Below are 130,308 nucleotides of genomic sequence, written 5' to 3' on the forward strand. Positions count from 1 at the left end.
ATCTTTCATATCAGCAAACTTCAAATCAAGTCTGAAACCTAGAATGGAAATTCTCCAGGCAGCAGTTCACATGCGTCCAAGTGGAGAGGGATTTATCATAATTTGATTAATGATTTTTTTTCAGATGTTATCTCAGTCACTTAGACCTTATTTCTATTCCTTAGGACAGGGAAAAACTTAGAGACCAGATCACTTTCTTGTTGACATATAGTCAGAAGAACAGCCTTCCTAGACTTGAGATTCAGGTTTACTCTCAGGCACTTTATCTCACCCAATAAGCACAGCCACTCTTAGTGGGAGAGGCTAAAAGAGGCCCCTAAGGTAGTCCTTATGGACTGCAGGTGAAATTTTAAAATTTTCTGTTGACTCCAAAGCTATGTAAAGGGGCAGAAGATTTAAATGAGATATGAGCCAAATAAATAAACATGAAGAATTGGGAATTCCCTGGCAGTCCAGTGGTTAGGACTCTGTGCTTTCACTGCCGGGGAACTAAGATCTCGCAAGCCGCATGATGCAGCAAAAAACGAACAAACAAAAATGAAAATAAAAAACATGAAGGAGAAAATCAGGAGACTTCCCTGGTGGCACAGTGGTTAAGAATGCACCTGCCAATGCAGGGGACACAGGTTGAAGCCCAGGTCCGGGAAGATCCCACATGCTGTGGAGCAACTAATCCTGTGTGCCACAACTACTGAGCCTGTACTCTAGAGCCTGCGAGCCACAACTACTGAGGCCATGTGCCACAACTACTGAAGCCCGTGCGCCTAGAGCCCGTGCTCTGCAGCAAGAGAACCACTGCAATAAGAAGCCTGTGCACTGCAATGAAGAGTAGCCCATGCTTGCCCTAACTAGAGAAAGTTGGCACGCAGCAACAAAGACCCAACGCAGCCAAAAGTAAAAATTAATTAATTAATTAATTTTAAAAAGAAGAAAATCAGAGTGAAAAATGACAGTTTAGACCAAAAAAAAAAGTTTTGCAACTAAAAATATACAGATCTTGTTATGTATATAACACATGAACTTTGAAAACTATTTTTTAAAAAAAAGAAGTCTACAAAAAAGTGTGCTGGCAAAATTGGACTTAGCACAAAATCTATGAAAGAAGAGATTATTAAATTACGACACTCATTTAGACACTTAAGTTTTGGTAAATGGATTTCATAAAAATCAGCACCTGCTATTTACAATTATAAGTCACTGTCAGTCTTCAGAAATAGCTAATAAAAGTAAAATTCACATTACTCATGCTTGTACTTCATAAATTTAGTTTGAGAAAGATTTAGTTTTGTGAAATCAGCTTTAAGATAAATGTGGCTGACATTCAAACATTCAAAGCTAAAGATTCCTTTTGAACGACATCGCCAATCCTAATCATGTTTTTAAAAAGGCACTAATGGTTTTCTGCATTGTCAAGTAATATTGTAGAGGTGGTATAATTAAAAAAAAAAAATTACCTGAAGGGGTGATTCATGTATTGTTACAGAGAATGAGATCCTTTGAGCGAAACTCTTATTACTGCTCAGGGTCTTAGACCACCACTGCTTCCAACCAAAACTAGATAGGTACATAAAACAAGGGTTGTAGAAGAGTGAAGCAATTTTACATAATTGCTTATGGCCACCTCAAGAAAATAAAAGTCTTTCTTGGGACTGGTGGTCCAGTGGTTAAGAATCTGCCTTCCAATGCAGGGGACGTGGGTTCGGTTCAATCCCTGGTCGGGGAACTAAGATCCCACAAGGCGCGCACTGCAACTACTAAGCATGCACTCTAGAGCCTGTGTGCCACAACTAGAGACCCCACGTGCCACAACTAGAGAGCCCATGTGCTCTGGAGCCTGCTCACTGCAACAAAAGATCCCACATGCCTCAATGAAGATCCTGTGTGTTGCAACTAAGACCCGATGCAGCCAAGTAAATAAATAAATAAATATTTAAAAATGGCCTATAAAAGGCTTTCTTGTTTCAAAATATTGTAATAATTAACAATGATATTAATGCCTATGCTGGTTGTATGGAAACTTACAGTGCAAGACTAATATTGTAGAGTTAATTTCTCAGGAAAATCTTTTTTTCTCCACAATAACTCTAAGCATATTACTAACTTATTAGCTATGAATCCAACAAGTCAGTTGCCAAATAATGCAAGACACATTGAGAGAGTAGGGATCATTAGACCTTGATGATGCCCTAAAATAGTAAAGAACCACATCTTGCACACCTAGAACAAACAAAACATTGTAATCAGATTTGGCTGTGATAAAAAATTAAATTAAAAAACGAACAAGAAGTAATGAGACATAATCTTAAGGGGCTTTTCCTGGCACTTTCCATCCTAATTTACAACTTACAGCACAACTTCCATTATGGCTCTGTTGCCCTAGTAACCAGATTTGGTAAGGAGAAATGCTGCCGCCTTCTGGCCGTTTCACACAACAGCAGCTTTAAACCCAGCGCTAATGGTCACTTAATATTCAAAATAATTGCAGGCCTGTAAATGACACCTGCCATCAAAAAAAATCCTGGGGTCGTAAATCGACCAGAAAATTCAAAAGACGTCAGCAAGACACATTAAGAGAGTAGGTATCATTAGACCTTGATGATGCCCTAAAATAGTAAATAAAATCACATTTGATTTGTCACACTGCTCTCTGATTTTCAAATTTTTAATAAATAATTATATACTTCCTTGAATCTAAGATATACTTGGTTGAAAACTGAGTTCTAAATTCAGAGTGTGAAAATGTGGGGGAAAAAAGCGTCATGGGATTGATAAAACATGTTAACTTCATTTTATATAGTAAACAGAACTATCACTTTTAATTACTACTTTTCTGGAAATAGTTTTCAAAAAATAGTTCAGCACCTGACAGGGCATATGAATCCATTGTAACATTTTATTCTCTGGGTATAGGCTTCCCCTAGAATAGGCTTCCCCATAAATCCTGAGAAATAAGTACAAAAACACTATTAAGATAAGACATCCATATCACCATTGTGTATCATTAACTTTTAAGATTTATTTTATATGCTACTCATCTTTTTTTAAGGCATAAAAATTACAAGTAAAGCTAAAAGCCCCCTTTGACCAACACCCTCAATCCTAATCTCCTGCCAGAGACAACACTATCAATAATTTGGTATGTGTCCTTTTTAATCCATTTAAAATAGTTTTACATACATATTTCAATAATAAAAACAATTCTATTCTTTGTGAATGATTTCACTCCAATTTACATGAATGTTATTATATGGTATGTTTCATCTGGATCTTGATTTTTTTTTTTCACTCAACATTATTTTAGATAACAACCATGTTACACAATACAGACCAAGCTCATTTCTTTTAACTGCTGTATACCATTCCATTATTTGAATATGTCACATTTTATTAATCCATTATCCCTTCAATATATATGTTGTTTTCAATTCAGATATATATATATATATTTTATTCATATTTATGAATTTCTTTAGGATGGATATCCAGAAGTGGAATGGCAGGGTCCTTTTAAAAAATATTTCCCTGCTTCAAAGTCATAGACAATATCCTGTTATTTCCTTTCAAGAAGTTCAGAGTTTGGCTTTTCACATTTCAGTGTTCAAATCCTTTGGAATTCTTTTTCTTTATATGTTGTAAGGTTGTATGTAATTTTATTTTCCCCAATATGGAGATTCAAATACTCCCAACTGTATTTATTGACTAGGCCGTCATTCTTCTACTGATTCACGATGTCATGTCTAATATATATATATATAAGTTTGCATATATTCATTCATTTACTTCTAGGCATTCTATTCTGTAAATCCTTTTTACTTATCCATTAATGTTCTAATACCACACACTATTATATGACCATAACTTCATAATACGTGTAGTATATGGTAGAAGGTGTGTCCTCTCTGTTCTTATTCAATATTGTCTCAGCAATCCATAGACTTTTATTTCATATGGATTTTAGAATCATTTGGTAAAGACCCTAGAAAATTCTTGTTAGATGTTTGGAACTATGTTAGGTCCATAGATTAATTTGGGGAGAAAAGACATTTTATGATATTGGGTTTTTCCATCTACATCCATCGTATTTCTCTCCATTTACTCAAGTCTTTTGCCCTTCAACAAAGCTTTACAATTTTTTCATAAAGACCTTTTTCATTTTTTGAGACTATGCCAAGATATTTTAAAGTTAAGTAAAGCATGGATTGAATTTAAGAGAAGGCCTTTATTCATTTAGTACACTCGGCGTTTCTCACCTGTATGACCTCTCTTATGTATAGAAAGGGATGCTCTTTGAGAGAATGCTTTCCCGCATTCATTACATTCAAAAGGTTTCTCACCGGTGTGAATTCTCATATGTATTATAAGTAATGAGCATTGAGAGAAGGCTTTTCCACATTTATTACATTCATACGGTTTCTCCCCTGTATGACTTCTAACGTGAAGAGTAAGGGATGAGATTCGAGAGAAGGCTTTGCCGCATTCATTACATTTAAATGGTTTCTCTCCAGTATGAATTTTTTCATGTTCAAGGAGATTTTGTCTCTGACTGAAAGCTTTTCCACATTGATTACAATGATAGGGTTTCTCTCCAGTATGAATTTTCTCATGTTCAGTGAGATTTGATTTCTGACTAAAGGCTTTCCCACATACTGTACATGCATAGGGTTTTTCACCAGTATGAATTCTCTGGTGTCGGATGAGGTTTGACATCTGAATAAAAGCTTTCCCACATTCATTACATTCATAAGGTTTCTCTCCAGTATGAATTTTTTGATGTGTAATGAGATTTTCTTTCCGGCTGAAGGCTTTTCCACATTCATTACATTCATAGGGTTTCTCAGCTGTATGATTTCTCATATGTACAGTAAGGGATGAGCTTTGAGAGAAGGCTTTCCCACATTCACTGCATACATAGGGTTTCTCCCCTGTATGACTTCTCATATGTATAATAAATACTGAGCATTGAGAGAAGGCTTTGCCACATTTATTACATTTATAGGGTTTCTCCCCTGTGTGACTTCTCATATGCAGATTAACAGATGACATTCGAGAAAAAGCTCTACCACATTCATTACATGCATAAGGTTTCTCGCCAGTATGAATTTTCTCATGCTCAATAAGATTTTGCTTCTGGCTAAAGGCTTTTCCACATTCCTTACATTCATAGGGTTTTTCTCCAGTATGAATTCTCTCATGTTCAATGAGATTTGATTTCTGACTGAAGGCCTTCCAACAATCCTTACATGCATAAGGTTTTTCTCCGGTATGAATTCTCTGGTGTCTAATAAGGTTTGACATTTGAATGAAAGCTTTTCCACATTCATTACACTTATATGGTTTTTCCCCAGTATGAATTTTTTGATGTGTAATAAGATTTTCCTTCCTACTGAAAGCTTTTCCACATTCCTTACATTCATACAGTTTCTCTCCAGCATGAATTCTCTCATGTCTGATGAGGTCAAATTTATGATTAAAGTCTTGTCCACACTGATTACACTTAAAGGGGGATACAACATGTGATGAGCAATGGTAAAATGGTTTCCCATACTTATTACACTCATAATTTTTCTCTCTTATACAGCCTTTCTCATAACTAAGTAAGTCTAAATTATGTTTAAAACCCTTATCAAATGAGTCATATTCATAGAAGTTTTGTCTTGAAGTAACAATGTCTGAGCCCAGAGGAAATACTTTTGCAACTTTTTTACATTCAATGACATTTTCCTTAATTAGAGTTTTCTTGGAGATGGATGTGACTTTCCTCACAAGTGTTTCCTGCTGCTCCTTGATCTGTTCATCATCTTCCCAAACTTCTAAAATGGAGGACCAAAAATTATAACTTTTGAATTTTTCTCCTACTGCATTATTGATAACATTTCAGAAATTTGTCAAAGTGGGGTTGATCTTTGATATTGGCTCTAGTCTCCCAATATGAAAGAAATCCAAAGTGCAAATGTCCCTAGTTTCTAAGATTTGAGAAGTTAACTCCTATAGATAATATTATGGAGAGAAAACTGCCATTAATAGGCCCAAGCTGCTCTGATTGATTTAAAAAACATACAATGCAGATACCAGTAAAATGAATAGAATAATTAAGATGAAAGGGCAAACACATAAATGACTGGATAGCAAGTCAAATGACTAGAGGATAAAATTAACACTTGTGGTTAAACAAAACAGATCGAATGTATATGTTTATTTCTCCGACTTCTTAAAATTCCATTGAAATGACAGTAAAAAATAAAGATTTAAACCCATAAGAACAAAGGAAATAGGAGTAAAAATAAGGGTAAACGAGGCATTTCAACAAAATACTGGAAGGCAAAAGGGTAAGAAAACTGTCAACTGATAGCTTAGCTAAGAAATTCAAGTTTTGAGCTATGAAGATGCAAACGTCCAACAACAAAGTGATTTGACAACAAAACACTAGAAAAGCTCAAAAATTGGAGGATTTAGATACTTAAAAGGCAGGGATAAGAGTGGGGCTTTAAAAACAGAGGATTAATTTAAAGCCTGGAGTTATATACTGATTTGAAGGCATGAATACATCTATATCATGAAGGTACATAAAGGAAAAAGGAGTCTATATGTAATTTAGAACTATTTTGGATAATGCTCAGTAAGGGCTGGAGAAAAGGAGTCATGTAAAACACAGTTCATAAAGGAATAAGAAAAAATAAACAGGAACTGAGGAGAAATCAGAATCCTTTAGAGAAAAGAAGACATTTCCAGGAAGGGTGATCCACAGGATCAAATATAGAAGAGGAATTCCTGTTTCAATATGGTGGAATTAAACACCTCTGTGTCCTCTCCTCTCTGCAAACATGAAGAAGAAACAAAAAAGAAAATATATCCTCAATAAAACTAAAAGACAGCTAAACTCCAATTCCAGAGTATAAGGAAAGACCAGAGGGTACACTGAACCAGGTAGGGAAGAAACCCAGACACTGGCTGTTCTTTCTTATCTTAGGCAGAAAGCATGGTGAACAGAGTTCTCCAAAACAGATGGAACACCCTGTGGACAGAATGAATGAGTCATTTTTTACAACAGTGGAATCCAGATGTGTTAAGACTGCATGGTGGCAGGAACATAATGGTCTTCTTCTGGCCCTGCCAAATGGTAGGGAAGGCAGAGCTATACAAGGAGATGCAAATAGCCATTATTCTTGTATAAGCAGGATGCTGGCATAGGAGGGTAGAAGAGATACTGAGTGCTAGAGGAAGCATGCAATTAATAATCTCTGATTCAGAAGAAGTAAAGGGCAAACCAACTCTTAACACCAAAACTTGTATGACAGAGGAAGTCAACAGAGCAACAGAGGCTTCCTACTAGCTCAAGAGTATTTTTCTAGACAATCTCCAGCACTCTCCTTCTGTAAATAGTGGGTCCAGCAGGAAATAACCTTATTCAAAGATGAGGAATGGGGCTTCCCTGGTGGCGCAGTGGTTGAGAGTCTGCCTGCCGATGCAGGGTACATGGGTTCGTGCCCCAGTCTGGGAAGATCCCACATGCCGCGGAGCGGCTGGGCCCATGAGCCATGGCCGCTGAGCCTGCGCATCTGGAGCCTGTGCTCCGCAATGGGAGAGGCCACAACAGCGAGAGGACCGCGTACCACAAAAAAAAAAAAAAAAAAAAAAAAAGATGAGGAATGTAGTTATAAAAGGAACCAGTATTTAGATCTATACCACACTACAAGAATCAAAAAACATGAATATACAAGCTTACAGGAAAAACTGATACTGACTGATCAATAAGCCTCATAAAGTTCTAAAGCTTTCAAGAAAAACAAACCTATGGGCATCTAGGCAAATAAATCAAGTCACCTATGAGGGAAAACAATCAGGCTTCAGATTTCTCTAAGCAACAATTCAAAGCCAAGAGGCAGCAGAGGACTATCTAAAGTCTTCAGGGAACTGTCTACAAAACCTCTAGGAAAGACAGTATGGCTCAAGAATTGTATACACAGCCAACTATCAACTAAATATAAAGGTTTTTAAAAAAAGATATTTGCTTGTTTGCAAAACCTCAGGGACTCCAGTTCCCACTAAATTATAAGCTCCATGAGCCCATGCCCAGAATAGTATTTTATCTATATTGTTATGACTATAAATGTGGTTTCCTTTTCCTTATATCTTCTACTCGGTTGTTGAAGTATACATGAAAACTACTGATTTTTATTTGTTAATTTGATACCCTACCATATCACTGGATTCTCTTACTATTTGTTGCAGTTGATTCTCTTGTGTTTTAAGGGATATAATCTTATCATCTATAAATAAAGATAGTTTTACAGGGCCCTTTCCAATTCTTCTAGTACTGATTTTTTTCTCTTGTCTGTTACTTAGGTATAAACTTAGTAAGAAATTTACAAAAGGTATAAAGGAAACCTTGGAAAGCATTTCTGAAGGACATAAAAATAGATCTGAACAAAGACAGAGAACACGTTCTTGGATAGAAAACCTCGACGTTATAAAGATGTCAGCACTCCGAAAGTTAATTTATGCTTCTAACACATTCCCACCAAAAAATCCAACACGTTTTTCTCTGGAAAGAGTAGTTGAATGTAAAATTCTTATGGTGAAATAAACAATCAAGAATAGACAGCACAGGGCCTCTGTGGTGGCACAGTGGTTAAGAATCCGCCTGCCGATGCAGGGGACACTGGTTCGAGTCCTGGTCTGGGAAAATCCCACATGCTGCAGAGCAACTAAGCCCATGCGCCACAACTACTGAGCCTGTGCTCTAGAGCCCACGAGCCACAACTACTGAGACTGTGTGCCACGACCACTGAAGCCCATGCACCTAGAGCCCGTGCTCTGCAACAAGAAGCAACCGCAATGAGAAGCCCGTGCACCATAATGAAGAGTAGCCCCTGCTCGCTGCAACTAGAGAAAGCCCACGTGCAGCAACAAAGACCCAATGCAGACACAAATAAGTAAATAAAATTAACAAAACAAAAAAAAGAATAGCCAGCACAACTCTAAAAAAAAAGTGTACTCAACTGGGAAAAGAAAGGGACTGAGTGTCAAGGGTAAGAGACACTCACTTTTCAATGTTATCTTTTGGACTGTTTATATTTTTTAACTAAGTGTGCATACATTATATTTCAAAAAAATTAAAGGAATGAAAGTGTAAATAAGCAGGAAGGAGGTAACAGTTTGTAAGCCAGAAACTTTTAAACCTATGCGGGATTGTGAGAGTTGTGAAGTACAATGGAAAGTGTGAGTATTGTTACAAAACAAATCTGAGGCTTTTCAAAATAGAAAGAAAAGGAATCTAACTCTGAAACAAATGTGTTTTTAAAATACTATACATCCACCAAATACTGAATGCATAAGAAAAAACCCTATGAACACAAAGCAAAGAGAGAGCTTAAGGATCATAGAGAGGGACACTAATCCTGAAAGTAATGCTGTAAATGAACTAGGGAAGTTTTGGTATCTAAAATTTGAAAAAAGGAAGATAGCTCCAATACAGTATTTGGAAGTGTCACCATAATCCAAGGCATTCATACCTTTTGTCACTGTAGAAGACTTAAGCAAATCTTGGAAAATGTGAAATGGTATCAACCCCCTGAACAACTGTCATGTGTCTTTCTCATTCAGACCTGCATTTTCACTTATTCACCTGGACAGGGCCTCCCAAGCATTTCTTCTTCTATCACCCATGGCTCCTCTTCCTGCTCCAACTTGAAGATCACATCTGGTTTGGTGACTTGGCAGCCTATTATGAAAGACAACAAAGGACTTGGATATTAATGCTGGAGACAACCATCCAGACCTTGGGTTGAGTCCTGGGGACTTGAGGGGCTATGAAAGATGAGGATGGAGGAACTTCCACAGTGAGACAAAGTAATTAGCCTTTACCCTAAAGACAAGCACATACAATGAAATGAAGAAAGGGAAGGCTAGTTAAAGACATCTGGCAAGTTGAAGTCGTCACAGATTTCAAAGATAGAAAAGAATTCTGTGTAAAATTGCAAAGTTACCCTTACCCACTGTGACTAGGTTGCTATAGTTCTCCAGCATCACATCACGGTACAAGTCCCTCTGAGCAGGTTTCATTTGCTGCCATTCCTCCTGGGTGAGGTCCACAGCCACATCCTTAAATGTTACTGTTCCCTGTAAAAAGACAATTTGAAGTCATCAAAACTAAACACTGTGGTCAAAACATCTAAGAACCCATTTAGCTGATCAGATACCATATATCAGGCTTGCATATTTACGTAATTTTGTATTTATACTATACGGAAAAAATATACCGTAATAGAAATATCCTGTAGAAGTATGTTAATTACTGAATCAGCAAACTGATGAATTCATTATCTATTATTCAGGAAGCTGGAAATAGTGGTCATTGATTTATACTAGGCTGTGACAGAGATGACATAGACATGATTCATAGGTAACTGGCTCAGAACTGTCCAAGCAATTATGTAATCTAGTAAGAAAGAGGACTTGGAAATAGTGGGGAAGGAGGAGAAATAAAGCTGGAGGAAGGAGGAGAGGTATGAAAATTTGAACATGCAAAATTTGATATTTCTAGGACTTCCAGATGGAAATGTCCACTATGCAGCTGGAGGTATGAAGAAAGGAGATGAGAATTTGTTAGCCATCAACTGAAAATTGGGAGCTGAATCCATGGCAGAAGGATATGAGTGGTTGTAAAGAACATATATGGTAGATTGGTTCAAGATGGTGGAGTAGAAGGATGTGTGCTCACTCCCTCTTGCAAGAGCACCGGAATCACAACTAACTGCTGAAAATCATTGACAGGAAGACACTGGAACTCACCAAAAAAGATGCCCCACATCTAAAGACAAAGGAGAAGCTGCAATGAAATGGTAGGAGGGGTGCAATCACAATAAAATCAAATCCTATAACCACTGGGTGGGTGACTCACAATTACACCACCCACTGGAGTGAGGGTTCTGAGCCCCATGTCATGATTGCCAACCTGGGGGTCTGGCAACAGGAGGGGGAATTCCCAGAGAGGCAGACTTTGAAGGCTGGCAGGATTTGATTGCAGGAAATAGACAGGACTGGGGGAAACAGAGACTCCACTCCTGGAGAGCACACACAAACCAGTGTGCACATCAGGACGCAGGGGGAAGGATCAGTGACCCCATAGGAGAACCAGACCTACCTGCTAGTGTTGGAGGGTCTCCTGCAGAGGCAGGGGGTGGCTGTGGCTCACCACGGGGACAAGGACACTGGCAGCAGAAGTTCTGGGAAGTACTCCTTGGCAGGAGCCCTCCCGGAGTCCACCATTAGCCCCACCAAAGAACATGTAGCCTCCAGTGCTGGGTCACCTCAGGCCAAACAACCAACAGGGAGGGAACTCAGCCCTACCTATCAGCAGACAAGTGGATTAAAGTTTTACTGAGCTCTGCCCACCAGAGCAACACCATCTCTACCTACTACCAGTCTCTCCCATCAGGAAGCTTACACAAGCCTCTTATATAGACTCATCCACCAGAGGGCAGACAGCAGAAGCAAAAAGAACTACAATCCTGCAGCCTGTGGAACAAAAACCACATTCATGGAAAGATAGACAAAATGAAAAGGTAGAGGACTATGTACCAGATGAAGGAACAAGATAAAACACCAGAAAAACAACTAAATGAAGTGGAGATAGGCAATCTTCCATTAAAAAGAATTCAGAATAATGATAATGAAGATCATCCAAAACCTCAGAAAAGGAATGGAGGCAAAAATGGAGAAGATGCAAGAAATGTTTAACAAAGACCTAGAAGAATTAAAGAACCAAAAAACAGAGATGAACAATACAATAACTGAAAAGAAAAATACACTAGAAGAAATGAATAGCAGAATAACAGAGGCAGAAGAATGGATAAGTGAACTGGAAGAGAGAATGGTGGAATTCAGTGCCACAAAACAGAATAAAGAAAAAAGAATGAAATAGATTATTACTCAGCCATATAAAGGAACAAAATTGAGTTATCTGTAGTGAGGTGGATGGATCTAGAATCTGTCATACAGAGTGAAGTAAGTCAGAAAGAGAAAAACAAATACTGTATGCTAATGCATATATACGGAATTTTAAAGAGCAGTACTGATGAACCTAGTGGCAGGTCAGGAATAAAGATGCACACGTAGAGAATGGACTTGAGGGCATGGCAGAGAGGGAAAGCTGGGATGAAGTGTGAGAGTAGCATTGACATATATACACTACCAAATGTAAAACGGATGGCTAGAGGGAAGCAGCTGCATAGCACAAGGAGATCAGCTCAGTGCTTTGTGACGACCCAGAGGGATGGGATAGGGAGGGTGGAAGGGAGGCTTAAGAAGGTGGGGATATGGGGATATATGTATACATATAGCTGATTCACCTTGTTATACAGCAGAAACTAACACAACATTGTAAAGCATTTATACTCCAATGAAGATGTGAAGAAAAAAGAAAAAAATAATGAAAAGAAATGAAGACAGCCTAAGAGACCTCTGGGACAACATTAAATGCAAAAACATTCACATTAGAGGGGTCCCAGAAGGAAAAAAAAGAGAGAAAGGACCCAAGAATATATTTGAAGAGATTATAGACGAAAACATCCCTAACATGGGAAAGGAAATAGCCACCCAAGTCCAGGAAGTGCAGAGTCCCAGGCAGGATAAATGCAAGGAGAAACACACCAAGACACATAGTAATTAAGTTGACAAAAATTAAAGACAAAGAAAAATTATTAAAAGCAACAAGGGAAAAATGACAAATAACATACAAGGGAACTACCGTAAGGTTAACAGCTGATTTTTCAGCAGAAACTCTGCAAGCCAGAAGGCAGTGACATGATATATTAAAGGAGATAAAAGGGAAGAATCTATAACCAAGATTACTCTATCCAGCAAGGATCTCATTCAGATTCAATGGAGAAATCAAAAGCTTTACAGACAAGCAAAAGATAAGAGAATTCAGCACCACCAAACCAGCTCTACAACAAATGCTAAAGGAACTTCTCTAAGTGGAAATCACAAGAGAAGAAAAGGACATACAGGGCTTCCCTGGTGGCGCAGTGGTTGAGAGTCCGCCTGCCTATGCAGGGGACACAGGTTTGTGCCCCAGTCCGGGAAGATCCCACATGCTGTGGAGTGGCTAGGCCCGTGAGCCATGGCCACTGAGCCTGCATGTCCGGAACGTGTACTCCTCAATGGGAGAGGCCACAACAATGAGAGGCCCGCGTACGGCAAAAAAAAAAAAAAAAAAAAAAAAAAACCTACAAAAACAAACGCATAACAATTAAGGAAATGGTAATAGGAACAAAGATATCAATAATTACACTAAACGTAAATGAATTAAATGCTCCAACCAAAAGACATGGGCTTGCTGAATGGACACAAAAACAAGACCCATATATATGCTGTCTACAAGAGACCCACTTCAGACCTAGGGACACATAGAGACTGAAAGTGAGGGGATGGAAAAAGATATTCCATGCAAATGGAAACCAAAAGAAAGCTGGAGTAGCAATATTCATATCAGATACATAGACTTTAAAATAAAGGATGTTACAAGAGACAAGGAAGGACATTACATAATGATCAAGGGAGCAATCCAAGAAGAAGACATAACAATTATAAATATATATGCACCCAACATAGGAGCACCTAAATACATAAGGCAAATGCTAACAGCCATAAAAGAGGAAATCAACAGTGACACAATAATAGTGGGGGACTTTAACTCTCACTTACACCAATGGACAGACCATCCAGACAGAAAATTCATAAGGAAACAGAAGCTTTAAGTGACATAATAGACCAGATAGATTTAATTCATATTTATAGGACATTCCATTCAAAAGCTGCAGATTACACTTTCTTCTCAAGTGCACACGGAACATTCTACAGGATAGATCACATCTTAGGTCACAAATCAAGCCTCGGTATATTTAAGAAAATTGATATCACATCAAGCATCTTTTCTGACCACAACGCTATGAAATTAGAAATAAATTACAAGGAAAAAAGGAAAAAACACAAACACATGAAAGGTAAACAATACATTACTAAGTAACCAAGAGATCACTGAAGAAATCAAAGACGAAAACAACAAATACCTAGAGACAAAAGGACAACGCATACACGATGATCCAAAACTGATGGAATGCAGCAAAAGTAGTTCTAAGAGGGAAGTTTATAGCAATAGAATCCTACCTCAAGAAACAAAAAAAAATCTCAAATAAACAATCTAACTTTACACCTAAAAGAACTAGAGAAGAAGAACAAACAAAACCCAAACTTAGACGAAGGAAAGAAATCATAAAGATCAGAGCAGAAATAAATGAAATAGAAACAAAACAATAGCAAAGCTCAATAAAACGAAAAGCTGGTTCATTGAGAAGATAAACAAAATTGATAAACCTTTAGCCAAACTCATCAAGAAAAAGAAAGAGCAGACTCAAATCAATAGAGTTAGAAATGAAAAAGGAGAAGTTACAATGGACACCACAGAAATACAAAGCATCATAAGAGACTACGACAAGCAACTCTGTGCCAATAAAATGGACAACATGAGCAATGGACAAATTCTTAGAAAGGTGTTACCTTCAAAGACTGAACCAGGAAGAAATAGAAAATATGAACAGACCAATCACAAGTAATGGAATTGAAACTGTGATTAAAAATCTCCCAACAAACAAAAGTGCAGGATCAGATGGCTTCACAGGTGAATTCTATCAAACATTCAGAGAAGAGCTAACACCCATCCTTCTCAAACTCTTCCAAAAAATTGCAGAGGAACACTCCCAAACTCATTCTATGAGGCCACCATCACCCAGATACCAAAACTAGACAAAGATACTCCAAAAATGAAAATTAACAGACCAATATAACAGATGAAAATAGATGCAAAAATCCTCAACAAAATGATAGCAAACAGAATCCAACAGCACATTAAAAGGAAAATACACCATGATCAAGTGGGCTTTATCCCAGGGATGCAAGGATTCTTCAATATACACAAATCAATCAATGTGATACACCATATTAACAAACTGAAGAATAAAAACCATATGATCATTTCAACAGATGCAGAAAAAGTTTTTGACAAAATTCAACACCAATTTATGATAAAAACTGTCCAGAAAGTGGGCATAGAGGGAACCTATCTCAACATAATAAAGGCCATATATGACAAACCCACAGCAAACATCATTCTCAATGGTGAAAAACTGAAAGTATGTCCTCTAAGATCAGGAACAAGACAAGGATGTCCACTCTTGCCACTATTATTCAATATAGTTTTGGATGTCTTAGCCATGGCAATCAGAGAAGAAAAAGAAATAAAAGGAATACAAATTGGAAAAGAAATAAAACTGTCACTATTTGCAGATGACATGATACTATGCATAGATAATCCTAAAGATGCCACCAGAACACTACTAGAGCTAATCAATGAATCTGGTAAAGTTGCTGCATACAAAATGAATGCACAGAAATGTCTTTCATTCATATATACTAACAACAAATGATCAGAAAGAGAAATTAAGGAAACAATCCCATTCACCATTGCTACAAAAAGAATAAAATACCTGGAATAAACCTACTTAAGGAGGTAAAAGACCTGTACTCAGAAAACCATAAGACACTGATGAAAGAAATCAAAGATGACACAGATGGAGAAATATACCATGTTCTTGGATTGGAGGAATCAACATTGTGAAAATGACTATACTATCCAAAGCAATCTACAGATTCAATGCAATCCCTATCAAACTACCAATGGCATTTTTTACAAAACTAGAACAAAAAATCTTAAAATTTGTACGGAGACACAAAAGACCCAGAATAGCCAAAGCAATCTAGAGGGAAAAAAACAGAGCTGGAGGAATCAGACTCCCTGACTGCAGACTATACTACAAAGCTACAGTGATCAAGACAATATGGTACTGGCACAAAAACAGAAATATAGACCAATGGAACAGGATAGAAAGCCCAGAGATAAACCGATGCACCTATGGTCAACTAATCTATGACATAGGAGGCAAAGATATACAATGGAGAAAAGACAGCCTTTCAATAAGTGGTGCTGGGAAAACTGGACAGCTACATGTAAAAGAATGAAATTTGAACACTCCCTAAAACCATACACAAAAATAAAGTCAAAATGGATTAAAGACCTAAATGTAAACCGGACACTGTAAAACTCTCAGAGGAAAACATAGGAAGAACACGCTTTGGCATAAATCACAGCAAGATCTTTTTTGACCCACCTCCTAGAGTAATGGAAATGAAAACAAAAATAAACAAATGGGGCCTAATGAAACTTAAAAGCTTTTGCACAGCAAAGGAAACTGTAAACAAGACGAAAAGACAACCTCAGAATGGGAGAAAATATTTGCAAATGAATCAATGGACACAGGACTAATCTCCAAAATATATAAACAGCTCATGCAGCTCAATATTAAAAAAACAAACAACCCAATCCAAAAATGGGCAGAAGACCTAAATAGACATTTCTCCAAAGAAGACACACAGATGGCCAAGAAACACATGAAAAGCTGCCAACATCACTAATTAAAGAAATGCAAATCAAAACTACAATGAGGTATCACCTCACACCAGTTAGAATGGGCATCATCAGAAAATCTACAAACAACAAATGCTGGAGAGGGTGTGGAGAAAAGGGAACCCTCTTGCACTGTTGGTGGGAATGTAAATTGATACAGCCACTATGGAGAACAGTATGGAGCTTCCTTAAAAAACTAAAAATAGAATTACCATACGATCCAGCAATCCCACTACTGAGCATATACCCAGAGAAAACCATAATTCAAAAAGACACATGCACCCCAATGTTCACTGCAGCACTATTTACAATAGCCAGGTCATGGAAGCAACCTAAAAGCCCATCGACAGATGAATGGATAAAGAAAATGTGGTACATATATACCATGGAATATTACTCAGCCGTAAAAAGGAAGGAAACTGGGTCATTTGTTGAGACGTGGATGGATCTAGAGACTGTCATACAGAGTGAAGTAAGAAAGAGAAAAACAAATATCATATATTAATGCATATATGTGGAACCTAGAAAAATGGTACAGATGAACCTGTGTGCAAGGCTGGAATAGAGACACAGATGTAGAGAACAAACGTATGGACACCAAGGGGGGAAATTGGGGGCGGAGTTGTGTTGTTGTTGTTGGTGGGATTAATTGGGAGATTGGGATTGACATATATACATTAATATGCATAAAAGCGATAACTAATAAGAATCTGCTGTATTAAAAATAAAATAAAATAAAATTCAAAAAAAAAAAAGAACATACATGGTAGGTAAAGGGCCAAGGTCAGAATCAACCATTAAGCATCAAAGAAAGGGTCTTAGGTTTTTGTTTCTTGCTTATATTTACAGTCGTGGGATGAGAATAAAACCATGAGAGTGGTGTGACAGAAACTAAAAAACAAATGATAAATTTTTAGAAAAGAATGTTACTTGATCACGAAAACCAACTCTTCCTCTCCATTTAAAAACTTCAGTATCCAAATAAGGAAAAATCTTTACCTGCAAAGGCTCTAAGAAAGAAATATATATCCCATATTTGGGAGAATATTCAAGAAACAGTATAAATAAGATAGAAAAATGGGAAATACAAATGGAAATTACTCAAAGCTGAATCACAATTAATGTTTCTCAGAAACTATCTCTATGATCATTACTACCATCAATATCATCATCACTGTCATCTATTGAGTACTTATATGCCAAGCATTGTTAGAATTTCTTTAGATATATTAACTTCCAAAATTCCCCTAATAAGGTTATGAAGTAGCTACTGTTATTATCCATTTGAAAGGTAAGGAAACCAGCACTAAGAGTTAACTTTCCTAGGGTCATAAAACTACTATGTGGTAGAGCTGAGATTCCAGCCCAAGCAGTGTAGCTGCAGAGCCCATGTTTTTATCCATCATATTATACTTCTCCAAGTCAGCAGGAAGTCTCAGAATCCCAAAAATATTCCCCAATTCAAGATAGACAATTGGAAACACAAGAGAGTCTGCTGCCCTCTGAGACCAGGGGTGGGGGGCACACCTGGGCCTCTTCTGTTCCTTGAGCCTAAGCCTCACCCCCCACAGCCCCCAGGGCCTTTTCCAGCCCTGTGGGTCCTGAGCATTTGCCGCACCAACCACCCAAACCTCACCCTTGCTTAGGCCCTGCCCTCCACAGCCAAGGCCTTTCCCCCCCTCCTTTTTTATCTATTTCTTTTCCCTCCTCTTTTTTATTATTGTGGTACAGATGTACCTTCCGGTTGTTTATACATCTATATTTAAAATTTTATATTCTTCCTAACATATCTGTTAGTTTCCTAGTCTAATTTTATTTTTTACTTTGCTATTGTTCTTTTTATTTTTTTGCTGCCCCAGGTGGCTTGCAGGATATTGGTTCATGAGCATGGGGTCAGGCTGTAGCTCCTGCAGTGGGAGCTCTGGGTCTGAACCACTGGAATAACAGAGAACCTCAGACCCCAGGGAATATTCAACACAGTGAGGTCTCACAGAGTTCCTCATCTCAGCACCAAGACCCAGCTCTACCCAATAACCTACAAACTCCAGTGTTGGAAGCCTCAGGCCAAACAACCAGTAACACAGGAATAATATCCCACTCATAAAAAAGAAAAAAAGAAGAGACAGCAAAAAAATATGTCACAGATGAAGGAGCAAGCTATAAGACCAAATAAATGAAGAGGAAATAGGCCATCTACCTGAAAAAGAATTCAGAGTAATGAGAGTAAAGATGATCCAGAATCTCGGAAATGGAATGGAGGCATGGATTGAGAAAATACAAGAAATGTTTAACAAAGATCTAGAACTAAAGAACAAACAGAGATGAACAACACAATAACTGAAGTGAAAAATACACTAGAAGGAATCAATAATAGAATAACTAAGGCAGAAGAACAAATAAGTGAGCTGGAAGACAAAATGGTGGAAATAACTGCCGAGGAGCAGAATAAAGAAAAAAGAATGAAAAGAATTGAAGACAATCTCAGAGACCTCTGGGACAACAATAAACACACCAGCATTCGAATTATAGGGGTCCCAGAAGAAGAAGAGAAAAAGAAAGGGTCTGAGAAAATATTTGAAGAGATTATAGTTGAAAACTTCCCTCACATGGGAAAAGAAATAGTCACCCAAGTATAGGAAGCACAGAGAGTCCCATACGGGATAAACCCTAGGAAAAACACACCAAGACACATCTTAATCAAACTAACAAAAATGAAATTCAAAGAAAAAATATTAAAAGCAGCAAGGGAAAAACAAAAAATAACATACAAAGGAATCCCCATAAGGTTATCAGCTGATTTTTCAGCAGAAACTCTGCAGGCCAGAAGGGAATGACAGGATATACTTAACGTGATGAAAGAGAAAAACCTACAACCAAGATTACTCTACCCAGCAAGGATCTCATTCAGATTCGAGGGAGAAGTCAAAAGCTTTTCAGACAAGCAAAAGCTAAGAGAATTCAGCACCAACAAACCAGGTTTACAACAAATGCTAAAGGAACTTCTCTAAGTGGGAAACACAAGAGAAGAAACAGACTGACAAAAACAAACCCAAAACAATTAAGAAAACAGTAATAGGAACATACATATCGATAATAACCTTGAATGTAAATGGACTACATGACCTAACCAAAAGACACAGACTGGCTGAATGGATACAAAAACAAGACCCATACATATGCTGTCTACAAGAGACCCACTTCAGACCTAGGGATACATATAGACTGCATGTGAAGGGATGGAAAAAGATACTCCATGCAAATGCACATCAAAAGAAAGCTGGAGTAGCAATACTCGTATCAGATAAAATAGACTTTAAAATAAAGACTGTTACAAGAGATAAGGAGGGACACTACATAATGATCAAAGGATCAATCCAAGAGGAAGATACAACAATTATAAATGTTTATGCACAACACAGGAGCACCTCAATACATAAGGCAAATGCTAACAACTACGAAAGGTGAAGTTGACAGTAACACAATAATAATAGGGGACTTTAATACCCCACTTACACCAATGGACAGATCATCCAAACACAAAATAAGTAAGGAAACACAAGCTTTAAATGACACAACAGACCAGATAGATCTAACTGATATTTATAGGACATTCCACCCAAAAGTAGCAGAATACACTTTCTTCTCAAGTGCACATGGAACATTCTCCAGGATAGATCACATCTTGGGTCACAAATCAAGCCTCAGAAAATTTAAGAAAATTGAAATCATACCAAGCATCTTTTCTGACCACAACGCTATGAGATTGGAAATCAATTACAGAAAAAAAAAACTGTAAAAAACACAAATACATGGAGGCTAAACAGTGCACTACTAGATAACCAAGAGATCACTGAAGAAATCAAAGAAAAAATTTAAAAAATACATAGAAATAAATGACAATGAAAACACAGCAACCCAACACCTATGGGACGCAAAAGCAGTTCTAAGAGGGAAGTTTATAGCAATACAATCTCGCCTCAAGAAACAAGAAAAATCTCAAATAAACAATCTAACCCTACACTTAAAATAACTAGAGAAAGAAGAACAAACAAAACCCAAAGTCAGTAGAAGGAAAGAAATCATAAAGATCAGAGCAGAAATAAATGAAATAGAAATGAAGAAAATAGCAAAGATCAATAAAACTAAAAGCTGGTTCTTTGAGAAGATAAACAAAATTGATAAACCCTTAGCCAGACTCATCAAGAAAAAAAGGGAGAGGACGCAAATCAATAAAATTGGAAATAAAAAGGAGAAATCACAATTGAAACTGCAGAATACAAACGATTATAAGAGACGACTACAAACAACCATATGCCAAAGAAATGGACAAATTCTTGGAAAGGTACAATTTTCCAAGACTGAGCCAGGAAGAATTAGAAAACATAAACAGACCTATCACAAGTAATGAAATTGAAATCGTAATTAAAAATCTTCCAACAAACAGAAGTCCAGGACCAGATGGCTTCACAGGTGAATTCTATCAAACATTTAGAGAAGAGCTAACACCAATCCTTCTCAAACTCTTCCAAAAATTGCAGAGGGAGGAACAATTCCAAATTCATTCTACAAAGCCACCATCACCCTGATACCAAAACCAGAAAAAGATATCACAAAAAAAGAAAATTATAGACCAATATCACTGATGAACATAGATGCAAAAATCCTCAACAAAATACTAGCAAACAGAATCCAACAGCACATTAAAAGGACCATATACCATGATCAAGTGGGATTTATCCCAGGGATGCAAGGATTCTTCAATATGCGTAAATCAATCAATATGATATACCACATTAACAAATTAAGGAATAAAAACCATATGATCATCTCAATAGATGCAGAAAAAGCTTTTGACAAAATTCAACATCCATTTATGATAAAAACTCTCCAGAGAGTGGGCATAGAGGGAACCTACCCATATATGACAAACCCACAGCAAGCATCATACCCAATGGTGAAAAACTGAAAGCATTTCCACTAAGATCAGGAAGAAGACAAGGATGTCCATTCTCGCCACTCTTATTCAACATAGTTTTGGAAGTCCTATCCACAGCAATCAGAGAAGAAAAAGAAATGAAAGAAATACAAATTGGAAAAGAAGAAGTAAGACTGTCACTGTTTGCCAATGACATGATACTATACATAGAAAATCCTAAAGATGCCACCAGAAAACTACTAGAACTAATCAATGAATTTGGTAAGGATGAAGGATGCAAAATTAAGGCATAGAAATCGCTGGCATTTCTATACACCAACAATGAAAAGTCAGAAAGAGAAATTAAGGAAACAATTCCATTCACGATTGCAACAAAAGAATAAAACCTAGGAATAAACCTGCCTAAGGAGGTGAAAGATTTGTATTCAGAAAACTATAAGACACTGATGGAAGAAATCAAAGATGACATAAACAGATGGAGAAATATACCATGTTCTTGGATCGGAAGAATCAATATTGTGAAAAGACTATACTACCCAAAACAATCTACAGATTCAATACAAGCCCTATCAAAATACCAATGGCATTCTTCAAAGAATTAGAACAAAAAATTTTACTATTTACAATAGCCAGGACATGGAAGCAACCTAAATGTCCATCAAGAGATGAACGGATAAAGAAGATGTGGCATATATATACAATGGAATATTACTCAGCCATAAAAAGAAATGAAACCGAGTTATTTGTAGTGAGGTGGATGGACCTAGAGTCTGTCATACAGAGTGAAGTAAGTCAGAAAGAGAAAAACAAATGCTGTATGCTAACACATATATGGAATCTAAAAAAAAAAAAAAAAAGGTTCTGATGAACCTAGGGGCAGGACAGGAATAAAGATTCAGACGTAGAGAATGGACTTGAGGACACAGGGAGGGGGAAGGGTAAGCTGGGATGAAGTGAGAGAGTAGTATGGGCATATATACACTACCAAATGTAAAACAGACAGCTAGTGGGAAGCAGCTGCATAGCACAGGGAGATCAGCTCAGTGCTTTGTGACTACCTAGAGGGGTGGGATAGGGAGGGTGGGAGGGAGGGAGGTGCAAGAGGGAGGGGATATGGGGATATATGTATACATATAGCTGATTCACTTTGTTATACAGCAGAAACTAACACAACATTGTAAAGCAATTATACTCCAATAAAGATGTTAACAAATAAATTAAATTAAATTAAATACATGAGGAGTGCCTTTTTTAATGTAAAAAAAAGACATGAGACATGGAGAAGAGAAAGGAAAATGGCAGACATAATTTAGTGTCAACATTAGTGGTAAATGGATTGAACAATCAAAAAGGCAGAGACTGTCAGACTGGATAGAAAAACAAGATCAAACTATATGCCGTCTATAGGAGACATACTTTAGGTTCAAACATAAAAGTCAACTAAAATAAATTGACGGGAAAAAATATATCATGCAAAAAATAACCATAAAAAACTGGAGTGAATATACTAATATTAGACAAAATAGACTTTAATACAAAAACTGGGGACTTCCCTGGTAGTCCAGTGGTTAAGAATCCACCTTCCAATGCAGGGGACATGGGTTTGATCCCTGGTCAGGGAGCTAAGATCTCACATGCTGCAGGGCAAATGAGCCTGCGCGTCACAACTACTGAGCCCGCACACCACAACTAGTGAGCCCGCATGCTGCAACTACAGCCCTTGTGCCACAACAACAGGGTCCACGTGCTCTGGAGCCTGTGTGCCACAACAAAGAGCCCATGTGCCGCAACCAAGAACTGACACAGCCAAATAAATAAATGAATATTTAAAAAAGGAAATCAATCAAATAGAGAACAGAAAAATGATAGAAAGAATCGATAAGGCCAAAAATTGGTTCCCTGAAAAGATCAACAAAATTGACTAACCTTTAAGTTGACCAAGAAAAAGAGAGAATGCTCAAAACATTAAACTCAGAAATGAAAGAGGAGACATTACTACTAACCTTACAGGATTAAAAAGGATTATAGTGAAATACTATGAAGAACAGTATGGTAACAAATTAGATGATTTACATGAAATGGACAAATTCCTAGAAAGACACAAAGTAATGAACCTGCTCAAGGACAGAAAAAAAGAAAATCTGAATAAACCTGTATCAAGTAAAGAGATTCAATTAGTAATCAAAAAACTACCCACAAAAAAAAGCTCAGGGCTAGATGGCTTCACTGGTAAATTCTACCAAACACCAAAGAACAGTTAATACCAATACTTCACAAAATCTCCCAAAATAGAAGAGGAGTGAATGCTCCTTCTATGAGGCCAGTATTACCCTGATATACCAAAGACAAAAAAAAAAAGAAAAAAAGAAAAAGAAAACTACCGACCACTATCTCTTATTAATACAGAGGTAAAAATCCTCAACAAAATACTAACAAATTTAATCTAACAATATATAAAAAGGGAACACAGATGTTTATAACAGCTTTAATTCATAATTGCCAACACCTGGAAGCAATCAAGATGTCCCTTAGTAGGTGAATGGATAAATAAATTGTGGTACATCCAGATAAAGGAATATTACTCAATGCTAAAAAGGAATGTGCTATCAAGCCAGGAAAACACATGGAGGAACCTTAAATGCATATAATTAAGTGAAAGAAGCTGACTTGAAAAAAAAAAAGAAGCTGACTTGAAAAGCCTATATACAGTATGATTCCACTATATGACATTCTGGAAAAGGCAAAACTATAGAGACAGTAAAAAGATTAGTGGATACCAGGGGCTGGAGGAGAGGAGAGCAATGACTAGACAGAGCAGAGAGGATTTTTAGGTCAGTGAAAACACTCTGTATGATACTATAATGACAGACACATGTATATACATTTGTCCAAATCCATAGATTATACAATACCAAGAGTGAGCCTCAACGTAAACTATTAGACTTTGGGTGATTATGATGTGTCAGTATAGGTCCATCAATTATAACAATGTACCACCCTGATGGGGGATGCTGATAATGGGGGAGGCTATGCATGTGTGGGGGCAAAGGGTATATGGGGAATCCCTGTACCTTCCTCTCAACTTTGCCATGAACCTGAAATTGCTCTTTAAAAACAAACAGGGCTTCCCTGGTAGCGCAGTGGTTGAGAGTCTGCCTGCCAATGCAGGGGACACGGGTTCGTGCCCTGGTCCAGGAAGATCCCACATGCCGTGGAGCGGCTGGGCCCGTGAGCCATGGCCACTGAACCTGTGCGTCCGGAGCCTGTGCTCCGCAACGGGAGAGGCCACAACGGTGAGAGGCCCGTGTACCGCAAAAAAAAAAACAAAAAACAAATAACAAACAAACAAATATATAAAGGATTATGTGCCATCACCAAGTGGGATTTATACCAGGAATGCAATACTGATTTAACATCTGAAAATAAACTAATGTAATACTCGATGCCGACAGAATAAAGAACAAATCCATATGATCATCTCAACAGATGCAGAAAAAGCACTTGACAAAACTCAATACCTTTTCATGGGAAAAACACTCAACATACTAGCAAAAAAGAGGAACTTCCTCAACGTGTCATAAGACATCTACAAACACCCCACAGCTAACATCATACTAAAAGTGAAAGACTAGATGCTTTCCCCTTAATGGTCAGGAACAAGACAAGGATGTATATTCTTACCATTTCTATTAACATTGCAGTGAAGGTTCTAAACAGAGCAATTAGGCAAGAAAATAAAAGGTATCCAGATTGGGAAGGAGAAAATACAACTATCTCTATTTTCAGATGACATGATTTTCAGAAAACATAAGAAATCCACTAAAATTTTATTAGAACTAATAAACAACTTCAGCAAGGTTGCAGAATATAAGATCAATAGTAAAAAACCAATTGTATAACTAGACATTTGCAGTGAACATCCAAAAATGAAATCAAGGAAAACAATCCCATTTACAATAGCATCAGAAAAAATAAAATACTGCTCAAGACAATGGAGTAGAAAGACCCTGAGCTCACATCCTCTCATGGGCACACCAAAATTACAACTATTTATGGAGCAACTGTTGATGAGAAAGACTGGAACCTATAAAGAGAACGAACCACAACAAGATGGGTAGGAGTGGTAGAGTCAACGTATAGTCAAGACCCATACTCCTGGATGGGAAACACACAAATGGGAGAATAATTACAATTGCAGAGGTTTTCCACAGGGAGCGAGGGGTCTGAGCCCCACATCGGGCTCTAGAGCCTGAGGATCCTGCACAGGGGAAGACAAGCCCCCAGAGCATTTGGCTTTGAAGGCCAGTGGGGCTTAGTTTCAGGAGACCCAGAGGATTGTAGGAAATAGAGACTCCACTCTTAGAGGGCGTACACAAAATCTCACATGCTCTGGGACTCAGGAGAGCAGCAGGAATTTGAAAGGAGCCTGGTTCAGACCCCGCTGCTGACCTTGGAGAGTCTTCTGGAGAGGCAGGAGGCAACTTGAGCTCACCCTGGGGACACAGAAACTGGCAGCAGCCACTTTGGAGAGTTCGTTCAACCACATGGACGCTGGTGCTGGCAAGTGCCATTTTGGAATCTTCTCTCTAGCTTATTAGCCTTGGGACTCAGCTCCACCCCGCCCACCAGTTTGTAGGCAAAAGTACTCTGACTCCTCAGGCCCACCAATTAGCCAGGCAGGGACACAGACCCATCCATCAGCAAGAGGCTGCCTTAAGATTCTCTGAGCCTACAGCCACCCCTGACATGACCCTGTCCACCGGGGGGCCCAGGACCCAGCCCCACACACCAGAGATGAAAATGTTGAGAGATGATACAAGCATGAGGGATGGAAATGAAGATCTAATCTAAAAGCTATATATATTGCCAAGGAACCAGAATAAAAGAAAACCTAATAACACAAATGGAAAAAAAACAACTTGGAGTTGAAATAAAATTGAGATATTATGACTATGTGAAAAGGAAAAAAAATGAAAAAAAAGGGTAAATTGTAACTGTGGATAGGCAATGGTTTTTTTATATATGACACCAAAAGCACAAGCAAAAAAAGAAAATTAAATAAAAATGGACATCAGAAAAATGTAAAAATCTTGTGCTTTCAAGGACATCATCAAGAAAGTGAAAAGACAACCCATAGGCTGGGAGAAAATATTTACAGATCATATACCAGATAAGAAACATATCTAGAATATATATGAAGATCTCTTACAATTCAATAATAAAAAGACAAACCAATTAAAAAATGGGCAGGGCTTCCCTGGTGGCGCAGTGGTTGGGAGTCCGCCTGCCGATGCAGGGGACACGGGTTTGTGCCCTGGTCCGGGAAGATCCCACATGCCGTGGAGTGGCTGAGGTCCGTGAGCCATGGCCGCTGAGCCTGCGCGTCCGGAGCCTGTGCTCCGCAATGGGAGAGGCCACAACAGTGAGAGGCCCGCGTACCGCGGAAAAAAAAAAAAAAAAGGGCAAAGGATCTAAATAAACATTTCTTCAAAGAAGATATACAAATGGCCAATAAGCACATGAAAAGATGCTCAACATCACTAATTACCAGGTACACGTAAATTAAAGTCACAATGAAATATCACTTCACAACCACTAGATGGCTATAATCAAAAGGACATAATAATAAGTGTGATGAGGATGTGGAGAGACTAGAATTCTCATCCACTGCTGGTGGAAACGTAAGATTGTACAACTGTTGTGTAAAACAGTGGGGCAGTTCCTTAAAAGGTTAAATGTACAGTTACCGTATAAGCTAGCAATTCCACTACATATAATGAGAACTAAAAATATATGTCCACATAAAAACTTGTACACAAATGTTCTTAGCTACGTTATTCATAATAGCCAAAAAGTGGAAATAATTCAAATGTCCATTAACTGATAAAAAGATAAATAAAATGTCATATTCAGGACTTTCCTAGTGGTGCAGTGGTTAAGAATCTGCCTGCCAATGCAGGGGACATGGGTTTGAGCCCTGGTCCAGGAAGATCCCACATGCTGTGGAGCAACTAAGCCATGTGCCGCAACTACTGAGCCTGAGCTCTAGAGCCCATGAGCGACAACTACTGAGCCCCTGCACCACAGTTACGGAAGCCCACGTACCTAGAGCCCATGCTCCGCAACAACAGAAACCACTGCAATGGGAAGCCCACACACCACAATGAAGAGTAGCCCCCACTTGCCACAACGAAGACCCAACACAGCCAAAAAAATAAAATAGAAATAAATAAATACATTTATTAAAAAATATGTCACACTCATACAAGAGAATACTGTTTGGAAATAAAAAGAAACAAAGTACTGATACAAGCTAGAAAATGGATGAGCCTTGAAAACATTATGCTGAGTGAAAGAAGACAGTCACAAAGGACCATATATTATATGATTCCATTTATATGAATGTCCAGAATAGGCAAATCCATAGAAACAGAAAGTACAAAGGAGACTTGGGGGGAAATGGGAAGTGATAGCTCATGGGTACAGAGTTCCTTTTTAGGGTGATGAAATGTTCTAACATTGATTGTGGTAATGGCAACTCATAAATATACTAAAAACCATTGCATTATATACTTTAAATGTGTCAATTTTATGGTATGTGACTTATATGTCAACAAAGTTTTCTTAGGTTGTGAGACTGTTCCAATGTATTTCAAGTTTTAAAAAAAATTCCAATAAAAATAGTTCCATCAGAAAATATTACTGATTAACTTGATTATTATTCCACAAATATTCATTTGTGTCTCTAGCTAATGTCCCATCCCCCAGTGTGGGCCTTGAGTGAGCCATTTGTTAGAGCTAAAGGAATGTCAGTGAACATGATGTGAGTAGAGGCCTGAAATGCACTTACACCTGTTAAAAACAAGACAACAGGCCCAAAATGGAGCCACTTATGCTAAGCCTCATGTCACCAAACTGAGACTTACCTACAGTTTCAGCCTCTTCTAGAAATAAAATCTTAAACTAGTCAAGCAGGAATCACCTGATCAGCATTAGTGAGGTAATCTGCCTGATAGACCCTATCAACCCCTAAAGGAAAGTAACCTGGCCAGAACCAATCCACTTTTTGCTACTGTAACTTCCTTATTCCCACTCCCTTCTGCCTATAAAAATCTTTGACTTGGTACAGCTCCTCAGAGTTCCTATGTATCTGCTAGATTGGATGTTCCCTGACTCATGAATCATTGAATAAAGCCAATAAGATCTTCAAAATGTAATCAGTTGAATTTTGTTTTTAAACACACCCTTGACTTGGTTCACGTACTCCAGTGATCTGGCAAGTGAAGAGCCTGCCCCAGAAAGCTGCTGCTCTTTCACCTGAATGAACACACGTGGAGGAGATGTGAGCCCATGTCACAGCCTGAGTCAGGGCCAGGTGATCTGCAGCCCAAAGCAGAGCCCAAAGCCCACACAGTCAACCTGCATGAGAATAAAGTCTCATAAAAGAAGCAGAAAAGCTGAAGAGACACCTGATTGAAAATTTTTCAAAGAATTAGGCTCAAAAAAAAAAAAAAAAAAAAAAAAAAGAATTAGGCTCTCAAAATGGAGGTGGATTTAGATATTTTTACTGGTTAACAGGCTGTAGAGTCTGACATCATGAGTTCAAATCCTGGCTTCAAAATTTAATCGTGTGGGAATTCCCTGCCAGTCCAGTGGTTAGGACTCGGCACTTTCACTGCCATGGCTTTCAATCCCTGGTTGGGAACTAAGATCCCATAAGCCTCGTGGCGCAGCCAAAAACAAAAAAGTTTTCTTTTAAACTAAACTCGACAAATAGCCAAATTTGAGCCTCATCTGTAAAGTGGCATTTTCCTCCAAAGGCTGTTATGAGGACTAAATGAGGCCAAAAACTGTGAGGCACTCAGAACTGAGGTTGGCACTCAATAATCATTCAATAAATGTTTCAGGAATAGATAACCCCTATGGAATATGAACCACTAAAAAAAATAGGGAAGAACAACAAAGAAAATATATTTTCTACTAGTGCTAGTAAATTAGCATTAAAATATCTTTCCCACTAACTAGTAAATTAGCATAAATTTCATACCAAAAAAAAAAACTGTACTCCTGACAAAAATTATAAAACAAGTAACAAAAGTAAATATGGGTTAATTTCTAACTATATAAAATGATGAATCAGTGCTTTAGAACAAATAGTGTATTTTCCTAAGATGTTGACTCTCTTTACATACATATGTCAAGAATTCCATATTAGGAGCAAGGAACAAAGAGGATTGTTAAAAAACACAAATTCACATTTCTTGTCATTAAATTTTATTCCTCCTCCTGTCAGACAGAACCAAAAAAAAGATGAGTATCTCCTGGGCCCTGGAAGGAAGCCTTAACATTTCCAGAGGTCCTGCTGGTATCACAGCAGTTTCCTCTCCTTTATTTTTAAGATACTTAATATGATAAGTCTTTTTTTAAAAAATAACAAAGTTTACAGTGAAGGCATAAAGATAATTACACGTCAGTTCTATGGTATATATGCTGACTGGCAACTTTTTTCTTTCTGACTGGCAACTTTTTGTAAAAGTTTTTTTTTCCTTAAAGTTACACAAACATTAAATGAATACTCTTTTTAAAACTTAGAGCATAACACACATTTTTCATATTTTTTCTTGGATATTTTACACACTTATTTTTCAAATGTCTTCTACAGTCAGCTTGAATAGACTTGCCTTAAAAATAATATTTAGAATATGTGAGATTCCAATAAATCTCAAGATTAAAAAGAATTTATATTGATTTAATAATGATGATCTTTTCCAAAAAAAGTATGTATTAAAAATTTATTCAAATCCTCTTTTAGGTCTCAGTAATGCTTTAAAGGTTTCTTTCTCCCATATACATCAGATACAATTTTTTTTTCCTTTAGGATTTTGTTTCTACTCTTAACATTTTTCTTCCATTTTATTTATTTTTTAATTTTAATTTTTTTTGGCTGCATCGTGAGGTTTGCAGTATCTTAGTTCCCCGACCAGGGATTGAACCTGGGCCATGGCAGTGAAAGCACCGAGTCCTAACCACTGGACCACCAGGGATTCCCACCTTCCATTTTACTTTTGAACTGGTTGGTGGTTTGTATATAGAAATGTTGTTGATTTCTGTATATTAATTTTGTGTCCATACTGTATTGAATTCTCTTGTTTCCTCTTCAACTGCCCACATACATAATTGTATCACCTAGATACAATTTTGTATGCACCTTCCCAATGTTTATCTTTTTTTTCTTTTCTATATGCATATAGAATTATAGTAAATAAATGTGGTACATGAGTAATCTGGTCATGTTCCTGACTTTAGTAGGAATATGTATCATTTCCTGAAGGAAACATGGTTCTGGCCTTTAGCTTAGTATGTGTGTAGAATAATTTTTTTTTTTTTGTAGAATAATTTTTTAAATATCATGTTAAGGAAGTGTCCATTTACTTCTATTTTATAAATAGATCCTCTTTAAAAATTCTCAAATTCTGATTTTAAAAAAATTAGTAGCTTTGTGGAGCTGATTTTATATATATATATATGTATATATATATATATATACATATATATATATATATATATATATTTTTTTTTTTTTTGTGGTATGCAGGCCTCTCACTGTTGTGGCCTCTCCCGTCGTGGAGCACAGGCTCTGGACGCACAGGCTCAGCGGCCATGGCTCACGGGCCCAGCTGCTCCGCGACATGTGGGATCTTCCCGGACCGGGGCACGAACCCGTGTCCCCTGCATCGGCAGGCGGACTCTCAACCACTGTGCCACCAGGGAAGCCCTGATTATATATTTTTTTGAATATGATAAATTATATTAATGGATTTCCTTAAATTGAAACATCTTTCTGATAGACAGAAAAAAATGTTTCACTCAATTCTTCTCCAATTACAGACAGTCCCCAACCTAAGGCAGTTTGACTTAGGAATTTTCGACTTTACAATGGTGCAAAAGTGATACACACAGAAAACATAGATACCTTGAATTTTAAATTTTGATCTTTTCTCAGGCTAGCTTTATGTGGTATGATACTCTCTGGTGATGCCAGGCAGTGGCAGCAAGCCATAGCTCCCAGTCAGCCATGTGATGTCATGGGTAAACAACCAATACACCCTTACAACCATTCTATATTCATTCAACTGTTCTGTTTTTCACTTTCAGTACAGTAGTCAATAAATCACATGAGATATTCAACACTTTATTATCAAATAGGCTTTGTGCTAGATGACTGAAGGCTAATGTAAGTGTTCTGAGCATATTTAAGGTAGGCTAAACTAAGCTATGATGTTTGGTAGGTTAGGTGTATTAAATGTATTTTCAATTTATGATATTTTCAAATTATGATGGTTTTATCAGGATGTAAGTCAGGAAGTCTGTAGTCTACAATTCTTTGCAATTCCAATTAAAATCCCAACAGCGTTTTTTCCTTAGAGCTAGATAAACTGATTCTAAAATTCAAATGAAAGCATAGAGGTCCCAAAGTAGCTGAGGAAATTTTTTAAAACTAGAACATTTGTGTAGTGGGAAGTGGGGAAATGCCTGCCAAGCAAACAGGGTTATTATAAAGTTAAAGTAGTTAAGACAATGTAAACACATACACACACACATGCACACACACACACAGAGCATAGTACTGGTATAGATGTAGACAAACAGATTAAAGAAACAAAACAAAGAGCCTAGAAACAATTAAGCATGTATATTATAAAGGTGGCATCACAAAGTAAAGATCTATTTAACAAATGGTATTGGAACACTGGTCGCCTACATGCAAAAATAATTTTACTGATATAATTATCAGCAAATTCCTACCTTGGACCAATTACAAAATTGAATTCCAGTTGGATCAAAAACTAAATATGAAAAGCAAATCTTTGAAAAGAAACTATAACATAATAATTGGAAAGATATCTTATAAAATACCAACATTAGAAACTCATGAAAGAAGACTATTAAACATTAATGTTGCATACGTCATTTCAAAGAGGGCTTATGGAACCAAAACCAGGAGCTCTTAATGCTGTGACCAAAGACTGAAGTTCTCCACGGGATGTAATAGTCACTCAACAGTGCTATGTCTTCCTGAGGAGATACAAGATTTAACCACTTATATCCATGATTGCTGATATGGGAAAGTAAAAATAAATGTTTCCCAAGTTTAACAACAACAATAAAAATTAATGTTGCATATTAATTTTGACTGAATTATTACTGTATGCACAAACTTATCATATGCTAGATGAAACTACCCAAATTTAAAGTTTATATACAACAAAAGATACACGATAACATATAAGTGACAAATTAGAAGAAGATATCTGCATAAATCCTAATGCTGAAGCAGGCATTCTTAAAATCCCTTAATTTCAAGTAGAAAAAGGACTAACGGCATAAAATGGACAAATAATATGAACAGTCAATTGGCAAAATTTGCATTTCTTCACTCATGAGTGGATTTCCATTTGTACAGTATCATAAGACTGTGGTCCTAGAGTCAGGTTGTATGGGTTTGAATCCTGGCTTTACTGCACACTTGATGCATGAATTTATGTAAGTTTCTTAATCTCTGTGCTTCACTTCCTTTCTCTATAAAAATGAAAATAATATCTACTTTACAAACTTCTGATAACGATTACATGAAATAAGCTACGTTAAGCTTATAGCACAATATACCTGGCACATAATAGGTACTCAATAAAGCTATTATACTTATTGCTGTAGAAGATTTTTCTAGCTGCTGTGTAGTCTATTCAAATATAAATAAAAGCTGCCATGTAATATATTTACATCCATATTCTAGAATGAATGCCCAGAAACATAGGCAGTCCATTTCTGTTTGATAGTCCAGACCAAGATGTCTGGCTCTGGTGTCTGAAAGGAACTGAATGAAGTTTTTGAAAGCTAACAGAGTGTCCTATTTGTAGATCACAACTCCTTATCTCTAGCTTTTTACTTTATAAGGAAAATTCACATGTGAACTAATTATTTGGAATCCTCTCATGAAAGATGGTCATTACCCACTAATTCAAAATACACCTAAAAATGTATCTACAAATCTGAATAGTCTGTTTCTTTGTGACATTTTTATTTTAAAATATTTATTGCCACTTCCATTTTTTCCAACTGCTTGCTCATGTTCTCCACCCAATTTTCTATTTTCTTAATTGTTGGTTTTTAAGAATTGTTAGTATATTTCTGCATATGTATTACAAAAACTGTTCCCAGTTTTGCCTTATTACAGTGTTTATGGTAGTTTCATTGAAGAGAAGGATTAATTTTGTGAACACAAATGAGGCATCTACTCTTTTATCTTATCAGTTTCATATGTTAAACTAAAAAAGTAGGTCAATGAATACAGCAAACACATTCAAAGACCTTTTCAGGTAGAAAGATTTATATAGCTAATAATTATTAACAATATTTAGCATTTATGGAGCACTTACTATGTGCATTTAACCCTCCCAATATTCCTATGGGGTAAGTATTATTATTATCCCCATTTACAGATGATGTAACTAAGGACAAAGAGATTAAGAAACTTGCCCATAATCATGCACTTACTCTCACTGAGCCAAGATTTGAACCCAAGTCTGTCTAGGCCCAGAAAACCACTCTGCCAAAAGGAGAAATAACTGGATAAGCCGCACAATCATGTGGTCAATAGAAATGTGTGTGTGTTTCAGGATGGAAAAGATATGAGCTGAGGAAAAAGAGGTAGTGGAAAATATTTAAAATACAGGAGTGTGAGGAATTCCAGTGCTGGAAATGAAAAGAATCAACAGCAGAGGAAAATGAGTCATTTTGTAAGAAGATGAAGAATACTGTATATTTTGAGACCATAAAAAAAGATGTGGAGAGTTATAGATACCAGAACTATAAAAAATTCTGCCACAGAATTTTAGTATATATTTTAGCTCAACTTAAAAAGTCTCAACTGAAAGAAATATATATGGAGGATCGTTTGAAAGAAGTACTCGATTTACTCTTCCCAATAATTCTAGTTTTTAATCTATGGCCAAGAAGGACTTTTAATAAACTGAGCTTAAAATCATAAGAATTATGGAATTATTTTGGATTTCTTTTTGACCTAAGTGCCAATGAAAAGCTTTTTTCTGTCCTGAATTATAAGCTTTTTCCTCATAAGTAGTGCAAGTTATGGGATGAACTTTATGTCTCAGTTTGCTTTTGTTTCTCCAGATCGTATTCAAAAAAATTTTTTTTAAAGATTTTTTTTTTATGTGGACCATTTTTAAAGTCTTTAGTAAATTTGTTACAATATTACTTCTGTTTTATGTTTTGGTATTTTGGCCATGAGAAATGTGGGATCTCAGCTCCCTGACCAGGGATTGAACCCTCACCCCCTGCATTGGTAGGCAAAGTCTTAACCACTGGACTGCCACGGAAGTCCCTCAAATTTGAACTCAAGTTTTATAATCCTGTATGGACCTGTTTCTGCATAGCCACATGTCAAATTTCCCCAGGTTCTGACCTTCTAGCTGTATTTTTCCTCACCTTGATTTTTGATTTAGTTTTTTCCAACTTACTGGTAGGTTAAGGTAACCCACTGCAACTGCATTGTAAAATAACGCAGGAAACAAATAAATGCTTAAAACATACAGAAGGGACTTCCATGGTGGCACAGTGGTTAAGAATCTGCCTGCCAATGCAGGGGAGACGGGTTGGAGCCCTGGTCTGGGAGGATCCCACATGCCGTGGAGCAACTAAGCCCGTGCACCACAACTACTGAGCCTGTGTGCTGCAACTACTGAAGCCTGCATGCCTAGAGGTTGTGCTACGCAAGAGAAGCCACTGCAATGAGAAGCCCGTGCACCACAACGAAGAGTAGCCCCTGCTCGCTGCAACTAGAAAAAGCCTGCACACAGCAACGAAGATCCAACGCAGCCAAAAATAAATAAATTAAAAAAAACCCATAACGTACAAGAGAACTGGTCATATCCTCTTCTTCCTTGAAAAGGGCAGAATCTGGAGAACACCAAGCTGAGGAAAGAGAAATAAAAATCTGTTTACTTCAGAGCCCCAGATAAAGGACTAGAGAAATCTTCAGCATCAGCTGTAAGATCACCTATAATGATCCTCAGAGCTTTGAGAAATATTAACCACCACCAGGCTACAGAGACACTGAAATGTACATAGATGGCTTGTAATTTAATCATATAGAGTTCTATGGGAATTTCTGGAGGGCTAAGTCTAGGGTGCCCAATGAATCTATTTCCCTAGTTTCCTGCTATTTTATTCCTAATAGGAGATTTTTTAAGTACATAATAATAAATACCACAAAGATTTAAGGATTAAATTATTTATGAAGCACTGTAAAGAATTTGGAAAAAACTTTAATCAGAGACAGGTTACAGGCATTGTGGAACATTCGTATGATGGAATGAAATGCAGTTATAATTCTAAAGACATTTTAAAATAACTTAATTGACTTATTTTTTACCCTAAAAAATTCAGGTTAAAAATGGAAGACTGAATACTTGCATTTATTTCTGCTCTCTCTGAAACACAACCAAAACGAAAGAAACAATCTCACAAGGACAAAGAATACAGAAGATTTTAGCGGAAAAGAGATATCAACAAAATTCTGAAAGATAGAGAGCAAATGACTGGTTTCTAACTTAGAGAAAGATGAAGCTTAAGCGAGGGTGGGGAAACCATGGCAGAACACTTGAAAGGCTCAGGAATGGAGGTATTAGGTACTTTTACAGGCAGGAGTTTGGGGTGGGGCTGAAAAACAGGGAAGTACATACAAGGTGGGGTTGAAGCAATGTAGAGAAAATAAGGGAATTAAGTAAAAGCTGTCAGATTGAAAGATGAAGTGTTCCCCTCAACTTTTTTCCTTTCTTTGCCTCCCAAAAGCAGGAATCCTGGCTTATACTCCTCAAACAATCTAGGACTTCTTGCTGGGAAAACTGACTAGCTCAAAAGAAAATGCATACAGATCCTGACATTTGGTCAACCTTCAACCTCGAACAAAACACCATATTAGAAACAAGGGCAAGGAGAAGAGTGGGTGGGAGTCGGGGTGGGGTGAGGGTGATGAGGAAGGGGTTAGATAGAAAAGAGAGATAAATCTTTATTTCTACTGTCAAAAGTCAATAGGAAATATCTAAAACTGAAATCAAACATTAGCAGTATGAGGATGTTATTCAGGAAAGCAGAGCTGAATACCAGAATATCCAGAAAAAAATGTTCCAAGTAATTGCCTATGGGTAGTGGGAACAGGGTATGGGAAGGAATGGAACAGGAAACTTTTGTTTACAATTATATATTTAACAGCACTTTAAAAAAAATCTAAATGTATATAAGAAAAATACGAATTATATTAAAAATTTATTTTAAAAAACAGTTGTCAAGTGAATAAAATAAAAAACAAAGGTCAACACAGTCAATAACTTGTGAACTTTCTTGGTAGGAGTACTGAACTTCCTAACTCTTTTTACAGACTCTCTCCTAAACTCTGCCCATCTCTGAGCCACCTCACCTGTCCCTTCCATCATCTGGGTCAAATGCTCCATTGTCACACAGCTACTGCTGATCTCTGAAGGTTGAGATGTCATTCAGGCCTTTCCCACTCTAAACAGAGGGGTTAAGATAGGGTGCACATCTAGCAATTCCAGGGTCCACTCTATCTCAGGACTCCCCAGCTTCCAGGGAGGGTCTCAGATCAGGAGGTCTCCTTCCATGATAGATACCTGCTCTTCACTGTTCTTTATCCTCACATCACAGATCTGTCTTATCTTTGTGGAGCCAGGACCTGTGGGCTTATGATATAAATCCAATTTACCTGATGTCTTCTCACTGGATCCTATGGGAACCAGCCTCCAAGGTGGCCCCCAATGATCGTTGTCTTCTGGTATTCATGTCTTTCATACACCCCTCCCACACTGAATAGAGTTGACCTGCATAACCAATAGGATCTTGCAGAAATGACAGTGTGTGACTTCCAAGGTTAGATCATAAAAGATATGGTTTCTGTCTTGCACATTTTTGAATCACGCACTTTGAAGGAAGCCAGCCACCATGCCACGAAGACACTCAACAAGCCTTAGGAGAGGCTTGTGCCAGCAGCCAACACCAATTTGCCAGCCATTTTGGAAGCAAATCCTCCAGTCCCCATTAGCCTTCTGATGACTGCCAGCAATTGACTGAAACTTCATGAAATATCTGAGCCAGAATACCCAGCTAAGTCACTCTCCACTCCCCCAAAACTGAGATAATAAATGTTTATTGTTGTTTAATATATGTTTATTTTTGTTTAAGCCACTAAATTTTGAGGTACCTTATTACACAGTAATAGATAATTAATACAGTCCCAAACAATTAGCTTCCTTGCTTGTAATTCACAGTCCCTGGAGTCACTGACCAGAGATGCTGAGACAGCAGGAGTCTGGAAGAAAACTCAAAGACTCAGCAACTCAGGTTGAACCAATAGAAACACCAAGATTTTAGAAACAAAGTGAATACAATAGTGATGTTCACATAATATCTGCTCCTCAAATATCTTTTGTGAGCATAAAGATGTAGGCCTGATGCAGTGACAGATATAAAGCTGAGTCAAAAAACATTCAGATTTTCATCAACCCCAGATCTAGTGTGAAAGAGAGGTGCATTAAAAGTCCAGCTATTCTATTTCCTATCTATCTTGACAACTGAGATAAACGAGAGTTGTAACACAGAACTCCCATACTCATCATTTGAAATGAGAATTATACTCATGTCACAGTGACATTGTCACATGACATTAATTTATCATCTATGGTGAAAAAAATGATACACAAGAGAGTAGACTAATCCTTACTCTGAATGACAGAAAAGAAATAATAAAACAGAAAACATTCAATTATAATAAATTTTGAGAAGTGTTATGCTTGGGATATACTCCTACTGTCCCTCACACAGTTTCTATTTTTTTTTGAATGGCAATTATCACTAACAAATTATATAATTTATCATGCATATTGTCTTTCCACCCCCTCATATAAAATACATGAAAACAGGGATTTATTTTTGTCTTTTTGCCACTGATAGTAGGTGCCCAAAAAATGTTGATAAACTGGTATACCCACTAGGGAAAACAGTATGGCAGTCAAAAAATTAAGAATAGAATTACTATATGATCCATAAATTCCACTTGTGGATATATACCTAGAAGAACTGAAAGCAAGGACTCAAACAGGTATTTGTACACACGTTTGTAGCAGCATTATTTGCAATAGTCAAAAGAAACAAACAATCCAATTGTCCATTGACAGATAAATGGATAAACAAAATGTGGTATATACAATCAATGAAATATTATTCAGCCTTAACAAGGAAGAAAATTCTGACACATGCTTTAACATGGATGAACCTTGAGGACATTATGCTACGTTAAATAAACCAGTCACAAAAGGACAAATGCTGTAAGATCTGGTACACGGAGTACATAATGAGGTAAAGTCAAATTCATAGGGACAGAAAGTAGAATGGTGGTTGTCTGGAGCTGGGAGACTGAAGGAATGGGGAGTTATTGTTTAATGGGTACAGTTTCTGTTTTGCAAGATAAAAAGAGTTCTATGGATAAACAGATGGTGATGGTGGCACAGCCATGATGGATGTAATGCCACTGAACTGAACACTTAAAAATCGTTGGTAAGATGGTAAAATTTTTGTGTATTTTTTTTGCCTTTATTGAGGTATATCTGATACACAAAAAACTGCACAAATCTAATGTATATATCCTGATCAGTTTGGACATATGCATACATCTGTTAATACCAGTACCATAACCAAGGTACTAAACATATCCATCACCTCCAAAAACTTCCTTGTGTTTTGTGGTTTTTTTACAGTAAGAACAGCTAACACGAGATCTACTCTCAACGTATTTTAAAGTGCATAATACCACTTTGTTAATATAGGTACTATGTTGTACAGGGCTCTAGAACTTATTCATCTTACATAACAGAAACTTTGTACCCATTGGAAAACAATTCCCCATTTCCCTCTCTCCCAGCCCCTGGCAACCACCATTCTACTCTCTGCTTCTTTGAGTCTGATTATTTTCAATACCTCATGTAAAAGAATCATGTAGTATTTGTCCTGTAACTGGCTTATTTCATTTAGCATAATGTCCTAAAGGTTCATCCATGTTGTCACAAATGGCAGGATTTCCTTCTTTCTTAAGGCTGAATAATATTCCAATGTACATATATGCCACATTTTCTCTACCCACTCATCTGTTAATGGATAGATGTTTCCATATCTTGGCTATTGTGAATATTGTTGCAATGAACATAGGGGTACAGATATTATGATAGCAAATTTTATGTCATGTGATGTTATCTCTATTTTACCACAATTAAAAAAATACACACACACAGAGTGTACCCTTGAACAACATGGGTTTGAACAGCGTGGGTCCACTTACAGGCAGATTTCTTTTTCAGTAAATACATACTACAGTACTACTACACGATTTGAGGTTGGTTGAATCTGCAGCTGCAGAACCTAGGATACAGAGGGCCAACTGTAAAGTTCTACTTAGATTTTTGACTGCAAGGGGTGAGGAGGGAATCGGACCCCCACGTTGTTCAAAGGTCAGCTGTACATATTGAGCAAATGAATAAATACTAATTTGGGGTAATTGAAATTAGAAGAAAGCAAAATATCAGATAAGAATAACATAGAAATGGGTGGGTAGTTTGGAGTTGGCAAGTGTTCTAAAATCTTAAGTTAGGGTTTTGTTAAACATGTATGTTAAAAATTCAAGGATAAGAGGGCTTCACTGGTGGCACAGTGGTTAAGAATCCGCCTGACAATGCAGGGGACACGGGTTCGAGCCCTGGTCCAGGAAGATCCCACACGTCACGGAGCAACTAGGCCCATGCACCACAACTACTGAGCCTGCGCTCTACAGCCCACAAGCCAAAACTACTGAAGCCCGCATGCCCTAGAGCCCGTTCTCTGAGACAAGAGAAGCCACTGCAATGAGAAGCCCGCGCAGCACACAACGAAGAGTAGCCCCCGCTCACCACAACTAGAGAAAGCCCACGCGCAGGAACAAAGACCCAACACAGCCAAAAATTAATTAATTAATTTTTAAAAAATTCAAGGATAAGAAACCAAAGCATTGGAGAAAGAAATGGGGTAAGGTAAACCTGCACAATAAAAAAGAAGGCATAATAGAACATAAAACAAATTTTTATCAGCAATCACAATAAATGTAAATGAATTAAACTCACCTATTAAAATAACAGTCAAACAGGATAAAAAGAGGAAAAGCCCAGCAATATGCTCTTAACAAGAGACAGACCTGAAGTATAAAGACATAAAGGGAAGGGGTTGTAAAATGAAATTCCTGGAAAATACAATAACAAAACACGAAAAGCAATATTATCAGACAAAAGAGAACATGGACCAAAAGACATTCACCAAGATAAAGAGGCATGTTTCTTATTGTCGTAGATTGGAATCTTGGTCCCAATGTTTCACCCCCTTCTAAGAGGATTACATATTCACACTTTTTGCCATTTAACTCTGCCTTGCCTTCTGACTGCGTGTAATTAATGTTACACTGAGGCACCTGAATAGCTCTGGCTAACCTAATATTAGTATACTTGGGAGCAGAGGTTTTTAAGGGTGTTTTTATGATCAGTCTTGCACTCTGGTGATCTACCAGGAGAAGAACACGTCCTGGTAACCACTGTCCTTTTAGCCTGAGCTGCAGAAAGAACACACGTGGAGCAGGTTTCAATCGATTCTGCAGTCCAGCCACCCAGGCAAGCCCAGCCTAGATAAGCTGAACACAGAACCTGCAAACCTGTGAACAGGAGAATAAATGCTTGCTGTTTCATGCCACTGAGTTTAAGAGTGGTTTGTTAGGCAGCATTATTATGATTACAATAACTAATACATATAATAAAAGAAGACACAGGAAGATGAAATAATAAAACTGGAAAAGATCACCAAGGGAAACTGGAGAGCAACAGAACCGGGCCAAGAACTGCTGGGGGGAAAAAAGGGCAGCAAAGGGGACTAAGAAAGAGTAGCCAGTGGGGAGGAAAGACCACGTGAAACCAAATACAGAAAATTTTTTCAAGCGGTTACCAATTATGCCAAAGGCTACACAAAAGTCAAATGTGGTAAGACAAGAACCACTACACATATCACAATTGCAAACACCTCCACACTCACACACACTGCACATCTACCTGACAATCAGAGACAACACCACACACGTTATCATAAATCACAGACAATTACAAACATCACCATGACAAAAATATCCCATCACAATTACTCCACCACACTCAACACAACCACACCCCCATCACTGTCGCATCATCACAATCACATACACACAGGATCACAACCTCACAGACCATCATAATCACACACACACTAACTCTCCACCAGCTTCTTGTTCTAACAACTCCAGCCACGCTCCAGGAGCGTACTCCCACCCCGAGCACTCTGCACTGCCACTACTCCAGATCCTCGGGGCCTCCTTATAGGCTCCGCCCCGTCAGCGGCGCGCGCCGGTTCAGCCCAGATTGCTTGAGGCCCTCCTTCAAGTCCCGCTCCGGGGACGCGGTAGCGTCACCTGCCGGAAACGCCCGAGTGCGCATCTAGCGCGCAGTTTCTGGGAGGCTGGGTGAAGGTGACACGCACGATGGCCCGGGCCAGGTGCCGGTAATGCCGCACCAACCCTCCGCGCCCGCCTCCCAACGGAAGTTCCACTACACAACACCTCCCAGAAGCCCTCATGGCCCGACTCAACTTCCGGCCAGAACGGAGCCGGAGTTTCCTGTGTGAGGGAGGCGGGTGGGCTAGGTCTGTTCTGGTGGCTGAGCCCGAGCGTGCCGAGTTACCGCGAACTGCAACTCTGAGACCTGGCTAAACTCTGGAAGTTGCAGGAGCAGTCATTTCCGGTGGACGCAGCGAGGGCGCTGAGAGGAATCGGCCGTGGGGCTCGCTGTGGACCACATTTCCCAGAGGGCCCGGCAGCCCGTCGCTTTTCTCGCGGGAACTCAAACTTTTCATCACGCCTGGCGGGAGCGTTAGATCCTTGAGGTGAGATCGTGGGCCCCTGGGGGAACTGGTTCAGCTCTGCAGGTTCGGACCCCCGGGGACCCGAAAGGCCTAAGTTGAGGAGACCGGAGGCCGATATGGAGCTCGGTACTTGCGCCTGTGCGGGCGGAGCGGCGTGAGAAGGGGGAGGTTATGCGACCCGTGTGCAGATATAGGATGCCTATCATTGTGGAATTGTGACTGTGTCCCCCTATGGTGGTGTGTGCTTGTGACCCCGCGACACTGGGGTACCTGCGACTGCGCGAGTGTATGTATTCCGTGTTGAATTTGCGATTGTATCTGTGATACCACGTTTGGCTCTGTGTGCGGATGTGGAGTGCGTGTTCCCTTGTTTTAAGAATGACTGCTTAAGGTATGTGGCACTGTGTATATGGGTATGAGGCTCCTGTCAGCTGTGCGATTGTTACTCCAGAACTCTGTCCTTAGGAAATCTCTGTGAGGTTTTGTTAGATTATTGACCTCAACAGCAGTAACCTCAGCTTTCTTCTGAGACACTGGGATTGGAAGGGACACCCCATTCCTCTGATCTCATTCGCTTTTGTGCTGGGGGATGGGGATGGGGCTGACCTGTGACCTGACCAGTTTGAGCAACAAGAAGAACCAGGTGTCTTACGATGACTTTCTACTTTCCAAGTTCTATCCTTCTCCAGGTGAGGCGCAGAAGAGAAGGAAACAATGCATGCTGAACTTATACAAGCAGTTTTCAGGGTATGTTGGGGTTTCCTCTTTTCTTTCGTTCTTCTGAAAGTTAATGCTTAATAAAGATGCCGTTTGATTATAGGTTCCTATAATTTTCCCACTGGAGAAAAGGATAGTTGAGCCTGCTACTGAAGCACAATAACTCCCATATACCTAATGTTTACTTATTTGGAAAATGGCTCCACTTCAGTTTGCCATGTTTTCTTCTTTTTATTTTTATATTTTATATTTTTAATATTTTTAGATTTTTTTTTTGATGTGGACCATTTTCAAAGTCTTTATTGAATTTGTTACAATATTCTTCTGTTTTATGCTTTGGTTTTTTGGCTGCAAGGCATGTGGCATCCCAGCTTCCCCACCAGGGGTCGAACCCGCACCCCCTACGTTGGAAGGCGAAGTCCCAACCACTGGACAGCTAGGGAAGTCCCAAATTTTGTTCTTTTTAAATGCAATATTTATTATGACTTTAAAATAAAAGCATGATTATTTTAGAGATTTTAAAAACACAGATTACCAAGAAAAAATGAAATGAGACCACTCAAATAACTAGTGTTAACATTTTGGTGTATTTTCATTATTTTTCCGAAATCAGATTATGCTTCATTTATCATTTTATATCCTACATTTTTACTAAAAAGTATCATTCTCCTGTGTTGTCAAATGATCTTTGTAAATACCATTTTTCAAAGATACACTTTTTTTTTGTGAATGAATTATGGTTTATTCGTCAGATGAGCTGTGTCAGACATGAAATCTTTCAACACTTATTTAAAATATTTATTTGTACAAACACACATATACACAGATGCATGTAGGTTTGAGTTGCGATTTCCATGATTAATAATGAGATTGAACAGCACTTCATATGTTTATTGGTTATCAGCGTTTCTTCTTTTGTGACACACCTGTTGAAATCTTTTATTTTGCTCTTGGATTATCTTTTTTTTAATATATAAATTATTTATTTATTTTATTTTTGGCTCTGTTGGGTCTTCATTGCTGCGCACAGGCTTTCTCTAGTTGCGGAGAGCTACTCTTTGTTGTGGTGCACGGGCTTCTCATTGCGGTGGCTTCTCTTTGTTACAGAGCACAGACTCTAGGCGGGCAGGCTTCAGTAGTTGTGGCATGCAGGCTCAGTAATTCTGGCTCACAGTCTCTAGAGCTCAGGCCTCAGTAATTGTGGCTCATGGGCTTAGTTGCTCCGTGGCATGTGGGATCTTTCCAGACCAGGAACCTGTGTCCCCTGCATTGGCAGGGGGATTCTTAGTCACTACGCCACCAGGGAAGTCCCTGGATTATCTCTTATTGATTCATGGGAATTCTTTATATTTTCTGGATATGGATCCTTTATTGATTATACTTTTCTACTATCTGGATTGTTTTATCACTTCCCTTAAGGTAGTTTAACGAATAAAATCTGACTTTTTTATTATATATTTTTTTATTTTTGGCTGCGTTGAGTCTTTATTGCGGTGCACAGCTTCTCATTGCTGTGGCTTCTCTCATTGCAGAGCACGGGCTCTAGGCGCGCGGGCTTCAGTAGTTAACAGCATGGGCTCTAGGGCATACAGGCTTCGGTAGTTGTGGTGCGCAGGCTCTGTAGTTGTGGTGCACAGGCTTAGTTGCTCTGCAGCATGTGGGATCTTCCTGGACCAGGGCTTGAACCGTGTCTACTGCATTGGCAGGCGGGTTTTTAACCACTGCACCACCAGGGAAGTCCTCCTAATTTTTAATCAATTTTTTTTCCCTTGGTGGTAACTTTTTGTATCTTATTTAGGAAATCCTTCCCTGTCCCAAGGTTATGTAAATATTCTATATTTATATTTAAAGCGATAATCCCGTTTATTTACTTAACCTATTTTTAATTATTCTAGCTCCTCATTTGAGGTAATTTGACTTTTCTTCCTCTGGCTGTTTTTAAGACTGTCACTCTGTTTTTGGCTTTCTGTAACTCAAGTATGATGTGCCTAAATGTGCATTTCTTTTTATTTATCTGCTTGGAATTTGTTAAGCTTTTTTAATTTGTGGATAGGTATTCAGGAATATCCTCAGCCATCTTAAAAGATTGCCCTGCCTCATCCTCTCTCTTCTTCTTAGGCTCTAATTATACATAGGTTATAATTTCTCCCCCTTTTTTTTTTTTGGTCTCTTACTCTCTTTTTGGTTTTTAGAGTTAATACTTGTAGCTAAAATCAAAGCAATATTAGGCAAAAGAACTTTGCTTTGTTTCAGGACAGGAGTGGAGGGCATGGCAGGTAGCTAGAGTTTTGGGGTTCTTCCTCTAACTGGTAGAAAAAAATATCTTTATTCAGTTATGTTTCAACACTTCTAATCTTGGGGAGCTCACCAAATCATAAGGCTCTCAGTTCACTTTATGATTCTCATATCTGAAAATTAGAGTGTACCAAGGTAGAGGACTCAGAATAGGGATTGTGTTTTCTGAAGGTATAAATTGGGAGCTGAAACTAAATTTGGAACTCTCAATTTTAAAAATGTGTGTTTGGTACAGAGCCAAAGAAAACCAGGATGAGAATCGGTCTCCCCAAGTCTGTTCAGTGTAAGGCCTTTCTATCTGAATTTCTTCGGAAAAGGGCTGAGTCTTTCCTAATCCATTCTCCTTTGCCGAAGCCCAAACAGAGCATCTGATTCCCCTTCCCCATCAACCTCTAATTACACTCACCATCTCTGTAATGAAGATTATTGCCCAATATTAATGGGAGTAATTCTAGGGAGGTAGTATACTGTCGTGGAAAATAAATTTTAAAAGGAATAAAATGAATTTTGTTCTTAGAAGCTAACCTAATGTTTAATCAGGAAATATCTGAAACATTCCAGGTAAAATCAGAAAAAGACAAGGGTATACAGCATTACCAATGTTATTTAACATTGTTCTGTAGGTATTAACCAAAGCACTTAGACAAGAGGAAAAATTAGGTTAAAAATTAGAAAAGAGAGTGTAAGATTATTACTTTCTGCAGATGCTATGACTGTGTACCTGGAAAATCAAATCAACTTATAACCAACACTTTGAAATAAGCAGGACTCCATAGGGAGCAAGCAAAAGGATTTTCTTTCCGCTATAATTTCCACTCTCAACTCTGGCTAATGTTTTTGTTGCCCTGAATAAAAGCTTGTGTAATCCTTATAATTGTTTTGATCACTCTTTGGTATTCTTTGGTTATTTTCAGTCACAAGATCAGTCTCATTTTACTAATTACAACCTCTAGTTGAGTATAATAATGTGCAAATTTCATTTAAAGCCTTTTCTCTGAGCTCAGGTTTGCTCCAAGCTAGAAGCTTACAGTGTGAAAAGGGGGACCTACTAAGCTGCTTTGTTTCTTTAATCTGAACTCCTCTTCGCTCAGTAGTCAGTTTCTTTACTATAGTCCTCTATCCTCCTCTTCTAGGTGTTGCTCTCTAGGTCTGCTCTCTAGGTCTAGATATTGTTTGGGGACTTGCCTTTTACAATTATACTGGACTTAGTTCACCATTCTCATGTTAGTTTTCTAGTTTCAGAGTATAATACCTTTCATTTTCTTAATTTACTCTCTAGTTTTGATGGAACACTTAGGCCAGTAGCTTCCTAAGAAAAACTAGACAGGAGATAATTTAACATTCATTCTCTATGGTTCTACAATTGTCTTTTTTTTTTTGCCGCACCACATGACTTGTGGGATCTTAGTTCCCCAACCGGGGATCAAGCCCATGCCCCCTACATTGGAAGTGTGGAGTCTTAACCACTGGATCGCCACGGAAGTCCCTAGAATTGTCTTGACTTAATCGTCACACTAACTTGGTATTTAATCTTTCTTTTTTTTTTAAATGGGTTTTAAAAATTGTTTTATTTGGGAAAAGTGCACCTTACAAGAGGGCAGCTGCAAAATACAGAGACGTCTGCAACAATTACTTGTTTGTGCTTAAAGTGAAAGAATGAGTGTTATCCAAGGAATCAAAGCAGTTGGTGGACAAATCAGGAGCATCTCCAAGTTATTTTCAGGAAATAGAACAACAAAATGCAAAGCCATAATTTCCGATCAAGGAATTCTTCTAAGAATTTAGCTTATCTCGTGGATTACCACCCTTCCGTCCCCTTTTAGTGGAAAAGCATGACTTACTATTGCAAACCAATTTTGGTATTTAGTCTTGCTTTGTATATAATCTTCATACTAGCTTTGGCTGTGTGTGGAATTCTCGGCCAGAATTTGTTGTCTTTTGTAATATTAAAGGAATCACTTTATTTTCTTGTTTTAAATGGTGCTGTTGAGAAATCCATTGCCATTCTGATTCCTGAAATTTTTTATGTGATCCACAGAAGCTTTTAGAAAGTTCTGTTTTTCCCTGATATTCTGAAATTTTACTCCAAAATATAAGGTTTTTTTTTTTTTTTTTTTAAGTCCATCACATTTTTCCCTCTCTTGGGGCTTAAAGAGAACATGGGAAGGAATTCTCATTTATGCAGACTTTACTGTGGCCAGGCACTGAACTGCATGCTTGCTATTTCATCTCATTGGAAAAGTCCACTCTGTTTGCACATTCCTAGACATACCCATCCGTATATAGGAGATATGTCTTATATTGATTTAATCGATTCCAGCTCCTTCGATTTGATTAATAATCTCTGTCCTTTTATGTAGAGCCCTCTACCACTTCATCTACTATCATCTTTTTCTTCTCTCTTTCCATTGTGAAAGCATGTTTGTTGTTTCAGGGGTCAGTGATGTTCAGGGATGTGTCTATAAACTTCTCTCAGGAGGAATGGGAGTGCCTGGACTCTGGTCAGATGAATTTATACAAAGAAGTGATGTTGGAGAATTTCAGCAACCTGGTTTCAGTGGGTAAGGATAACTATCCCCCCAAATTCAGAGTCTGCCCTTGGGAATGTGTCCTTTCTCCATTGTGAATTACACATTTCAAGTAACCAGCAAAATTTCTGCACTCTGTTCCCCAAGGAATGGTTGAGTTGGAATGGAATGCAAGAGTTGGAAATGGGCAGCTCCACTGGGCTGTGGCTGAAGCTTCATCTTCATCTTTCTCTGGTCCTTCCCTATAGGGGCATCTGTTTCTTGATCACCAAGGGACCGGATCTGATTTCTGGGACACCAACAGCATAACCATGTCCCATGTCTTTTCTTGTGATCAGGACTTTCCAGTTCTAAGCCAACTGTGATCTCCTTATTGGAACAAGGAAAAGAGCCCTGGATGGTTGACAGAGAGCTGACGAGAGGCCTTTGTTCAGGTAAGTGAGAGGTGATAGAGCAGGAGCAGAGCCTGTGGAGGTATTACCTATATAAGATGTTATCAGAAAACTCCCCTCAAAAACCCAAGCCCTCTTCCATAAAAGAGGTATCTTGCTTTTTTTCTCTTATACTTTATTCCCAGTCCAATGTAGCAAGTACCTTCCTTTGTCATTTCTAAGAGTTATTCTACCCACCTTTTAGATTTCATTCCTTCATAGGATCTGCTGCATTTAGACTTGTATTAACAGTAGATATTCCCACCCTAAGAAGTGTGTGTGTGTTGTATGTATGTGTTTCAATACTGGTTTTCATTTTATTGACTTTCTAAGTGTTTGTTAACTTCATTAACCAGGTTGTCCTGGATAGTAATTCATTGTTTCATTTATCAAACATTTGATTTTTTTTTCCATTAAAAAAAATTCAGATATAACATACATATGGAAACTACATGAGTGATTGTATAGTGTGAAGAATTACAAGTGAATGCATCCATGTAACCACCACTTCAGACAAGTAATAGAAAATTACTAGCACCTTAGAATCCTTTCTGCCCTTTCCCAATCACTAGCCTCTTTGTCCTCCTCTTGACTTCTAACTCCGTGAAATAATTTTGCCTTTTTCTGAGCTGAATATAAGTGGAATCATACAGTATTTATACTTTTGCCTTTGTTTTTTCTCAACTTTATGTTTATGGGACACATCACCCATGTTATTGCATATAGCTGATGTTCATTCTCAATGCTATGCTGTATTCCATTCTATGAATATATTTTATAGTGTGTATTATATATTGCTAATTATTATAAATAAGTCTTTTCTACTATTGACCGTTGGGTTGTTTTCCAGTTTTTAGCTATGTGAACATTCCTTTGGTGCATATATGTACACATTTCTTTTGGGTGTATACCCAGGAGTGGAATTACTGGTAATAGGATATGTGTTGGTTCAATTTTAAAAGATAATGCCAGTTTTCCAAAGTGGTTATACCAATTTATACTTCCACTAGTAGTGTGAAAGTTGCTATTCCTCTGCATTCTTGCCAGTTCTTTTTTTTTTTTTAATTTTATTTATTTATTTATGGTTGTGTTGGGTCTTCGTTGCTGCGTGTGGGCTTTCTCTAGTTGCTGCAAGCGGCGGCTACTCTTTGTTGCAGTGCATGGGCTTCTCAATGCAGTGGCTTCTCTTGTTGCGGAGCACAGGCTCTAGACGTGTGGACCTCAGCAGTTGTGGCTCTCAGGCTCCAGAGAGCAGGCTCAGTAGTTGTGGCCCATGGGCTTAGTTGCTCCGTGGCATGTGGGATCCTTCCGGAGCAGGGCTCGAACCTGTGTTTCCTGCATTAGCAGGCAGATTCTTAACCACTGCGCCACCAGGGAAGCCCTTGCCAGTTCTTGATATTGCTAGACCTTTTAATTTTAGACATTCTGCAGGTGTATGTGTGTGTGTGTGTTCTGTGACTTGCCCGTTTAAGTTTCTTGCTTCTATTCATTAGGTTGTCTTAATTTTTCTTAGTGATTTGAAGGAGTTTTTTGTATATTCTGTATATGAGTCTTTGTAAATATCATCTACCACCTTATAGCTTACTTTCTTATCCTTTTAGTGCTGTCTTTTGATTTTATTAATTTTAAGTAGTCAGGCTTATCTATCTTTTCCTTTATAGTTGTTGCTTTTTGTGTTCTGTGTAGGACTCATTGCCTACCCCAAAGTCATGAAGGTGCTTCCTGTGTTATATTCTAGTAGCTTTTTTGTTTTACCTTTTACATTTAGATCTCCAATTTCCTGGAGCTGATATTTGTTTATAGTATGAGGTAGGGGTCAAATTTCATTATTTTTCCATGTAAATATCTAATTGACCAGGCAATGTTTACTGAAAAGACTTTTTCCCTTTCTCTATAATGCTACCTTTGTCATAAATCATGTGTTGCCATATCTGTGAGTCTGTCTCTGAACTTTATTCTGTTCCATTGGCTTGTCTACCTTTGTCCCAATACCACACTATAATAGTACTGTAGTCTATAATAAGGCTTATTTGGCAGAGCAAGCTCTCCTGCTTCTTCTTCTTGATAATTTTAATATAAATTTAATTTATTTTATTATAATTATTTTTCATAAATTTATTTTTAAATTTCTGGCTGCGTTGTGTCTTTGTTGCTGTGCACGGGCTCCTCACTGTGGTGGCTTCTCTTGTTGCAGAGCACAGGCTCCAGGTACACGGGCTTCAGTATCTGTGGCTTACGGGCTGTAGAGCGCAGGCTCAGTAGTTGTGGCACACGGGCTTAGTATCTCTGCGGCATGTGGGATCTCCCCAGACCAGGGCTCAAACCCATGTCCCCTGCATTGGCAGGCGAATTCTTAACCATTGTGCCACCAGGGAAGTCCTTATATAAATTTTAGAATCAGCTTATTAATATTCACACACACATAAAAATAACTGCTGACATTTTGATTAAGGTTAAAATAAAGTTATACATCAGTTTCTGGAGAATTAACATTTTGGAACAGTCTTCTAAAAAAGTTTGATTTTTTAATTTGTGCAAGTAGTCTGCTAGGTGTTACATAGTTTAAAAAATATGTAGACTTATTAAGAAATTCATTGTTTAATGTGGGAGCTAGAACATTTCTGTAAATAATTTCTACAAAGTAGAATTCAGCAAATAAGAAGAACAAATAGGAAGCTCAGAAAAAAGTTATAAAACAGTCAAAAAATACAGAAGTGGTATTGATTCAATAGAAATTAATTGTTGGATCCTTGGAAGTAGATGTAACCTATCGAGATAGTGATAGAATTAGACCATGCCTCCATTGAGAGAGAATTCTGGATTCAACAAAGCTCTAGGAACCTAGGCAAGAGTTTGTGAATCTCCTTCCTTGCCCTCCATAGGTCTCAGCTAACCTTAAATATTTTATAGGCAGGGATCCAGAATTTTTTTCCTCCATAAATTGAATCATTTTCCTCTCTATCATCTGTAAAAGAATTGAGCTTTCTTCATTGATTTCTGGTGCCATCTTTATTGGATAATAAATTCGCATATATGAGTCTTTCTCAGCACTCTATTGTCTTGTTATGGTATAATGCCAGTACGAGTGTCTTTATTTCTTTGGCTTGTATTTTTTAATATCTAATATCACCTTATTTTTCAGATCAAAGGATTACTTAGCCTCTGGAGTATTTTTGCTTTTTTTGTTTTTATTTCCCTGTGTCTCACTTACTGCTTTTCCTCCCTACCAACTTGCTTACTCACTCCCTTCTCTATCTTTCCTTGACCCTGTACTTTTCCACATGATCTCTGTTTATTCTTTTTCCACTTTTTTATAATTAATTAAATAGTATTAAATATATAACGTGAAAAATAAAACTATTGTTTAAAAAGGAAATTTTTTAATATTTAAACTTTTTAAAGAGAAAATCTTTGTGAAAAATAGACAAAGAAAGATAACTTACCTTAAACTCCAAAAGTAGGAGCACGAAGTCTACCTCAAGGAAGTTGTCAGCGGAAACCTGGATAGCGGTGGAGAAGAGCTTAGGCCCAATGGCGACTGTGGAAGCAAGCAGCAGCAGTGGGAAAGGGCAAGGGGGTCGAGACCTCAGTTACCTTTTACCGATTGGAGGAGGTGGCAAAGCGCAACTCCCTGAAGGAGATATGGCTGGTGATCCACGGGCAAGTCTGTGATGTCACCTGCCTCCTTAACGAGCATCCTGGTGGAGAAGAGGTTCTGCTGGAACAAGCTCGTGGAGATGCAACTGAAAGCTTTGAAGATATAGGCCTCTCGTCTGAGGCCAGAGAAGTGCTCAAGCAGTACTATATTGGTGATGTGCCTCTGAATTACATTAAACCTGGAAGTGGGGGACTTCCCTGGTGCTCCAGTGGGTAAGACTCTGTGCTCCCAATGCAGGGGGCCCGGGTTCAATCTCTGGTTGGGGAACTAGATCCCACATGGATGCCTCAACTAAGAGTCCATGTGCTGCAACTAAGAAGCCCTCATGCATACCATAACTAAAGATCCCATGTGCTGCAACTAAGACCCGGTGCAGCCAAAATAAATAAATATTTTAAAAACAAACAAAGAAACGTGGAAGTGGTAGCAAGGACCCTCCGAAAAGCAACACGTGCAAAAGCTGCTGGTCGTATTGGATCTTCCCCATCATAGGCCATGTTCTCTTAGGTATTCTGTATCGTTACTACACAGCGGAGAGCTAATCCTCCCAAGGAGACCTTGTTGAAATCTGGAAAGCATATCCACTTGGGAATGAGAACTAGAGACTTGTTTGGAGGTTGAAGCAGTGCCTTCTCTAATCCTGCTAATTGTACTCTTACCCTTCGGAACCCAGACTGTTGGCCAGATATCCACCTCAGCCCTGGGCCAATGTCCAAGTCATTTCTTAGAGCCTTACTCTCAAAGCACCTGCTCATTGTTCTGTGTCCTTGCCGTTGTTCCCTCTCTTTATTCTTTTCCATGGGCACATTTATGTTTCAAAGTTTCTTTTGTAATTACGGTCCACATGTCCTAGTGACATTGCCCTTTGGTAAAATTGCTTTCCAGTACTTTGAATGCATATTAGACATACTTAACAGGGCACCACACTCTGGTTTTGAACCTTTTCTTTTTCCCTTTTTCTTTTAAGTAAATATTGTTAAAAATAAATAAATAAATAAAACTCCAAAAGTACAAACCATACAGCAAAAACATGAACTGGAACTACATCAGAATTAAGGATTTCTGCTAAATGAAGGACACAATAGATAAATTTAATGCGCAGTAGACTAGAAGATACTTGCTAATTAAGAGGAAGAAGTTAGTGACCCCAATAAAAATACCAATAAAGGTTAACAAGACTAAAATGCTAATAAGCCTACCAGATGTTCATACTTATTAATAATTAGAAATGCAAGTGAAGGCAATAATGAAATATCACTTCACTTATTAGGCTAGGAAAGTAGAAAGCTGGGTAATGACAACTGTGGGTGGGGACAAAAATTCTTATGCACTTTTGGTGAAAGTATACAGTGGTGTTGCCTTTCTCTACAGCCATCTGGTACTACTTAAACAGGTATACATATGCCCCACTTTGGGGTATATATCTAAAATTGAAAATAATGCAAAAGGATAAATACTTCATGTCTTTCAAATGTCATACCAGTGTATCATCTATCGGGTCCATTCGAGAATTATTTAATTATCTTGGGAAATGTATCATTGTCTCACTTACTATTTACTACTCATTAGGGACCAGGTTCTCTTAAAATTAGATGTTAAATTTAAAAAGATTGATAAGTTGCGAATGATTCGTCTGGTGGAAAAGGTAGCTGGAGAGTATGGTTTTATTATCCTATAACACAGTAACTCGTTTTTGTATCCAACTTAGTGATGTTATTCCTGCATTCTTTAGGGTACCATATGAACTCAATCTCTCCTAGATAATTGGAACTAGCTTGATCATTCCTCTGGCCCTCTCATTAATGAGTTAAATAAATCTTTAAAACATGCTTAGCATATTCTGTTTCATTGGTTTATGTGGTTGTCTTTATGCCAGTACCATACTGTTTTAACTGCTGTAGCTTTGTTGTATACTTTGAAATCAGAAAGTGTGATACCATTAGCTTTCTTACACTTCCTAAAGATTATTTTTAGCTCTTCCAATTTTTTTTCTATTAATATTTCTGTAAAAAATGCCATTGGGATTTTTATAAGGATTGCGTTGAATCTGTAGATTACATTTTAACAGTAGGAACTCTTCCAGTCCACAAGCACGCGATCGCTGTGTCATCTTTAATTTAGTGTCATCTTTAATTTCTTCAATGTTTTATAGTTTTCACTGTACAAGTCTTTCATCTCCCTAGTTAAGTTTATTCCTAAGTATTTAATTCCTTTTGATGCTATTATAAATGGAATTGTTTTCCTGATTTCCTTTCAGATTGTTTATTGTTAGTGTATAGAAACACTGTAGTTTTGTATCGTGCAACTGAAAACTAAATTTGTTTAATTCTGACAGTTTTTATGTGGAGCCTTTAGGGTTTTTTCTATGTCATTTTCAAATAGGGACAATGTTACTTCTAAGTTTGTTGAGAGTTTTTAATCATGAAAGGATGTTGAATTTTATGAAATGCTTCTTATCTATTGAGATGATTGTGTGATTTTTATCCTTTATTCTGTTAATGTGGTATATCACATTGATTTTTGTATGTTGAACCATCTTTGCATCCTACAGATAAATCATAGTTGGTCATGATGTATGATCCTTTTAGTGTGCTATTGAGAATTTTTGCATTTATATTCATCAGGGATGTTGGCCTGTAATTTTCTTTTCTGTGACTTCCTGGTCTGGGTTTGGTCTGAGGGTAATTCTGGCTTCATAAAATGAGTTTAGAAGTCTTCCCTGCTCTTCAGTTTTTTTGGAAGAGTTTGAGAAGGATTGGCATAATGTGTGGCAGAATTCACTAGGGAACCTCCCAGCAAAGAAGAGCCTAGGCTTTTTATTACTAATTCAGTCTCCTTACTAGTTATAGACTTTCTATTTAGACTTTCTGTTTCTTCATGACTTTCTATTTCTTCATGATTCAGTCTTGGTAGGTTGTATGTTTCTAGGAATTTTTCCATTTCCTCCAGTTTATCCAGTTTCTTGGTGTATAATTGTTCATAGTATTCTTTTATGACAGTTTTTATTTCTGTTACATCAGTTATAATGTCTCTTTTATTTCTGATTTTATTTGAGTCTCCTCTCTTTTTTTCTTAATCGAGCTAAAAGTTTGTCAATTTATCTTTTCAGTAAACCAACTATTAGTTCCATTGATCTTTTCTGTTGTTTTTCTACTCTCTATTTCATTTATCTCTGCCCTAATCTTTATTATTTCCTTCCTTCTGCTAACTTTGGGTTTAGTTTGTTCCTTGAAATGTAAAGTTAGGTTGTATATTTGCAATTCTTCTTTTTCAGTGTAGGAACTATAAAATTCCATTTTCATACTGCTTTTTCTGCATCCCATAAGTGTTTTTGTTTGTCTAAAGATATTTTCTAATTCTTTGGGCCATTGGTTGTTCAAAAGTGTGTTTTTAATTTCCACATATTTGTAAATTTTCCAGTTTTCCTTTTGCTGTTGATTTCTAGTTTTGTTCCATTGTAGTCAGAAAAGATACTTGATATGATTTCCATCTTAAATTTCTTAAGACTTATTTTGTGAACTAACATGTCATCTATCCTAGGGAATGTTCCGTGTATGCTTGATAAGAATATATTCTGCTGCTGTTGAATGGAATAGTCTATATATGTCATTTAGGTTCATTTCCCCTATGGTATTGTTCAAGTCACTTTTTTTTCTTCGTTTACTGTCTGATTGTTCTATCTATTATTGAAAGTAGGCTATTGAAGTGTCCTGCTGTTGTATTTTTGTCTATGTCTCCCTTCAGTTTTGACAATGTTTGCTTAATATACTTAAGTGCTCTTATATTGGGTGCAGGTATGTTTATAATTGTTACAGCTTCCTGGTGAATTGACCGTTTTATCATTGTATAATATCCTTGTTTGTTTTCTGTGACAGCTTTAGCTTAAAGTCTGTTTTAGCTTAAAGTCTATTTTATCTGATGTAAGTATAGCCACCCTTGCTCTCTTTAGGTTACCATTTGCATGGATTATCTTTTCCCATCCCTTCACTTTCAGCCATTATCTGTGTTCTTAAATCTAAAGTGGGTCTCTGGAGGACATCATATAATTGGATATTGTTGTTTTCTCCATTCAGCCAGTCTCTTTTGATTTGAGAGTTTAATCCATTTACATTTAAAGTTATTATTGAAGGATTTACTATTGCTGTTTTGTTCATTGTTTTCTGTTCTTTTTGTAGTTCTTTTGTCCCGCTTTTCCTCTCTTGCTGCCTTCCTTTTGTTTCTTTGATTTTTTTGTATTGATATGCTTTGAATCCTTTTTATTTTTCTTTTCTGTAATCTCTATAAGGTATCTTCTTTGTGGTTATCATTGGGCTTTCAAAAATATAACAGTATGTTTTAAGTTGATAACAATTTAACTTCAATCACATACAAAAACACTTTTACTTCTCACTACCCACACTTTGTGTTATTGACATTGTACTCTCCTGGTACATAGATATGTTCACCAACCAGGAAGCTTCCCCCAATCCTTGCCAAGTTTTTTTACTGGGGGTGTCATTAAGTGGGGAGTGGTGACGAGTCCCATCCCTTGAAACTAAGGGTCCATTGTGAATCACCTCCTTATCATAAATTCAGGTATGATCAAAAGGCACTTGTGAATAACAAAAGACAGTCTAGTGGTTTTTGAAGTTCCAGTGGTTTTTGAAGCTCCGCCAGGAACTGGAAACAAAGACCAGATGTATTTTTTGTATCACAAGTATGTATATTTTCTGTTAATTCTTTCTTCTCAGTTCAGTACCCATGCCCACAGCTATGCTGGATGTTCCTGAGTCCAGATTTTCTCTGGTTCCATTTTTCTAGATTTCTAGTTTTCTGTGAGAATGAACAACTATAATCATCCTGTCCTGATTGGGATGGGGAGGAGATACAGTCTTTGAATTCATCCTTCAGCTTTTACTGTTCTCTGCACTCCACTATTAGAAGTGCCTGATGTCTCCAGTTCTTGTGCATTTGTAGGGATTTGCACCATGAATCAGTACTGTGGAATTTACCCACTGTTGGCTCAATTTGATATTCTCCAGTCTGCAGTCACTTAGCACTCATCCATTGGCTTTCCAGTTTCCAAGTTTTATTGCTACTGTTTCTTCTCCAGTATCTTTTGTCCTAGTGGGGTTTTCCTTTCCCCTTGTTAAGCTTTTATTATAATTTTCCTGTGGATTCGTGAACAAGAATTGGTAAATTTACATATACTGTCTGCCATTTTTAACAGAAATTATGCCCCCCTTTTATTAAAAATACAGTTGACCCTCATTACTCACAGATTATTTATGAATTCACTTACTCCCTAAGATTTATTTGTAAGCCCCAAATCAATACTTAGTGTTTTCATGGTAATTAGCAGACATATGCAGAGCAGCAGAAAATGTTGACATGGAGTTCCTATTTTCTCACAGAGAATGTTTCATTCTTATTCTCTTCTTTCTAACACTCAAGGTTCCTCCCTTCTTAATAACTGCCATGACTTGAAGATTCCATTTCTCTTTCCCAGCATCAGCATCACAGAATTCCAAGGCAAACTATTTTCAGTGAATTCCCAACATACATGAGGCTCTATTCACAGAAGAAATGTACGTGTCCTCCATTCTCACCAGTTTCATTCAGCACCCTAGACTTGTTGAGGGCTGTCCCCCAGTGTGAATTTGCCAACAACATACCCTTTGCTTAGAGTTGCTGACCCTCTCCCACCCCCATTTATACATTTCAACACATTTATTCCTCAGTAGTCCTATAGGTATGACAGTTATCCACAAATAACAAAACATAGAGTATGACGCTCTGTGTGTGAGTATATGCTTATATAAATGTATATATGATTAGAATCACTGTATAATGTGGAGGATGGCCCTGAATAGTATGGATTCATTGAAGTTGCAGGTGATTCTGATCCACACCAGGATTACAGAGTCATCTATTTCCCTAATTAACCCTCTTCAACTTCCTCTGTTGCTTCTCCTTAATGTCTGTGCTTTTCTTATCAATTTTACAAATTGCCTAGCCATATTTGGGAACTGTCTAAGCATCTACTTTCCCGAATATTTTCAGCTTAATCTTTGCATTTCTTTTTCAGAAGTTTAACCTTTCCCAGCATAGGAAAATTGAGCATATGCCTTTTTATTTTCTTCCAGATCTGGAATCCATGTGTGAGACCAAGTTACTCTCTCTAAAGAAGAGACATTTTAGTCAAGTGATGTTTACCCATGAAGACATACCCACTTTTATTCAGCCCACGTTTCTTATTCCACATCAAAAAACTATTAATGAAGAGAAGCCCTGTGAATGTAAAATATGTGGAAAGGCCTTTAATCAAAACTCACACTTTGTTCAACATCAGAGAATTCATTCTGCTGAAAAAAACTATGAATGTAAGGAGTGTGGGAAATCCTTTAGTCGTGGCTCACTTGTTGCTCGACATCAGAGGATTCACACTGGTGAAAAACCCTATGAGTGTAAAGAATGCGGCAAGGCTTTTAGTTGTAGTTCATATTTTTCTCAACATCAGAGGATTCACACTGGTGAGAAACCCTATGAATGTAAGGAATGTGGAAAAGCCTTTAATTATTGCTCAAACCTTAATGATCATCAGAGAATTCACACTGGTGAAAAACCCTATGAATGTAAAGTATGTGGAAAAGCCTTTACTAAGAGTTCACAACTTTTTCCACATCTGAGAATTCATACCGGTGAGAAACCTTATGAATGTAAGGAATGTGGGAAAGCCTTTACTCAACATTCAAGGCTTATTCAGCACCACAGGATGCATACTGGTGAGAAACCTTATAAGTGTAAGGAATGTGAGAAGGCCTTTAGTAGTGCCTCAACACTTACTAACCATCACAGAATTCATGCTGGCAAGAAACTCTATGAATGTAAAGAATGTGGAAAGGCCTTCATTCAGAGCTCAGAACTTATTCAACATCAGAGAATTCATACAGATGAAAAACCATATGAATGTAATGAATGTGGAAAGGCTTTTAATAAAGGCTCAAACCTTACTCGACATCAAAGAATTCACACTGGTGAGAAACCTTATGACTGCAAGGAATGTGGAAAAGCCTTTGGTAGTCGCTCTGACCTCATCCGCCATGAAGGAATTCATATTGGATAAATGATAGGCCCTTATGACTGTAAGTGTGGAAAGGCCTTTGGTAGTCGCTGTGACCTCATCCACCATGAAGGAATTCATATTGGATAAATGATAGACCTTTTGATAACCTTTATAATAATATATTTTAAAACAGGTAATGCAAAAAATAAACAAAAAATCCCAGATAATGCATGATCAAAGTTCCTCTCTGTAGTAGTTTTCTAGGGCTACTATAACAAAGTACCAAGTACCACAAAACTAGGTGGCTTAAAACAACAGAAACTTATTCTCTCAGTTTTTGAGCCTTAAAAACCACAATCAAAGTTGTTGGCAAGGTTGGTTCCTTCTGGGGCTCTGAGGAAGAATCTGTTCCATGCCCTTCTCCTAGCTTCTTGTAACAGTGATTTTTGACATACCTTGGCTTGTAGACTCATTGCTCCAATCTCTGCCTCCATCTCCACACTGTGTTCTCTCTGTGTCTCTTCTCTCATATGGACACTGGTCATATTGCATTAGGGATCACCCTAAGGACCTCATCTTAACTTGATTATATGTGCAAAGACCTTATTTCCAGGTAAGATCACATTCACAGATACCAGGTGTTAGGACCTCAGCATATTTCAACCCGTTACACTCTGTTAACACTATTTTTTCTAAAGTATTTGTAATTTTATACATAAAGTTAATCAAATGTATTTTAAAATGTGAATTCAAGGTCTAAATTAAACTCCCTTTTCCCCCCAAAAAAGATTCTATCCCAAAACTACTTATTCCATAATTCCTTCCCAATTATTCTCTGCTTTGATTATATAGTTTGTATTAACTTATGTTTTAGGGCCGTCTTTTCTGTATCTGTGGCCTACCAAATTACACTGTAAATTGTGTTACATAGGCTATCTTTGAATTCATGGTGGAATTATAACTTTGTTTTTGAAGGCAGCTGTATTCTTTTTTCCTTTTGTAAAATTAATATTTTCTTATTGTAAAAAAAAAAAAAAAAGAGGACACCAAGAAAAAAATAAAGATTATTTGTAAGCCTACCAAACAGAGATGACTACTTCAAATTATCACAACATATCCTTACAGGCTTTATTTAGTGTAATTGTGACATGCATGCTGTACCATAACCTGCTTTTATCATGCTACTATTTCAGCAAGGATAGATGTTTATGTATCATTCCTTTTAATGGTATCATAATAATCTTTTCTGTGGTTGACTATCATTTTGCTAAATAACTACCAATAAACATTTTGGTGCCTGTTTAAACTTTGCAGTTATAAAAGTTGCCTTCTAAATGCAACTTTAGTACTTTTTTTGTTTGAAATTTAAAAACATTAAATATCAGTGCTGAAATAACTGATGAACATTTTCTTCCAATAAAAAATTGCCAATAACTCCCAATTCCCTCATAATCACTATTACAGATTTGTTTTTATCCTTTGAGACTTTTTTTAAAAATTTATTTTATTTTTGGCTGTGTTGGGCCTTTTTTGCTGCATTCGGGCTTTTTCTCTGGTTGCAGTGAGCAGGGTCTACTCTTCATTGTGGAATGCGGGCTTCTCATTGCAGTGGCTTCTCTTGTTGCGGAGCATGGGCTTCAGGTGCACAGGCTTCAGTAGTTGTGGCGCACGGTCTTAGTTGCTCCACGGCATGTGGGATCTTCCTGGACCAGGGCTCAAACCCATGTCCCCTGCATTGGCAGGCGGATTCTTAACCACTGAGCCACCAGGGAAGCCCTATCCTTTGAGACCTTTTAAAAAAACTTTTTTACATGCATGCACATGCAACCAAATAAGTAAATGCTTGTAGAAAAAGTGCTGCTTTATAATTTTTTTGTATAAATATATACTGATGATGTGTGTCTTGGATTGCTGTAAGGATAAATGAGTTAAGTGTAAAATGGTTGGGACTCTTACTAATGTATAGTAACTAGCTGATAGTTATCCAACGTTAGCAGTAATATTTTCACTGTTATTATTTGTGGAAAGGACTTTTACCATGTTTCATCATGTTCACACCTCAATTTATATCAAAGAATTTATAATGAAAAAAGACCAGTGGGTATAATGTTTGTAGAAAAGAATCTCACCAACACTCCTTATTCAGCATGAAGTTTAAAAAGAAAATTAAAATCCTAAGAAAACTCAAAGACAAAGAATGGGTGAATAAGCCTACATTCACACCTCATATTTCATGCTGCACAATTTCATACCCATCAAAAAAACCTATTTATAGTAGTTGAAAACACATTTGTCAAAAAAGAGCAAAACATGAAATATCAATAATCACTTCCCCCTCAAAGCAGAACACATGTAGGTCACATTCTTTTCCAGAATGGGAAAAAAAATATGATAGCCAACAATATCTGAATATTGATAACACCCCTCCAAATATTAGTTAAGAAGGAAATCAATCCCTGAATTATGTATATATGAAAATAAGCACATTATGTAGAAAAATGTTGAGGGTTGACAGGCAGCCAGATCTGTATTTAGATTAAAATGTATAGCCTAATAGGCATGTGGATATTAAAACATGAAGAAATTATTAATAGGGAATTCTCTGGCAGTCCAGTGGTTAGGAGTCCACGCTCTCACGGCTGCGGGCTGGGGTTCAATCCTTGGTCAGGGAACTAAGATCCCACAAGCTCCGTGTAACAGCCAAAAGAAAAAAAAATATTAATAAGTGAACTAAATGTACAAGACAAAATGCTAGAAAAATAAAAGCAAACTAAATCCAAATATAGAAGAAAAGGTATCAGTAAAAAATAAAAGGCAAAAATACTTCAAGGAAAAAGTAAAATTATTTCTTTGTCAGAAAAAATACATATAGATACAAGCATTGCTAATTCTGATGGAAAAAATGGAAGACAGATGAATACATAAATTATATATGGACATGATGATGTTTAGAGAGATTAATATATTTACTAATAACCGGAAATCAAGCAAAATATGTGATATTTGTAGGAAAATGTAATGACAGAATTAACTCCAAGAGATGTAAACCCTTAGTAGACCCAAATAACGCAGAAATAATATTTTGATGTAATCTCTACTTAAAGAGATCACCAAGCCAGATCATTTTATGGGCAAAATCTATCAAATATTCAAGGAATTTACAAATCAAATGAGATAAAAAGCTTGTTCTGTGAGTTTCACATAATCCTGATGTAAAAATATAATAATTTTAGTGTCATATAGTACTAAGTCTGCGAACATGAAAATTTATTCTAGCAGTCTATTAAAAGAATACAGATACTCATCATAATCTGAATCCATTACCTAAACTCAGAAATCAAATACTTTCAATAAAAACTTACCATCAGGGCTTCCCTGGTGGCACAGTGGTTGAGAGTCCGCCTGCCGATGCAGGGGACACAGGTTCGTGCCCCGGTCCGGGAAGATCCCACATGCTGCGGAGCGGCTAGGCCCGTGAGCCATGGCTGCTGAGCCTGCGCGTCCAGAGCCTGTGCTCCACAACGGGAGAGGCCACAACAGTGAGAGGCCCGCGTACCGCAAAAAACAAACAAAAAACTTACCATCAAACTCTAAGGGGTCAGTAAACTAATTTAGATCATTGCCTGTTTTCGTATGGCCCGCAAGCTAAGAATGGTTTTTACATTTTTAAGTGGTTGAAATAAAATGAAAAGAAAAATAATATATTGTAAACTTATATGAAATTCATTTCATTGTTCATAAGTAAAGTTTTTAATACAGAGCCACATGTATTCACTTACATATTGTCTTTGGCTGCATTCACACTAAAACAGAGTTGAGTACCTGTGACAGACTAAGTGGTTTGCAAAGCCTATAATTTTTTTTTTATTGCGGTACGTGGGCCTCTCACTGTTGTGGCCACTCCCGCTGCGGAGCACAGGCTCTGGACGCGCAGGCTCAGCGGCCATGGCTCACGGGCCTAGCCGCTCCGCGGCATGTGGGATCCTCCTGGACCGGGGCATGAACCCGTGTCCCCTTCATTGGCAGGCGGATTCTTAACCACCACACCACCGGAGAAGTCCCTAGAATTGGATTTTTAATATATTCTTATATATTCACCATTTTACATATGTCAACATACATGCAACCTGATCTCAAAATGAGTTGTTACCCCATCTGCTGTGATGTCACTGCTATCATCATTACCATTCTGTCCACATTCCAAATATTTAGCGATCCAGAAAACACCAGTCACCTATAGTTTAATGCATCTCACCATTGCCATGCACTTTGCAAAATATTTTGTTAAAAACAAAACAGTATGTTATATTCTATAATAAAATGAATGTGGATATAATGAGTGACTTTAGGAGTTACCTCCACATACTATGTCTGCATCTTAGCAATAGCCTTATAATCCCACATCCTATAATGCACAGCAGCATATTAACTGTGCAGTTAAAAAAAAGAGACAGAACTCCCACTTAAGTGGTTTATCCAAGTGTGATCCAAACTAATTTGAACATGAAATCCTATTTGCTCCTAATCGCTCGTAACATTTTTGGGAAGTGTATATGTTTGGGAACTGTTTGGATTTTTATTTTGTTTTTTGGCTAAAATCATGAATCAAAGGATGAAATTAAAGAAATCACTACAGGTAAGCTAGGAATTTGGGGATGGAGTATTTTCCATCTCCCTAATATCAGGCACTACAGGATGCCGGACACAACTGTAAGCCATCAAAAGTATTAAGATCGCTGATAAAGGTAAATACATGGATAAATATAAAAACAGTATTAATGTAATTTTGATTTGAAAAATTTGGGGATTTTTTAAACAAGATTTAAGAAACAAATGCATAAAAATAATTGTAAATCTAGGTTAAAGTATACACAATATATAAAGATTCAGTTTGTGATATCAATAACATAAAGAGAAGGAGCCAACTGTAAAGGAATAGAGCTTTAGTATGCAATTGAAGTTGGTATCAATTTTAAATAGATTGTTGTAACTTTAGGATGTTATATGTAATCCCTCTGGTAACCAAAAAGAAAATATTTATAGAATACACAAAAAAGGAAATGAGGAGGGAATCAAAACATGTCACTACAAAAAATCAACTAGAGATAAGACTTCCAGTTTCTAGTCCATAATGAGCTTGGGAGTCATCAATCCATTATAACAAGTAAAAAGCAGAATGAACTGAAAATCAACTCTTCCATAGATCCATCAGAGAATTAAGGTCACAGGGTAAACTGCTGCCCACAGACAGGTGGATACAGAGAATCACAACTTACCAGAGCATAGGCACATTAGCAGAAACCTCTGTGGGAACCAGTACAGAAGATGGAAAACCTAAACTGTAATGGAAAAATTGCAGGAGGTTCAGTGTGGACAAATCTGAGAGTTAAATGCTCCAGGGGGGTCCGAGTCTTTAAGAAGTCCCTGTACTTTTATGAGCTTTACCTCCAGGAGCTCAATCAAGTCCTCACTAAGACTGGAGAAAAATCTCCATTGTATTTCTGGCAGAGAGAGGGGGAAAGTCGCTATTTTGAAATATTCTCAAAGCATTCTGTTCTTAATAAGGCATGCCGCAAAGAGAAACTATTGTACCAGAGCCTATAACCTACTGAGGTTTCATTAGTGTCTAAGCAACCTGAGGGAAAAGAAATGCTCAGCTCCAGCCCACTAGCCATCCTGTCCCACCTGAGGGAGGGAGGTAGACTGAGAGGCACTGGCAAAGTTCACAGTCCAGTGGCAGTTTCACCAAGACTGAAGCTTAATCACAGGACTATAGAACATAACCCCTCCCCCTACACCTTATCACCACATCACTAAAGGTCTTACCAGTGTTCCTTTTACCCAGCACATGAAGTCTAGGTTTAAACAAAAACAAACAAAACAACAACAGAGACAATTAATAGAAAACAGTAACAAATATGATAGGTATTAATCCAATTATATCAATAACCACTTTACATATCAAAGATAAAATCAAAAATAGAGAAAAGTGGGGCTTCCCTGGTGGCACAGTGGTTAAGAATCTGCTTGCCAATGCAGGACACGTGTTCGAGCCCTGGCCTGGGAAGATCCCACATGCCACAGAGTAACTAAGCCCGTGCATCACAGCTACTGAGCCTGCACTCTAGAGCTCACGTGCCACAACTACTGAGCCCACGTGCCACAACTACTGAAGCCCAGGCGCCTAGAGCCCATGCTCCGCAACAAGAGAAGCCACTGCAATGAGAAACCTGCGCACCGCAACGAAGAGTAGCCTCCGCTCGCCACAGCCAGAGAAAGCCCACACACAGCAACAAAGACCCAACACAGCCAAAAATAAAAAATAAAATTTAAAAAATAGAGAGAGTGGAGTGGGGACCTCCCCTTTCCCCCTTTGCCTCCTGACAGGAAAGGTTTAAGGGGGACTGAGCCCTGGGAGCCCGGGCTGGGCTTGGGGGATGCCCCGGGGGCCTGGGCCACGGATGTACGCCGACTGAAGGTGAACGAACTTCGCGAGGAGCTGCAGCACCGCGGCCTGGACACTCGTGGCCTCAAGGCTGAGCTTGCTGAGCGGCTGCAGGCGGCGCTGGAGGCCGAGGAGCCCGACGACGAGCGGGAGCTCGAGGCCAACGACGAACTGGGGCAACCCGGGCACAACAACGAGGAGATGTCATGGACAATATTATCATGCAGAACCAATTCTATGAGATGCAGGTCATCAAGAAAGAGTACAAGTCAGGCTACGAGAGGAGAACGCTGGAAATGGACCAGCAGCAGCAGGCCTATCGCCCAGTAGAAGTGAAGACAGAGATGAAGCAAGAAGCACCCACCAGCTTCCTCCCGCCCGAATCATCTCAACCCAAACCAGACAGACAGCAGTTCCAGTGTCGCAAGAGGCCTTATGAAGAAAACCAGGAACGGGGGTGTTTTGGGCACTGGGAGGATAGGAGGAGCCGCTTTCCTCAGCCTCCCGCTGAAGAGGATGAAGATGACTTTGACAACACCCTTGCTGCCATCGACACATATAACTGCGACCTCCACTTCAAGGTGGCCTGAGACCGGAGTAGTGGCTGCCCACTCACACCTGAAGGTTTTGCATACCTGTGGTCAGCAGCCCGTGCCAGCTATGGGGTCAGAAGGGGCCGTGTGTGCTTTGAGATAAAGATCAATGAGGAAGTCTCTGTGAAGCACCTTCCATCTACAGAGCCCGACCCACACGTTGTCCGTATTGGTTGGTCCCTGGACTCCTGCAGCACTCAGCTAGGCAAAGAGCCTTTCTCCTATGGCTATGGAGGCACTGAGAAGAAGTCCATCAACAGCTGGTTTGAAAACTACGGAGACAAGTTTGCAGAGAATGATGTGACTGGCTGCTTTGAGGACTTTGAATGTGGAAATGATGTGGAACTTTCCTTCACCAAAAATGGGAAGTGGATGGGCACTGCCTTCCAAATCCAGAAGGGAGCCTTAGGGGGTCAGGCCCTCTACCCTCATGTCCTGGTGAAGAATTGTGCAGTGGAGTTCAACTTCGGGCAGAGGGCAGAGCCCTACTGTTACGTCCTCCCAGGCTACACCTTCATCCAGCACCTTCCCCTGAGTGAGCGAATCCAGGGCACTGTCGGACCAAAGAGCAAGGCAGAATGTGAGATTCTGATGATGGTGGGCCTGCCTGCCACCGGTAAGACCACATGGGCCATCAAACATGCAGCCTCCAACCCCTCCAAGAAGTACAACATCCTGGGTACCAATGCCATCATGGATAAGATGCAGGTGATGGGCCTACGCCGTCAGAGGAACTACGCCGGCCGCTGGGACGTCCTGATCCAGCAGGCCACCCAGTGCCTCAACCGCCTCATGCAGATCGCTGCCCGAAAGAAACGCAGCTATATCCTAGATCAGATAAATGTTTATGGGTCAGCGCAGAGACGAAAAATGAGACCATTTGAAGGCTTCCAGCGCAAAGCTATTGCTATTTGTCCCACTGATGAGGACCTAAAAGACCGAATGATAAAGCGAAACGACGAAGAAACGAAGGATGTCCCAGATCATGCGGTCTTAGAAATGAAAGCCAACTTCATGTTACCAGATGTTGGGGACTTCCTGGACGAGGTGCTGTTCATTGAGCTGCAGCGAGAGGAAGCAGACAAGCTGGTGAGGCAATACAATGAGGAAGGCCGCAAGGCTGGGCCACACCCTGAAAAGCGCTTTGACAACCAAGGCGGTGGCAGCTTCCGGGCTGTGGGGGTGGTGGCCGTTTCCAGCGCTATGACAACCGAGGTCCCCCCGGGGGCAACCGAGGAGGCTTCCAGAATCGGAGAGGCAGCAGAAGAGGCAGCTACCGAGGAGGTTTCAACCGCAGTGGAGGTGGTGGCTACAACCAGAACCGCTGGGGTAACAACAGCCGGGATAACAACAACTCCAACACCCGAGGCAGCTACAACAGGGCTCCCCAGCAACAGCTGCCACCACAGCAGCCACCGCCACCGCAGCCACCGCCGCCACCCAGCTACAGCCCTGCTCGGAACCCTCCAGGTGCTGGCAGCTACGCTAAGAACAGCAACATCCCTGGCTCGAGCACCAATACCAGCACCCCTACTGTCAGCAGCCACAGCCCTCCACAGCCGAGTTACAGCCAGCCACCTCCCTACAACCAGGGAGCTTACAGCCAGGGCTACACAGCTCCACCATCTCCACCTCCGCCACCACCTGCCTACACCTATGGGAGCTACGGCAGCTACAACCCAGCCCCTTACACCCCTCCGCCGCCCCCCACCGCACAGACCTACCCTCAGCCCAGCTATAACCAGTACCAACAGTATGCCCAGGAGTAGAACCAGTACAATCAGAACCAGGGCCAGTGGCCGCCGTACTACGGTAACTGTGACTACGGGAGCTACTCCGGGAACACACAGGGGAGCACAAGCCCACAGTAGCCAGTGTGTCCTGGAGGCCCCTGCCGGCTTCCTCCACCAGCACCCACCTTGGCCCCCCTTGTCCACCCCACCGGGTCATGTGGTACTGGGGGACGGGTCCTCCCAGGGCTGCCTCCCCTCCAAGGGGCTCTTACCCCACACAGGGCCGGCATTTTCCTCTGGATTCAAACAGGCAACAATGACCTTTTATTTTTTATTTTTTTGCAGTATGCGGGCCTCTCACTGCTGTGGCCTCTCCCTTTGCGGAGCACAGGCTCTGGACGCGCAGGCTCAGCGGCCATGGCTCATGGGCCTAGCCGCTCTGCGGCATGTGCGATCTTCCCGGACCGGGGCACGAACCTGTGTCCCCTGCATCGGCAGGTGGACTCTCAACCACTGCGCCACCAGGGAAGCCCAGACATTTTATTTTGTTTGTCCCCCCACCCCACTCCTCTTCCTCTTCCTCCCTTCCTCCTTTTAGACTAAAGACGCCCCTTCCCTTGGTCATACAGTGAGGCTACAGGGCTGTGGGGAGGGCCCCTTCCTGTCCTCTGGTCCCAGCCCTGCTCCAGCCCCTCAGCTTCCCAGATTCTCATGCAGTTGGTTGTAAATTCTTCCAGGAGCTGTTTTACTGTCTACTTTTCAGGATTTAAAAAAAAATCAAAACCTTAAAAACACACAAGTTTAAAAAAGCAAAATGCAGCAGGAGGAAGAAGTGACAGATATTTTTTTGGTAATTATGCTTTTTTTTTTAATTTTTAGAATTTGTCCCTTTTTACTGTGAGTGAGCTGTTGATATTTCATCAGGATAACCATTTCTTTGCTGAGTTCAGGTGATGGAGGAAGAGCCACACCCTCAAAACAAAACACACACAAAACAAAACCAGAGAATCATCTTTAACCTAACTTTTTATACAATGTCTGTTTCCCGTAACTTTGCACACAACCTTCTGTGTTGAGTTGAATTGTACCTGCCTTTTGTATTTGGAGAGAGTGTGACTATTGAACTTGAAACCTTTTATTCCAGGCATCTTGGTGGTTTCTGGTGGGATTAATCGGGTGAGAGGGAAGAAGGGAGTTGGGGGGCTCCTTCCTTTCAGAACATGAAGTTTCTCACTGCCTCCTCTCCAGAGGTCTCCCAGGTGCCAGACCTAAAGGTTTTTCCTACAGTGATCCTCTGATTATTTTTACTTCCCCTTGACCCATATGTTTTAACAGGACTTTAACAAACTGCACTTATTAAGAAATGTGTTTGCTCTGTCTCGTTTTGGTTTTGTTTTGTTTCAATAAATGACATGGCACCTCCTAGCAGGAAGGAAGCAAGGTTTCAACCCTGATTTAAAAAAAAAATAGAGAAAAGTATAGCATGCTAACACTAATCAAAAGAAAGCTGGGGGCTTCCCTGGTGACGCAGTGGTTGAGAGTCCACCTGCCAATGCAGGGGACGCAGGTCCGTGCCCCGGTCCGGGGGGATCCCACATGCTGCGGAATGGCTGGGCCCGTGAGCCATGGCCGCTGAGCCTGCGCGTCCGGAGCCTGTGCTCCGCAAAGGGAGAGGCCACAGCAGTGAGAGGCCCGCGTACCGCAAAATAAACAAAAACAAAACAATGTCAAAGTGACGCCAAGTAAGAGTACAAGGTGTTAGCTTTCAAAATCCACGTCTTCATTCAAAATTGAGTCGGGGGAGGGGAGGGACTGAGAAGACCATGTATTAAAAAAAAAAAAAAAGCTGGAGCAGCCGTAGTTATTTTAGAGGAAGCTGACTTCAGATCAGCGAAAATTATCAAGGATAAAGAGGGCCATTACAGGGGCTTCCCTGGTGGCGCAGTGGTTGAGAGTCCGCCTGCCGATGCAGGGGACGCGGGTTCGTGTCCCGGTCCAGGAAGATCCCACATGCCGCGGAGCGGCTGGGCCCGTGAGCCATGGCCGCTGGGCCTGCGCGTCTGGAGCCTGTGCTCCGTAGCGGGAGGGGCCGCGACAATGAGAGGCCCGAGTGCCGGAAAAAAAAAAAAAAAGAGGGCCATTACATAATGATACAGGTGTAACAAAACAGTAGTAATCTTTATATGTACCTAACAATGGACCATCCAAATATGTGAGGGAAAAACTTTTAGAACTACAAGGAGAAATAAATAAATTCACTATTATAATTGGATTCCTTCAACACCCTTTTTGTAATAATGGAAAATCGGTAAGGACACAGTTGACTTCTAGCCCCATCAATCAACTGGATATAATTGACACCTATAGACTACTTCTTCCAACAACAGTAGAATACACATTCTTCTCAATTTTACAAGGAACACTCACCAAGATAAACACAGCAAGCATCTGTGGCCTTAAAACATACCTTAACAAACTTAAAAAAATAGAAACCATAAAATGTATGCTCTCACACCGCAGTGGAACTGAACTAGAAATTAACAACAGAAAGATAGCTGAAAAACCCCAAAATACCTGGAGATTAAACAACACACTTCTAAATATCACACAAGTCAAAGAACTCTCAGAAATATTAAAATATCTTAAATAAAAATGAAAATACAGCTTATCAAAATTTGTGGGATACAGTGAAAGCAGATCTTAGAAGGAAATTTATAGCATTGAATATATATATTAGAAAAGAAGAGGGCTTCCCTGGTGGCGCAGTGGCTAAGAATCCACCTGCCAATGCAGGGGACACTGGTTCAAGCCCTGGTCCAGGAAGATCCCACATACCACAGAGCAACTAAGCCCGGGAGCCTGTGAGCCACAACTACTGAGCCCACATGCCACAACTGCTGAGGCCCGTGCACCTAAAGCCTGTGCTCTGCAACAAGAGAAGCCACTGCAATGAGAAGCCCACGCACCGCAATGAAGAGTAGTCCCCGCTCACAGCAACTAGAGAAAGCCCACGTGCAGCAACGAAGACCCAATGCAGCCAAAAAATAAAAATAAAAAACCAAAAATTAAAAAATATATATAAATAAATAAATAAGACAGGGGTTGATGCTTCCATGTTACATCCTGGGGCTCCAGTTCTGGAGGCGTCTATTGTCCCCATTTTACATGCCATAAAACTGAGGCCTGGGCTTCCCTGGTGGCGCAGTTGTTGAGAGTCCGCCTGCCGATGCAGGGGACACGGGTTCGTGCCCCGGTCTGGAAAGATCCCACATGCCGTGGAGCGGCTAGGCCCGTGAGCCATGGCCGCTGAGCCTGTGCGTCCGGAGCCTGTGCTCCACAACGGGAGAGACCACACAGTGAGAGGCCCGCGTACCGCAAAAACAAAAAACTGAGGCCTGCCCTGGGATCCCAGAGCTTGTAAGCAGCTCTTTTTAAATCCCAACTATATCTCATTTTACTCTACCCTTTACAACTAAATCTTACCTCCTCTGAGCACAAAATGAGTGCATGATTCATGACACCTATTTATACCAAGAAAAAGGACTAGAGCTTGAGCTTGTTAACTCTTGGCTTCTCCTGTGGCTCAGAACGTGGCCTTGTGCACATCACTTAATTCATTCAGGAAATACTGCCTGAGTTCCTGCTGAGTGCTGGACACTTCTAGAAGTGTGGCACACAGAAGTGAATAGGACAGATGGGTCTCAATAGCTTATGTTCTAGTTGAGCAATAGACAACGTTAAACTTTTAAAACACAGGTGAGTGCTCTAATAAAAAGACAGTATAAAGGGATGGAGAGAGATAGGGTGAGGGGTGCAGGCGCAAATCATGCAATGGTCTGAGTAAAACAATAGAATCAGTTAATTGTGATAATTAGTAGTAATTAATAGTAGAACAAATTAAACATACTTTATGCAAGGAAGAAACCCCAATATTTTATGTTTCTTTTTTTCCTCTGATACAACGGTTTAACTTTTTAAAAACTCTCCATTGGATATTTAAAATCTGTGGGCTATGTTAATGTATAGTCTACAGTATATAATCCCGTTGCGGAGCACAGGCTCCGGGCGTGCAGTCTCAGCGGCCATGGCTCTCACACCCGCCCCTCCGCGGCATGTGGGATCTTCCCAGAGCGGGGCACGAACCCGTGTCCCCTGCATCAGCAGGCAGACTCTCAACCACTGAGCCACCAGGGAAGCCCCAAGTTTAAGACTTTAAAAGGAGAACTTAAATGCAATAGACCTAATGAAAAAGATAATACCTATATTTAATTTTAAAAAGGAAATATTTCTGTCTCATGATATAGTGGGATGTTTTTACTCTGTTTTCTTTGTCAATATTTCTCTGAACTGCCTGTGGCCTTCAAGACATACTTCTTTTCTTGTATGAACAGTAGTGGTGAAACTGACTACATACAAAATTCACTTTGACTTGGAGCTCTGCTCCTATCAAGCCCACGTTATGCTAATTCCTGGTGTCGCCCCAATTTGATGACAGCAAGCCAAATATCTTCTAAACAAAAGCATATGAGCGTGGGATACTTAATGATTTTATCTACTAGCAACAGCAGGTTTTTAGATTTGGATGAATTCATTTCCAGCTCTCTAAAAATGTCTATCCACTTTGTATCTAAAAGGCTTATGTTAGTAAAGCAGCTGTTTGCTGGGTCTTGGATCTATAAATTCATCAGAGGCTATCCATGTCTAAAATGTCCACAATTTTTAAGCACTTCAGTGTTTGAATGTCACTTTAAGTTAACCCCTCTCAGGGAAAATGAGAAAGGTAATTTGAACTTGTGAAGTTGAAGTTAACAGTTTCAGCCAAGAAATTGAGAAAGTTCTATGTAACCAGATCATCAAACAATTCTGGAGAAACAGCATTTATCTTTTGTTTTACTATAATCATTTTCTCCCTTCTCATCCTCATTCTCCAAATTAGAGAAGGACATGATTTTTCCACACTTGGAAAATATAATTTTACAGTAAGACATTTTAACATCTTTTCTATGGCTAGCATCAATAGCAATCTGGTACACATATGTCTAAGGAGGCCATCTCCGTCCATTTCTTTAAAGCTTAAAATCTTACCAAGTGCTTCTACATGTTTTGAAGAAATCGAGAAATAACCAAAACCTTTCATTATGAAAGCCTCAGTATTCAGATAAGCAAATCACATCCCCTTTTTTTGCAGTGTTGCAGATGAAATCTTTTAATTTTCTTTTTTTATAAAGATTTTTTGATGTGGACCATTTTTAAAGCCTTTATTGACTTTGTTACAATATTGCTTCTATTTTCCGTTTTGGTTTTTTGGCCACGAGGCATGTGGGATCTTAGCTCCCTGACCAGGGATCAAACCCACACCACCTGCATTGGAAGGTGAAGTCTTAACCACTGGACCACCAGGGAAGTCCCTAATATCTTTTTATTTTCTTCGGTGAAAAGTTTAGGGACTGAATGGAATTTACGAAAATTACATCTACATTGTCTGCCAAATGTGCAGATAGATGAACAAAATCTAGTTATTAATTGAACAAGATATCAACACCCTTTCGTTTTATGTTTGTGTGGGTGTGGTTTCATTAAAATCTTCATAGAAATCAAGAAGATGATTTGAAACTCCATTTTTCGAGTACCTAAGAACTAGGGGGAAATTTTTGTTACCATGACTCCACACACCACTTGATAAACTGTAGAAAGCTGATCATGATGGCTGGCAAGATCTGACAAAATAGGCTTTAGACTGTAAGGGACCAACATATCTTGTCAAAATTTCCCCTTTAGCTTGCCCACGGGACGTTTTAGCTGCAAGCTCTGAGTTCGGAAAATTAACTGCACCTGAACTGTACCTGGTTTCACAGAGCAGTCAAAGGAATGATGATGATGTGTGTTTGGTATACCTAAGCCAATTCACCACCACTATTTTTATTGGTGTCTTTGGGGGAGCTGAAAAACCTTGACAAAGTTAAAAGTACTTACCTGTCTTTTCCCAGACTTGTGAGATTGCCACCGTGTGTACTTTTATATACCTTTCTCCCGAATACTCAATCCTGAATTTTCTCCATATTGTTCAGTATTCTCTGTTTTGGTTATTTATCTCCCTAATCCATGTGTCCTTCCATTTGTCATTAAAAGAACACATTCGGGCTTCCCTGGTGGCGCAGTGGTTGAGAGTCTTCCTGCCGATGCAGGGGATGCGGGTTCGAGCCCCGGTCCAGGAGGATCCCGCGTGCCGTGGAGCGGCTGGGCCCGTGAGCCGTGGCCGCTGAGCCTGCGCGTCCGGAGCCTGTGCTCCGCAATGGGAGAGGCCACGGCAGTGAGAGGCCCACGTACCGCAAAAAAAAAAAAAAAAAAGAACACATTCACTTAGCCTATTTTTGGTCTGGGTTATGCTGGTGTTGGTATCGTAACCATTCTTTTCATTATCTAAAATCTTAGAAAACATTATCATAGTATTCACAATGTCAGAAGTTAAAACTAGCACTACTTGATACAAGGCATGAGTTAATCCACAGGCACAGGCAAAGACAGTTATGGCTCCTAATTACAATACACTTAAGTTGCGTTACTCAGAGCGATGCAACAATGAATGGTTCCTTATTGTGAACTACCAATCATGGTTATCAACATCAGCAGTCAGGGGCAGTATGGAAGGCAAAAAAATCTCTGCTGTATCATTTGACACTAAAATCTGTTGCTTTCAGCAGTTCCTATTTTGGGGGCCACCCTATCAGTTTTCTACTTTACCCACAACCTTTGCACCCATGGCAAAAACTGGGACCTTTGCATGTCCTGAGGAGGGGTTTCCCGGGAAGCAGGTGTTTCAGTGCTAAAACCGGGATAGTCCTGGGAAAACCAGCACAGTTGGTCACCCTATAAGTAGTCTTGACTACGTCTTGTCCACCACCTCCCCTTTCCCCTACTTCCCGACCCTGCCAGAGCTGCCCTCACCCCAAGTTCAGCCAGTCACCTTCCCTCTCCTGGCAGTCTGAAATCTGGAAGGGAGACATGCCTAGCCTGGGAGCTGCCACAATATAGAAGGTTCAAGCATTCCCCAAACAGCCCTAGCTGATTATTAGATAATTCTTGTTGTCCAGGGTTTTCTTCAACCCACTCCTTACCCTAGTATTCTGGTTAACTGCCTTTTCTGCTGAAGGTAGCCAGAGTTGGTTTCTTTAGCTTTCAGACAAGAGCGTCTTCACTACTGCAGTAGTATTGCTTTTGCTGATGTCCTTTCTATATCCTGTTGATCTGTGTCGGATCCTGGGTTCCTTGACACCAAATGGATATTCAGGTGTGGTGTAAAACTAAGATGGCTATCAGTGATTTCCCGAAAAATGGCAAGGAGGTGGGGTGTTTGTACCTTTGCAATGGCTGAAGAGGGACTCAGCTGTGAGTTGTCAGCGGCCAACAATCCCAGCAGCTAGGGGGATGGGTGCTTTGGCCCTGAAAGGGAGAGAGATGGGTGGCGCACCTCAGTATTCACTATACTTTATCTCTATTCAATATCACATTAAAAACAAATTGTACCACTATAATATTTTAAATTGTTAGTAAGATCAGGTTTGTTTGTCTCTTTAAAGTATATAAATATTTAGGAGTTTTTGCCAGTATATATCTTCTAAGAGTTTATTCCACACATAAAGTGAACAATCAGATATAACATTCATTTCACAACTCTTTCATTTTCCCATATTGTGCTAGGGTTTTTTCCTTCACAATTTTTTAGGTGCACAATCTGTATCAGTAATTGTTAATTTGTCTCATAATTACTAATAAGTAGAATTCTATTTTTAAACCTACAATTATGGTAACTTACCATCAGTCACTCATCCAGTAAGAGTGGATGAATTCAACCTCTGGCATTCTGGTCTCCAAACCCAAGCTATGGGGTAGTGCTTCTCAAATTTTCATGTGAACAAGAATCATCCAGGAATCAGTGAAAATACAGGTTCTGATTTAGGAGGTCTGGGGTGGGACCAGAGAATCTCTTTCAAATAAGCTGCCACAGGGCTAGTCTGAGGACACCTTAGGAGAAGTGAGGTTCTAAAGCAGGAATTAATAAATTACAGCCCACAGACTAAATCAGCCTGCTGCTTGGTTTTGTTTTGTTTTAATATTATTTATTTACTTGGCTGTGCCAGTTCTTAGTTGTGGCACACGGGATCTTTAGTTGTGGCACACGGGATCTTTAGTTGTGGCACGCAGGATCTAGTTCCCTGACCAGGGATCAACCCTGGGCCCCCGGCATTGGGAGCATGGGGTCTTAACCACTGGACCACCAGGGAAATCCCTTTGTTTTTTATGGCTAAGAATAGATTTCATAATTCTATTTTATTTATTTACTTTTTTGGCCGCACTGGCGGCATGTGGAATCTTAGTTCCCTGACCAGAGACTGAACCCATGCCCCCTGCAGTGGAAGTGCAGAGTCTTAACCACTGCACGGCCAGAGAAGCCCAAGACTTCATAATTTTAAGTAGTTAAGATAAAATCAAAAAGAATAAATATTTTGTGATATGTGAAAATTACATGAAACACAAATTTCAGTGTCTGTAAATAAGGTTATTAGAACACAGCCATGCTCATTTGTTTATGTAATGTCTGTGGTTGGTTTTACACTACAAGGGCAGAGTTGAGTAGTTGTGACAGACTGTAAGGCCAGGCCTGCAAAGCTGAAAATACTGTCTGGCTCTTCACCAAGCTCTAAAGCACTAAATCTGCTGTTTCAGAGATGATTAACACTTCCTAGGGAGAAAGGGGGATTAGCTGTTGAGTTCCTTCTGGTTCTGGGTTTAACAGATTTGCAAAGTCTGTTAGAAAGAAGAGGAAACAAGGTTTTGAGGAGAAAGCACAGAGAAGGTGAATAAAGAACCAGGAGGTAAAAGTTTCTTGAGATTAAAAGGGCTTTACAGAAGGGTTTGGGTTATACAAGTGCATGCATTTGTTTAAATTCAGCAAATGTACACTTATAAAATATTCCGATTTCTTCAGCTTACTTGGAAATGAATGAAAAATTGAGAGGGACTGATGAATGGATAGATGGAAAGATAAAAAAGCAAATAGGGTAAAATGTTAATGGTGGTATATGAGTGTTCACTCGACAATTCTTCCAACTTTTCTGTATATTTGAAAGTTTTCATAATACAAAGTTAGAGGGGTAACAGGGGAAGAGAACGTGAAGGAGGTTACAAACGGGATGATCTTGGGGTAACTTCTGAGGAACTGACTCTTGTGTAAGACATTTTTACTGACTTCCAATGGAGGACCTCCACTTCCATTGCTCCTGCACTAAGAGACCCAGGGAATTTTAAGCATCAACACGCACAGTGACTGCCATGGCAAGGCAACTCACTCAGGTCTTAACAGATTACCCAGGACACTCCCCTCTACCCAGGGCTGGCTTCATGGGCATGCAACCTGTATAGCTGCAGACAGCCCCACACTCAGAAGGTCCCACACTTGGTTTAACACTCTGCTGTTGCTGTCTTGAAATTTGTGGTAATTTTTGAACAAGAAGCCCCACGTTTTCATTTTGCCCTAGGTCCACAAATTATGTAACTGGTCCTGCCCCAACTCTCTCCTTCCCACCTACCAGACATATCTGAAAAAACAGTGCATCTAAAGTCCCACATCAGGATGGCTCCTGATGAAAAAGCCTCTCAGACCATTAAAATATGCCAGTAATAGGTTATACTTAGAGTTTGAAAGCAGACATGGTTTTTAAATAAATTCAGGGGGACGATTTTCACATTAATGCTTCACATGTGTGATAGGACTTTTTTTGAAGATCAGGTTTTTTACACAAATTAAGGTATGTAAAATGCATGGATACTTTCGAATATTCAAATATATAGATATTAAAAATTAAAATAAAATATTAAAATAACAATTGTTTATTTCATTGTAAAATAATTGTTTTAAAGATTTATTTCTTACCCTGTTACTTACTGAGATGTTATTGACATACAATAAACTGCACATATTTAAAGTGTACAGTGTAATAAGTTTCAACATATACATACACACGTATAACCATCACAACCAATATTTGATCATACCCATCACCCCAAAAGGTTACCTGTGCTACTTTGTAACTCTCCCTCCCACACCGGGCAAAACTCCATCCCCCAAACAACCACTGATCTGCTTTCTATATAGAGTTTCATATAAACGGAATCATACAGAATGTACGCTTTTTGGGACTTCCCTGGCCGTCCAGTGGTTAAGACTCATCACTTCCACTGCTGGGGGCAAAGGTTCGATCCCTGGTCAGGGAACTAAGATCCTGCAAGCTGCGCCCTGCGGAGGAAAAAAAAAAAAATCTGGCTTCTTTCACTCAGCATAATTAGTTTGAGACATCCATATTGTTGTATGAATAGTTATTCCTTTTTATTGCTGAGTAGCATTCCATTGTATACCATACTTTGTTTATTCATTCATCTATTGATGGACACTGGATTATTTCCTGTTTTGGGCTATAACAAATAAAGCTGCTATAGACATTTGTGTACAGTCTTTGCAGGTGGGTCTATGGTGGTGAAGCAGGTAGCTGCGCCCATTGGCTCCCTGGGGGCAACCATTATCAAGGATATTTCTGGCAATTCCCCAATCTTTTTCTGGCCCAGTTTTTGCTTGTAGGGAGGATAGGCGACTGATACCGACCTGCTCCCAACCTTTCTTCAGGGACTCCAGCTCTGGCGCTGCCACTTCTGCATCAATACAACAGCCAGCGTCTCCTCTTAATCAACCTGTTGTCGCTCATAAGAAAGATAGCAGCGCCCTGCAACCAGTTTTTATTAGCGTTAAGGTAGGGCATCCTGGGCGCCACCATTTTGAAGGAGGTGCCAGGCATCTTACATTCTGCTTCTGGGTCCCTACACAGAAGAGGCCATGGCAAGGGGGTACCTTCCAATAAGTGCAAAAGGCACTTGGGCTCTGGCTTGATGGGGTTGGGAAAGAGGCCCTGGGTGGACAAAGGTTTTGGAAAGGGCAGGGCAAGGGGAAAGAAGCCACAGTAAGGGGGAGTGCAGCTCCAATGGCGCTTCCAACCTGACCCATAGTCACTATGTGAGACAGTGTTTATTGTTGGTTTAAGTCAGTAAATTTTGGGGGTAGTTTGTTTTTCGGCAATAGAGAGTACACCTTCCTTGCTGGTCTCCAACATTCCAGGCACACTGCCTATTTTAGGGTCTTTGCATTTGCTGTTCCCTCTGCCCGGAATAGTTTTTTTGTTTTTGGACACGTGCATTATTAGGTCCCTCATTTCTTTCAGGTCTCTATGCAGAGGTCACTTTGGAGGCCTTTCTTAGCTACTGTATCTAAAATTTCACTCCCCTCCTGTAATAGGGGAGGCACAGGCACGACCTATAGCAGTTCCGCTCAGCCACTGGTCAGCACCGCAGTGGGCCTCTCCCCCTCCCCCTCCTCTGTATAAAAGGAGACCGAATTTGGACTGAGGGAAGATGGTATTTTGAGACTCTAGTCTGCCATCTTCTTGGTCTGCTAGCTTTCCAATTAAAGTCGTTATTCCTTGCCAGAACAATTCATCTCCTGATTTACTGGCCTGTCCTGCAGTGAGCAGAGTGAGCGTGGGCTCTGTAACACTCCTACTATTTAATTAATTTATTTAGTTAGTTAGTTTTTGGGTTTTCTGGCTGCGCCACATGACATGTGGGATCTTAGTTCCCTGACCAGGGATCAAACCTGCGCCCCCTGCAGTGGAAGTGCGGAATCTTAACCACTGGACCACCAGGGAAGTCCCGACGCTCCTACTATTTTATATACCCTTTCCCTATTTACTTTTTGCTCATTGACAATTATCAGTTTCCCTTTCTGTTTGATGTATCCCCAATGCCAAGAACAGGGCCTGGTTCACGGTAAGCACTTAGAATGCACTTGTGGGTAAAGGATGCACTTCTATTTAGAGTTCAAGAACTCCCAACAAGCACATCCAGAATCTGTGGCTCACTCAGATCTCTGCTCCAGCACTAGCCTTCCTGACTCCTTCCTACTTTTCAAATCTATTTCCCTGGTGAGGTGGGTAGGTTCTAAGATGGCCTGCAATGACTTCTACCTCCTGGAAGTCTGGAAAGAGGAATCCCCCTTGTGTAATTTCTCCCCCTTGAATGTGGCTGGGAACTGTGACTTGCATCTAACCAACAGAATACAGCAAACGTGACAGGATGTCACTTGCATGATAATATTACATAAGAGTGTAACTTCTGTATTGGTAGCAGACTCCTTATTTGAAGCAAGCTGCTGTGTTGTGAGCTGGACTTTGGAGATGCCCATGTGACAAGGTACTGAGGATAGCCTCTGGCCCACAGCCAGCATGAAATGGCGGCCCTCAGTCCAACAATTCACAAGGAATTGAATTCTGCCAACAACCATAAGATCTTGGAAGCAGCTCCTTCTCTTGCTGAGGATCAGATGAAACCACTGTTCTTGGCAACACCATGACTGTAGCCTTGTGAGACTCGAACCAGAGGACCCAGCTAAGCTGTGTCTGGACTGACAGAAACTGTGAGATAACAAATGTGGGTTGGCTTAAGCTACTAAATTTGTGATAATTTGTTAGGTAGCACTAGGTAACTAACACACTTAGGTTACCAAAGCTAGAGACCAGTGTTAACAGATGTCATAATTTTTTCTCATTACTATCTGTTCTGTGAGGAGGATGCTTTGTTTCAGGGCTAATGATTAGGTGTGTGATCCATACCACAGCTCCACCCTTGTCTGACCATCAGAATTACTGAGGATGCTTGAACCCTCTGCCAGAGCTAATCAAACAGAATCTCTGGGGCCAATATGTTTTTAAAAAAAATTCTCTGCAAAGTGTCTTGCCCAAGATATTTATTAACTACAAAGGCAGAAATGGCAGATTTAGAGTGGGGAAATCTGACATTGAGCACCTTGACCAAATGATCAAGGTTGACATCACCAATAAGATTTATCACCATCACGTACCCTCTGATATGACGCACTGAAGATGCATCACTTCTGTAATATTACTGCATAACCCAGTTAATCAAACCCCAATTGAGGGATATTCTACAAAATAACTGGCCAGTATTGTTCAAAAGTGTCTAAGTCATGAAAGACAAGAAAAGACTGGGGAGCTATCATAGTCTGGAGGAGACGAAAGAGAAATAACAGGTAAATGCAATGTGGGATCTGGACTGGATCTTGGGCTAGATGAAGACATCAGTGGGAAGGGCTATAGTTTAATTACCAGTATTATATCAATGTTAATTTCTTGGTTTTGATAATTATATTATGGTTATATTAGATGTTAACATTAGGGGAAGCTGTGTGAAGAATATTTGGGAACTGTTTTGCAACTTTTTTATAAGTCAAAAATTATTTCAAAATAAAATTAAAAAATCTCTACTTGAGGGGTTCTCAAAGTATTGCCTTTTGCTCTTTAGATCTACACATTTTCTTTTACTCTGGTGATATCCCAAGGACTGAGCCAGGGGAGAGGCAATAGACCAGGCCAGAGTGCCATCTTGTCAGAAAATAAAAACATTTGCAAGGCCATGTATTTCACTCTTCCCCCCTTTATTTTGTTTTTCAAATTACAAAAGTAATATATGTTTGTTAACAAGTAAAACAATACAAAGATATATAAATTTAAAAACTACTTACATTTCCATTCCCCACCAGGGTAACCAATGTTAATATCTTGTTTTATATCTGTCCCTCCACACTTTTCTCTTTGTTCATATAAACACACACATGCATAAATACACATATACGTGTTTTAATTAAAAAAATAGATTCATATACATTATTCTGAAATTTTCTCTTTTCACTTAACAATATACCACAAATATCTCCACAAATTAGTAGAGTTCTAGCTTCCCCCTCAAATTTCTTAATCACATATTTGACATATCATACTTGGTTCAGTTATTTACATAATTTTTCTTTGGGGCTTTCATTTTCCTTCTCTTGACTACCCCATTATTCACCTGCATCACCCACCTTCCCCGAACCCAATGTATACTCTTCTATATTTTTCTCCATGCATATAAAATCTTACACAAACATATATGATACATGTTTATCACTCATAAGCACCTAGAAGCATTTTGTAACTGATTTACAAAAACAGAGTCACTTTACACACTTCTACCTTGCTTTTCTCTCTCAAGGAAACATTGTGGAATTCCATTCAGGTCCACTAGCATAGTTTTAACTTGTTCACCTTAATGGCTATATAAACATCCTATGGAATGGATATACTATAGTTCCTTCCCTCTTCCAATTTCCCTGCTGATGGACATCTATTTTGATTCTAGTGTTTTTCGCCACTAGGAACAATTCACAATAAATGTACATGTCCCTTATGTATTGGGGTTTTACTTCTAAGAGAAGATTGCACAAAGTGGCATAAGTATTTTAAGTTATAATAGATGTCAGATTGCTTTTCAAAAGAGCTGTAACAATTTGTGTTTCTACCAGCAGTGTCTTAAGAACACCTTTTGGCCTGACAGCAAAAAGCATTCCTGCTCTTTTTCGTCAGCTTGATTGCATACTGTTATCTCATTATAACTTTAATCTGCATTCTCCAACAACTACTGAGGCTAATCATTTTTTTGATAAGCCATGAGCCACTTGGATTTGCTCTTCTCTCAACTGTCTATTCATTCTTTGCCATGTTTTGCTATCAGGTTATTTTTTTCCTGTCAGTATGAAGACCACTCTTTCTCTGACTGGCTCTGCAAATATTTCCCCCCAAATCATTGTTTATTGACTGTTGATGGCATCTTTTGCCATGCAAAAGATTGCACTTTTTATGTAGTCAAATATTTATTTTTTAACAGCTTTTGAGTGTCCTGGGTTGGTAAAGTTAATCTCCCCCAATTCCTAGATTGTACATGTAGTCTCCTTTCATTTTCTTTCAAGAATTTTATTGTTATTTAAAAACTTTAAATCTTAAGTCCGCCTCCAATTTTTTTTTTGGTATGGTTTGTGCTGTTGGTTCAACTTTACTTTCTTCCTGATTAAAAAGCCAGTTGTGCTAGAAAAGGTGGAGAAAATGTGCTGGTTTAATATGTTAAAGCTTTTTAAAAAAATAGTTGGCCATATTATTATTATTGTTTTTTGCATTGTTAGACACCAAAAGACAATGGTGATATTTAGAGTGAAAAAGTTTGGTGAATGGCATTCTACATATGTGCTTGATATTCATAATTTATTAAATTCACATTTATATTTCTAAAATATAAATAGTGCTTATTATGTGGCTCACTGTGGGACATACCATAATATATCTCTAATTTTCTTCACATATATTTTGTATTCTGTTATCATGTAAACTTTCATAAGCCAGAATGAACAGGTTTATGTTTTATAAAATATTTTCTATAATCTTTAGTATAAAATTTTCTGTCACAATTGGAGCATGACTTGCCTTATGATAAATGGTTATTAGGTCAATGAGGTTTCTCCTAAGGATGAATTCCTCCACATATAATGAAATAGGATATCTTGCTCAAGGTTTTTCTACAATTTTTAGGTTTTCATTCCTACAAGCATTCTTCCTAGCATGAACTTTCTGATGTCTGCTGAGGTTTGGCTTCTGGTAGAAAGCTTTGCCACATTCGTTGCATCCATAGGGTTTTTCTCCAGTATGAGTTCTCCAATGTTTATTGAGGCATGACTTTTGACTGAAGGATTTTCCACATTCTCTGCAACGATAGGGTCTTTCTCCTGTGTGTATTTTTTGATGTACATTGAGGTATGACTTCTCACCAAATGACTTCCCACATTCATTGCACACAAAGGGTCTCTCTCCTGTATGTGTCCTCTGATGTTCTCTGCGGTGTGACTTCTGGGTGAAGGCTTTCCCACAAAAAAAACACTCAAAGGGTCTTATCCCAGTGTGTATTCTCTGATGTTTAATGAGGGTTGACTTATGTGAAAAGGCTTTTCCACAGTCAGTGCATCCATACGGCTTCTCCCCAGTGTGACTTCTTTGATGCCTAATGAATTCAGACTTGTAGCAGAAGGCTTTCCCACACTCAGTACAGACATGGGGTTTCTCTGTAGGTGGAACCCTCTTCCGTTTGTACACAAGAGAATTGGTTACTGCTGGTTTATACATAAGTGCTGGGTTATGGCTGAAAGCTTTCTCACAGTGACTGCATTCCCAGAATTTTTCTCCATTAGGTCTTCTATCATGCTTTGTATGTTGTAATAATTTCCCATATCCATAGCACTCATCTTGCTTTTTTGAATAGTTTCTCTTAAAACCATTCAAGTCTAAATTATGGTTCACACTCTTTCCACAAGAGTCCCAGTTATTAGGGTTTTGAATTGAAGGAAAAAGATCAGTGCTCAGATGTGATATTTTCCCAAACTTATTACATTCATGGCTTCTTTCCTTGGGCAACGTTTTCTTGCTGATGAATGTACCTTGCCTCAAAAGCATGTCTTGCCGTCTTTTCTTCTGGACGTTACCTTGCCAAATGTTTTCTGGAGAAGGTACAGCAAACCTTTCCTTATGAATCTGTTATTATGACCTGGAATAAAACTATTTGAGAAATGCCCTAAAAGTTTAAAGGGTGCACAGTATATGAATAGAGAGCATGAATCATAACTAAAGGTACCAATACGAGTATAGAAGATTCAAAAACTGGCACAAATGTAATGAAACATGTCATAGATGATAGAAATAATTTTGAAGATGAGAAGATATTATAGAGCAGTGGTTGGCAAACATGTTCTTAAAGGACCAGCGACTAGTTTAGGCTTTGTGGGATATATGGTCTCGGTCACAATTACTTAACTCTTGCATTGTATGGTGAGAACACAGCCAGTATGTAAATGTAAGGATGGTGCAGCTGTGTTCCAATAAAAGTTTATGCACAAAATTAGGTGGCTGACCTATAGGCCAAAGTTTGCTGATCCCTGTTACAGAGGAAAGGGGTTTAAATGTCATAAAGCACCTTGTTACCCAATGCATGGTTCTCAATGGTCAGCATCACCCTCATCTGGGAACTGATATGTAGGCAGATATGCAGAATCTTGGGCCCCACCCCCAAACCTACAGAATCAGAATCTGTATTTTAACAAGTTGCCCAGATGCTTCGTTATCATATTAAGAGTTTGACAAGCACTGTTACAGCAGTCAGAGAGTTTATGTTGAGCTAGTTAGTAATAATATAAATGGCAAGGGCTCTAAGATGAACTAGATAAAAGAAGGAATCAATGAAGCTAACTAGAATTTAAAGTAGGAGCTCTTAACTTGGTATATAGAAATCTGTTCTAACTACAACTGAGCATTTCCTTTGATTATGAATGTGAACAACAAAACATTAGTATTAGCTCCTGTAACTGTCCTAGTTTGTGAATAAGGTATTTTCATGTCACACTATAGTTGTCACAGATTTCTCAAAATATGTTTACAATCATCTCTACTTTGAGATCATGACAATTATTTGACCTGACGGGAGATCTCATAATTTAATATATAAATAAGGAAGTATATCTACTATTATCATTAATATCACTAACATCATTAGTGTTTTGATATTGCATTTTCTAACTTTATTTTAGTAATTACTGTATTTTAGTAATTTGTATCTCATGTAATCTTATGGGTTTTATTATTTTTTAATATGTAAAAAAGGGGTCTATTAGGCTTCACCAGAATGGTTAAGAGTTCCATGGCACAAAAATGATTAAGAACCCCTAACTTAAAGACATTCAGGCATGAGGTAATTTGGGTCCAATTTTAGGAGATGTCAGTGGGAAATGAAAAGTAGACAGGAAGATTTAAAGTAATTTCTCAAAGGAAAACCAACAAAACTAGCACATAAGCATAGAACGATTAGGGTGACAGAGACAGAAGCTTCAAAATGAGCTCATGGTAGCAAAACTCTGGAATGAAAAGTAAGGTGAGGTATATATATGCATGCACTTGTGTGCATGTGGGGTGGAGGGGAGGTAGCAAGCAAAAAAGAGAATGACTTCAGTTCTTGCTCGACAAAAAACAGGAATAAGTGGACATAACTGCGGAGATGATCCAGACTGGTAAAATGGGGGGTAGGGGATCCTAGGTGGTACAAGGCGGACAAGAGGTGGCAAAATGTCAAAGAGGCCGGTTGTGAGCATCATATGGTCTCAGAACGGATGACTTCTTTAGGGAGTTACACCATTGAGAAGAGAATCAAGTTTGGAAAACAGAAAATGCAGTAGTCCCTTGGAAGGAAAAGGCTGGGCTGCAGCCAGGGAAATAGAGGATACAGAGAACTTAGAAAGGAGGGCTGACTGGATACTATTTTTTGGCAGTTATTATATAAAATTCTTGAAAGAGGGAAAAGAAAAGCAGTTGATAGCCAGGTTACAATGGTTTCAGGAAGGTTGACGAGCAGTTTCATGAAGCAAAATTCACCTCAGAGGGCATCAGAGTGTGATGGTTAAGAATACTGGTTCTAGGGACTTCCCTGGCAGTCCAGTGGTTAAGACTCTGCATTTCCACTGCAGGGGGAGCGGGTTCGATCCCTGGTCGGGGAACTAAGATCCCACATGCCGCGCGGCATGGCTAAAAAATTACAAAAAAAGAATACTGGTTCTAGAGCCTGACCACCTGGGTTCAAATCCCCATTTGGTCCCTTACTTTGTTATATGTTCTTAGACAAGTTTCTTAACCTTTCTGTGATTGTTTGCTCATTTGTAAATGGGGGAATAAAGGCTGGTAATAAACACCTCACAGGTATTGTAAGGGTTGAATGAGTAGATATATGTAAAGGACTGAGAACAGACCTGGCACAAAGTGAGCACACACTGAGTGTTGGCCAGAAATTCTAATGCTATTGCTGCTACTACTACAACCAGTGAAAGCTGGATGGTGGTAATCTCAAAGACATTATTTTGGGGAGAAGCATGAAATGACTTGAATGTTTTTGGGGTTTATATAATATTTAATTCAATCATGTGATTATAACACTAAGTACAAATGGCATAAAGAGATCCAGAAACAGATGGCACTGACTCTTCTTGCTAAACTCATAACTCTATTGGAGAAGCAGAAGTCCAGAGGCATTCTAAAGAGTAGGTTACCAACACTCAGGATACCACGGATTATTGTTGAGATATTTTATAGAGCTGACGGGAGAGGGGCAGTTATTCTGAAAATTAAATAGAAGTGGTTAAGACAGACCAAACTCAGGCGTCTCCTTCACTACCCAACTGTCCCTGTTCACTTCCTGGAATTCACTGCTTCCTCGTCTGTGACTTAGGAAATTAAGGGACTCAGGGATAACTTAAGGGATTAAGGAAAGGATAGGAAGTGAGACTCTGAGTATGGCAGGCAGGTCTGGGGCATTTTACCCAAAAACTGTTAGAATAGAGAATAGGAAGGAATCGGCAAGAACAAGAGAATCACAGAAGCTTATTTGTAAGAATGCCTGAATGTGAAAGAGAAAGTGTACTGATAACTTCAAGAGAGAGGCCAAGGATTCTGGAGAAAAGGAGATGGAGCAAGCACACAGGGAGGTGGAATGTATGGAGGCTGAAGGGTCACCAAGAAGGCTGAAGCTCTCAGAGAAATGTCTCCAGCGGCTTTCAAAGCTCTAAGGCTTTTAAAAGCTGGACCCTGAACAAAATCCCAAAGGTGCCAGCCTCCCTTAGTATGTCTTTTGCTGGATTTATCATACTTACCCCGACAGTGGCAGCCCGAGCATGATGCCTCACAAATCCATGGTGCTTCTTCCTGCTCCAGCCTGAGGATCACATATGGTTTGGTGCCTTCATAACCTGTTCCAGGGAAATGATCCAGGCCTTAGACTGAGCTCCTTGGTCTTCTCAGGCAGCATTAAAGGCTACACAACAGACACTGTACTTGGGAGGAGACTGTACACACACTTTGTCCAGAACTCAAAAGGAAGCAGTAATCCAGGACCACTGAAACTCAAGCCAAGCTCACTGAAGCACACAGTATAAGGGTTAGGAATACACACTGTGCAGCCAGACTGCTGGGGTTCAAATCCCGCTCTGGCTCTGCTATGTACTTCATGGGTGACACTGGGCAAGTTACTTCACCTTCTCTGCCTCAGTTCCCAAATGTGTAAAATAGTGGTACTAACAGTACCTACCTCATAAGGCTCTTATGAGGATTACATGAGCTAATATTTTAAAAGTGGCTAAAACAGTGTCTGAGACATAGAAAGTATTTGGTACTTCAGAGGTTCTAGGTACTTCAGTTACTTTTAGCAACTGAAAAAGGAAAGGTGGTCATTCAAGCATAATCTAGATTGTGTGGCAGAGCTGTTCTTACCCACTGAGACGAGGTTGCTGTAGGTCTCCAGCATCACATCCCGGTATAGGGCCCTCTGAGCAGGATTCAGCCTATGCCACTCCTCTTGAGTGAAGCCCACGACCACATCCTTGAATGACACAGGTCTCTGCTGAAGATGAAATGACATTGAGTCATGTGGGGAAAGTGTAGGCAGAGGTGGATGGTTCTGACTTTTTATAATGTTCATAGGTCAGAGCTTATTATGATCATATATCTAGGATGCCTTTTATATTCCTGGCTTTGGACTATATATGATGGGATTGGAAGCCACCGTCATTTATATTTGGGTCAACACATATTGACTGAAGACTGTGTCTGACCCAGTCCTGGTTGCTGGGGACACAGTCATGGGTGGCACCTGACCTCAAGGAGCTCACAGCCTGGCAGGGAGAGCAATATGTAAGGCCCTCAGGGTGAAAGGGCAAGAGCTGTGACAGCAGGACATCTGGGCTATGGCACACAGAGAAGTGAATGGTCCACTAAAATTATCAGGGTCTAGTTAGGCTTCAGAGCTAAGGGATATGTGCAGCTGAATCTTCTCTGCAGAGATGGAAAAACTGCCTTCCTTGCAGAGGGAGCAGCATGAACAAAGGCACAGGGGCCAAACAGTGATTTTAAGGATGGCAAATCACTAGTTACAGGAGAGAGTACAGAGGCCTGTGAGTAATGAAATGATGGACTTTAAGACAATGAGAAATCTATCAAGGGAGTGGGGTGTGTAGAAAGCACACTCTAGAAGGCATGTGGTGAGCTTCTTACATTCCGTGTCAAGCTGTACAATGGTAACTCTAAGCAGACTGTGAAAAGTTAAGGAGGGACATTGCTCCCTAGAGTAATCACTAAACTCAGTGCAAAGAGGTGTACTGAAGTAAATAAAATTCTAAAAACTATTCAGTTAATCCGCACAAAAATACACACACAAGAGAAAAGAAACAAAGCAAAAGCAGATGGGACAAATAGAAAACTAAATGCTAAAAAGATATAGATCCAATCCTACCAATAATTACATTAAACTATATTAAATTATAAGGTTATTTAATACATGATTAAACACTCCAAAAAGGCAGAGATTGTTAGACTGGATAAAAAAGTAATACTGCCGGGCTTCCCTGGTGGCGCAGTGGTTGAGAGTCCACCTGCCAGTGCAGGGGACACGGGTTCGTGTCCCGGTCCGGGAAGATACCACATACCGTGGAGCGGCTGGGCCCGTGAGCCATGGCCGCTGAGCCTGCACGTCCGGAGCCTGTGCTCCGCAACGGGAGAGGCCACAGCAGTGAGAGGCCCACGTACTGCAAAACAAAAAAAAGTAATACTGCCTACAAGAGATACAGAACTCACAGATAGTTTGAAAGTGAATGGATGGAAAGAGAAATGTGGTGGGTGACCTGGAGCGAGAAGAAAGGAAAGACTCTGTACTAACCTAGGTGGAAGATGATGCTCACAAGTAAGACAGAAACAGTGAGATAGAGAAGGACCAACGTAAAGAAGAGCAGAACCTGTACCTTAACTGGTTGTGGAGTGTGAGGAAGGCGTAAGGGTAACACCCTTACCTTTGTGGTATCTCAAAGGCAATTGGGTGACACTGGTCACCAATCTCAATTGCAGCTGAGAAAAACTGCAAAAGTAAAGAGGACATGGTGTGTTGGGGACACAAAGGGGGAGACATTCGGCAGGCAGCAGGATGGACATGAGTCATGTCAGGAACAAGAATAGGAACGGAGCTAAAGCTGTGTGAGCCATTAGCACAGAAGTGGTAGCTAAAGTTGTCATACAGTGTGGTCTCTCTCAGCAAGGAGACAGAGTACTCAGGCCAGAGCCCCAAGGGACACTAAAACACAAGAGGCCAATGGCAGAAGAGTCCAGCTGGAGACCCAGAGGAGGAAGTTTGGAAAGGAGGCTCCACAGCCTGGCAAGCCTCAGATTACACTGTCCGGGCAGTCAGTCCTCTGGTTTAGGGTGCAGAGAACAAATTCTCCAAAGAGCCCAGTGCCCCGGAACCGGATAGCTGCTGAAAGACCCACAGGTACTAACCTAAGAAGGCATCTGTGATATTGTCATATATTAAGAAATATATATATTAAGAAATATATATATATTTTTATATATATATATATACATACAAAATATATATATTAGGGCTTCCCTGGTGGCGCAGTAGTTAAGAATCCGCCTGCCAACAATGCAGGGGACACGGGTTTGAGCCCTGGTCCGGGAAGATCCCACGTCGCGGAGCAACTAAGCCTATGCACCACAACTACTGCGCCTGTGATCTAGAGCCCATGAGCCACAACTACTGAGCCTACATGGCACAACTACTGAAGCCCCGTGCTCTAGAGCCCGTGCTCCGCAAGAGAAGCCACCACAATGAGAAGCCTGTGCACCGCAACGAAGAGTAGCCCCCGCTGGCCGCAACTAGAGAAAAGCCCGTGCGCAGCAATGAAGACCCAACTCAGCCAAAAATAATAAATAAATAAAGATAGATATATATATATATATTTGATCTTCTTGCCTGATTCCTGGCGCAGAGCTTCTTAAACCTTTGTAACTTACAGAGCGACAGAAGTAATAATAGGAGTGTCTTTTATTAGTAGTAACAAGCCCGTGTCAATCATCTCAGAGTTTATACTAATGATATAACTCTTTGAGGATGGGGGCTGGTTGCCAGAGGAACCACCCAGGTATTAGATGGTTGGAACCTGTAGCCATACACCGCCCAATCTCTGGGGAGGGGAGAGGGATTTGAGATTGAGCTAATCACCAAAGGCCAATAATTTAATCAATTTTGCCTAAATAATGGAATCTCCATAAAAACCCTGGAGAGTTTCCAGGTTCGTGAACACAGCCAGGAGGGTGTGCACCCCAAACTCCATGGGGACAGAAGTTCCTGTGTTCAGGCCCCTTCTGTACCTTACCCTACGTACCTCTTTATCTGGTTGTTCATTTGTATCCTCTATAATATCCTTTATAATAAACCTATAATAGTAAGTAAAGTGTTTCCCTGAGTTCTGTGAGTTATAGCAAATTATCAAAACTGAGGAGGGGTCATGTGAACCCCCAATTTATAGCTGGCTACTCAGAAGTTCAGGTGACCACCTGGGTTATCAAATAGGCATCTGAAGTGGGAGGCAGTCTTGTAAGACTGACCCCCTAACTTGTATGGTCTGCATAGAATTGGAGAATTGTTTGGTGTGGGGAAAAAACTTCTACTCCTGTAAGTAAACACTTTTTTCTTTAGTACCTAAGATATTATCTTCAAGTGACTGTATAGTAGAGAATTTAACCTTGCCCAAGGAGAGGTCTGACCTTTGCCCTCAGTTCCTAGAAGTTAATCTTTAAGCCCCTGTAACATCCTCCTAGGTAAGAGTGTCTCTGTTTACCTGGGGGCCTTGGGCCACACCAGATAGTCTAACAACATGATTTTGGGGGGAAGCTTTGGCTCACAGACATCAATCAGCTCAACCTCCAGAGGGGCTGGAAACTGAAGTCAGCAGTCAGTCATGTCTAGTTTACCAACCCCCAAAGGAAACTCTGGACACCAAGGCTTAGGTGAGCTTCCCTGGTTGGCAATACTCTGTATTGTCACACATGGTTGCTGAGAGAATTTTGCACCGTCCACACTCACTGGGAGAGGACACATGGAAGTCCTGTGTGTGGAGCTCTCCTGGACTCTGCCCCAAGTGTCTCTTTTCTCGGCTGATTCTAATCCATATACGTCTGCTGTAATGAACCCTAACTGTGAATATAACATTCTGTGAGTCTTCCTAGCGAATTATCAAACCCGAGGGTCTTGGGAACCTCTAAACTTACAGTTGCTGTCAGAAGTGAGGGTGGTTTTGTGGACTGCTGTCCACTGCTTTACAGTCACTGACAGACGCAAGAGGCAATGGAGCAGATCAGTTAAAAGTATGAACTTTGGGGCAGGACTGCTCGAGTTCAAATACAGGCTCAGCCACTAAATGAGCGACCCTGGGAAAGCTCTTTAACCTCTCTGTGCCTCAGTTTTCTCATCTGTTAAATGGAGATAATAACAGTGTGTGTCTCTTAGTTATTATATTATGAGGTTTAAATGAGTTAACATGTGTAAAGCCTTTATAAACTTTGCCTGGCATATGGCAGCACAATATAAAAGTACCTATTTTAAGTAGAAAAAGATTGTAAATCATTATTTAAAAATCTGTTAAGAATGGGAAAACAATTCTAAAGGACAGAAAAAAAGGTGGGGAGGGGCACCCAGGACCTGTGCCTGGGTGTCAGTGGGGTGGAGAGCCCTAGTGCACCGCACAGTGCCAGTGGCACTGGCCCACTATCTCTGGGAGTGGCTGGAGAGAAGAAGCATTAATAGGGCCCCACAGGGGTGAAAGGGCTGAGAGCAGCCACTCTCCACTCTCAGGAGGCTGTAGGTTTCCTTGAAGAATGCTGGGTCCTAAGGTGGTGAGACAGGAAGGGGGCAGGGCACAACCTTTAAAAGAATGACAGCTATTGAGGACATGACATAAACTGGTTAGAACCAACTAGGTCCAAGATGGTGGATGACTGACTTCCACTAGACCTTGAGCCTCAGTATACCTTATTGTAATACATCAGCAAGCTAAATGACACACCCATAGGTGCCATAACAGTTCCAAGGTGGACCATAAAAGGCCAAAAAGTGAGTGGTGGCCCAATTCCTGGTAATCTCTGCCCCTCCCCTAAAATAGTTGGAATAATCTGCCCACTTACTAGCCTATGAGATTACTCACCCCTATAAAAACTGACAGTCCCCGTGCATACCCTGGAGCTTCTCGCCTTCTGAGATGGCCCACACTCTGTCTGTGGAGTGTGTTTTTCCCTGAATAAACCTCCTTTCAATTTACTGTGGCTTGCTCTTGAATTCTTTCCTGCGTGAAGCCAAGAACCCACACTTGACAGCCGTCCCAGGGACTCACCTGAGACCTGGGATGTGACCACCCTCTCGTACCCCACTCTTTTTTCCTGCAACAGTAGCACTTGAGTAGTGGCCCAGGCAGATGGATCTGAAGGCAGGACCAAAACTAGGGTGGAGGCCATGGAAGCTGGCACGTGAGACCCGAAGACCCACGCAAAGGAGGTAACAACTAGACTCCCTCTCTGATGCCAGAACAACGTACTGTGGTAGTGCGTGAGCAGCAGTCAGGCTTCATCACAGAGCACAGGACCTGGCTCAGTGACAGGTTCTGGGCAGTATTTCCCAAAAAGAGCTAACTGGAATGGGATGGGATTGGGTGGAGTGGGATAGGATAGGATGAAACAGAATGGGAGGGAATAGAACAGAGCAAAGCAGAAAACACGTAATCCCGCACCTAAAAGGCCATGTCTTTTTCACCAAACACAGGGATGAAGAGGAGAGAGATGGAAGAAACACTGAGGCTGTAAAATCAGCAAGACTTGGGGACTGAGTGTGAGAGGTGGAAGGTGGGGAGAAGTCAAGGGAAAATCTCAGGGTCTTGGCTTGCCTGGTGGGATGGTACCATCTCCTGAGATGAGAAACAGGAAAGAGGAGACAGAAATCAAGAGTTCAACTTTGTACACATTAAATCTGAAGTGCTCTGGGGCAGCCAGGTGCAGATGTTGGGCAAAGGGGTCTGAAGCTCTCAGAGGAGGCCTCAGCTTAGGTATGGATGTGGGAGTCACTTGCAGACGCACCAGCATCAACCTAAGAGTGGACAAAACCACCCCCAGAGGCCCCAGAGAAGGTTCAAACCCACAGGAACATCAATGTCTAAGACACTTCTTAAAAAAGAAGTGCCCTGGAAAGCTAGTTTTCTCTTGGAAATAACAATACACTTCTTCCTTATGGCCAATGCAAGTCATGGGCTGTGTTTGCCTTTTTGCTGGGCTACCAGGAAGTCCACAGTTGACTCTCACTGGACTCTCCCCTTGTACATCTGTATTCCAACAAAGAATGTTCCTTGCATCATTGCTTAAAATATCAAATTTGGAAACTACCGGAATGTCCATAATATGGGGGATGGGTTAAGTATTCCATGCATATGATGGAGCATTATGTACATTATTTTAAAAAAAAAGGCATGGTTCTTAGTACTAATATGGTACAATCTCTAGGATATTTTAATTGGGAAAAAAGGGTAGAGTAGTATGTATAATAAGTATCTGGCCATTGTGTCTATGTGTATAGAGAGGCTGTGGTATTCCACCCAAATCTCCCTGCAGTACCGAGGTACTTCTCCCAGCTGCTAGGAGATGGCTGGCTGTTGCCGGTGTGAAACCTTTAGAGAATTTCCCTTGGCCAAAGGAAGCGACCCCACCCAAGTTTATGTCCCCTCCCTGGGGCAGCCTACAACCAATGACTGGTTGATTTCAGAATACAAAGGCCTCCTTGCCTCCATTCAGGACAACATTGAGGACCATCCCAGCTCCAGAGGATCTTATAAGATCAGCTGATGCCTCTGTTCAACAACTCCCTCTGTCCACCTTGCTTCCTTCACTGACTTACAGGTGTTCCAAGAGCCTCCCTAGTAAACCTTCTGTGTGCAAATTTCCATCCCCAAGTTTGTTTTCCTGAGAACCCAGCCTATGACAATGCATATGTGGTTGAAATGCATATATTTTTTTCTAGAACAGTTTCCCCAAGAAGGGAAAGTAGGCTCATTTTGTTTGTTTTTTGGCCATGCCGTGCGGCATGTGGGATCTTAGTTCCCCGACCAGGGATCGAACCCGCACTCCCTGCATTGGAAGCATGGAGTCTTAACCACTGGACCGCCAAGGAAGTCCCGAAAGTTGGCTCGTTAATGTCACACTTACCTGGTACTCGATCATTTTCTGTTGTTCTTGGAAAAAGATCTGTGGCCTGTGAAGACAGAGATGGGGGGGTGGGGAGGAGGATGGAGAAAGAGAACAGAGCTGTGAGGGACCAGGCTTGTTTTAGAACTTGCAAATTCCCTGTAAATCTTGGACAAAAACCCATGCTTTAGATCACTGGGGTAGAAGAAAAAAATGTTGCCATTCAATTCAGAATGTGGATGCACAGAGGAGACTTACCAGGAAACGAAAGTTGCTACCAAGTAAGAACTGAAAGTTATTAAAAAACAAAATCCTTAAAACTTAAATAACTGGCCCCAAGTATATTCTGGAAAAGGGGCTTCTATATCTGTAATGAAAATATTACAAAAAACTCAAAGCGAAGTAAAATAACTGCATAACATTAATAAAACTAATGGTTACTTAAAGTATGGTACAAATAATTACTGAAAGGCTAAACCTTGTTATTCAACCAGCAGTTATATTAAGTATTGTCATTAAAAAATATTTTTTTTTCGGCCGCATTGTGCAGCTTGCCGGACCTTAGTTCTCTGACCAGGGATTGAACCTGGGCCACTGCAGTGAAAGCGCTGAGTCCTAACCACTGGACCCCAGGGAATTCCCTAAAAAATAATTTTTAACAGATGAGAACAAACATCCACCATATTAGGAAATATGGAACTAAATTTGTACCAAACATTGGTTAAGAATGTTTTAAGTTTTTCACTCACAGTAGTGAGAAACCTTATAAATAGGCCTGAATATACTTTGCCAATAATCTACAGCCTGGAATTGAAAATCCACATCCAGAAGCAACAAGAGCTCTCACACATGACTGAGGGGACTGTAATTTGGTTCAACCATTTTGGAAAACCATTTGGCCATATCTACTGAAGCTGAACACAGTTCCATTCCTGGATATATACTAGAGAAATACATGAATATTGTTCAACTAAGACTTGTATTAATGTAAGAATGTTCATAGCAGCTTTGATCATAGTGAGTCAAAACTAGAAACTGCCCAGGAGAACGAGATAAGTTGTGATGCATCCATACAATGAAATACTATTCAATAATAAAAAGGAATGAACTGCTGACATCCATGCAACATAAATCTCACAGGCATTATGCCAAATGAAAGATGTCAAACATAGGAGAGAATATACTGTATAATTCCATTTCTGGAAAGTTCCAGAATGGGTAAGACGAATAATATGGTGACAGAGTCAGAATGGGGGAAGGGAATGAGTCACTGAGATGGGGCAGAAAGGAGCCTTCTAAGGTAGGTCAGCAAACTTTTCATTTAAAGGACCAGACAGTAAATATTTTAGGCTTTGGGGGTCATATGGAGTTTTCCACAACTACTCAATTCTGCTGTTGTAGCACGAAAGCAGCTGTAGATAATAATATGTAAATGAATGAGTGTGGCTATATTCCAATAAAACTAATTACAAACACAGATGGCAGGCCCTATTTGGCTAGTGGGTTAGAGTTTGCCAACCCCAGCTCTAAGGTGATGGAAATGTTGATCTAAGTGGTGGTTAAATGAGTGTGTATATGTATTTTAAAAATTCATCAAGTTGTATATTTATGATTTGTACATTTTGCTCTATGTATTTTATACCTCAGTAAAAGAGAAAAGGAAAAGAAAGGCAAAAAGCAAAAGGCAAGGCTCAGATGAAATAAGTTTTACATCCACCAGAACTGATTCACGCCTTTGAGGGCAGGAAAACCATCCCACCATTGTGGGGCTACAAGAGTTTGTCTCCTGATTGGCATTCTTGAGTTGTGGCCCTGATGGCTGACAACTCCAACTTTGTCAACCCCACAGCTGATTCCCCCCAGATCCAGGCTTTGCCCACTGAGAAACAGTCTAGGGACAACCTTTAAAACAGAGCAACTAGTATCTCTCCTTTGCAAAAAGAAGAGACTAATTTTCCTACAGGACAGAGAAGAGCTTTTCCTGAGTATAGTGACATTCACACCATTTGACTATCCTGATGTTCTCTCCTGTAAAAACACGTCTAGCAAATTACTGTCCTGAGGTTTCTTTACATAATCATGAATAATCCCTCCAACACTAATCAGTGACTGCCCTATTCTTACAGTTGGTCAATTCTGAGATCAAAGAAAATTAACCAGAGAAGACTGAGAAGAACTGGCCACGGCTGGAAGAACAGATTTTATTTAATTTTATACTTTTATGTGTCAAGTAAGCCTGAGAATTTAAAAATGAGTTATTCCAAATGTCATATAAGTATAAAAGGACTTCAGTGTCCCTAAATATTAAGCTTGCCCACATGGTGAGCTTAGCACTGAAGGTGAAATTCCTATAATATCATCATCCTCGAACTGAGATAATACTCGTCCTAATTGGACAAGTGGAGGTAAACTTTCTTGGTAAAATAGCCTAGGCATGCCAAATGTTAATAATACAGAGGGTTCATTGGGTGAAACTACCTCAGGATGAAGACTGAGGCCTCAAGGTCACCTAAGGTCCAGACCTACTAATTATTCAAAAGCTAGGAAGAATTTTATACAATATCTTAATAATGTTGGTAAAAATTGTTGTTTGCATTACTTATATATTCCAATAGTGTTGATGAGGAACTGTTCAAGTTGTTACTAAGAAAAAATAAAGATTCTCTGAGAGGAAATTCTAGAAGCCCTTCTGAACCTCTGAAAGAATGTAAATAAAATTATGAGTTTCTCCTTTTAAGGAAAGTGAACAGCTTCCAATTAGTTTAGTGATTGGCAGAAGACACTAGTTTTAAGGGAAAAAATTGTTTCCAAATGAATACATTTTCCTTGCTTTGTTTTACAGAAGTTCTTTCTCATGAACTACTGACATATCATCTTTTGAAAAACAGAATAATTCTAAAGTGCAGGCAATATTCTCTATCATGATCTGGGTGGTGGGTACATGAGGGTGCATATATGGAAAAATTCCTAACACTACAGTGCTAAGTGAGTTAATGTTTCACTTTTCTCTTAATGGACAATAAATATCATTTATTTAATGGACAATAAATATCCATTAAATGCACTGAAATACTGTACAGGTCATAAAGCATAAGTCATAAAGCGTGGTTAGTGTGAAAGTGGCATTTAACTATCGTATCAGCAGCGGAAGAGACTGAGCAATGAGCTTACTGTGTCTTAAAAAAATGCTTTTTCTTTACTGAGGTATAATTTACACATAATAAATGAACCCATCCTAACTGTACAGTTCGATAAGTTTTGACAAATTATTCACTCATGTAATCACCACACAATCAGGATATGGAACATTTCCATCACCCAGAAAGCTCCCTTATGTGTCTTTTGTTAAGGAACATCCTGTTCACAAGATATAACAAATTTGTCTCAATGGTATTAAGATGAACTATTTAGATTCCTGTCTCTTCTACAGAAGAAATAAAAAGTGATTTTCTTGAATGTTAAATACAGATACTTCTTTGCTTAAATAATATATTAATCAAGTTATATCTGTAAGTCAAAAAAGCAGTTAAAAAACAAGGTATGATCAACTTGTTTCAATTTCATTTATATGAAGTTCAGAAACAGGCAACCCTGACCTAAGTGATGGCTTTGGGCAGGCACTGCTTGGGAGAAGTGGGGAAGCCTTTGAGGAGCTGGAAATATTCTCTATCATGATCTGGGCTGTGAGTACATGAAGGTGCATATATGGAAAAATTCATAAAGCTACATGTTATTCTCTATGTAAGTTACATCTCAAGTTTTAAAAAACAAAAAAAACCCACAATCCCGTTATTTAAGAAATATATATGTAGAAAAACTTTTGGTATGAAATACAATAAAATATTATCAGTGGCTCGATTTGGGTGGCAGATGTTTCCTACTCTAATCTGTAACTGTAACACATATGCATTTCATTGATTACATATTTCATTCATTTTCCCACTGCCTTTTTTCATTATGAGGGAAGTCACAGGAGGGTTCGAAAAGGGGACGGGGTTCTCTGAGAGAACTGAACTGTCCATTAGGAATTGAGCTGGCAGGAAAGGCCTGGGGCAGTTAATCCAGCTTTGGGCCACTACGCTCCCTCCCTCACCTGCCTGGACTTGGCTACTCAGCCTCAGCCTGGTCTCCATGGCTACGCAGCTAAGAGTCCAGACAGGGCCAGAAAAAATAGGGGAGTGGGTTGGCCACATGCCACACTACAAGATGGCAGAATGCACTGGGCTGGACAAATGTCCCCTTCCCCTGAGAGAACATGCCTATCACATGAGAGAACATAGCCTTCCCTGCCTCTCCTTTCACTTCTGCCTGTCTCTCTGAATCTTTGGGCCAACCCTTCTCCCACCATGTAGCCATGGAGGGTCCTGGAAGGAGAGACAACAGTTTGAGTCTTGCTAAACTTCTGGCTCAGGGATGATGATATTTCCTGTTATGTAGGAATCTTTGCTCTCACAAGAGGTCTGGATCCTAGGTGACTCCTTCAGAAGGGGATTTTTGTCCCAAATTCCCATCTCCTGGACCAGAGAGTCTTTTACCTGGTCTGCTAGGCTCTCACAGCTCTATTTCTCAACAGTAACTCATCCTCTGGGACTTCCCTGGGGTTCCAGTGGTTAAGACTACATACTTCTAACGCAGGGGGCAAGGGTTCAATCCCTGGTCGGGGAACTAAGATCCTGCACGTCTGTGGCATGGCAAATAATAAATAAATATTTTTAAAAAACAGTAACTCACCCTCAGCTGCAGCTGCTGACAGGGCTTTCTGTAGACGTGTCCAAGGTCCTGTGGGCCCCACGGAGAGCCCTGCTGTCCAGCGAGGTGGTGGGACCCAAAGGTATACAGGGCACTCAGGAAACCTGAAGATAAGCAGAGCCCATGGTGAGAGTCATCAAACAGACCCTCCCCAAATACTTTCTGAGGCCTAAGAGGAAGAAGCCTGCAGAAGACTGGGCAGTAGACATATCTGAATGATGGCTGTGCCCTGGGTTTGGGGCAGGGGGAACTTCTGGAAAGAACTTGAGCCTGAGAGTTACTCAGACAGAAGTCTGAAGCCAGTGATTCCTTTAACTGACCGAAGGGATCTAGTCCAGACAATTCACTTCACTGGGCCTCATTTTCCTCATCTGTGAAAAGAGGAATGATAAATGGTAATTTTAAAAAGCCCATCCTTAGGGGCTTTCCAAAAGTTACCTCCTTTAACAAAACCCAGGGGAGTTCCCTGGTGGCCTAGTGGTTAGGATTCCGGGCTTTCACAGCTGAGGGTGCGGATTCAATCCCTGGCCAGGGAACTGAGAAAAAAAACAAAACCAAACCCAGGAGTTTCTAGATTTTTTGATGATGGCCATTCTGATCGGTGTGAGATGATATGATTCCTTCCACTTTTCATATATATCTTCTAACTTCTTTGATTAAACATTTAATCAAGACAGAAAATAAAACCACAGAAAACTACCCACAGTTTGGTATAACTCAATTGAAGAAACTATCCCACATAATCTCATCTGACCTTTTCCACCATGAGTTTTTAAAAATACAATATGATATACTGTCACAGAATCAACAAAACCATGACTTGGGTTTTACAATATGTATGGATCATTTCATCAGGTTTTGACAGTTCTGCTACATTTCTGACAGTCTGTTTCTTTTCCTTCTCTAGCTCCCAAATCCCTCATTGTGACAGCACTTTAGAAATCTATCTGGCCAGAGTGGGACCCTAGAGGTTTCCTGTCTATGTGGGTTATTTGTCACATGATCTGACAACTCTTTCTCTGTAAACTAGTCAATCTCCCAAGATGCTTTCTTTGAGATTTAGAAGGTTTGAGCTCTGGCTCATGATCTAACTCAACAGTGTAAACAGCTTGTAAGTTTCTAATGTGTAGCTCCTGTTTTGTATGTAACTAGGATGCACTATTATATTTATACTGATAAATACATGGGGGATAAGGGAAAGCTCCAACTAATCAATATAAGGGAATGATACAATTAGAAAATCATCGTTTGGCAACCATAACAGTAGTGATTGACTCAGGCAACAATCATTAAAGGATAATATTAACACTAGTGAATGAAAGTTTGAGGTTATTTACATGGTCTCAAAAAATGCCCCCATAAGATACTTATTAACATAACTTTATGGTAGACAACCCACTATTAAGGTTACAGTGGATAACCTTAACCAAATGATCAGAGTTAACATTATCAGCAATATGACAAACCAACATCATGCATCTCCTGATATGGGACATTGAGGACACACCATAACTCCAACTAGCAATCAGAAATGTACATATTTCATAAGGAAAATCAGAAAAACTCGATTGAAGGACATCCTATAAAAATAACTAGCTTGTACTCCTCAAAACATCAAGGTCAAAAGAGGCAAAAAGTGACTGAGAAAATATTCCCAATTAAAGGACTCTAAAGAGACATGACAATAAATGCAACATGTAATCCTGGATTAGATTCCTGGACCAGAAAAACATAATTGTTATAAAGGACATTATTGGGACAGTTCAAGAAATCTAAATAAGGTCTGTGGATGAGACAGCTGTAAACAAAAAATGTTGCTCACCATTCCAGTTCTACAAGTATCAAGTCATTAGCCACTGTGGGTGCCTACTGACAGTGTGCCCTGAGGGAAATTGAGAATGGAAAAGACAGGAGGCACTCTGTGCTTTCGATAGAAGGGCACCTAGATAGTTAAGATGCATATCTAAGGAAGAATTTCAATCACCCCAAATTCTTCCATACACAGAAAAGCACTAAAATCATTAACTTGAGATGTCTATTCTTTGTGACTAGCAATAATCTTTTTATGCTTGACTACATGTATTTCCCAGTCAAAAAAAATCATATACATACTGGCTTCTCCCCTGCCTCTTCGTAGCAATTCCTCAGAGCTGAGAGGTTGTCTCCTGGGCTATAGTTCTCAGTAAGACACTGAATAAAACTCAACTCACAGCTCTTATGTTGTGTGTTTTGTTTTTTATTTTTTTTTCACTTGATGCTACTATGATAACAATAATAATACTGTTTCCAATGGGACCTAATGAAACTTAAAAGCTTTTGCACAACAAGGGAAACCATAAACAAGAAGAAAAGACAGGGGGCTTCCCTGGTAGCACAGTGGTTGGGAGTCTGCCTGCCGATGCAGGGGACATGGGTTCATGCCCCGGTCCGGGAAGATTCCACATACCACAGAGCGGCTAGGGCCGTGAGCCATGGCCGCTGGGCCTGCGCGTCTGGAGCCTGTGCTCCGCAACGGAAGAAACCACAGCAGTGAGAGGCCTGCGTACCGCAAAAAAATAAAAAAATAAAAAAAAAAGAAGAAAAGACAACCCTCAGAAAGGGAGAAAATATTTGCAAATGAAGCAACTGACAAAGGATTAATCTCCAAAATGTACAAGCAGCACATGCAGCTCAATGTCAAAAAAACAAACCACCCAATCCAAAAATGGGCAGAAGACCTAAATAGACATTTCTCCAAAGAAGACATACAGATGGCCAACAAATGCATGAAAAGATGTTCAATATCACTAATCATTAGAGAAATGCAAATCAAAACTACAACAAGGTATCAGAATGGCCATCAGCAAAAAATCTACAAACGATAAATGCTGGAGAGGGTGTGGAGAAAAGGGGACCCTCCTGTACTGTTGGTGGGAATGTAAACTGGTACAGCCACTATGGAGAACAGTATGGAGGTTCCTTAAAAAACTAAAAACAGAACGACCACATGACCCAGCAATCCCACTACTGGGCATACACCCTGAGAAAACCATAATTCAAAAAGAGACATGTACCACAATGTTCACTGCAGCACTATTTATAATAGCCAGGACATGGAAGCAACCTAAATGTCCGTCAACAGATGACTGGATAAAGACAATGTGGTACATATATACAATGGAATATTACTCAGCCATAAAAAGGAACAAAATCAAGTTATTTGGAGTGAGGTGGATGGACCTAGAATCTGTCATACAGAGTGAAGTAAGTCAGAAACAAATACCATATGCTAACGCATATATATGGAATTTAAAAAAGCAGGACTGATGAACCTAGTGGCAGGGCAGGAATAAAGACGCAGACGTAGAGAACAGACTTGAGGGCACAGAGGGGGAAGGGGAAGTTGGGATGAAGTAAGAGAGTAGCATTGATGTATATACACAATCAAATGTAAAATGGATGGCTAGTGGGAAGCTGCTGCATAGCACAGGGAGATCAGCTTGGTGCTTTGTGACCACCTAGAGGGGTGGGATAGGGAGGGTGGGAGGGAGGCTTGAGAGAGAGGGGATATGGGGATATTTGTATACATATACCTGGTTCACTTTGTTGTACAGCAGAAACTAACACAACATTGTAAAGCATTTATACTCCAATAAAGATGTGAAAAAAAAATTTTAAATAATAATAGTGTTGCAATGTTAACGTCCCTGCTTTTGATAATTATATTGTGGTCACATAAGAAAATGTTCTTGTACTCAGGAAATTCACATTAGGCGTAAAAAGGGCTATCATGTCTACAACTTACTGTCAAATGGAGGCAGGCAACCACATGGAGGCTTTTTTTTTTTTGGCCATGCCCCGCTGCTTGCAGTATCTTAGTTTCCTGACCAGGGATCAAACCCGGGCCACGGCAGTGAAAGTGCCGAGTCCTATCCACTGAACCGCCAGGGAATTCCCTGCAGGCTCTTTTTCAAGCTGCCTTATTCAGTCTCTGCAGCCAATGGTCAGTCTCCAAAGGCTAAGAGATTTTGACCAGGGGGCTCTGAGGTCCCCCTCCAAATTACCTACAAAGAAGAATCAGCCTTAACTTGTTAACTTCATTAACAGGATCCTGACTCCAAATTCACCCCAAACTGCAGGGTTCACTTAAATGTTTATGTTTTTGGATTCCAGAGGGAATAACAGAAAACAGGCAATCTCAAATGGCCAAGCCAGGGCTACAGAACAGAATTTTGTCCTGGTGTGTCTGGTTTCAGAATTTCAGACAAAACTTCCACATTGTATGAATGTTTTGGCTTCAGATTACTTCTATGATTCCATTTAAGTAAAGTTCAAAAACAGGCAAAATTAATCCATTGAATTAGACCCAGGGGCAGCAGTGGGTATTGACTGATAAGAAAGGCTTCGGCATGCTAGAAATGATGTATATCGTGATCTACGTTGTGTTTACACAGTTCTCTGCAATGTAAAAATTCACTGAGCTGTAGCCTTAACATAAGAACATTTGACTGTCTGTGTATCTGTGTCCAGATCTGGAAACGATCTGGAAAAATGTTTCTTGCATAAATAAAATGAAACAATCTGTATTCAAACTTAAAAAAATGTTTCACATAGAGCCACATACTGCCACCCCATCAGGTATAGATATTCCATTTAATTAGAGTTCAAGAACAGACAAAATTAATCTGTAATGTTAGAATTAGGAGAATGGTTCCCCGTGGCAGGGTAGTAACTGGGAGGGGGTATCATGAGAATTTCAGGGTGCTAGAACATTGTTTTGTGATCTGAACACCCAGGGGTGTTCTCTTTGTGACAATTCATTGAGCTGTATGTATATTTTTCTATGCATTTTATATCTCAATAAAAGATTTATGTTAAAAACTTAAAAAAGAAAAAGTATTTGCTCCCACACCTGGCACTGAGCACAGTGTAGGTGATGAAGGAAAAGAGCTACAAGAAAAAGAAAATGCCCTAACTCCTTACCCTTGCATATGTGGTCTGTATCTTTGATTCTGTGGAAGGAAAAATCAGAGACTGTCTGCTCTAAAAATGAAAGCTTGACATGTATGGCTTCTGAAAGATGTTACCTGCCTTACTCTCAACTTCCTTTGCTCCTTAAGGTGATATACTCATTGTGTTTTGTCTAAAGACTACATAAGGATTGAACGTAATATTTATAAAAACAATTAAAATACTGTTTCAGCATTTCACCCTTTTATTAAGCTAATGGTCAAAATCATATTTGCATTTCATTTGTAATTTTGTCTCAGTCCATCTTAATCACCATTAGTTTGACTTTAATTTCAGTGAAGAACAGTTTCTAAAAGTAGCTTTAACTTTTGTTTTTGCGCTTGTTATTGTGGTTTTACGTTTATTGAATTGTTCTACCAGGATTTTATATGGCACAGATTCACAGAGGTCAAACGTACCATGCCTAAAAAACACAGAACGAAGCAAAAAAATTCTTAGAACACAGTAACTTCTAGATCCAGTTTCTTTTCCTTCCATAATTCATCTTTTTTTCCCCAGCCTTATAGAGATATAATTGACATATAACACTCTGTAAGTTTAAGGTGTACAATGCCCTGATATGATACATGTATACATTGCAAAATGATTACCACAACAGGGTTAGTTAACATCTCCATCATCTCACATAATAACTTTTTTTCTTTCTTTGTGTGTGTGTGTGTGTCTGTGTGTGTGTGTGTGTGTGTGTGTGTGGTGGGAACATTATTTTTAAGTTAAGCCTAGATAAAAGTATTTTCCGAATGCTCTCAAGGTTTGCCCCTTCAGCAAAATCTTTTACATCAGTTTAGATACTTACTCAGTAAACCCTTCGTTTTCTAACCACAGGCAAAGTTACATCCATCCTAGCTGCCATGGAGTCAGAATAGATTTCCAGAAACCAGGCTGACTCTTGGGATGCTGTCACAGATGGACATGTCATTACATTTTCCAGAAAGAACCTTAAAGGAAATATTAGGAGAAATATGCATTTTTAACAAGATGTTACTTGAGAGAATTCTAACACTTGATCCTTTCAAAGCACTTTCATTCATGTGGGGAACAGTAAAAAAGGGAGAAGAAGGTTTCTTTTTTTTTTTTTGGTTGCTCCCCGTGGCTTGCAGGATCTTAGTTCTCCGACCAGGGATTGAACCTGGGCCCTCAGTAGTGAAAGCACACAGTCCTAACCACTGGACCGCCAGGGAATTCCCAGAGAGCGAGGTTTCAAAAAGAGTTTTGAAGTGGGCTTTCACCCTAACGAACTGAATGGAACTGGTTGCTCATCAGCTGGGGCATGTCACATGGGTGAAGTGTGTTCCCACTGTGCAGGGTTGCAGTCTCAAATCCTTGACTCTCTCATCCCCAACGTCTGCATTTTGCAAGCCTCAACACCAACCCCCATTAAGCCTCCTAATCACAGACACACGCGGTGTCTCCAATCTATTAACTCCCAGAGGTCCTTGTAGTCACAGATATCCCGGAATGCCAAACTTGACCATCAAAGGCCACTTAGTCAGTGACTACAAAACTCACTGATCCATTCTGATGGCCGAACAGTGAAACAGTGAATTACATAGATCCCTGATGGCGAACCCACACTGATCTCCAATGCTATCCCAAAGACTGGGGACCAATTGCTGACTCCCACTGTCCTACCTCCCCCCACAATTACTAACAGTCCCAATCACTGACACCTCCCCCCCCACACTGATCCCTCTATTCCCCATTCCCTGATATACAAAAGTCCAGTCACTGATGCCCTCAGATACCCCCATCGATGATCTAAAAGAAATCTTCATCACTGATGGCCTAAAGATTTCTCCAAACACTGATCCTCACTGACCACCCTCAGAACTGAACCCCGAAGTTTCCACAATCACCAGTTCCGGTACCCAAACAGAACTTAGAACCTCCAATCACTGACCCCTCAGGCTTCTGATCACTGAGCCCTAACGCCGTTCAAATCAGTGTTTTCGAAGAAACCCACTTGGCCTCAGACCCTTGAAGACCACCATAAACTGACCCCCACGCACTCTCTCAATCAAGAACCCTCGTTTATTGATTCCCATATACTCCCAATCCATCTTCTTCACAGACTCTGACACTGACTCACACAAACCCGCCACCCCAGACTCCCTCCCACAAGAGGCTCGGACGCCCAATCACTTAACCCTTCAGTACCCTCAGTCTCTGAGCCTTACGGGTTCCCATGACTGACCCAGTTGGGCCACCGTAGCCGTCTGGTCGCCCTCCTACACAGGTCCTGAATTTGGACTGTTTCTCACACTGACCTTTCCCATTTTCCCCGCATCCGCGCCCATAACCTGAAACTGCCGCACCACGCCGCCTCTCCGTGGTATGAGCATTTCCCATCCGGAGTGGCCGTGCGCAGACTCAGTCGCAACTTTGAGGCTGTCGGCCGACACCCGGCAACCTTCCAGAGAACAGGATTCTGGGTTTCTGAATTTTAATGGAAGGTATGATGGCCGCGCCTGCTTGACAACCTCTTGCTGGGGCCGGCCATGTTTAAATCTGTGCCGTACGGCGAACGACTAGGCCATTTGTTAGACGATTAGGCTATTTTAGGGCGGGGAGAGGCAAGTGTTCCGGGGTCCCTAAACACAGACGTCACTGCTGCTTTTAGCGTCTCAGAAGCCCAAACCTCCTGAGACCAATATAGAGGCTCCCTGACCTGGAAATTGAGTTTTCTTTGTCTCCAGCTGCGCAGGCAGTGAGGTAAGATGGCCGCGTCCGTTTTTACCGCTTTTTACGTGCAATGGGCGCGGCCATCTCTCAGGAGGAACGTCTGTAAAGCTACGTGACACTTTTTCTGGGCTAGCTCTAGGATTTGGAGAACAGCGAAGAAGAGAGGCTCTTCTGTTGGGGAGGCTGAGGCCCCCGCGATACTTTACGGAGGGGGCGGAGCTGCAAGAGAGGGCAAGTAGGAGGTTCTTAGCCGGCTACTGAAAGAATACGTCGAAAGCCGAGGCTTTATCTTAGGTGGATTGACGCTTTTTGACATTAAAAATGAAATACCAGAAAATGGGTTTATTCTGGAATAGCAGAGAATTGCAATTCCGGACGGGCAAGCTACAGCAAAAATCATAGGCAAGTCCACCAAACAAAGGAGAGGAACAGTTATTTTATAGAGGAAAAGGAGGTAGTTGGGAGGGATTGTTTTGAAGAAAAGTCCTTTGGAGAAAAGTGAAAGCTCAGAGCGATGAGAGTTTCTCATTGGCTGAGTTGCTGGGGTAGTGGATTTCTTGTAGGAGATGCAATGCACATCTCTTCTTGTTGAGGCCTGTGATTGATGATTCTTTCCTGTTGATTCTTCTGTTGGGGTCAGTTTTTCCTGTAATTGACATGGAGTGGTACTGCCTGAGAGCTCCCCTTTCAGGCCGCCCTACTCCATTTGAGTGAGGTTTTCCTTTATGTTCACGCTCCAGAAGACGACCTGAAATATTGGTGTGAGTGCAAGCAGTTTATTTGACAGATAGAGGATGGGTAAGTGAGACAGGGGAGGGATGGAAACCAACACAGAGTGCATCCATGAGCCAGAGTACCCCTGTGAGCAATGGTGGCTCAGTCCTGTGGGGAACTCTGGGAGATTGTGTAGAAAACACCTCCAAACTGTCCCACTCAAGGGATGATGAAGCTGAGATAGTTATATGTCATCTCTGGTTCCTCAATGTTGAGGGCTATTGTAAGGGCCTTAAAGCTGTAGCGTTTTCAGCCTGCCTCGTGGGCAGATCTGAGGCAGAGTCTGTAGTTGGGAAGAAGCCAGCCATCAGCATATGGGCATGGTGAGTGCCCAGGCAAAGTGGTGGGGTAGAGGCAGCATTCACCAGAGCCCTGTTTTTAATGCATCCAAAGCAGTGCTCTGCACGTCACAGGCATTGTTTTGGAACATCTCTGGAAATGATTGCCTTGTCCTATGAAAATAGCTTAAAAAAAAATTCTATTTGGTGGTCTTACCAAGTGGTATAATAGCTGACCTGTAAAATAACTCTCAACAATTCCTACCTCCTGGTAGTCACACCCTTGTGTAGTCCCCTTCCACTTTGTACCAAGGCAGATTTGTGAGACTAATAGTATACAGTAGAAGTGATGTCTTGTAACTGCTGAGATTAAAATGACACCTCAGCTTCTGTCTTGGAGGTGCTCATGCTCTTTCTCTCAAATAACTTACTCTGGAAAAGTTTGTTGCCATGTCATTGAGGACACTGAGATAGCCTATGAAGAGGCCCATGTAGCAAGGAACTGAGATCTCCTGCCAACAGCCAGGGAGGAACTGATGCATTCTTGTATCAAGGGGTCATCTTGAAAGCAGATCCTGTACCCTAGTAAAACCTTGAGATGACTGCAACCACATGAGGGACTCAGAACCACCCAGCTAGCAGATCCTTGACCTTCATATAATGTGTAAGCTATTAAATATTTGTTTTTAGCTGCTGAGTTTGGGAGTAACTTGTTATGCAGCAATCGGTAACTTGGATGCTGTGGTAAAAATGCTATAATTGACATCTCTGGATTCCTTAAACAAGTTCCTAAACTTGTGAGATTGTTCTATCAAATCAGAGGGGATTATTAGCAATTTCCTCTTCTCCTGCATGATAGAGAAATTAAAGACCTATGGCTCTGCTACATACTTAAAATTTAGCAAAGACTTTAAGAGTCTTGCTTCACTTGAATTAATACAAGTGGTTTATGTGACAGTGCTTTGAAGTGATTATAGTAATTAACAAAAATGACCATTTAGAGAGTGCCCGTTACATGCCTGGCCTGTTGCTGGCCTTCTCACTTCAAGGGCTACCCTCATTCTAGCACCAGTCATAAAGGCAGAAGGAAAGAGAGCCTTGGAATGTCTTATGCTGGGAATTAAATGCTCTGTTTCAGAAATGACACATATCATTTCCTCTCACTGCTCACTGAGTAGTCACCCAACCACATGATAGAAATACAATCTTACCATAAGCTTGGAATGGGGAGAGCTAGAAATATTTAAGGAACAACCTTAAAGATGTCCACAAACACTATGAGAACAATGTTATCATCACCATCCTAAAGAAAATGCACTATAGAGGTGAGGTGTCCAATCCATAATCACTCAGCTAGTAAGTAAAAAAGAAGGACTCTGAGCCAGGTATGTCTATTTTATACGAAGGTAAAGGATCATTACCATTATTGTTAAATTTTTTACTTCAGTATATTTAAGACACTGAATTAGGGAACAAAGAGAAGACTGAGGTCTCCAATAAAAATAAAGGATACTCAAGATGTTGAGGTCTGGTGGGGGGTGGAGTACACAAGGAAAGAGGAAATGGGAAAAAGAAGAGTGTTTACAAAAGAGTATACACTGTAGGATTCAATTTATGTGAAGCTCAAGAACAGGCAAAACAAATCTGTTGAGTTATAAATCAGAACGCAGTTGATTCTAGTGACTGTTGAATTCTCTGAAGAGAATTCCCTGGGGTGAAGAAGGTGTTCTATATGTTGTTTTGGGTGGTGGTTTCAAGAGTTGTCAAGACTCATCAAATTAAACACTTAATGATTTGTGCATTTATTATATGTAAATTGTACCTTAAATTTTTGAAGAAAAAGAGTGTTCAGGGTATTGAGTGATCGTGTGGTCTAGGGAAAAGAGAGAGGAATGGAAGAAGAACTGACATCACTTTACTATAGTCTGTGGAAAGATGAGACCCTGGCAAGGCCATCATGAATACTTATGGCTTTTGGCAGTGCCCCCTCTAGGCAGAGGAATTAGAGAAAGGAGCCTCCAAGGATTTGTGGTTTGGCAAATTAAAGGCTCTGGGCTAACCCAGCCTGCACTGACCATCAGCTCTTATTTATTCCCTCAGCTGATAGGTCTCAGCCTGTTGAACCAGATGTGGTGGCCCTCTACACTGTCATCATTTAAAGGGATACCGGGCCCCAAATGTGGCCTAAAAGGAGGCATAACTCTTCCCTGTTCTGGAGCAGAAAGGACTGTGCCCTGACCTGAGTAGGAATAGGGCTTTGCCCTTGCATGAGTGAAGACTGTTCCGGATCTAGATAGGATGTGACGGATGTGACTGTCCCCTGGATCAAGATAGATCTTGAGAGTAGCCTGGCTTGAGCTGAGGCTGCACCCCATCCTGTCCTGTCTGGAGCCAGGGATGGTGGTGCTGGTGGTAACTGGCGATACAAGTCTCAAAGTATAATTTTCAAAAAGTTGAAAATTAGAGTTCTTACGGATATTCAGAGATACACTTAACTTACTAATGAGGGAACTAGCAGGATTGGAAATTTGGTTCAAAGTAAATAAGTATTTAGTCAGTGGAGTAAAGAATCTTGGAATAAGATTGCAATGTTAGATACAAAACTAATGTCCTACAAGGCAGTAAAACCATAACCTTTAAGGTTATCTTCTCTTCACAGAATCAGTTTGCATCTATAACAGACAAATATATGAAATGTACCAATTGTCTCCAAGTTAACATTTATCTATATAGTCTGCATCCTAATTAGTAGTAAAAAGCCCATCAAACAAAGTTACATTCTGCTAGAGCAGTGGGTTCTCAAACTGTTGCAGTTTTAATCCCCAGGGCACATTAGGCAATCTCTGGAGATGACTTAGGGGGAGGGGAGGTGCTACTGTCATGTGGTGGATAGAGGCCAGGGATGTTTTCCACCATACAGAGGACAACCTTGCACAAAAAGAGTTATCTGGCCCAAAATATGAACAGTGCTGAGTTTAGGGAACTTTTCTCTAAAATGATTTGTTAGACTTTGGGTGGGTTTGTTAGACCATGCTCTAGCATGACTTTGAAAAGGCACACAGGATATTTTCCTTTGATAATTTTTCTTAACACAAAATTGGGGAAATGTTGATAATTGTTGGATCTGAGTAATGAATACATGGTGATTAATCTTTTCTCTCTATTTTTGTGTATGTTTGCTTTTCATTTTTCTTTTCTATATTAAAAGGTAAAAAGAAAAAAACAGTAGATTCTGGTCTTTTGCTTATGGTCAGTGCCATGTACCAGTGACCACAGCGAAAGCTCATGTTTACACATAATATTTAAGTTTAAATATGTTTCTCTTTTACGACTTGGTTCCTTTACCCTGCACATCTCCCAAGTCCAGGAGCTGTCAATTCTAGCTACATCTTAAATTCACCCAGATTTTAAAAATTCTAATGATTGGGATCCACTCTCAGCAATTCTGGCGTGCTTTTCCTGGGGTAAGTTTCTTTTTTTCTTTATTCTTTTTTTTTCCTTTGTGAAGTTTATCAGATATGGGACATTATGGACTCACAACCCGAATCAGTCAATTCAGGAACTTCACACTATGAACCTGGTTTGATGTGGGCTTGATAGGTAGTATCTTGCAGGGCAAATGAGAATACACTCTGAGGGAGGGCATACCTATATTACGCCTATGCCTCCACACATAATGTTTTCAGGGACAGTGACCAGTCAGCTGTCACAGATAATCAGTCATGCAAGGGAACAGAACCACATGAGTGAGACCCTGCAGAAACAATAGTCAGTATAAACAGTTCCATCTACTCTAGGCTGTGCGCCCGCCCTGCCCCTATTACAATGCTAAATGAAGTAAGTCAGATAGAGAAAGACAAATATCATATGATATCACTTATATGTGGAATCTAAAAAAATGATACAAATAAACGTATTTATAGAACAGAAACAACTCACAGACATAGAAAACAATCTTATGGTTACCAAAGGGGAAGAGGGGGAGGGATAAATTAGAAGTTTGGGGTTAACAGATATACACTACTATATATAAAATAAACAAGGATCTACTGTATAGCACAGGGAAATATATTCAATATCTTGTAATAACCTATATGGGAAAGGAATCTGAAAAAGAACATCTATCTATATGTATGAGTGTATATGTATGTATGTGTGTGTGTATACATATATATATATATATGAAAAACTGAATTACTTTGATGTACACCTGAAACGAATACATTGTAAATCAACTATACTTAAATAAAAAAATAAAAGTTTTAAAAATGAAATTACATGATTCTGAAACAAAATTATCTTAGGGAACAATTAGATGATAACTGATTGGACCAAACCAATGAAAAATGGCATCTCTTTCATCAAATGGGAGCCAAGGCATAATTAATTAACTGGAAGGCAAGCCACCACCAAAAGCTGTATTTGCTTTTTATTGCTGCATAACCGACCACAAACTTAACAGCTCAAGAGCATATCCATATATTAGCTCACAATTCTGTAGGTCAGAAATCTGGCATGGCATGCTTGGTTCTCTGCTCTGGGTATCAAAAGGCAGAAATCAGGGGCTTCCCTGGTGGCACAGTGGTTGAGAGTCCGCCTGCCGATGCAGGGGACACGGGTTCGTGCCCCGGTCCGGGAAGATTCCACATGCCGCGGAGCGGCTGGGCCCGTGAGCCATGGCCGCTGAGCCTGCGCGTCCGGAGCCTGTGCTCCGCAACAGGAGAGACCGCAACAGTGAGAGGCCCGCGTACGGACTGCAAAAAAAAAAAAAAAAAAAGGCTGAAATCAAGGTGGTGGCCAGGCTGAGTTCCCATTTTGAAGGGTCTGAGAGAGAACCCACTTCCAAACTCATTCTTGTTGTAGACAGAATTTAGTCCTATGGTTGCAGGACAGAGATCTCTGTTTCCTTGCTGGCTGTCAGCCAGCAGCCACTCTCAGCAGCTAGAGGCGGCTCTCAGGTTCCATCCATATGGCCAAGGGCCCAGGAAAAAGTAAATAAGAAAGTATTTGAGGGACTTCCCTCGTGGTCCAGTGGGTAAGACTCCGCGCTCCAAATGCAGTGGGCGTGGGTTCGATCCCTGGTTAGGGAACTAGATCCCATGTGCATGCTGCAACTAAGAAGTCTGCGTGCTGCAAATAAAGATCCCACGTGCCGTAACTAAAGATCCCACATGCCGCATGAAGACCCCATGTGCTGCAACTAAAATCCGGCACAGCCAAAATAAATAAATATTTTTTAAAAAACAAACTATTTGAGCACGTGGGAATCATCTTAAATTTTCTATGCCACAGTTTCTGCATCTTTAAAATGGTTATAATAATTAAATTGACATAGTTATTAAGTATGTTAACAAAATGAAAAAGAAAGATCCTTAAAGGCTGCCCACTCCCACATTTTAAGTTTTTATTATGGCCATACCCCACTTCCAGTTATGTTTATCCCAAATCATCACACTTCATACTTAAAATGAGTGTATTTATTTTTTTTATTTTATGCAAGTCATACCACAATAAAGCTAATTTAAAGCATACAGCCTGGATACAAAAGTAACTACACCTAGTATATAAAAAGATATAGACGATTTGAGTTTTGGCAAAGGAAGCTGTTATAGAAGAAAAATTATCCAAATGAGGATTTTCATGACATTCAAATAACTGAAAGAAAGGACTCAACAGATAGGTTGAACAGAGATTAGACATGGGGGAGGAAAATGTTAGCCAAGTGGAAGAGATGACATGAATTCCAGAATAGAGTATGAGGAGAAAATGATAGAGAATTAAGACCTAATACAAGCACAAGGTATACAGTACCTTGTAAAAGTCTCACATTTTTGAAATTGGGATACTAAAAGGTAACAAGACAGAGAAAGTTCAGACTTTTGGAGATTCCAAAATAGATGACACCAAGGCACAATTTTAAGATGCACTTAGAACCCCAAGAGGACTAACAACAACAAAACTCCTAACTAGGATCGTAAAAAGGAAATTTGCTGAAGGCAAAAAACAAGATCTTAGAAGCTTCCAGAAAAATAAGAATGGCCTTCAAAGGAGCAAACATTGCACCAAATCCATTGCATTGGACTTTTTTTTTTTTTTGCCTTGCCACGTCTTAGTTTCCCTACCAGGTATTGAATCCGGCAGTGAAAGCACCGAGTCTTAACCACTGGACTGCCAGGGAATTCCCTAGGATGGGCTTAATGAAAAATAGTAGAAGCCATGAGATAAAGTGCTAATAAGAAAAAGCAAAGAGTTAAACACAATTGGATATATCTAAGAATGAAAAATGGTCGTATTGAAAATGAAATCACTGGACAACAGGAATAAAAAGGCCAAGAAGAACCATGAATTCATGGCTTCATCCCATTGTATTGATATGTGAAGCAAGCTAAAATAGGATTTTGCATCGAAACAAAAATTAATTCTGTACAAAGACAGCATGTCAACAGAGACGTATATGACAATAGCATGTCCCAGAAGAAACAAATATATGTTGGTGAGAAAAAATGATTTAAATGACAATAAAGAATTCTATTATAATTTCATTTTATTTTTTCTACAACTTACACAAAATAAACATGCATAAAGGTCATGAAAGATAAGGAGAGACTGAGGAAATGTGGAAGATGGCAAAAGGCTAAGGAGAAATAACAGCTGAATGCAAAGTGGATCCTGGATCAGAAATTAAAAAAGACATTAGTGCAAAAGTGATGGTCTTGTAAGGCGAAAATCCATCGACCTCAAAGGCAGCACGTCCCCATGGGCAGAGGAAGCCCATGTCCTGCCTTTCTCAGTGCCTTCTAGGAATCTGTTAAAAGCCCCTTCTCCCAGCCATTCTTCCCCCCCCCCCCCCCCCCCCACCTCTCTCTCCCACCCCCTTTAATCCTGCTTGGTAAGCCTAGCCTGGCCGGGCTTTCCTCCGCTCTCCGGGGTCCCAACAATCCATAAACTCTATTCATCCATCCAACTTTCCATTTATCCATCCATTTTTCTATCCATCCATATCCTTCCATCTATCCGCTGGACCACTAGAAGACACAGGCCACAGGCCCTTGAGAAAGCGCAGGCCACAGCCTTCACCTGGCCCTGTCAACAGCCTAACGGCGCGCCGGCTTCCCGACAGCCTAGCTTACCCTTCCAATGACAACTGTGCCTGTCCTTCCGAAGCTAGCTGTCATTGTGTCCCGCGCATGCGCAGTGGGAGGGCGGGCTTCAACCCTGGCAAGCCGGGTTGTCAGAGAGTAAGAGGGAGAGGACATAAGGGAGATGATAGGAGGTAGGGAGGGTGTGCCAGCCTTTCTCTCCTTGGGTTACCAATATCTCGGATCTCTGAGTATGTGCTGCCATCTTTGACGCCGCCGCCACCGCGGTAGCTGCTGGACCTGGTGGCGAGACGCAAAGTCTACCTAATTCCGGATCTAGATGAATGATAATGAAGTCAGTTGGGGTTGGAGAGAGGGAGGATGAAATCTGGTGTGGCGGACGGCGATAAAGATCCCCAAGTCCCTGCTCAAAATTATGGTCGTGTCGCCTGAAAATCCGTTGACCTCGAGAGTGGTTCCCTCCACTAGACGTGGTCAGAGGATGCCCATGCCCTAGCACCAAATGGGGCGCGGGACTCTGCCTCTCCCAGTGCCTTCTAGGAATCTGTTGAAAGCCCCTTCTCCCCGCCATTCTTCCTCCCCAGCCCCCCAACTTCATTCCCCCACTCTTTTAATCCTGCTTGATAAGCCTGACCTGGCTTTCCTCCACTCTCAGGAGGCCCAACAATCCATCCATCTATTCATCCATCCGTCGATCCATCCACCTTTCCATTTATCCATCCATCCGTGCCCTGGACCACTGGAAGACATAGGCCACAGGCCCTTCATAGAGCACCAGACACAGCCTTCGCCTAGGCCTGCCAATTGCCGAGATCTCTGAGTCTGTTCCACGAAGCCACGGTGGCGCTCTCCCAGAGCCTAGCCAACCTGTTGCATAGCAACCGGCCTTGTTGTGTTTCTGTCCCCGGCACCAGCGGTTGGAAGGCGGTCTTCAACTCTAGCAATCTGGGTAGTCTGAGGCGAGAGGAGACAGGAGAAATTAGGGGAGTTGGTGGGAGGTAGGGAATGTATTCCAGCCTTCCTCTTCCCACGTTACCGACATCCCAGATCTCTGTATCTATGTCGCCATCTTTGACGCTGCCTGCGCTGGCATTGCCACCGCCACAATGGCAGCAGCTCCTGGTGGCGAGATGCTGTGTAGACCCAAATCCAGATCCAGGTTGGTGGGAATGCTGTCAGATGGGCGGAAGTGTGTGTGTGTGGGGAGTTGTCATGAAATCTAGTACTGAGGACGGCAAAAAAAGATCCCCATGTCCCCGCTCGAAGTGATGGCCCCTGTCGCCCAAAAATCTATTGACCCTGAGAGCAGTACCTCCCCTAGACATACGCAGAGGAGGCCTATGCCTTTGTGCCACACGGGGCAGGAGTCCCTGCCTTTCCCAGTACCTTCCAGGAATCTGTTGAAAGCCCCTCCTCCCAGCCGTTTTTCCTCCCCCACCCCTCAACATCTCTCCCCCACCCCCTTTCATCCTGCTTGGTAAGCCTGGCCTGGGCGGGAGCCTCAACAATCTATCCATCTATTCATCCATCCATCTTTCCATTTATCCATCCATCCATTTATCCTTCCATCTATCTGCTGGACCTCTAGAAGACATAGGCCACAGGCTCTTAACAGAGCACGGACACAACCTTTCCCTGCACCTGCCAACAGCCAAAAGGCGCTCACGCTCCCCCAGAGCCTAGTGGACCAGTTCAATAGCAACTGCTTGTCATTGTGAAGCCAGCCACGTTCATGTCCCGCGCATGCGCAGTGGGAGAACGGGCTTCAACACTTGCAAGCTGGTTTGTCAGAGGGTAAGGGTGAGAGGACAGAGGGGACGTGGTGGGAAGTAGGGAGGGTGTGCCAGCCTTCCTCTCCTTAGGTTACCGACATCTCAGATCTCTGAGTCTGTGCCGTCGTCTTCCACGAAGCCGATGCCACGGTGACGGCTGGACCTTGTGAGGAGAGGCTCTGTGGACTCAAATCTGAATCTAAGTGGGTGGTAATGGAGTCAAATGAAAAAAGAAGGGGAGATGCAATCTCATCGGCAGACAGAGACGAAGACCCTTGAGTTTCAACAACTCATTTGCAGAAGGTAGCAGGGAGAGGACAGAGGGGATGTGGTGGGAGGTAGGGTGGTGGCTGGACTTGGTGGTGAGACTCTCTGTGGACCCAGATCCGGACTGGAGTGGGCGGTTATGGTGTCAAATGGAAGGAACGGAGCGGGGGGCGTGGGGCGAATGAAATCTGTTGCGGCAGAAAGCGATGAGGGTCCCTAGTCCCCGCTTGAAGTGTTGGTCCTTGTCGCCCGAAAATTCATTGACCCTCAAGAGCTGCATCTCTCCTAGACATGGACAGAAAAGGCCCACGTCTTGGCGCCACACGGGGCAAGGGTCCCTGCCTCTCGCAGTGCCATTCTTCCTCTCCAGCCCCAACCTCTTCCACCCCCTTTAATCCTACTTGGTAAGCCTGGAAAGCCTTGGAAAGCAGGGCTTTCCTCCACTCTCGGGAGCCCAACGATCCATCTTTCTATTCATCGATCCATCCATTTATCCCTCCATCTGTGCACTGGACAACTGGCAGACGCAGGCCACGGGCCCTTTAAAAGAGCACGGAAAAAAAAAAAAAAAAAAAAAAGAGCACGGAACACTAACCCTGTCAAACGGCGCTCTCGCTCCATCGGAGCTTATCGGAGCTTCGCATTGCAGTGGCGATTGTCATTGTGAAGCCAGCGGCGCTTGGTCCCTTTTGCGCAGTTGGAGGGCGGGTTCAACTGTGGCAAGGTGGGTTGTCAGTAGGGAGGAGAGAGAGGACAGAAGGAAGATATGGTGGGAAGTAGGGAAGGTGTGCTGGCCTTCTCCTCAGGTTACTGACATCCCAGGACATCCATCGATTCATCTATCTTCCCATTTATCCATCATTTATCCTTCCATCTATCCGCTGGACCATTGGAAGACACAGGTCACAGGCCCTTAATAGAGCACAGGACACAGCCTTTGTCTGCACCTAGCACACGCCCAGAGCACAGGGGACTGGGTGCATAGCAACAATAGTGCTTATCATTGTGAAGCCAGCTGCAATCTGGCTTACATCCCACATATGGGCTGTTGGAGGGTGGACTTCAATTCTGACAAGCTGGGTTGTCGGAGAAGAGGAGAGAGAGGACTTAAGGGAGATGGTGGGAGGTAGAGAGGGTGCGCCAGTCTTCCTCTCCTCAGGTTACCCAGATCTCTACCGCATCAGTGACTAGACATGGTGGCCAGACGCAGTCATGCCAGGTACCTCTGTGGACCTAAATCTGGATCATGGTGAATGGGAATAGTGTCAAATGGGAGGAAAGGAAGGGATTATACAACATTTAAAAAGTCATTTTATTAGGTGTATTAAGGTTTCTTAGTTGCGTATTTTTAAGTTTTTACATATTAGATAGATACATGGAAGAATTTTTCTTAAAAATGTTATCTGGGATTTGCTTTAAACTATTCCAGGAAAAATGTCGGTGGGGGAATAGACGAAACAAGATTGATAATTGCTAAAGCTGAGAAATAGGTACGTGGGCAGGCTTATTATACTATTCTCAATTTTTTTTGTTTGTTTGTTTTATGTCTGTTCCCTGCAGCATGCGGGATCTTAGTTCCCTGACTGGGGATTGAACCCATGCCCCCTGAATTGGGAGCCCAGACTCTTAACCACTGGACCACCAGAGAAGTCCCTGGGCAAGCCTTTCTTGGCCTTCTGTCCTGGCAAGGATATTCCTCCTCCTGGAGGGAAAACTCCAAGCTGTGATGTGAGGCTGTGTTTTGCCGAGGAAGAAGGGTGGCCTGGCTTGAACCAGCCAGCAGAGAGATACCCTTGGTCCTCCTCCCCAGACCAGAGTTGGCAAACAGGGCCTTGTTGCAGCCACTTATTTCTGTCAGGAAGTGACCTGGACATCATTTGGAGAGGTGGGCACACATGGTAACTGGCTGTGTCTGGGGGCCCAGTGTTAAGGGAGATGGGCAGGGGTATCTGGAGGCAAGATATAAGTCCAACACTGTAGTAAGAACTAAGTGTGTTTGGAGGTTGACCTGCTGTGTTTATTTCAGGGCAAGGCATCTTAGTCTTAGGTGTGTCTTAAGATGGACAGAAGAGCTTGGTGGTGATGTGCCAGGACTCCAGACTTTGAAGACAGCTGTTTCTGAATCCTGGCTCAGACATGTACACTGGTGGGTACTTGGGTCACTGACTGAAATTCTGTGTCAGGCCGTCACCTCCACAATGGTGATCATAAGAAAAGGTCGCTAATGGTTCCTGAAGGAACCACAGTGAGGAATAAGCAGTTTCTTCCAGGCCCCAGTGATTTTCACCATCAGCTCTTTCAAAGGCTTTCTGGGCTCTATCCCCGCCCATGTTCAAAGTTCTGGTGGTGGCAGCACACCACCCCCCGGTACATCTGCTAAAATTCATCACACACCAAAGGGAAAAGCAGTGCCTTTCATTTGATGTGGATCATGATGAAAGACAGTTCATTGATAGGTGCAGGGAGGTAAGAACATACATTCATCATAGGTAAGACACAGAAGGGAAATGCTCAGTCTGGACAGGGAATGGCGTCTCTTTGATGAGGTTAAAGACAAAATGGAACAAACCAAAGAAATGGAAATAGGGTATGGCCAAATCCAGATTGGGGTGGGTAGGAATGGAGTCTAATGGGGGAGGGGGTGATGAAATCTGGTGAGGTGGGGGAAACGAAGATCCCTGATTCCCCACTAATGTGATGGTAGTGTCAACCCCAAATCCATTGACTGTGAGAGCGGTACCTCTCTAAGACAGTCCCAGGTACACCCTCAACACCATCATGAGGAAACGTTACCATTGCTAGGCCTCTGATCCCCTTGGTCAACCTGGCCTTGCCTTCCTCCACTCTTAAGAGTCCTAAATATCCATCCATCCTTCTATACCTCCATCCATATATCTGTCCTTCCCTCCATTCATTCGCTGGACCCACTGGAGGACATAGGCCACTGGCACCCACTGGAGAAACTTTCACAGCCTGCGCCTGCACCTGGCCTCTGCCAGAGGGCAATCCTGCTCCCACACAGCCTGGAGGACTCTAGCTTAGTAACCTTGGTGGTCATTGCGATGCTCACAGCACTCCTTGTTCGCACATGCGCAGTTCAAGGGTCGGGTGCAACTCTGGGAGGCTGGGTGGAGTGGTGCGGGGGAGGGGCAGCGGATGGCGGGTAGATAGGGAGGGTGTGCTCACCTTCCTCTACTCAGGTTACCGAGATCTCACATATCTGAATCGCTGCTGCCACCACCACAGCCACCGTGGTGGCGGCTGGCCTCAGTGGCTAGACAAGGACACACCAGGCACCTCTGTGGATGCACTTTCGGGTCGGGGTGGGTGGGAATGCTGTCAGATAGTGGAATGGGGAGGGCTGGAATATGGTGAGATGGTGGCAATTAAGTTCCCTGAGTCCCCACTGAAAGTGATGGTATCCACCGAAAATCTGTTTTCCCTGATACCAGTACCTCCCCTAGTTGTGGGCCGAGGAGGTCCCTGACTTAGCGCCATACCCCAGGGGACGGTTCCCTGCCTCTTCAATGCCTTCCAAGAGAATGTTCAAAGTTCCCCCTCCTCGCCTGTCCTCAACACACCCCACCGCCCACCACTACCACCACCTGGGCATGATTGTGGGGGATCTGGCCATGGAGGGCATTACTTCCTGCTGGTCAGGCACACCAGTTTTCTAGCACCTTCCTCCTTGGACCGGGGCAATGGGAACACAGTGAAGAGGAATACATGCAAGAGGTACAGAAATGTAAGCCTTACATGCCCAACTGGGATCCTAGAAGGAATGGACAATGGAGAGGAACAAGTGTGCTTCAGACACAGCTTTGAGGATCCTTGGACCAACCATGACCTCAAGCCATGCTTTGAATCCCCCTAAGACCCCAACAATTGTCATGAATGAAAACCATAACCAGGACCACAGAGGAAATGCTCTGAAGGCCAACCCAATATGTGAGCGGCTTGGGGAGGGGATGTGTGTGAGGAGAAAAAGCAATAAAAGAGTGATTTCAAAGGAGCAAACCTCATCTCAAGGATCTCTGAATTTTAACTTCTCAGTGAGATCAGCTGAAGCCAGAAGATTAAGTGTTCATGAACAAGAACACACAGGTAAAGTGGAATTGTAACTCTACCACTGAGGAATGGAAAGGAAACTGCAAATGAAATACTCAGGGGACTTCCCTGGTGGTCCAGTGGTAAAGAATCCACCTTACAATGCAGGGGACACGGGTTCGATCCCTAGTCAAGGAACTAAGATCCCACATGCTGTGGGGCAACTAAGCCTATGCGCCACAACTACAGAGCCCATGCACCCTGGCGCCTGTGCACCACAACTAGAGAGAGAAAACCCGCACACTACAACTAGAGAGAAGCCTGTGCGCTTGATGAAAGATCCCGCATGCCTCAATGAAGATCCCGTGTGCCGCAACTAAGACCTGATGCAGCCAAAAAAAAAAAAAAAAGAAATAATGATGAAGTAGAAGGTGAAGGACAGTCTAGGTGTAGCATATACATCTCGTGATTTATATATAGACCTTTGATTTGGTATGGAAGCCGAGTTCCTTTATATGAGGTAAGAATATCAACTGGGACACCTGGCTAGTCATTCAGAAATATATGCTGATAAGGAAAACTGATGTAACGGACACCATAGAATTTTGGCATTCTTTCATTAGGAAGCCTTTCTTCTTAACACCAAATCAACACAATTTGAGGTCATGAAGGACAAGGAAATACTGAGGAAATTTTAGAGGCTGGAGGCAGCTGAGGAGATATTACTTCCTACTTGTATGCTAATCCAGGAGCAGAGAACAGGACATTAGTGAAAAAGTGGTGAATTTGCCATAAGGTCTGCAGTTTAGTTAAGAAGGTTGTCTCAGTTACTTTCCTGTACATGATGTTTGCACTATGGTTTGGTAAGTTTTTTCTTTCTGACAATAGATTAAAAGAAATCAATAACAGAAGGAAAATGGAAAATTCACTATGTAGAAATTTTAAAACACACTTTTGAAAAACCAGAGATTCAAAGAAGAAATGAAAATGGAAATTAGAAGTGATCTCAAGACAAACACAAAACAAAAATACCAAATACTGAAAGCAGTACTAAGAGGGAGGTTTATAGCAATAAATGCCTAAAAAAGAGGAAATATCTCAAAAAAAAAACCCCACAAAACCCAAACTAGATTTACACTTCAAGGAATGAGACAATGAAGAACAAAACCCAAAGCTAGAAGAAGGATGGATATAATAAAGATTAGAGCAGAGATATTTTTTACTAGAAATAGAAATAGAAAAATCAAAGAAATTAAAAGTTGGCTTTTTCAAAAGATAAAGTTGACAAATCTTTTGGCAGATTAATAATGAAACTAAATAAAATTACAAAGGAAAGAGGAGACATAACTGATGCCATAGAAATAAAAGGGATCATAAGAGATTACTATAAACAATTATATACCAACAAACTGGTTAAACTACAAGAAATGAATGAATTCCTAAAAATATACAACCTACCAAGACAGAATCAAGAAATAGAAAGTTTGAATGGAGTTATAAGTACTAAGGAGTTTGAATTAATAATCCGAATCCTCCCAAGAAGGAAAATGCCAAGTAACAGATGGCTTCACTGGTGAATTCTATCAAACATTTACAGAATAATTAATGCCAATAATTCTCAAATTATTCCAAAATTTGAAGGGAGGGTAAACTTCCAAACTTATTTTATGTGGCCAGCATTACCCTGATACCAAAGTCAGACAAAGACATCACAGGAAAAGATAACTAGAGTAGTAGGGTTCAAGATGGCCACTTAGGAGGAGCATGAACCCACCTCCTCCCATGGACACATCAAACCTACAGCTACAAACAGAACAATTTCCACTGAAAGAATCCCCATAACTAGCTGAGTGGCTCCTACACATTGGGTGAATGAGTAAAAACCCATGTTAAAACAGGTAGGAGAGGCTGAGACACAGTCTTGCCATAAAGACCACCTCTGCCACAGTGACCCACAATGAGGAGGGAACTCACAAACCTGAGCTTCTCCCTGAGGTGCAAAGGGTTTGAACCCCACATCTAGCACCCCAACTTTTAAGACCTGTACATGAAAGATGAGGTCCCAAAACCTCTAGCTCTGAAAGCCAGTGGGGCTTGCACCCATGAGAACCATGGGGCTCTCTGAACCAAGGAAAACTCCAAACTCTCTGATGCTGAAGCTGTACAGTCAGAGGCACTGCCCATCCCTTGATGACTGTAGTTAACACCACAGATTTCAAAGAATAATGTCCTTTGGAGGGTGCTATGGACTGAACTGTGTCATCCCAAAATTCACAAGTTGAAGCCCTGATGCTTCAATGTGACTATATTTGGACATAAGGATTTTTTAGGAAGTAATTATGGTTAAATGAGGTCATAAGGGTGGGGTCCTAATCCAATAGGATTGGTAGCCTTATAAGAAGAGAATAGAGGAAGATCACGCTCTCTCCAGGCATGTACACCTAGGAAAGGCCATGTGAAAACACAGTAAGAAGTGGCCAGGTAGGAAGCAAGTCCTCGTCAGAACCCACCCAGGCTGGCACCTTGATCTTCAACTTGCCAGGCCCCAGACTGTAAGAAAATTAATTTCTGTTGTGTAAGCCACCCAGTCTATGGTATTCATCTAGGCAGCCCAAGCTAAGACAGGGGGGACTTGGATTAGATAGGACTCCATGGAGATACTCTTCATTGGCTTCATGCAGCACTAAATGCTGATATAAAGCTCAGGTAGGAAAAGACTCCCAGGTAAAAATAAATTTTAAAATGAAGCCAAATCATACAAAGATTGAAATGTTAATCATTCTTATAATAGGCATAGTTATAATAATGATGTTAGTAATTTACTGTTTCTATAGGGCGAGTGAGGGACAGGGGTAGAGGAATAACCAGCCTTTTCAGATAGAAGTATTACAACCACACTATAACCACTCCATTATAACTAGAGTATAATTGTATTCAACACTATGAGTGACAATACTAACAATGACCTTTCAGAGTCACATTGCATGGGGGTTAATACAATGGACCTTGTAGCCAGCTGGCCTGGGTTTGAATTCCCCCTGTGCTATTTACTAGCTTTGTGACCTTGAGCAAGCTCCTCAACTCTTAAGGAGTCGGATACCTCATCTGTGAAATAGGAATAATAACTGAGCCTATCTTAAGCACTGTTGTGTGGACTGGATTGAGCTTATAGATTTAAATTGCCTGGAACAGGGACAAGTGCACTCAAATAGTAAAATTTGCTGCCATCATCATCATCATCATTAGCACTGTGTACTGAGTTCCATGTCATTTAAACCTCACAGAGACCTTGTAGTGTGGACCATCTCCCTTTGGTTTACAAGATTGTCATCATTCTTAATAGTGGTATCAATTATTATGATAGTATTAACATAAATGCAAATAATCATGGTAGCCAGCCTGCAAGATTTCCCTTAATGAATCTTGCCTCCTGGTATTCAAACTTCTGTGTAGTCCTCTTCTACAATGAATAAGGTTGACCAATGTAACCAATCCAACCACCATATTGTGAATACATTCAAGAAGACTTGTGGGGTCCATGTGGTGAGGACTTCTGCCAATAGTCATGTAAGCTAGCTTGGAATCAGAGCCCACAAACCCCAGTAAGCCTTCAGATTACTGCAACATCTGGCCAACATCTTGACTACAACCTCAGGACAGTTCCTGAGCCAGAACCACCAAAAGCTAAGCTGTTCCCAAATTCCTGGCTCTCAGAAACTGTAAGAGAATAAATGTTTACTGTTGTTTTAAGCCATTAAGTTTTGGGTACTTTGTTACATAGCAATAAATAGTTAGCTAACCTACTCAGCAATGCATTATAAATGTGCCACTTTCCAGAGTGCAATGGAACCCACCATGGGTTCTCAGAATTGGCATTAATAATAATCATAACCTTAATATAATTCAAATGATTGTATTAATGTTGTGCTTACATTGTCCTCTTTCTTAGATGGGAACAGAGAACACCAGTTTTTGTTTTAGTAGCAATGTCCAATATTATAATATTAAAATAGCACAATAATATCAATAAAGGAGTAAACTAATTGTGCCTATTTCACAAAGGAGAAAAAACATTGCCCCTAGGGGTGGGGCTATTGTTGTGTTAATAATTTGCAGACAACAACCAGAAGGTAGCAGAAAGCAGAAGGGACATGGGATTTCTTAGTATCAGAGTTGATGTTATTCATGGTATCTTAATAATTAGAGGCATACAATAAATAATGACAAGGATTCTGATATTAGTTATAAATTATAACTATTAATTATACTTCAATAAGAATATAATTGTAGAATTAAGTAAAATAGTTAATAAGTGGTATGGTATGGTGTATGGTATGGTACGGTATATGGTATGGAAAGTGGGGTGAGCTCAGGTGGGGTAGGATATAATATAGATAACAGTCACTCCAGCACAAGTAGCCCTATTGAATGCTGAGGATGCAGGTCTCAGCTCACCCTGACATTAGGGCAAGTGCCCATGACAACATTGGCTTTAACCAGACCTTAGCCACAGGGTCCACACCTGCCACACTAGGCCTGGAATCCTCTGCCCTGCATCGAGCAGGCAGGGCAGACTGGACTGAATGATGGGTTACGAGACTGAAAGTGCTGGGGTGGATGCTGCCAGGATGGCCCCCTGCCTGTGTGTCCCCCACTATTGTCCTCCCTGCTCTACATAGCCTACCCACCACAACCTGGAGGAGGCTTAGTAAGGAGACACAGTGCTAACTTGTGGATGCTGGGGGAGGATGCAGGTCAGATACGCTGGGGAGGGGAAGGATGGGATGGCCAGGGGAGAGAGGGCGTGGTTGTGCCGGGGCATGAGGAGGGGAATTAAATCTCAAATTAGAGAACCTATAACCAACCCACCCTCCTACCCCCTCCATCCTCCCCACAAATTTAGCTCACTGTGTGGAGCACTTGGTCAACCTCACTGCTATTGTTATCATTCATTCATCCATTTAACAAATTTGTACTGAGTTTCTACTTTGTGCTAGAACCATGCTGGCTGCCTTGGACACAGCAGGAGAAAGACAAAGTCCTGACATAATGAGGGTGATGGTCCAGTGGGGAGGGAGGAATGATAAATCAAAAAAAAGAAACATTTAATATTAGGTCAGACGGTGGTACTTGCAGCACAAAGATAGTACAAAATAGGAAGTGACCCCAAGAAGTGTGTTACTTCATATACAATGGTGTGTGTATGTGTGAACTCTCCAAACAGGAGAGGACAGCAAACTGTATGAACACTGGGGAAGCAGAGTACTCTCAGAGAACACAGCCAGGCAAAGGCCCAAAGAGAAACAAGGCTTCAGCCATGTTAAGAACAGCCAGAATGGGCGTGTTGACAGATAGTAAAAACGTTGACCAGCTACAACTGCAGGTTCTTCAGACCCTATGGCCTCTTTTATTATAGTTATAACTTTACACTATAAACATTAAATGTAAACATGTAAAAATACAAATAACTGAAACTTTATGTGAAAGATTGATATACAAAATAGAAAAAAATTACATACTCCAATATATAATCATATAGTACATATTACATTCATATAAAATAAACATTTTTATTGTAATAAGGAATATACAATAATAAATGGTATTACAGTGTACTATATTACAAATATACATTATTATAGTATATAATGATATGCAGTATAAAATTATAACTAATGTACAAATCTAATTATGTATAGATATTTATAATCTAATTTCTAATAAGTCTTTTATCAAACATAATTTAAATTATCACACGGTAAAACATAATACTTTTGAGATTCATCCACGTTGTAACTTGTGTCAATGAATCATTCCTTTCTCTGGTGTCATAAATCAGCCTTTTTATGGCTGAGTAGTATTCCATTGTACAGATATACTACATTGTGTTTATTCACCCACTGATGGACATTTGGGTTGTTTCTAATTTTTTGGTGATTATGAATGCAGTTTCTGTGAGCATTCGAGTACATAATTTCTCATTTCTCTAGGATAAATACCTAGGAGTGGGATTGCTGGGTCATAGGATAAGTATATCGTTAACTTTATAAGAACTTGTGAAACTTGTCCAGAGTGGAGATACCATTGTATATCACTCCCATCAGCAATGCATGCAAGTGTCTATTGCTTTACATCCTTGCCAACTTTTGTACTGTTATTTATTGCCATTCTGATAAGTGTGTAGTGGTATGTCATTATGGTTTTAATTTGCATTTTCCTGATGACTAATGATGTTGAATGTCTTTTCATCAGCATACTTCCATTTGTATCTCATACAACCATATGAATGAATCTCAAATACACTAAATGAAAGATGTCAGACTCCAAAGGAGACACATTTTTACATATATATGTATACACACACATTTATATAACATGTAAAAAAGGCAAAATTATAGAAACAGGAAACGGATCAGTGATTTCGAGGGGATGGGAGTGGATAGAGAGATTGATTAAAAAGGGATAGGAGGGAATTTAGGGGAGTGAAGGAACTGTTCTCTTGGTTGTGATGTTGATTACATTTGTACACATTTGTCAGAACTGTACACTTTTAAGGGTGATTATTACTGTGTGTAAATTATACCCCAATAAAGCTGAATTTAAAAATATCTCAGTACTATAATATTATGTTACAGTAAATATGAAAGAGAAATAATTGAAAGTAATTTACAATAAAATAACATACATTTCCCTCTGTGAGGTTTTGGTACAGCCATACAGAGGTTGATCTTGTGTCAACTTATAACTAGTAATATCATTAACAACAGGGACCCTCTCATTTGTCTCCACTAGCCCTACTCCCCTCAAATGACCCATATTAAGTCACTTCATCCTCCATAACTCTATTTTACAGGTGAGGCAACTGAGGCTCAGGGGAGGTTACTGGGCATCAGGGTTGGCACCTGGATATTAATCCACATCGACAGCTTTCACTATTCTGCTTGTTTCATTCCTCTTGTAGTAAATGGGAAGCTGTTTGTGATCTCCTGGGTCTCCCAGAGCCTCCCCAGCCTACTCCAGACCAACAATTCCCTGGAGGGTGTCTATGAGGCTAGGACCTGATCCTCATCCCTTCTCCATCCCCCAGGGTTCCTGTCCAGGCAAACAGTGGGGACTTGGAGAAGCAATACTGGGGGACTTGCAGTAGCCACACTAAGTGGCTTCATGAAGCAATGTGGGCAACGGGGAATCAGTAGACACTGTGTTACTGAGGGCCAATAGGGAAAGAGCAGATATTACCAGGATTTAATGGAAGAGTCACAGATACTGTATTAGTGGGTAATGGGCACCAACAGACTTTGTGCCAGTTGTTAATGGGGGTCCTACAGAGATGGCTAATGTGAAGTTTATGGTGCCTTATCAGTCATTGCCCTTATCTGGGGAGAGGGAAGCAGGTTAATGGCACACACCAGTGTTCAGAAAGTATAGGGGGCATCACCACATACTGTGTTGGGGATGGTTACAAACACTGTTAGGTGGAGTAATGGAAGATAACTGGTCACCATCATTGTGATGGACAACAAATGGAGGGAAACACAAGCCATCCTAATAGAGGTGTAATGAAAGAATCAGGAGATAATGTTAAAAGTTGGATTAGGTGGGGTATATCATGGTTTCCTACTCTGAGGATTGTAATAAGTGGTCATCAGTTACTATTTGGTGAAAGTGGGAATAAATGGGGAGTATGGAGGTTACCAGACTGTTTCACAAATGTGGTGAAGTAATACACATTATGCTGGAGGTAACTGGAAGAGGTAATGAGAAGATCTCCAGACACTATTTCCTGTAATAAGAGGTGACAAACACAGTGATGGAGTAAAGTCAAAGGGGGATAATGGAGGGTGTCCAGACATTGTGCTGGGGTAGGTTAAGAAGGGGGTAATAAAAAAAAAAAAAAAAAAAAGAAGGGGGTAATAGATCTCCAGACACTCTCCTACGGGATCAGCAAACACTGTCCTAAGTTGGGGGAAAATGGTGGGTCTTAAAACATTGAGTGAAGCCCCAGAAGTAGTGCTGAATGAGGTAAAAGGGGGTAGTGGGTCACCAGATACTGTTCTAACATAGAGAAGGGTGTACAGTGGCTCATCAGATACTGTGAAGGGGTGAGATAAAGGGGAGCTAATGATGGATTAGACATGGATCTAAGGTGTGGTAATGGGATATGTCACTAATCACTGCCCAATTTGGGTGAGGGGATTACAGGAAAATCCTTAGACCTGTCCCCTTAACCAGGTTCTGTCCCCATTCTCAACCCTCATGCTGCTATTCACAAAGGTGAGAACATTTCTGTACAACCCAACTGTTTCCCACTCTCAGCGTTGCCAATGGACTGACTTGAAGGAACCATTTTGCTGGTTCATTTGGCCACCCAGCAGCTGAGCTTTCAATCAGACCCTCTGCATGCACCACTGCTGCTCCAGTCTTAGGTTGCACACCTAACTTCTAAGGAAGGTCAACCCTTCTCTGCTCTTGGCCTCTCCATATTATTAGCTTTGGGCATACCTGTCAGGGCATGATAAGCAGGTCTGTAGGTCAGGTTACGGGGTAGACAAGGCCCCATCAAGGTGCAATTGGGGTAAGGCAGGACTGTGCATGCTCGGGCAGAGTGAGTGGGCT

General features: G+C 40.4%; 3 protein-coding genes, 1 non-coding gene and 2 pseudogenes across 12 annotated transcripts; 4 read left to right on the forward strand and 2 right to left on the reverse strand.

Annotated features, from left to right (window-relative positions):
- Positions 1–2,956: 2,956 nt before the first annotated feature.
- ZNF568 (zinc finger protein 568) lies at positions 2,957–42,151 on the reverse strand. 6 transcript variants are annotated; one of them, XM_027078909.1, is made up of 7 exons: positions 42,058–42,151; positions 40,697–40,767; positions 36,955–37,234; positions 35,392–35,450; positions 9,993–10,119; positions 9,626–9,721; positions 2,957–5,810 (listed from the first exon to the last, which is right to left on the reverse strand). In XM_027078909.1, the coding sequence occupies exons 3-7, from the start codon at positions 37,028–37,030 to the stop codon at positions 4,228–4,230; spliced, it is 1,941 nt and encodes a 646-aa protein (XP_026934710.1). In that variant the 5' UTR covers positions 37,031–37,234; positions 40,697–40,767; positions 42,058–42,151; the 3' UTR covers positions 2,957–4,227. The 6 variants fall into 6 exon arrangements, with proteins under 6 accessions (XP_026934710.1, XP_026934711.1, XP_026934709.1 ...); XM_027078910.1 differs by lacking the exon at positions 42,058–42,151 and adding an exon at positions 41,918–42,057; XM_027078908.1 differs by lacking the exon at positions 42,058–42,151 and having other exon boundaries at positions 36,955–37,046; positions 37,166–37,234; positions 40,697–42,057.
- On the forward strand, positions 32,424–32,550 carry LOC113606299 (small nucleolar RNA SNORA25). The gene has a single exon (XR_003427486.1). It is a non-coding gene; the product is annotated as a small nucleolar RNA SNORA25 (small nucleolar RNA).
- Positions 42,152–42,279: 128 nt separating the features above from the next.
- On the forward strand, positions 42,280–60,259 carry ZNF829 (zinc finger protein 829). The gene is made up of 5 exons (XM_027079008.1): positions 42,280–42,527; positions 43,196–43,253; positions 47,953–48,079; positions 48,385–48,480; positions 58,261–60,259. Exons 2-5 carry the CDS (start codon positions 43,221–43,223, stop codon positions 59,238–59,240), a joined length of 1,236 nt encoding a protein of 411 aa, XP_026934809.1. The 5' UTR covers positions 42,280–42,527; positions 43,196–43,220; the 3' UTR covers positions 59,241–60,259.
- On the forward strand, positions 50,857–52,387 carry LOC113605592 (cytochrome b5 type B pseudogene; annotated as a pseudogene).
- Positions 60,260–65,811: 5,552 nt separating the features above from the next.
- On the forward strand, positions 65,812–68,266 carry LOC113605511 (heterogeneous nuclear ribonucleoprotein U-like protein 1 pseudogene; annotated as a pseudogene).
- A 13,426-nt stretch (positions 68,267–81,692) lies between these two features.
- On the reverse strand, positions 81,693–107,140 carry ZNF793 (zinc finger protein 793). Of its 4 annotated transcripts, none has more exons than XM_027079012.1 (7): positions 107,040–107,140; positions 105,569–105,710; positions 99,745–99,866; positions 95,035–95,080; positions 88,234–88,360; positions 87,618–87,713; positions 81,693–84,428 (listed from the first exon to the last, which is right to left on the reverse strand). In XM_027079012.1, the coding sequence occupies exons 4-7, from the start codon at positions 95,047–95,049 to the stop codon at positions 83,446–83,448; spliced, it is 1,221 nt and encodes a 406-aa protein (XP_026934813.1). In that variant the 5' UTR covers positions 95,050–95,080; positions 99,745–99,866; positions 105,569–105,710; positions 107,040–107,140; the 3' UTR covers positions 81,693–83,445. The 4 variants fall into 4 exon arrangements, with proteins under 4 accessions (XP_026934813.1, XP_026934810.1, XP_026934811.1 ...); XM_027079009.1 differs by having other exon boundaries at positions 88,234–88,363; positions 107,040–107,139; XM_027079010.1 differs by having other exon boundaries at positions 88,234–88,363; positions 106,967–107,088.
- Positions 107,141–130,308: the final 23,168 nt, after the last annotated feature.

The sequence above is a fragment of the Aethalodelphis obliquidens genome, unplaced genomic scaffold, assembly GCF_003676395.1.
Source record: "Aethalodelphis obliquidens isolate GAN/ISIS:26980383/991018 unplaced genomic scaffold, ASM367639v1 scaffold43, whole genome shotgun sequence".
NCBI lineage: Eukaryota > Metazoa > Chordata > Mammalia > Artiodactyla > Delphinidae > Aethalodelphis > Aethalodelphis obliquidens.

Excerpts from the sequence above, each read along its gene's own strand:
- ZNF568 (XM_027078909.1), bottom strand. The coding sequence starts at position 37,030 with ATGACATCTCAACCTTCAGAGATCAGCAGTAGCTGTGTGACAATGGAG. Across the intron at positions 35,451-36,954 it reads CCAGATGATGGAAGGGACAG|CTTGGTGTTCTCCAGATTCT; the intron begins GTGAGGTGGCTC and ends CTCTTTCCTCAG. Across the intron at positions 9,722-9,992 it reads TAGCAACCTAGTCACAGTGG|GCTGCCAAGTCACCAAACCA; the intron begins GTAAGGGTAACT and ends CTTTCATAATAG.
- ZNF829 (XM_027079008.1), top strand. The coding sequence starts at position 43,221 with ATGCATGCTGAACTTATACAAGCAGTTTTCAGG. Across the intron at positions 48,080-48,384 it reads CAGCAACCTGGTTTCAGTGG|GACTTTCCAGTTCTAAGCCA; the intron begins GTAAGGATAACT and ends TCTTGTGATCAG. Across the intron at positions 48,481-58,260 it reads GACGAGAGGCCTTTGTTCAG|ATCTGGAATCCATGTGTGAG; the intron begins GTAAGTGAGAGG and ends ATTTTCTTCCAG.
- ZNF793 (XM_027079009.1), bottom strand. Across the intron at positions 87,714-88,233 it reads CAGCAACCTCGTCTCAGTGG|GTTATGAAGGCACCAAACCA; the intron begins GTAAGAACAGCT and ends TCCCTGGAACAG. Across the intron at positions 84,429-87,617 it reads CTCGGGCTGCCACTGTCGGG|AAAACATTTGGCAAGGTAAC; the intron begins GTAAGTATGATA and ends TACCTTCTCCAG.